The 110,744-nt window shown below is 50.2% G+C and overlaps 1 protein-coding gene and 2 long non-coding RNA genes across 4 annotated transcripts; 1 reads left to right on the top strand and 2 right to left on the bottom strand.

Annotated features, from left to right (window-relative positions):
• Positions 1-44,057: 44,057 nt before the first annotated feature.
• CALM1 (calmodulin 1) lies at positions 44,058-54,474 on the bottom strand. Of its 2 annotated transcripts, XM_061429697.1 has the most exons (6): positions 54,284-54,474; positions 51,708-51,738; positions 50,523-50,666; positions 48,280-48,386; positions 47,765-47,900; positions 44,058-47,603 (listed from the first exon to the last, which is right to left on the bottom strand). In XM_061429697.1, the coding sequence occupies exons 1-6, from the start codon at positions 54,284-54,286 to the stop codon at positions 47,575-47,577; spliced, it is 450 nt and encodes a 149-aa protein (XP_061285681.1). In that variant the 5' UTR covers positions 54,287-54,474; the 3' UTR covers positions 44,058-47,574. The 2 variants fall into 2 exon arrangements, with proteins under 2 accessions (XP_061285681.1, XP_061285680.1); XM_061429696.1 differs by lacking the exon at positions 54,284-54,474 and having other exon boundaries at positions 51,708-51,744.
• Positions 54,475-58,771: 4,297 nt separating this feature from the next.
• Positions 58,772-69,567, bottom strand: LOC133255100 (uncharacterized). The gene is made up of 2 exons (XR_009738879.1): positions 63,513-69,567; positions 58,772-62,014 (listed from the first exon to the last, which is right to left on the bottom strand). It is a non-coding gene; the product is annotated as an uncharacterized LOC133255100 (long non-coding RNA).
• An 18,816-nt stretch (positions 69,568-88,383) lies between these two features.
• LOC133255097 (uncharacterized) lies at positions 88,384-107,579 on the top strand. The gene is made up of 4 exons (XR_009738878.1): positions 88,384-89,860; positions 90,183-91,625; positions 95,508-95,709; positions 100,472-107,579. It is a non-coding gene; the product is annotated as an uncharacterized LOC133255097 (long non-coding RNA).
• The last annotated feature ends 3,165 nt before the right edge of the window (positions 107,580-110,744 follow it).

The following is a 110,744-nucleotide window of genomic DNA, read 5'->3' as shown; positions in this document are numbered from 1 at the left end:
ATAAGGCTCAGGACAACGTCTACCAGTTAGAAAAACAGTCAGTTAGCGCTGACCATTATTAAACATGTCCACGTCCTGCCAGGCTCTGGGGATGAAAAGGGGAGTGGCCGAGACAAGACCCTTGTCTCCGCAGGTCTCCCGGCTGGTTGGTGAGGAACCCGGGCAGACCCCGAGCCTGGGGCTCCTCTAGGAGGCGGGCTGTGGGGAGGACGGGAGAAACTCGCCCCTCTTCCGCAGGAGGAAGCTGATGCCTGGCTACAGCCTGGACCCCCAGCGGGCCTGTCCGCAAGCCTAGCGCCAGCGCTCTGCGCGCCCCTGAGGTTATTGATATTTCTCCCGGCAATCTGGATTCCAGCTTGTGCTTCTTCCAGTCCAGCGTTTCTCATGATGTATTCTGCATATAAGTTAAATAAACAGGGTGACAATATACAACCTTGACGTACTCCTTTTCCTATTTGGAACCAGTCTGTTGTTCCATGTTCAGTTCTAACTGTTGCTTCCTGACCTGCATACAGATTTCTCAAGAGGCAGGTCAGGTGGGGCGCAGCGAGGCCCGCAGTCCCCGGAAGGCCAAGCTTCCGACCAGTGAGGGCCCACGGCGATGATGTAATGCGTGGTCGCTCGCGTGTTCATTGGCTGCCCTCCCTGCCACTCCAGAACCGGGATTAGGGGTGCTTTCGGCCGCAGGGAAGTGGTCCGAGGTCCGGGGAGGGCTGGGCGCGCGCTGAGGGAGCCGAGGCCCAAGCCCCTGCCCAGGCCCCTCCCGGGACAGACCCGGGGGGCGGGCTCCCAGCACCCCCTCCATCGCCCCAGGGGCAGCACGAGCATCCGAGCATCCGAGGGCGCGCAGCTCCTGAGGGGTTAGAAGGTCGGCACCCGGCCGCCGCCTGCGGGACAGCCCGGCCCGGGGAGGGGCTGAGCTGAGAGCGCGGGGCCTGGCTTAGCGGACTTCTGCACGAGGCCCTGACACCTGCTCCAGACGCGCGATGAATTGCAGGTCTGAGTCCGAAATGTGAGGCCGGCCGCCAGGAGCTTTCCAGGACCTGGCTTTGCCTGAGAAATAATCACTGTGCTTCTTAAAAAGCAGCTCAAGTGACCCGAGGGAGAGGGACCGGGGAGGCTGGGGGTGGAAACCCGAGCAGAGGAGAGAGTGAGGCCCGCGTGCTGGGAGAACCCAGGTCCCCTGCTTGCTGCCCTCTGCCCCGGAAAGCCCAAGCACGTGCCCTGCTCCCCAGGGCCTCGCCCTCCCCCAGCCCTGTGAGGGCATCCCTGTCGCGGTGCCCCCTTTACAGGTGGGGAAGCTGAGGGATGGAGAGGTGCCTGGGGAAGGCCGGGACCCGGCTCAGGACGGCCTGGAGCCAGTTCAGCTGCTCCCTGGTCCCCACCAGAGACCCCCGTGGGCTCAGCAAGCCCCAGGAGTGTGGGCAGCCTGCTGAGGGGAGGCTGGGGTCGGGGGGAGACTGTGTTGCAAAAAGCCAGTTCCAGCTGAAGCCGCAGAGTCAGGACACCAGGTCGTTTCCTCACCCTCCTCACAAACAGGGGCCTCGGACTACCCATCCCCCACCCAGCTGCACTTTCTGGGCAGAGGCAGTTGTTTTTCAGATGCTCAGTCGTGTCCCACTCTTTGCGACCCCATGGACTGCAGCACGCCAGACCTCCCTGTCCATCACCAGCTCCTGGAGCTTGCTCAAACTCGTGTCCATTGAGTCGGTGATGCCATCCAACCATCTCACCCTCTGTCGTCCCCTTTTCCTCCCACCTTCAATCCTTTCCAGCATCGGGGTCTTTTCCAATGAGTCAGCTCTAAGCATCAGGTGGTAAAGTATTGGAGCTCCAGCTTCAGCATCATCCTTCCAATGAATGTGCGTGCCAAGTCACTTCAGTCGTGTCCCACTCTGTGCGACAACCTGGACTGCAGCCTGCCAGGCTCCTCTATCCATGGGACTCTCCAGCCAGGAGCACTGGAGTGGGTTGTCACGCCATCCTCCAGGGGATCTTCCCGACCCAGGGCTCGAATACGCAGCTCCTGCACCTCCTGCGCTGCAGGTGGATTCTTGACAGCTGAGCCATCAGGGGGCCCTTCCAATGAATATTCAGGGTGATTTCCTTTAGGAATTCCCTTCTGGTCCCTCCCAGAACTCTGGCCTTTGCCCTCTGGCCTAGGTCTGAACTAGGCTGTTTTCCCACCTACTTCCTACCTGCACTTTTGCCAGAAGTTCACTTCTGTGCAGGTGACCTGGGGCTGTGTCTCTCACAGAGAGCACCTCAGAGTGGCTGAGACGGACTCCAGTCCCTGTCTGGCCTCGGCCTCTTCTCAGCGATGGACTCAGCCATGGTCTTGGATCCTCTCTGGGCCTCACTCAGGGTCCTGGGGGGTCTTATCCACTCGACAGGGGCAGAGAACTCCTGGGCAGTAGCACGGCCCCCTCCACAGGTGGCCTCCTTGCCTTCTCAGATGCAGATCTTCAGGGGGTGACACCCAGAAACTTCAAGCCAGGGATCTGGACTGGATCTCAGAGCTCCCCTAGACTCCTCACCTCCACCTCCTCTGAGTAAGTGAAGACACTGAACCGTCCCGAGGCCGTGCCAGGACCGGGGCTGGGTGCCTCCACACTCGGGGTCTTTCCAGGCCCCAGGGCTTCTTCCCCACTCCCCAGCCTCCCCTGCTCCATCACTGTGCCCTGGTGGTGAACTTAGCTGACGTTAGCTGGACTTGGTTGAACCTAGCTGACTCCTCAGTAATGAGTCAGGACGGGGGCAGGACAGGCTGGAAAAGAGAAGGATGGGGTGCGGAGTGGGGAAAGGGAAGGAGGGGCCTCTCCCTCCAGAACGGCAATGTCCTCCTCTGTGGGGCAAGCTGGGCTCCCACCCCAGGCCTCCTGGGTGGCCCTGAGACAGAAGCGGAGGTGGTGGGAGAGAACAGGCCCAGGAGGAGGAGGAGGGGGGCGGGTGACGGATGACGAAGGTATGGGGAAGGTGCGCAGGGCCCGGAGGGGACACAGGTGCTCGACGGCCATCCACCCAGCTGGGAAGCCAGAGTGCCCTGCGTGGGTTAGACCAGATGACTTCAGGGGTGCGTTTCAGCTCCAGCACCAGCAAAGGAGGGGCCCGTGGGAGATGCTCTGACCGTTCTTGACCTGGTGCCTCCCCACTACGTCATCAGCCTCCTGTAAACCCTCCTCCCGTGTAGCAACTACAGCAGCAGGCATGACCAGCCCCAATAGGCCATCGGGGCACTGGACGCCCAGAAGGCATCTTCGTTCACTCAGTGGTAAGAGAATACCACAGACTGCATGACTGAGCAGACAGACGTTTATTTTTCATAGTTCTGGAGGCTGGAAGTCTGAGATCAGGGGCCAGCATGGTTGGGTTCTGGCAAGGGCCCTCCTTGCCTGGGTTGCAGATAGCTGTTTTCTCACTTATTTCTGTGTGGCAGGGAGGCAGAGAGAGCTCTGAGGTCCTCTTTATAAGGGCTCTAATCCTATTCACAAGGGCTCCACCCTCGTAACCTAATCACCTCCCAGAGGCTCCCACCTCCTAACACCATCACTTTGGAGGTTAGGATTCCAATGCATGAATTTGAGGGAGACACAAGTTTTCAGTCCATAACAGAGGGCATGAGTGAGGTGCTAAAGTCACCAGTGGGCAGGATCCACCCAGAAGGTGGAAGCAGCCTTTTGATAGGTGTTTCAGAGGCCTGGCCACAGGCACATAAGGAAAAATGGGCTGATATCAAATAGGCTGGCCTGTTTGTCTGCAAACCTGGCAGGCATTCAACTGGTCAGCTCATCAGATAGTGGTCCGGCTGGTGGCCAGTGAGCCAGACAATCAGATACTCACTTGATCCATCAGTCAGCAGCTGGCCAGGTCAGCTGCTCTGGAGGTTCCAAAGCCCCTGGCTGGAGGATACTTTGGGGATGCTTTAGGTCTTCCCTGTGAACCAGAAATTCTGAGCTGCTCACCACCCCCAGACGCCCCAAACACTCCACCTCCAAGCCTTGTCTTCCCGGACCCCATCCTGAGCGTGTGTCAGCTTTCTCTTTCACAGTCATGCCTCGTAACAAACCACAGCACTCGCGCTCAGGTGTGTGTGTATCCTCAGCCTCTGAATCTGGGAGCCCGGTGGGGGCGAACCAGCTCTTTTGTCTTGACTGGCTCACTCGTGAGTCAGCTGCCGGGGCTTCAGCTGGGACAGTTGGGTGAGCAGCCTCTGCTGCACGCAGCGTCCCCTCCTCAGGGAGGCTGCAGAGGAGGCTGGTGTCCACCAGAGCGGGAGGCCGCGTGCAAGTCCTCTTGTGGCTTGGGCTGGGGACTGGCACCCTGCTGCTGTGTCCGTCAGTCAAGTATCAGGGGCGTCTCGGATCAGAGGCTGGGAGGAGCTGCAAGTCTCCTGGCAAAGCGAGTGGGTGCAGGGAGGCCAGGCCCTGGGCCGTTGGCATCGGCAGCAAGCACCGTCCCTGTCCCTCCCTGCCTGTTTCCTGTTCCTCAACACCCTTCTCAGCCTCGTTCTTTGAAGCTTTCCCCAGTGTTCCCCTGCGCAGTCGCTGACGACTGTGCGAAGCGCCGGCTTCTTTCTGCCCGACTGCTGTATCTTGGGTTCCTATCCTAAAGCCCCCAAGTCGGTCCCCAAGGCTGCAGGTTGATTTCCCCCAGCCTCCGCTGCTAGGCATGAGCCCCCGAGGCCCTGAGCCGCATCAGGGTCCCTCCCACCCTCAGAGCCGAGGCTGACAGCCGGTGGGGCCGCAGGCAGGAGGCTGGCCTGGGGAAGCCCCCGCCCCCAGTCCTGAGCAGCACCCCAAGTCCTGAGCAGTACACTGTGTGAGACACCCCACCCCTTCCGATTAGCAGCTATCTGTCCTCGGGCAAAGCAGCTCACTTCTGAGCCCCTGGAACCCCCGCCGTGGGGAAGCTGGCAGGGAGAGGGGCGGACAGAGGAGGGCACCTCAGGGCCCACGGCCAGCGTGACACACGGCAGCTCCCAGTCTCCTTGCCTCGGTCGCCACAGACCCAGGCTCCAGGTTTTCCCCAGCACGATGCATCCCACGCGATGCTTTCCAGGCAGGCTGCGTCCTCTCCACGCTGTTCTCCTGCGGGCTCCCCCCGTCTCGATCCCCGCTGGCAAGCGTTTGTCCACATGTGAGCACACAGCCTAGCCCATGGGGACCACGTGTGCCTGCTTCTGCCACCCGTCTGCTGCGCCGCCCGCTGCCCTAGCCACACATTCTCTGTCCTGTCTGGTCTCCTCCCCACCCCCTTGCTCATCCCCTGCTGATGCTTCTGCAGAAAGGCCCTGCCAGGCCATAAGGGCCTCCCCCCGCCCAGGCCATCAGGGCCTTCCCAGGAGGATGCTTCCAGAACTTGGAGGTGACGGGAGGCTCCTGAGGGCACCCGCTGTGTGCCTGCCACGGAGTCCATCCACCAGAGCCTCGCCAGCACCAGGCACCTGGCCAGGGCTGCTGGGTGGCATCGTGACTGGGAAAGGAGGGTCCCAAGCTGGCCCAGATGATGTGCTATGGTCCACCTCTCCCTGAGCTCCTATTTTTACTCCTATTTCTCCTATTTCTGAGGCAGCTGTGTCCCCATCCCTCCTCCCAGTATGTGTGAGTTGAGTTTATGTGCTCCGTCATGTCTGACTGTTTGCGATGCCACGGACAGTAGCCCCACAGGCTCCCCCGTCCCTGGGATTCTCCAGGCAAGAACACTGGAGTGGGTTGCCATTTCCTTCTCCAATGCATAAAAGTGAAAAGTGAAAGTGAAGTCACTCAGTTGTGTCCGACTCTTCGCAACCCCATGGACTGCAGCCTACCAGGCTCCTCCACCCATGGGATTTTCCAGGCAAGAGGACTGGAGTGCGTGGCCATTGCCCAGGGAGTAGAGTGGGGTGTAAAACAAAGGGACCCCGCGCAATCTTTAGAGAGAGTTATGTTGACACAAGGACTCCCCACCTGAGTTAAAAGAGATGAAAAGGAACCTTCTGCCAAGGCCCCGAACGCGGGCTCACCGCTGAGTGAGTGTGTGTGCTGGGCAGGGCCGGTCACGGCGGCCTCGGCTGGAAGCCTGCAGGGCCCCACGCACGGCCTCTGTGGAGGTGCCACCGTTACCAGCGCCCATTTCGCAGATGAGGAAACTGAAATAGAGAGAGGGGGCGGGGGGTCCCTGGTGGTCCAGTTTAACCCCTGCTGTGGCCCTGCGCTCAATTCTGGCCCAGACACTACGGTCCCACAAGTCGCACAGTGCAGTGAAAGCAGAGAGAAAGGAGTCTAAAGGCTACGCGCTACCCTGGATTGGACAGCAAAACAGAAAGGGGACCGTGCTGGAAAAGCTGGAGATGCCTGAATTAAATCAGGAGTTCCGCTGACAGTAACTGCCAGCAGCGCTGCCTTCCTTGGGGTGTATCACAGCAACGAAAGACGTTCCCAGCGGGGCAGCTGCGTGAAGGGTATGTGGGAACTCTCTTTGCAAGTCTTTTGTAAATCTAAAGTTCTCTTGAAATAAAAAGTTTGAAAATAACCTATTGGCAGGGAAGCAGGGAGGCGCAGACATAAAGACCAGCCCCATGGACAGTGGGTGGGGAGAGGCAGGGGAGGGCAGGCCAAAGGGAGAGAGCAGCGTGGAATCGTGCACTCGCACGCGTGGAAGAGACGCCGGCGGGGGTTTGCTGTGTGAACTGGGGCTCTATGACACCTCGAGAGGCTGGGATGGGGCGGGAGGTGGGAAGGAGGGTCAAGAGAGGGGCACGTGTCCACCTGTGGCTGATTTCTGTTGATGCGTGGCAGAAACCAACACGATATTGTAAAGCAATTATCCTTCCATTAAAAATAAATTTAAAAATTTTTTAAGCTTCAAAATAAAGGAAGTTCAGTGGCGTGCCTGGGGTCATACGGCTTCTAGGCGGCAGCAGGGCGATGTAGGTCCCAGACCACTGGCCACAGAGGCCGTGCGTGGGGCCCTGCAGGCTTCCAGCCGAGGCCGCCGTGACCGGCCCTGCCCAGCACACACACTCACTCAGCGGTGAGCCCGCGTTCGGGGCCTTGGCAGAAGGTTCCTTTTCATCTCTTTTAACTCAGGTGGGGAGTCCTTGTGTCAACATAACTCTCTCTAAAGATTGCGCGGGGTCCCTTTGTTTTACACCCCACTCTACTCCCTGGGCAATGGCCACGCACTCCAGTCCTCTTGCCTGGAAAATCCCATGGGTGGAGGAGCCTGGTAGGCTGCAGTCCATGGGGTTGCGAAGAGTCGGACACAACTGAGTGACTTCACTTTCACTTTTCACTTTTATGCATTGGAGAAGGAAATGGCAACCCACTCCAGTGTTCTTGCCTGGAGAATCCCAGGGACGGGGGAGCCTGGTGGGCTGCCGTCTCTGGGGTCGCACAGAGTCGGATACGACTGAAGCAACTCAGCAGCAGCAGCAGCTACTCCATGGGCCAGGAACCATAGCAACGGAGCAGATTCTGACTCCATCTCTATGATGCTACTTGGAGACTGGCTAGTTATTCTGTGAGCTCATCTCTTTTTTTGTAGTGCCTTATCAAACGCAGACGTAAAAGCCAACTGATGCTTTCAGTAATCTGCTGAGATATCCCTTTGCCCGAGTCCAGGAGTTCATTTGATACACTTTTTGTTCCTTAAGTTTCTACAGATAAGTTTTCCCAAATGATTCAGCATTACATGGTGTGAATTGCCGTTCTTCTAGCCTGCAAGAGCAGTTTCCTCACCGTTTTTTCAGCCTTCCCCACAGTTTCCTCTGTCCTGCCATCCAGTCCCCCAAAACCAATGCCATGCATGTTTTACATCCACGTACCTATTTATGTATCAGTCATTCACTGCTATATAATGAAATATCCCAAATCTCAATGGCTTAAAACAGCAATCATGAATATTAAATATTTCAGACTTTATTTACATTTGGCAGCTCTGGGTCTCCCTTGCTGCGTGCAGGCTTTCTCTGCTTCTGGTTTCGCGGGCTTCTCATCATGGGGCATCCCTTGTTGCAGAGCACAGGCTCCGGGGTGAGGAGGCTTCAGCAGTTGCAACATGCAGGCTCAGTACTTGTGGCAAACGGGCTTAGTTGCCCCGAGACGTGGAATCTTCTGGGACCAGGGGTTGACCCTGTGTCCCCTGCATTGGCAGGTGGATTCTTAACCGCTGGACAATCAGGGAAGTCCATGCATGATTTTTTTTACATGTCTGTGAGTCACTGGAGGCTGGCAGACCCAGGCTGAACCTCACCGGCTCTGCTGGTGTCAGCCGGGCTACCTTGAGAGTCTGAGGCTGGTTGACCTGGGCTGGACTCAGTCAGGGATGGCTCCGCTCTGAGTTTCTTTCATCCTCCCGCTGAGACCAGGGGGCTCATTGGGGTACGCCCATCCGAAGGTGATGGCAGTAGCCCAGGAAGGCAAGACCAAGCCTGCAAGCCCTATCAAGTGCCTGGACCCATATCTGCTGTCGTCCCCTTGGCCGAAGCGCATGGTGGAGCCCAGAGTGAAGGAGAAGGGAAGGGCCTCCCACTCTCAAGGAGGAGGACACGGCACCATCACGGAGAGGACGGGGATGGGGCAGGGGCGAGGCCTGGGCACCAGCGCCGTCCGCCCCTGTGGCCAAGGGCACGCGCTCACTCACTGCCCGTCCTCTGCATCTGCTTTAACCCTTCCTTATAGTTCCTTTTCCCTGTTCCACACGGTCGTATCATCCTCTCTCAGATGAGAGCTGAAGATCAGATGAGAGGCGTGAAGTCCCTTCCTCAGGATCCCGTCGCCAACAGGCACAGAGCTCGCATTTGAATGCAGGCCTGTCTGGGCACCCACTAAATGTACATGCAGTGAAAAGGAAACCATTTCTGCCATGGTTATACCCAGAGGGTTCTTGAACTGTAGAACCTAATTCTGGCTAACAAGCTGGAGAAAAAAGCGATTCATTGGAAGGAAATCGCATGGCCCACAGTGGTGGAAGAAAAGTCAAAGAAATAAAGGTAGGTTCAGAGAACTTGTCAGAAAGGAGCTTTTGAGGGCCCTCACTGTGATGACTGAAAGGTTGAAGGCGGAAGGAGAAGGGGACGACAGAGGATGAGATGGCTGGATGGCATCACCGACTCGACGGACATGAGTTTGGGTGAACTCCGGGGGATGGTGATGGACAGGCAGCCTGGCGTGCTGCAGTCCGTGGGGTCGCAGAGTCGGACGCGACTGACTGAGGACTGCACTGACTGTGATGACGACTCAAGTTGTCTTTGTCACTCAGCCTGGGAGTCAGGGCCCTGAGAATCTCATCGGCCCAGCTTGTGTGCGCCCGTGGGTGGGGCGTGGGGGCGACAGCCAGCCCCTCCCTTCCCCCTGCCCCATGAATCGGGTGGGGGCTTCTGAACGGAATCGCGGGGTGACATGTCCCGGGAGTGAGCAGGGCGGGTGGCCTGGCTGCAGGGATCGGGCGCGTGGACTTGGGAGCGGGCTCTTGGCTCTGCCACCCTGGAGGACCTGCTGACTGGTCGTCCTTGACCCGAGCAGGCAGGCGTCCGTCCGCCTTCCCTCCCTCCGGCGCTCTGCGATGGTGTGTGAACCTCTCTGGGTGCTCGTGAGGGGCAGTGAGCGCTGACTGGTGGCGTGGCTGTGTCTGGGGCTGGGTGGGTGGGCAGGCGCATGGTAAACCCTCCAGGAGACACCACCGGCCCGCGGTCCTGACGGCCGAGGCAGCCGAGGCCCCAGACGGGCCGTGACCTCCCAGCCTGGAGAAGCGCGCGGAGACGCTGGCAGCCTGCACCCGGGCCTGTTTCTCGGTGGAGGAGCTCCGAGAACCCAGAGATGCAGGGGCTGAGCCCTCACCTCAGAGGGGGACAAGCTCGTGTGCGTGATTCTCAGTCTCAGCTTTGCTGGCGTCGTGGCGGGGACTCTGAGCCTGTGTGAGCAGAGCACAGGGCTTCCCCAGCTGGCGCCAGACGAGAAGTCAGGGAAGGTTTCAGGCACCGGGAGCTGGCCTCGGCCTCGAGAGGGCTCCTGGGAACTTCAGTCCGCTTGTCACTCGCTGTGACCTGGGGTAAGTGCTCCAAGCCTGCTCGCTCATCTGCCCAGGAGAGGAGGTCAAGGGGCTCCCAGCCCTGTTCCAACCCCTGGTGCTGCCTCTTAGAGCTCCCCCAGGATCCCCCCTGGACTCAGCAGGCTTGTTTGTTTTGACAATGGGCTGGTGATTCCTTTTTTTAAAAAAGTTAAAGAAAAAAAATTTTTAATATAAATTAAAAAAAATTAATTTGTATTGGAGTATAGTTGCTTTATGGATTTCCTTGGTGGCTCAGATGATAAAGAATCAGCCTCCAATGCAGGGGACCTGGGTTGGATCCCTGGATTGGGAAGATTCCCTGAAGCAGGACATGGCAACCCACTCCAGTATTCTTGCCTGGAGAATACCGTGGACAGAGGCACCTGGAAAATCCCATGGACAGAGGAGCCTGGCGGGCTGCAGTCCACGGAGCTGCAAAGAATCAGACACGACTGAGTGACTGAGCACACACACACGTAACTGCTTTACAATGTCACGTTGGTTTCTCTTGTACGTGAGTCAGCTGCACGTGTACATATACCTCCTCTTCTTTGGCCTCCTTCCATCCAGACGACCGCAGGGCCCTGAGTAGCGTTCCTCGTGCTGTCTATCTGGCTCAGTTACCCATTTTATACATCGTCCAGATATGTCAGTCCCAATCTCCCAGCTCCTCCCCCCTTGACCTGGTGACCCCCAAATACCACCCCCTGTGGCTTATCTTTGCCCCCCACTCAAGCAGGCACTAAGTCAAGCCAAGGCGAGCCTTGGGTTCCCCACTCTGTCTGGGTCGACCCCGCTTTATGACAGTGCAGCGTTACCACACAGAGAAGGGCTGAGAGAGGCCTGGTTTCCCTCCTCCCAGCCTCTGGCCTTTCTGGCCATGAAGAGAAGCCAGCCTGTGCTGGGGCGGCCTGGGGCGGTCGGAGGAGGCGAGCCCCGCCTCCATCCAGCTCAGAGGGAGACCCGGGCGCAGAGGGCCCAGGGACCCCCGGCTGGCGGTTGCTCCCCCAGACCACAGGCGGGACGGCCCCGGCCTGGCTTCTCCGGGGCTCTCGTGATCTCCAGGAAGGAGCCGGTTGGCCTGACAGGCTCGTCTGTTACAGAGCTGAGTGCTTGTCATGAGGTTTGTGCCGTTGCCCTGTGTGACAATAAGCTAGAGGAGCAGCCCATCAGCCATTCTCAGGGTGGACGAGGAGGGACCCTGCAGGTCGCCTCGCCCCATCCCCTCACTTTGTGAGGCTCTAGAAGACAACCAACTCAGACACCGAGGTGCGGATCCTGGCTCCACCCCTGGGCTGCCGCGGACATTAACCTCACGATAACTCAGTTTCCCCATCTGTTAAAAGCGAACGTTCCCTTTATGATAAAGTAGCAAGGCCAATAGAAAACGTGTAGGGTCCTTGCAAGTCTCAAGTGAATTTTTGAAGATTCATTCTTTCACTTGCGGCTGCGCTGGTCTTCGCTGCTGTGGCGGGCTTTCTCCAGCAGCGGCGAGCGGGCCGGCTCTTTGCTGCGGTTCAGGGGCTTCTCCTCGCAGTAGCTTCTCCCTGCAGGGCTCAGTCCCTGGGTGCTGGGCGTCCGCGGTTGCAGCGGCTGGCTCTAGAGCGCGGTCTCAGGAGCCTAGCACACGGGCTTAGTTGCTCCGAGGCGTGTGGGGTATTCCTGGACCAGGGGTTGAACCGGGGTCGGCTGCGTTGGCAGGCGGCTTCTTCCACCCCTGGACCACCAGGGAAGTGCCGTTTCAAGTGAGTGAACATATGAAGGTGCTCGGCACAGTGCTCACGCCCTGCCCAAGGCTGGGGGCTCCCGGGGAGATGCTGCGCCTTCCTGGAGGGGCCCCGGGACTCCGTCACAAGGACCCTGGAGGATGCGCCCCAGGCCGCGGGCTGTGCCCTGGGCCTCCCTGAGCTCCGTCCCTGCCCTGTGACCCTTAGGCGGCCGGCCCCGGCCCCGGCCCGAGTCCGCAGGGAGTGTCTTCAGATATTCGTCCTCCCGGCTCCAGCCAAGATCCCTCCTCCTTCCCCAGAGTCGCAGCTCAGCTGCTCCTGTCTTCTGAAAACCCGGAACCTCGCTGCAGGCCAGGATATAACCGAGTTGCCAGGAGCCCCCTTAAGACTGTCAGGAAACATTTTATGCCAGTGTTGGAGACTGAGGACATTTCTCAAGACTCCAAGGCCCCTGCATGAACCCGAGGGGCCATGCTAAAGCGGGGGTTACATGAAAGAACAACGGCCCAGCCGCGGCTGGAGGGGTCCGGGGCGCCCGACGGCTGTGAGCGCCCCAGTTTTGCCTTACGCTTGTGTCAGCCTCAGCAGCAAGAGCCTACGAAGGGGAATGCGAGGCTTTCTCGAGGAAGAAATTCAGAAAAAAACTGATGTTTTCATGAACTTCATTTGCTCACTGCTACCCACAGATATTTAGCGTTGGGTTCTGTTTGTTTGTTTGTTTTGGTATCCCCACTCTGGCATGTGGGGTCTAAGTTCCCCATCCGGGGATCAAACCCAGGTCCCCTGCTCTGCGAGTGCAGTCTCAGCCTCTGGACCGCCAGCGAAGTCCCACTGACGGTGTTACTTTGACACCTCATCCTAACTCATACATTCAGAAGCGGAAGGGATAAAGACAAATCATATGATATCACTTATTTGTGGATTCTTCGAAAATGATACAGATCAACTTATTTACAAAACAGAAACAGACTCACAGACATAGAAACAAACTTGGTAACCAAAGCCACGAGGGGGGAGGGGCAGAAGTTAGGAGTGTGAGACTGACACACCACTATACATAAAGACTAGGGGTCTCTTCAAGAAAATCAGAGACACCAAAGGAACATTTCATGCAAAGATGAGCTCGATAAAGGACAGAAATGGTATGGACCTAACAGAAGCAGAAGATATTAAGAAGAGGTGGCAAGAATACACAGAAGAACTGTACAAAAAAGATCTTCACGACCCAGATAATCATGATGGAGTGATCACTCACCTAGAGCCAGACATCCTGGAATGTGAAGTCAAGTGGGCCTTAGAAAGCATCACTACGAACAAAGCTAGTGGAGGTGATGGAATTCCAGCTGAGCTATTTCAAATCCTGAAAGATGATGCTGTGAAAGTGCTGCACTCAATATGCCAGCAAATTTGGAAAACTCAGCAGTGGCCAAAGGACTGGAAAAGGTCAGTTTTCATTCCAATCCCAAAGAAAGGCAATGCCAAAGAATGCTCAAACTACCGCACAATTGCACTCATCTCACACACTAGTAAAGTAATGCTCAAAATTCTCCAAGCCAGGCTTCAGCAATATGTGAACCGTAAACTTCCTGATGTTCAAGCTGGTTTTAGAAAAGGCAGAGGAACCAGAGATCAAATTGCCAACATGCGCTGGATCATTGAAAAAGCAAGAGAGTTCCAGAAAAACATCTATTTCTGCTTTATTGACTATGCCAAAGCCTTTGACTGTGTGGATCACAATCAACTGTGGAAAATTCTTCAAGAGATGGGAATACCAGACTACCTGACCTGCCTCTTGAGAAATTTGTATGCAAGTCAGGAAGCAACAGGTAGAACTGGACATGGAACAACAGACTGGTTCCAAATAGGAAAAGGAGTTCGTCAAGGCTGTATATTGTCACCCTGTTTATTTAACTTCTATGCAGAGTACATCATGAGAAACGCTGGACTGGAAGAAACACAAGCTGGAATCAAGATTGCCGGGAGAAATATCAATAACCTCAGATATGCAGATGACACCACCCTTATGGCAGAAAGTGAAGAGGAACTCAAAAGCCTCTTGATGAAAGTGCAAGTGGAGAGTGAAAAAGTTGGCTTAAAGCTCAACATTTGAAGATCATGGCATCCGGTCCCATCACTTCATGGGAAATAGATGGGGAAACAGTGGAAACAGTGTCAGACTTTATTTTTCTGGGCTCCAAAATCACTGCAGATGGTGACTGCAGCCATGAAATTAAAAGACGCTTACTCCTTGGAAGGAAAGTTATGACCAACCTAGATAGCATATTCAAAAGCAGAGACATTACTTTGCCAACAAAGGTCCGTCTAGTCAAGGCTATGGTTTTTCCTGTGGTCATGTATGGACGTGAGAGTTGGACTGTGAAGAAAGCTGAGCGCCGAAGAATTGATGCTTTTGAACTGTGGTGTTGGAGAAGACTCTTGAGAGTCCCTTGGACTGCAAGGAGATCCAACCAGTCCATTCTGAAGGAGATCAGCCCTGGGATTTCCTTGGAAGGAATGATGCTAAAGCTGAAAATCCAGTACTTTGGCCACCTCATGCGAAGAGTTGACTCATTGGAAAAGACCCTGATGCTGGGAGGGATTGGGGGCAGGAGGAGAAGGGGATGACAGAGGATGAGATGGCTGGATGGCATCACTGACTCGATGGATGTGAGTCTGAGTGAACTCCAGGAGTTGGTGATGAACAGGGAGGCCTGGCGTGCTGCGATTCATGGGGTCGCAAAGAGTCGGACACAACTGAGCGACTGAACTGAACTGAACTGATATATAAACAGACGCAACAAGGACTTACCGTATAGTGCAGAGAACTATATCTTGTAATAACTTATGATCAAAAAGAAGCTGAAAAAATTAACATATGTATATGTATGTATATGGGCTTCCCATTATGTATGTGTTATATGTTCGTAACTGAGCCACTTTGCTGAACACCTAAAACGAACACAATACTGTAAACCAACTTTCCTTCAACAGGAAAAACAAAAGGTGTAACAGGAGAAATTTTAAAGGATCGACCCATATTCAGGAAAAAACGAAAGAGAAGACACATGTTGTTGCTGGCTGTTCAGCATCGGCCCCTCCTAGGAGCACCCCACTGCCCTGGGACCACCCCACTTCCTTTGGGGGAACCCTGTCTCCCCCACTGTTTACACTCTCGATGGGAGAATGGCCCCAGCATGTGATCCCACCGCAGGAGCTCGGGGGACACACGGCTCCTCTAGGCTTGGTTCAGCAGCAGGGCCACGGCTCCTATCCCAGGCCACTCCTCTGCCTGTTGTTAGAAACGGGTGTTAGCAACCGCAGCAGGTAACCAGGCGGTGTGGACTTGTGCCCAGCGTTGCCAGGACTTGTTACGTGGCCTTTAGTGTGTCATTTCACTTCTCTGAGGCTCCACTTCTTCATCTGAAAGAATGGGCAAATGTCACAATCCTGATTTTCAGCAAAAGAAGCTGACACAACTGACATGCGCTGTGTGAGTCCTTTGTACACGATTCAAAAACAAGCAAGGCTAAGCTTCGCTATTGAAAGCTGCATACACAGTGGCAAAGCTGAGACGAAAAAGCAATGGTCTTCGTAAATAAAGCTGTGAGTGCCCGTAGGCTACGGGAAGGGACGTGAACAGGAGAGAGCGCTCAGGGTTGCTGGCATCGTTCTGTCTTGATCTGGATTGTTCATTACACAGATATTTGCTTTAGAATTTACTACGATTAGAATTACTCCTGGGATTCCCTGGTGGCCCAGTGGTGAAGAATCTGCCTGCCAATGCAGGAGACAGGGGTTCGATCCCTGGTCTGGGAAGATCCCACTGCCAGGGAACAACTAAGCCTGAGTGCCCCAAGTACTGAAGCCTGTGTGCCCTAGAGCCTGCGCTCCCCAACAAGAGGAGCCCCCGCAGTGAGAGGCCCCCGCGCCACTGCTATAGAGCAGCCCCTGCTCGCCGCAGCTGGAGAAGAGCTGGTAAGGAAAGCTCGCCCAGCAACACAGAGCCAGCACAGCCAAAGTACACAAAGTTAGACACATATACATGAAAGCATTGCTCGTGGCGCTTTCCAGTCGCTCCTGCCCTCTTTGGGGTGTCTGCTGGATGACCATGAGCAGGAAGAGACTGACTCTGTCTGTAAAGAGGCTGTTAGCTGCACTTTGCACACATTAGGGCCGTGAATGACCCTCTGCCCCCCTCTCTGGTCCATACCCCAGAATGTCCAAGCTCCATCCTGCTCTGCCGCCCGGGTCCCGTTTCACAGCTGAGTAAACTGAGGTGCAGGGAGGCGAAGGCGTGATCTCTTCCCCCTGCCCCCCGCCCGCCCCACTTCCTTTTACCCTCAAGGGCCTCCAGCCTGAGACCTACTCTCCTCTGCAACCTGAGGCTCCCTTTCTGCCTTGAGCTGCTGGAGTGCCATGTGTGAATCCAGCCACCTCAGAATTAAGAGCGAACAGAGCATTTCCTATCCTTCAGAGTCTGTTCCAACACCCTCCCTCTCAGGCTGGGAAAAAAAAAAAAAAAAACCAGTTGCAATTTCCTTCCGCCCACAACTCCCCCATCACATGCACTCAGCCCTGGGAGTAGTAGAAGACTTTATTATTTTTCAAAGAACCCATGCACACCGTCCTGAGCTCGCATAAACCCTTCTGAGCATCCTTCTGCAAACCAGTCCAGGAAAATACAAGCTGGGCTGGGGAGAGTACCAGGCCCACTGCAGGCGCACCTAAGATCCCAGCTCAGGCACCACGAGCTCGCAAGAGGCCCCGACTCCCCGTCACCTCAACAGATGCGGCCCTCATTTCCGTCGGAATAAACTGCCTCCAGCTTGGAGCAGTGAGAACTTTACAAGCAGTCCTGCTCCCAAGGCCGGTAATTTGCCAGAAATTAGCAGTGACTAAGACACACCAGCCTCCCCTTGTTCTAGGTGGTGGGGACCAGCTTGTCCCACACTCTTCATTTCCAGCGTTAGTTGGAGAGCTGTGGACGCAGCCGTCCTGAGCCCCCAGGCCTGGGATGGGTGGCTTTCCTTTTCCATGTCCCCTTCCCCTCAAACAGGCCAAAAAGGGAGACGCTGCTGACTCCCCACGAGATCTGTTCGTCTTCCTTGTTTCTCCCCCACTTCCTATTCACTCATCTTCCAGAACAAGAGAGAAACAGAGTGGGCGGACTGAAGGCTGTTTTTACTGCTTTGTCAAAAACTGGAAGTTTTTCCAAAGGCTGGTGAGATCTTCCAACACCCTGACCTTTAAGAGCTGGAGGGAAAGGCCCCCCACTTTGTGGATTTGTAACCTGTCCTGCCAGGCCCAGCGCAGGCATGAGGCCACAGCAGCAAGACTGCCCTCTCAGTGATGTGAGCTGCACTTGGCGCAAGTCCACGCCAGGGCCCTGCTCTGCGCTTTGCAGGCTGGGAGACTTCATGCATGTCATTTCACCACCCTATGACTCAGCTTTTGCATCTGTAGAATGGGTATGACAAGGCGGAATAGGATGTCCCACAGGGCTTACGGAGAGGCGGTGCCAGCTGCCTAATTAGCAGGACCCGGTGCAAAATCAAAACGCAGGGTCCTGTGTGGAGCCAGGGACCCTGCCTTGGTGGCCTGTCCTAGGATCTTGCCCAAGACCTGGGACATGAACATTCTCTCACTCCCCATTTCCCACAGCCGCTTTGCAAAGGATATTAATATGTCTACTCCCTACCTTTGAAAAAAAAAAAGCAGGGACTTCCAAGGTGGTCCAGGGGTTAAGAGCCCACCTGCCAACGCAGGGGACACAGGCTCAGTCCCTGGTCTGGGAAGATCCCACCTGCCACAGAGCGGCTAAGCCCGTGTGCTGCAATGACCCAAGCCCTCACGCCCCGGAGGCCGTGCTGCTAAGAGAAGCCGCCAAACGAGAAGCCCGCACACCGCTGCGAGAGGGTGGCCCCACTCACCGCAACCGGAGGAAGCCTGTGCACAGCCACGAGGCCCAGCGCAGCTGCTCACTAAATACATTTTTTAAATTGATTTTCAAAAAAGCAGGTCTCTTCTTCAAAAATTATGAAACATTTCAAGATGGCAACAGCAGAGCATTAAACCAAGCCTGGGGCCCAGGGGGCCTGCCCAAGAAGCAGGCCCTGTGTGAGGTGTTCATTCATTCATTCAGCAGACAGTGGGGATTCTGTGCCAGGTGCAAGTCATATGAGCTAACAAATGCCAAGGCTCAACAGATCTGGTTCGCAGGGGTACTCTGTAAACAGCACCTCCAATTTCATGTAAGCCTCATGATACAGTGCAGCAGGTATCATCATCTCCATTCACACATAAGAAAACTGAGACTGGCCCTTCCCTACCTGGCTGAGAGCCAGACGCCCAGGGACGCTTCGAGTACCTACCTGATGACTGTAGGTCATAAGTATGAAAAGAGACATCCGCGGGGCCCCAGAAAAGCTCTCGGGTACCAACTCGACTGTCGCTATCTTTAAAGACACAAAGACAACCTTCCTTGCAAGCCAGACTTGGCTACAAAGTTGACTTTCGCGTTTGGAAAGTGAAACGTCTGCATTGAAAATGTGAATGTGGTCGTTTTATCAATAAAGCAAGTGCATTTCCTCTAATTCAAAATGTAATAGAGAGACGTCCCTGTGGTCCAGCGGCTAAGACTCAGGCGCTCTCAGTGCAGAGAGCCTGGGTTCAACCCCTGGTCAGGGAACCAGACCGCAGGTGCCGCAGCTAAGTGATCTCACGCCCTAATTAAAGATCCCACGTGCCGCCAGAAAGATCGAAGATCCTGCCTGCTGCAACCAAGACCCAGTGCAGCAAAATAAATAAATGTTTGGCAAATGTAGTAGAGAGCACATGGAGACACAGAGGCCTGAATGAGATGGATCATTTGTTACGAGTTGGCACATAATGCTTGCTCTAATGCTCACATGCTCAGTTGTGTCCGACTCTTTGCAACCCCATGGACTGCAGCACACCAGGCTTCCCTGCCCTTCACCATCTCCCAGAGTTTGCCCAGACTCATGTCCACTGAGTCAGCATGAGTTGGATGGCATTGAGTTGGATGGTGATACCATCTAACCATCTCATCCTCTGTCGTCCCCTTCTCCTGCCTTCAATCTTTCCCAGCATCAGGGTCTTTTCCAATGAGTCAGTTCTTTGCATCAGGTGGCCAAAGTATTGGAGGTTCAGCTTCAGCATCAGTCCTTCCAATGAATATTCAGGACTGATTTCCTTTAGGATGAACTGGTTGGATCTCCTTGCAGTCCAAAGGACTCTCAAGAGTCTTCTCCAGCACCACAGTTTGAAGGCATCAGCTCTTTGGTGCTCAGACTTTTTTATTGTCCAGCTGTCGCGTCTGTGCATGACTACTGGAAAAACCATTGCTTTGACTATACGGATCTTTGTAGGCAAAATAAGGTCTCTGTTTGTCCATGGGAGTTTCCAGGCAAGAACACTGGAATGGGTTGCCATTTCCTTCTCTAGGGGATCTTCCCCACCCATGGATCAAACCTGGGTCTCCTGCATAGCAGGCAGCCTCTTTACCAACTGAGCCACCATGAAAGCCCAATGGGAGCTCAGTGTGCGTTAGTTCAGTCTGAAATTGAGCTGGTCACTAAAGTGGACCAAGACCGGCCTTTTGGTTCTCAGAGCCAGGGTCTGTCAGGTGTTGGGCTGTTTTCCCTTCAGTCAGGCACCTCTCCTTCCCAGACCAGGCTGCTGTGTACAGCAGTGTGGGTTGTGCACTGCACAAGAGAACCGACGCTCCCCAGAGCCGTGCAGCACGCATGCTGCATGGAGGCCAGATGAGGCGAACCTGCTTCCCTCAACCCAGGTGCCAGGAGGGACAGCAATGGGCTAGAGCCTCCGCCCTCCCCCAGCCAGCGGCTTCAGCTCCCTCAGTAACGTCTCCCCAACCCTTCAAAGCTGACTGTGGAGGGAGAGTCTCCGTGTGGCGAGAGCGCCCGGGCCCTGCAGTTCGGTGCTGGAGGGCCTCTACCGGGTAAACCCTGCCGGTTGCCTCTGGTGCTTTGTTTGGCGTACTGCCCACGACTGGCGTGAGTCTGATTGCTGAGGCGACCGCCTCAGTGACGGCGCTCCGGATAAACAGGTGCCGGCCCCAGGCCTGACAAAGCGCCTCCTTGCTCCTCCCATGAGGCTCCTTTGTGTCGGAGATCTTGCTGATTTCCATTCCTGACCATTAGGGCCACCTGTTTTTTCTCTTCCCATGCTTTGAGTTCTCACTCTTAATGTTTTAAATTCGCCAATAAAGAGTGAGCCCACGAAAGCCTTGACCTCAATAAAAGCAAAAGCCTAGGCTCTCTCTCTCCCCCTGCCACAAAGCCTCACTGTGCTGTGTAACTGCCAGGTCCTGTAAGTAAGAAACCTTCATCTTTTCCAAGGTTTCCTGATGGGTATTGGTGAAGGATCTTACAATCACAATAAAAAGCACCAGGACCAATCCAACCCCAGCATTGCTTACTGATAGGCTGAGCTGGAGACAAACAGCCTCCTGACCCTCCTAAGGGTGTTTTCATAATATGCTGCCACCAGGCAGGGCTTCCTTGGTGGCTCAGCAGTAAAGAATCTGCCTGCCAATGCAAGAGATGGAGACGTGGGTTCAATCCCTGGGTCAGGAAGATCCCCTGGAGAAGGAAATGGCAACCCACTCCAGTATTCTTGCCTGGAGAATCCCATGGACAGAGGAGTCTGGCAGGCTACAGTCCACGGGGCTGCAAAAAGTCGGTCACGACTGATGACGAAACGACGGCGGCTGCTGCCCGCCACGCCGCCCCCCATCGGTCTCTATAACCTGCTTTGCCCACCGAAGATCAGCCGGAAGCCCTGAATCAAGACTCCCGCAGAAGCGCTGGGAGGACGCCTGGGATGAGCAGCTGCCCGCAGCCGGGCCATCTGCCTGGCCTCTGGCCTCAGCACTCCGCCTTGGGAGGGATCCGCCAGCAACGGCTCCCGTCCGCTGCTGCGGAGCCTCCTCACACAGAAGCTACGCCTCCAGCAGCAAGGCAGCTCTTCCGCATGCCGGAGTTCCCTCACTTCGACCCTGGGACCCAGATGAGGAACGCAGTCCCAGTTCTAAGCAGCCTGCATCCTGCATTCTGACTCTGGGACCCCATGGACTTAGCCCGCCAGGCTCCTCTGTCCATGGGGTTCTCCAGGCAAGGATACTGGAGTAGGCTGCTGTGCCCTCCGCCAGGGGCTCTTCCTGATCCAGGGATCAAACCCATGTCTCTTAGGTCTCCTGCGTTGGCAGGTGCCAACTGGTGCCACCTGGGTAGCTCCAGGCAGCCTGCATCCTACCCTCTTACTCTCCTCTCCAGCATTTTCTGGAAGCTTCCATCTCCACAGGCCTCACACTCAGAGCACCGAGGTTTAGGGTCAAGAGACCTGCATTCAAGTCTTGGCTCTGCTCTGAACTACCTGTGTGAATTCCAGAAGTCACTTCACTCGCATCTCTGGCCCTCAGTTTCCCCATCCATAAAATGGGGACAATATTGGCTTCCCTCCCAGAGCTGCAGGAGGGGCCTGTGAATGCTGAGGGAAAATTGCTTTCTGGGTTTCTAGTAATGCCTGTCCAGCGTGGGTATTTCAGTTCTCTCTAGAACCGGATGGTGTCCCAGAGCAGGCCGTCCAGGCGCAGAAGGCCGCCGTTGATTGGCAGCGCCTTGTGAAAGCTTCCCGTGGAGAAAGCAGCCACGTACGGCTCCCATCCTGCTCCTGTGGAGAAGGGAGACACAAATCACGGGCCCTGCCCCAAGGGCCTCCTCCCACACGGTCACTGGTCTGTGGGGCCTGGGGTGCGGTTAGCAAGGGTGCAGCTGCTGTGTCTTCAGAACAGCCAGCTCTGCCCCTGGAGATACGAAAGGAGGGGCGGGCTTCCCTGCTGGCTTGGGGCTGAAGAACCCACTAGCCAGGGCAGGAGATGCGGGTTCGGTCCCTGAGCCGGGAGGATCCCACGCGCTGTGGAGCAGCTAAGGCTGCAAACTGTAATTACTGTCTGTGCTCAAGAGCCCAGGAGCGGCAGCCACTGAAGCCTGTGCACCCTCCAAGGAGATGCCCAAGCCCCTCGGCTAGAGCGGACCCCGCCTGCCGCAGCTAGAGAAAAGGCCTCCCAGCAAGGCAGACCCAGCGCAACTAAAAATAAATACGTTATTTAAAAATAAAGAAAAGGAGGGAAGAACAGCAGAGAGATGGAAAGTGGAGACAGTGACCCAGAGAGGGAGACAGAGGACTGTCCGCGGAGAGAGACGGGGGCGTCCAGACACAGAGACAGAGGCGCGGGGACACAGTGGCTGGGGATGCCGGGAGGACAGGAGAGCAGGAGGGGCCGTGTCTAGGAAAGCAAAAGCCAGGACTGACTGCAGCCCTGATGCCTTCCGCCTCGGTGTCCCAGGCAAGGTCACCAGGGAGGCACCTGACCAGCAGTCTGCAAGCGGCAGAGGTGGTCATTCACATCAATGCAGCCCCACAGTCTCGAGGTCGCCCCCCAGACGGGGCTGCCCTCGCTCGCCCGCCCTCCCTGTGGTTTCTGGAGTGGCACCAAGGGCACCGGGGGCAGCAGGCGGGTCACCCCAGCCCCAGCCTGGGTGCCAGCCCTCCTGACCAGCGGAAGCTGGTGAGGGCTGCGTCCCCCCGGGAGCCCCTCTTCCTCTGAGCTCGCGGGGCTGGGCCCTTCCAGCCGTCATAAAGCCCGGGGTCCCCTCCTCCTCTGTCTGATCCTTCCATGCACATCATAGAGCCTGGGGTCCCCTCCTCCTCTGTCTATCCATCTGTCCACATCATAAAGCACAGGGTCCCCTCCTCCTTCTTTCATCCCTCCATCCACATCATAAAGCCCAGGGGTTCCTCCTCCGTCTGACCTCACCGTCCACATCATAGAGCCTGGGGTCCCCTCCTCCTCTGTCTGGCCTCACTGTCCAGTCTGGGCTCCAGATGACCCTCCCTACCCCAGGCAGCAGGGCCGCCGGGACACGCAGGCTCGGAGGCCCCAGGCTGGGCTGAATCAAGCTCTGCCTTCTCCTGTGCCCTCACTTCATTTTTACTTGTTTGTTTGCCAAGCGGCACAAGGGAGAGCTCAGTTCCCCGACCAGGGATCGAACCTACACCCCCGAAGCGGAAGCACAGAATCCTAACCACTGGCCTGCCAGGGAAGCCCTGAAGCCTTATTTCTTTCCCAATCTGAGCCTCAGTCTCCTTGTCGCTCAGAGAGGCCACCCTGTGCATGTTCCATAACTGCTCCCTAGACGAGCGCCGGCAGCCAAGAGCCCAGGACCTGTGGTCTCCTGGGTCCACCCCTTCCCCACAGGTCACTTCCCGCTTCTGGGCTCTGTTTCCCCGAACGTGAAGCGAAAGGATGGGGGTGATTGGCTTTGCCATGCTTTTGATGGCAAGGTGCAGTGAGAAATAAATTTTTACATCTCAGTCCAACAGACACTAGATGCTTACATAAGTGAAACGAAACTGGCAGGAACCAGACTGTGCGCCACGGGCTTGCAGACTGACTTCAGACCTCACGGAGTCTGAAGAGCACTGGGCAAGGCTCCTCAGCGGCGCTTAGACGCCCCGACTCGGGGAAGAAGGGTGCCCGCTGGGCAGGGCGTCGTCCCTGGCATCACCCAGCCCCCCGCCTCCCGCAGAACAATTCAGCCCTTCTGTGTTTCATTCACTGGGCTTCTCCGTAAGGTTTAGTTAGGGAAAGGGGCTCTTTGGTTAGACGCGTGAAAAGGTAAGTCTAAAACTGACTGGACTGTCAGAGATTGGGTGATTTTTGAGCTTTGATGTTCTATGATTCTGTGGTTTGGATTGAACTGAGCAAAGTAGACTAACTGTGAAAACAAATAAAAGTTTCTGGGAAGAGATGGGATTAGTGCCTCTGAAGAGAAGGATTGTATTTTAACACATGATTATTTGCACATTAAGTAAAACGATCACTTGTGTCGAGCACCTTCCGTGGCCCAGTAGCATTTGTGTTACTCAGTGTGGGCCTCACCAGAAGCTTGTGAGGAAGGCCTTCACGTGCCCGTTTTGGAGATTAGGAAACTGAGGTTCAGATACGTTCAGAGCTCGCCTGAGTTGACAGAGCCACGAAGGGCATCTCTCCTACGAGGAGAGACTCCTGAACAGGAGAAGGCGGCACGGGAGGCCTCGAAGGGTTCAGTTTCCTCCTTGTCGAGTGGAGGGCTGACGGAGAGAAGCACGTGTGTGGCTCATCATAGTCGCTTAGTAAATGGGAGCTAATGTCGGGCTCATGATCCTTCCATTTGAAAAGCTAAAGCCCACCACACACACACACACACACACACACACACACACCCCACGTGCTGTTGCTCAAATCCCACTCTATGGCCAGTTTCCAGTAGAAAGAGCCACAGGCAACAAAGTCTCTCGTCTAACAAACGTGAAACTGCCTGGACGGCTTTTAACACAATTTCTGAAAGAACGTCTTCACTCCTCCTCTATGCTCCCCTCCACCCTTGCAGATGGCAAGGAAGACACTTTCCTTCCAAAGCAGGGATCCAGAGCTCCCCACGTCGCTGACATGGAAACCCCCATAGAGATCACTCAACCACACGCTTCAGCCCACTTTACAGAGGAGCACACTGAGGCCCGAAGGGGGCAAAGGGTGGACTGAAGGCCATACCACACGCCTGTGGCAGAGCTGGATCCAGAGTCCCAGAAGCGTCCTTCTGAGCCTTTATAGCTCCAAACGCAGGGCTTCCTCATGATGCAAGCTATGGTTTTCCCAGTTGTCACGTATGGATGTGAGAGTTGGACTGTGAAGAAGGCTGAGCACCAAAGAATTGATGCTTTTGAACTGTGGTGTTGGAGAAGACTCTTGAGAGTCCCTTGGACTGCAAGGAGATCCAACCAGTCCATCCTAAAGGAGATCAGTCCTGGGATTTCTTTGGAAGGAGTGATGCTAAAGCTGAAACTCCAGTACTTTGGCCACCTCATGTGAAGAGTTGACTCATTGGAAAAGACTCTGATGCTGGGAGGGATTGGGGGCAGGAGGGGAAGGGGACGACAGAGGATGAGATGGCTGGATGGCATCACCGACTCGATGGACATGAGTTTGAGTGAACTCCGGGAGTTGGTGATGGATAGGGAGGCCTGGCGTGCTGTGATTCATGGGGTCGCAAAGAGTCGGACACAACTGAGTGACTGAACTGAACTGAACCAATGCAAGGGACGTGGGTTTGATCCTTGGCCAGGGAAGATTCCACATATGGGGGGCAGCTAAGCCCATGGGCCAGAACTACTGAGCCTGAACTTGAGTGCATGAGCCACAACCACTGATCTGGAACTCCACGACTGCTGAATGCCGGGCCCGAGCTCCCCAAGAGAAGCCAGCACCGTGAGAAGCCCATTCGTCACAGCCAGAGAGCAGCCCCCACACAGCAACAAAGACCATCACAGCCAACAATAAACAAGGAAATAATCTTCTAACATTAATCATTATTGTTTTAGTAATGCTTGTTTTCTGTACCCCCATCACCTAACAAATCACAGTGCCCGGCAAAAGCATAGATGTTTAGTAAACTTGCAGGAAATAAACACACCAGGAAGGGTATCATTTATTAATCACCTGCCATCTACAGAATTTCTGCTAAATACATCACTCAGCAGTGGCCACGACGTGCTGTGTCTAACAAAGCGTCTCAAAACTCTGAGCATTACAGCCGCCATCATTTATTCTCTGAGGGTCTTCAGGTCAACAGGGGCAACTCTGACCCCCTAACACGTCCATTCTGGGTCCCAGGATTAAAGGGCGGCAGCGGTCAGGAGACACTCCTCTTGTGACGATGGCAGACACGCACCAGGACGGGTGGAAATACGCGCAGCCTCCGACTGCCCAGGGCGTGAACTGGCGCGGCCACCTCCAGCCGCTTGCCGGCGGGCGAAGCCAGTCCCGTGCTCAGCCGCGGGTTTAGCAGAATGAGGATGTTAGGAGGCTGTGGCAGGGTGTGGATGTGTGACGCCCGCAGAGACGAGTGAAAAATCGCGACCAGCCTGCCGTGGGCTGACCTTCCCGTGCACTTTGAACTTACAGGTGCCCGAGGGCAGGTCTCTCTACCGCTGTCTTCCTCCGGTCCCTCCAGGAGTCACTGGAAGGATGCCCCCCCACCAGAATCTTGGGGAGAAGAAAAAACCCAGGACCAAAGTGAAATGGATGCTGGAGCAGTTTGCAAGTAGAACATGTAAAGCGTAAACAAACAGACAGTAATTCCTCGCGATTTGCCCTCTGCAGTTAGGGATGTTCGCACAAACCCTTCCTAGCAGTGTTTAATTTCAAGAAGCTGAAAATCAAGATGACAATGCGGTTTACGAGCAAATTCCAGGGTCTGGAAGTAAGAAGGAAATACAGCTCAAGTCCACGGATTATTTTTCCCTTCAGGATGGAGCCTCCGTTTTAACCTAACAGCACCCCTCATTTCAGGAGGGCCCCCCTTTTTCTCCTCCAGGCCACTGGGCCAGGTCTGATGGGAGAGGGGAGAGTTTAGAGGGTGGGGACCCATGTGCCGACTGATGACGCTCTTAAACAAGGCGCTGTCTTTTGAGCTCCAGGTGTTCCCGTGGCCTGTCGCTGGGGGACACCCTCCACCCTTGGAACTGGGTCCTCGGGCCTTCCTGGGACACTGGGTGGTGCCGGAAAGAGGTGCAGAGGAAGCAGAAGTGCCCGAGCTGGGGATGGGCAGGGAAGCCTGCGTTCGCTCCCTCGCAGCGGCCAAGACTGTTTACATTCAAGTCTGTGTTTTTCACGGAAGCGGAGACCAGCAGAGGAAAAACGCCCTTGTGAAAACATTTCCATGAATTTGTTTTGTTCATCTGGAGGGACACGACCCCTCAGCAAGGCCTCTGGGATTTGGCGTGGTCAGGATGAAGCTGGCCAGACTCTGGCTGCTGAAAATCCACCTCCACCTGGTACCTGGTCTGCTGGGTCCATGATAGGAGAACAAGGGCCCCCTGGGCTCTGCAGGGGGTACTCATACCCCACGGGGCCCTTCAGTAAAATTCAGGTCTGTCTTTCATCTGAGGAATGAACAAGGGAATCAGAAGTCCTGGGTCTGTGGCGCCAAGTCTGCGAATGCAGGAACCTGTGACCTTTGACAAGTCACTGAACTGCTCTGGATCTCACGGTTCTGTTCTTAAAGTGGGTCAAAAGCTCCTACCTCACAGGGCTACTGTGGGACCAAACGTGGAAATGAGTGTGACATGATGCATCTTCTTGACTGCCTGAACAGGGCAGGGCCTGGGGACGGGTGTCTGTGCGTGGACACAGTTCCCTTGCTGGAACAGGAAGAGGTTCCAGGAAGCTACTGAACCAAGCCAAGGGGATGATGCTTGGAGCTCACGGATCACCTGGGAAGCCAGGTGTATTTCGTCCGGGCCAGATGAGAGGCCTGGTCAATCAGGGACACACAGAGGAGGCTTCCAAGGATGTCCTCCTGAAAGGAGGAGAAAGGCCTTGGGAGATAAAGAGTACTCAGCACTTCAGTTCAGTTCAGTTCAGTCGCTCAGTCGTGTCCGACTCTTTGCGACCCCATGGCCTCCCTATCCTGATGGATATCTCCCAGAGTTCACTCAAACTCATGTCCATCGAGTCAGTGATGCCATCCAGCCATCTCGTCCTCTGTCGTCCCCTTCTCCTCCTGCCCCCAATCCCTCCCAGCCTCACAGTCTTTTCCAATGAGTCAACTCTTTGCATGAGGTGGCCAGAGTACTGGAGTTTCAGCTTTAGCATCATTCCTTCCAAAGAAATCCCAGGGTTGATCTCCTTCAGAATGGACTGGTTGGATCTCCTTGCAGTCCAAGGGACTCTCAAGAGTCTTCTCCAACACCACAGTTCAAAAGCATCAATTCTTGGCGCTCAGCTTTCTTCACAGTCCAACTCTCACATCTATACATGACCACTGGAAAAACCATAGCCTTGACTAGTACTAATCTAATATACTCTACTTATCTAAGTACTACTGGGTGTACTGAGTACTTAGTGTGTTGAGTACTGAGTAGTACTGAGTACTACTAAGTGCTGAGTACTTAGCTCTTAGATAGACAGGATAGGCTGTCCTAGAGGGATGGTGCTGTAAGCGACACCCTGGAGGGTGGGTTGCCCACAGTGTTTGGAAAAGGCCAGCTGGGTGAGTGTGCCTAGTGGAGGAATTGTATGGAGTGGTTAGGGGGGCTGAAGATAAAAGGGGAAAGGAGCAGATGGCAATGAGCCTTGAATGCCAGGCCCAGGGGCTGAGATCTGTACAAACAGAAAGCTTTCTCAGGAGCAGATGATGGGAAACCAAGCCAGCTAGCTCGAGCACAGTGGAGAATGTCTCGGCTCAAACAACCGAAACGTTTGGGGGCTGGGAGACGGGCTTCAGGCAAAGCTTTATCCAGGACCGTGCTGTCTCAGCACTGCTCCTGAGCGGTGGCTCCTGTTTCTAGGGGGGTGTGCCCCCTCGTGGGCTCGAGGTAGCTCCCAGCACACTCATCCAGGTTCATGTCCAGAGAGGAAGGAGGGCATCTCCTCAGAACTCCGGGCCAGCATCCAGGACATGTCACTTGCCATTAACATGTCCCTGTGGCCAGGCCAGCCTCCCGCCTGGAACCGAGTTGCACGTGTGCTAAGTCACTTCATTCACGTCTGACTCTCTGTGACCCCATGGACTGTATTCTGCGAGGCTCCTCTGTCCATGGGATTCTCCAGGCAAGAATACTGGATTGGGTTGCCATGCCCTCCTCCAGGGGATCTTCTGACCCAGGGATCAATCCCCAGTCTCTCACATCTCCCACACTGGCAGACAGGCTCTTTACCACTAGCACCACGTGGGAAGCCCGAACTCGGGGTGAGGTTAGTCCCACTCAGACCACGTGCCTGAGCCTCCAGGATGGGCCAGCCAGGGAAGCGTTCCAGGAGGGGGCACAGCCTGTCCTGCAGACTCATCCTGCCTGCAGGGAAGAGCTACACCGAGGGACCCGCCAGGGCATGTCCCTCGGACTAGGCTGAGTCTCTGGGAGGCCTGTCCCCACAGGAGTGGGCCTGGCGTTGCGGCAGAGGCCTCCACATAACAGAAAATGGTTCAGTCTCCACGCACCCACACCAGCTCCAGGAACGCTGGAGATGCGTTGCGCTGGGTCCTCAGCTCTTGGGCCTGCAGGCGGCAGGGGAATGAGACAGGCTGAGGCTGGAGCGGGCCGAGCCCCAGGGATGGGGCTCTAGATCGAGCAGTGGCCCCGGGCCTTCCCCGGCACCAGTGCCCAGCTGGCTCATCGGCCCTCTCTCCCACCTGCATATCTTCTCTCCCTTTTAATCCAGCGAAAAGCTTTTATCTTGTTTTCCTCTGCAGTAGAACCTGAGGATTTAGGTCTTTTGCATTTCAAATGTTTATTGGTGCTTTAATTTAAACCCCCAGAACTAATTCTGGGAGCCCCATCTCCACATGGGCCCCTGGGGTTCTGAATCCTTTTTCTCATCCCCCCCCACCCCTGCCCATCTCATCAGACTAATGTGGTCCAGTGGGGTTTGGGAGTGTGTGTTTTTAAGAGTGGGGGAAAAAGAGGGTTTTTGATATTGAACTGTGGTTTTAGTCTTTTAAATTTGGGGTGGTTTCCATGGTAACTGGTAAGTTAGCTTCTTTGTTCTCTCCAGTTTTTTAGAGAAGCCGAGACAGCTCTGGGTAGCTTCTCAAGCGGGTTGGGATTGAAGCCCCCGAGTCCCTTCGGGGTGGCAGGGGGCAGGCTGCAGCCCCAGTGATTGGGAGCAGCACCCGCTGGGGCCCCATCACTGCTTAGGAGGGAAGTCAGTCAGGACGAGCCCCACGTGGACCCGACTGCCCTCCCCACATCTCCCCAAGGCGCCAGACTGGCCGATCAAGGCCCAGGGGCTCCGTGCGCCTGCTGGCAGCCCAGGCCAGCCCCCTGCGGGCTGAGGGGGCAGGCTGGCGTGTGAAAGGGAGAAGAGCCTGTCCACAGGCTCAGCATCCCCACTGCCTGCACTTGGGAAGAGCCGTCTGGGCTCATCCTCCTGGGAGCCACCGGTGTCTCCCTGACCGTCTGTGGGCTCAGGGCCTCCTCTCTCAGCCCTGGCCTCCGCAGAGCGGGCCGTGGCTTCGCCCAGAAGTCCTGCTGTCCCCTGGGGTCTGCTCTGGGGTAAGCCTGGCGCCCCAGTGACTGTCAGGCCCCCTTTAGCCTCCCCTCAGGGTCCAGCGCCATGCTTGTTGACTATTCCTGACCTACAGGGTCCACACCCAGGTCCTGGCAGGAGGCAGAGGGAACCCGCCAACAGGGGACCAGGGCTGTTTACAGGGTGTGGACAGGGAGAAGGGGACCAGCGTGGGGAACGGGAGCATCACAGGCTGGACACTGGCAGGAGCACCCTCAGAGGGACCCTGGGCTGCAGGGGAGGGCTGCCCACCTGGGCTGGAACCCTCACACACTCATACACACACTTAGTCACACACACGTGCACACAGTCACTCACACACACACTCACCCGCACATACTCAAACTCACTCACATGGTCACTCACACACGTGTGTGCACTCAGCCATGTGCACACACTTAGTCACACTCACACACTCGTGCACACACTCACACGTGTGGTCACTCACACACAGTCACACACATAGTCACAGTCACACACACAGACACAGTCACACACACATGTTCACACAGTCACATACATATGCACACGCACATATACACAGTCACAAACACAGTCACACACACAGTCACACATACACATGTGCACACACACACTCATGTGCACACACTCATGCACACACGCTCAGTCACACACACTCACACATGCACACAGTCACACATGTGCACACAGTCTCACGCACACACGCAGTCACACACACACTCACACACACTGTCACACACAATCACTCACACACACACTCACACACACGTGCACACACATGCGTGCACACATTCATGCACACACACTCATGCACACAGTCACTCACACATGCACACATTCACACACATGGGCACACACTGTCACACACTCACACACACATGCACACTCACTCCCACACAGTCACATATACACTCATGTGCACACACTTGGCACACACTCGTGCACACATGCACACAGTCTCACACACACACATGCACTCACAGTCACGTGCACTTAGTCACTCATACACACTCAGTCACAGTCACACATACACATGTGCACACACACAGTTACACACACTCACGTGCACACACACATACACATACACACACTCATACACATACACACACTCATACACACAGTCACACATAGTGACAGACACACACACACAGTCACACACACATTCACACATGCTCACACACATGCACACACACACACTCATGTGCACATGCACACACATGCATACACACTCAGTTATATTCACAGGTGCACACAGTCACACACACATGTGCACACACTCACACACACACACTCACACATGCACACACAATCACTCTCTCTCTCTCTTTCACACACACACACACACAGCTACTGGGGCACAGCCCCTGCCAACTCATGGCCCAGCAATGACTGGGTCCCCTGCCCTTCAACCTGCCTAAATGCCTTCCCTTGGCCCACGCCAACCAGAAGCCAGCAGGTGAGGGGCCCACTGTGGCCGTGGAGGCAGGCCAGCCCTACTCGCGGGCACTGAGCAGCAGAGAAAGGCGGAGATGAGTCTGGGGTTCGTGGAGAGCGAGCAGCCCGACAGGCCCCCGGCTCCCCACTGCCCCCTGAGTCAGGCACCCCCTGCCTGCCCCGCGTCCTGGGCTCCCAGCCAGTCCTCACACCGCTCCCCGCACCCCGTCTGTTCACAGTCAGGACCCTCTCGAAGGGTCCTTGTGGCCTTGCTGCGCACCCAGCCCATCCTTTTTTCCTACAATTTACGTGCTGGCTGGGTTTCAGGTGCAGCATCCAGTTCCCAGACCAGGGACTGAACCGGGCCCTCTGCACCGGGAGCCCGGAGACTTCACCTCCTGACCGCCCAGGGAGTCCCCACCCCGCCCGTCCTGAGCAAGCGTTCACAGGCACCCCTCGGCCCTGCGGTTAGAGGTGAGACCGGGTGCTCAGCGGGCGCCATCAGGAGGGCGGTGGGCCGTGGACCGCGGGATTCCAGAGCCCGCCCCGGGCCGCCCTCCCCGGGCCCCGCCCCGCCCCGCCGTTCTAAACGGACCCCCTTGGGTGATCAGTGGCCAGGCGCCCGCGCCGAGCCTGCCCCGAGCTGGACTCTGCCGAGAAGAGACCACGCGTGGACCGGCGCCGGCCTCCAGGACGCTCTCAGCCGGGTGGGCTGGTGTGGGGTGGTGCAGGGAAGGGTGAGCTGAACTGGGTGAAGGCCACACATGCCCCAGAGCGGCTCTCATCACCGCTCCACAGTGTCGGTCAGCCGGCCAGTTCAGTGGACCCCCCGCCCCTGCTCCAGGAGACCAGGACTCGGGAGGGCACGTCCTGATGGGAGCTGGGAGAAGACCCATGGTCATGGCTTGAAGCAAAACCCTGGGCCAGCTGGGGCCTTTCATCCTTGGGGTCCTAACCCAGGAGGGAATCGGGACACCAACAGGGGGGTCGTGACTTTCAGGGGCAGAAGGTGCCCTCTGGGCCTGGGGAGGGCTCACCACCCTATGGGGACGGCTTCCCTCATAGCTCAGTCAGTAAAAAATCTGCCTGCAATGCAGGAGAGATGGGTTCGATTCCTGGGTCGGGAAGATCCCCTGGAGTAGCAAATGGACCCACTCCAGTATTGTTGCCTGGAGAATCCCATGGACAGAGGAGCCTGGCGGGCTACAGTCTATGGGGTCACAAAGAGTAGGACACGACTGAGCGACTACACCACCACCACCACCTCCAATACTGGGGACCTATTTCTTTACCTGGTGAGTGGAGCGCTCAGCCCGGTTACCTCAGAGTGCCTTCCCGGCTCCTAAAGCTGGGAAAGCCAGCCTTGGCCCTTCCTACAGGCCTCTTTCCAAGGAGAAGCCCCGTGCAGGGTGGGATTTTCTCCCTGCGATCGTGTCTGGCAGGAGGGGAGGGCAGTCAGGAAGCGTGGCCGGCGGCTGGACCCCGGCCAGAGGACCTGCAGACCGCCCAGGGCAGGTCAGAGTTCAGGGCGCGAGTGGCTCCTTCCCTGCAGCATCTCAGGCCAGAGCTGAGGGGAAGGTCGGCAGGCCGGCTGCGAGCCGCCTGAGCCAGCCTGGCCTGGCCTCGTTCGAGGAAGACTGACCGCAGGAGGCCAGCAAGTCTGGGGGCGGGCGGGTGTGCGCTCGAGGGGTGTGCCCTCGGACGTGCTGACGGGCGAGCAAGGGCTCCCGGTGAGGCGGTGTGGACATTCGTCTGATGTGTGCCTGGTAAACACCGCCATTGGCCTTCGATCTCTCAGTGTTCTACAGCATCCTTGTCTGGTTGCTCAGTCGTGTCCGACTCTCTGCAACCCCATGGACTGTAGCGCACCAGGCTCCTCTGTCCAGGGGATTTCCCAGGCAAGAATACTGGAGCGGGTTGCCATTTCCTTCTCTAGAAGATCTTCCAGACCCAGGGATCGAACCCATGTCTCCTGCATCTCCTGCACTGGCAGGCGGGCTCTTTACTGAGCCACCTGGGCTTCCCTGGTGGCTCAGACAGTAAGGAATCCACCTGCAACGCAGGAGGCCTGGGAGGGAACGGTCCCAAACACCCAAGCGTCCTCTCCTGCCCCAGCCCGGCCCTGGAGCCCTGGCACAGGCGAGCCTCCAAAGGGAGGGCTGCCCCAGCCCAGCCCTGGAGCCCTGGCGCGGGCGAGCCTTCGACGGGAGGCCTGCCCCGGCCAGGCCCCACTGAAGGGAAGAGCGTGTCCTAGTCGGCAGAGGTAGTGCGAGTCCCCTCCGTGGCTCTGGGTCTTGGCGGCCGCCCTGCCCGTGTGCACAGCTGTGTGCAGGTTTGTGTCTGGATGCTCATGTGGGCCAGTTTCACAAAGAGCCTGCCCCTCACCTTTCCACAGCAACTTGACAGAAGGCGTCCCCTCACATCATTTCAGAGGAAGGAAGCTGAAGTTTGGAAGCAGGAGAATCGAGCTCCAGGCCCAGCTCGACCCAGGAGCCCAGGTGGGGAAGGCGGTTCAGAGCAGCAGCAACCTGCCTCGACCAGCAGACTAGGAAGCAGGGAGGCAGGAGGCAGACGCAAGCGGCTGGTCGCACGAGGCCCAGAGACTCACTCTCCGCGTAAGCCTGGAAGGCAGCACAGCAGCTGCCCACCTGCTGAGCTGCTCGGCCCGCCGAGGGGTCCCCGCACCCACAGGAGCCTCCTGACACACCCATCAGCACCAGCACGGCCGGCTCCACTCGGCCGGGGGTCCTGGGAGCCCAGGCGGCAGAGTCAGGACTCAGAGCTGGGTGTCCTGAGACCAACATCCGGGCTCTCAGCACTGCCCCCAAAATATCGGGCAGGGCACAGGGCCCCTGGGCACATCTGTACATTCTTCTCACTTGTGATATCAGCATCACCCACTAGGGTACCATTTTCTTTGGTCACCCACTAAGATCCATGCATCACTGGTCAGATCAAGGGGGAGGCAAGATGGGAACCACCCAGTTGCCCATCAGCAGATGAACGAACAACAAACGGGGGCCTCTCCAAACAGTGGAATATTACTTAGCCATAAAAAAGAACAAGTTTCCCCCATGACCTCTCTCTTATTAATGGTTTCTGTCTCCACTGAAGTTGAAAAATGTGTTGCAAAGATTACATGAGTGACTGTGTCGAGGGCTTAAACCAATGCTTGGCACAGACTAAGTGCTATTTAAGTGTCGGTTAAAATAATATAGTTGATGTTGCATGAAGGGCAAGGAAGGGATTACGAGCGCCTTCACATTTCTAGTTCAGATGATGACTGGACAGCAACGCCCCTGAAGGGTAAGCTTTCACCCTCCATGGGCAGTGCTCCTGTCCTTCCGAGCCCTCCCCTCACACCTGAGGCTTCTGTGGAAACTGCCCTGACTTCAGAGCAGCCACGCCAACCACGGTCTAGGGCAGATAGGATAATAGCCCCCAGCGAGGTCCACATCCAGTTCCTGGGACTTGTGAATATGTTCCACTACATGGAAAGAGAGACTTTGCAAATGTGATCAAGGACCTTGAGGTGGAAAGAACGTCCTGGATTGTCCAGGTGGACTAAAACTAATCACAAAGCTCTTTACAAGAGGAAGGTAGGAGAGTCACAGTCAGAGACGTGAAAACAGAAGCAGGGTCCTTGAGAGAGGTTTGAAGATGCTCCTCTTACAGCGGAAGGGGTCAGGAGCCAGGGAACACAGGCGACCTCCAAAAGCCGGGAGAGGCAAGGAAGCGGACTCCCTCCTGAGGCTTCCAGAAGAAACCAGTCCTGTGGACACCGTGACTTTAGCCTCGGGCAAGTAACTTCAAACCAGGACATGGGAGCAACCTAGAGGTGCATCGACAGAGAAATGGATAAAGCAGACGTGGTGCATACATACAATGGAGTACTACTCAGCCATTAAAAGGAACAAAATTGGGTCATTTGTAGACATGTGGATGAACCTAGAGGGAGTCATACAAAGTGAAGTCAGTCAGAAAGAGACAAACAAATATCATACATTAATGCATGTATGTGAAATCTGGAAAAATTATATAGGTGGTATTACTTGCAAAGCAGAAATGGAGACGCAGACAGAATATATGTACGGATACCGAGGGGGAGGGTGGGGTGGGAGGACTCGGGAGACTTGGATTGACAAATATGCATTATTGATACTGTGCATAAAGCAGACTACCAATGGGATACTCTGTACAGCACAGGGGTCTCTACCTAACGCTCTGTGGTGACCTAAATGGGGAGGTATTGATACTGTGCATAAAGCAGACTACCAATGGGATATTCTGTACAGCACAGGGGTCTCTACCTAACGCTCTGTGGTGACCTAAATGGGGAGGAAATTTAAAGAAAGAGGAGCTATATTTGTCTGTAGAAATGATTCATTTTGCCAAAGAGTAAAAGCTAACACAACACTGTAAAGCAACTGTACTCCAATAAATATCACTTTTTAAAAAAAGTGAGTTCAGACTTCTGGCCTCCACGACTGTAAGATAATGTGCTGTTTTAAGCCCCGGAGTCTATACTTGTTACAGCAGCAATCAGAAACTCATACACAGTCCTTTGCCCAGAGTCTCCCACCTGGCACAGCTGAAGAGCCCAAGAGGAGGCGGACTGCAGCAGACTCCCTCCCCCACAATGCGGGAGCCTGGGCCGACACAGATGGTGTCTACCTGGCTGCAAGTGTAGGGTGTCGACTCAGGAGAGGTGACAGCCACACTTCCTAAGGTAGAGAAAGCCAGTCTGTGAGGAAGCCTGGAAGGACAGGCAGTGTGCGAGGCGAGAGAGCCGGAGGCTGGACGCAGCAGCGGGGTCCCAGCTCCAGAAGAGCCTGAGTCTTGGGGCATCTGCCCTTCCTCTAGCTTGGCTGTCCGACCTTTACTTCTGCTGGTACGACTGTCTCCTTCCATGTGAAATAATCACTGGATTATTGGATTGCGACCAATATGTTCACAGACGCACTTTATTTCATTCACTGTACGACTGAGTTGAATATTTGCATTTGTGTATTTTTGCATCTAGGTGTATAGACGAGCCTGTCATTTTCCGTCCTTTCTTGTATTCTCATCTGATGTGGATAATCCGTTTTATTTTTTATTTTTTTGTTTACTAATCTTTTTTTTTTTAACTTTACAAAATTGTATTAGTTTTGCCAAATATCAAAATGAATCTGCCACAGGTATACACGTGTTCCCAATCCGTTTTAACATAATCTCTCTTTTTTTATTTTCTGGAAGAATTTCAAGGATGGGTAAAGGGTTGTGGTGTAATCTTTTTGTTTTGTTTTTTTTATTCCCTGGAAGGATCTATTCTATTTTTGGCGGTGGCTTTCTTATCTGTTACTTCAAAGCAAATGAACCCAAATATTGGTGACTTAAGTACCATTTTATCTCCTGATTTTGCGGGTAAGGAGTTCAGGCAGGGTTCAGATGGGTGATTCTTCTGCTCCATCTGAGGTCAACTGAGGTTGCTAAGTTGCTTCAGTCACGTCTGACTCTTTGCAGGCCTATGGACTGTAGCCCACCAGGCTCCTCTGTCTGCGGGATTCTCCAGGCAAGAAGACTGGAGTGGGCTGCCATGCCGTCCTCCAGGGGGGTCTTCCCGACAGAGGTTACTCAGTATTCAGCTGGCAAATGGCCTGGCCTGGAGGCTGCAGGCCTCAACCTATTGGGCACCTTGGTGACGACAGCAGATAAGAAGATTGGGCCCAACGGACCATCCACGGAATCATCCACATGTGGCCTCTCCAGCATGGAGCTCTCAGGGCTTCCAGAATGTCCCATGGGCAGAACTGGAAACATGCATGGGCCCAGAAACCAGCAACCCCTCCCAGTGTATCCCATTGCTCGAAGTGGCCACAGTGCCCCAGGGGCTCTGCCACTGCTCCGGTGGCTAAGACTCCATGCCCCCGACACCAGGGCCCGGGTTCCACCCCTGCTCAGGGAACTAAAGCCACAGGCCCGAACCACAACCTGACACAGCCAAACAAATACTAATTAAAAAATAGCCACCCTGCTCCCTCAGGTTCAGGGGCTGAGACCAAGGGCTCTTCATTTGTTGGAGGGCTGGGGCACGGTTTGACGGTACCCAGCACAGGGAGCCTGGTGGGCTGCAGCCCATGGGGTCACGAAGAGTCAGACACAACTGAGTGACTTCCTTCTCACTTTTCACTTTCATGCATTGGAGAAGGAAATGGCAACCCACTCCAGTGTTCTTGCCTGGAGAATCCCAGGGACGGCAGAGCCTGGTGGGCTGCAGCCCACAGGCTCCCAAAGAGTCGGACACGATTGAAGTGACTTAGCAGCAGCAGCAGCACAGGCAGATATGTTTTAAACTCCTGATTATATCCCTTTAGTGGTCAGTCTGTTTTACATTTTCCACTTCTTGAGTCAGTTCTCTAGGAAATTATCCCTTCTATCGATGTTTTCGTATTTATTGGCATCCAAGTGATGTGAAATCTCTAACGGCTGGATGCAATCAATGTTCTACATACATACATACATAAAACGAAACTTGTTCCTTATGTGGTTCAAACACACTATCGTCTGCTTGATTTCTTGGTAACTGCGAGAACTGTGTCAAAACCTCTGTGATGATGGCTTTGTTATCCTTGCTGTCTGCGTCCGCTCTCATGTACTCAAGTTGACACATGTTGCTCATCAGCACATTCATGGCAGTTGTATCTAATAACGTTTCTAGGAACAGCTTGCAGAGGATTCCCAAAAGGTGGAGGCTGAAAAGTGAAGTGAAAGTCGCTCAGTCGTGTCAGACTCTTTGCGACCCCATGGACTGTACAGTCCCTGGAATGCTCCAGGCCAGAATACTGGAGTGGGTAGCCTTTCCCTTCTCCAGGGGATCTTCTCAACCCAGGGATCAAACCCAGGTCTCCCACATTGCAAGCAGATTTTGTACCAGCTGAGCCACCAGGGAAGCCCAAGAATACTGGGGTGGGTAGCCTATCCCTTCTCCAGTGGATCTTCCCGAACCTTCCACTATTTCGAAGTTCTTTAATTCTATGCTCTAGACACTGCAGACACTGAACCTGAGAACAAACAACCAGAATACAGCACTCTCCCTTCTTCCTCTCCTGAGCAGGCTCTCCCACTGGGAAACAGCAAAAGAACTTGGTTCTGAATTCCTTCCTGCTCATAGGTGGCAGCCTGAATGGGAAGCCCAGGCTGAGGTTTGCAAGGCTGAGAAAGAATTTGCCCTGTTTGAACGGCTGCACCCACACCCTGAGCTCCCCTCCGGGACCCTTCAGAAAGGATGAGCTCACCAGCTTTGAGCCAACCACTGGATCATCACCCTCTTCCGAGGTCTGGGGAGCGTCTCTGACCCTGAGTTGGAATCAGGCCGTGGGAGCCCAGAGATGCCGGTGACACCTGCCAGCTGAAGATGAAGATGGAGGCGGAGAAGAGAGGAGGGGAGGCGTGACCAGGTGGCTCCACAAGTTTTGGCGGGGACCCAGCGGTACTAGGGAGAAGGGCTCCTGGCTGGGAGCAGGCAGCATTTCTTAAGGACTAGCCAGAGCTGGGGAGGGCCCCAGGGGCCCCAGAAGAGAGGGAGCAGCAAGATGGGGTGGAGGGGACGGGAGGCTAATGGTAGGTAAAGAGAGCGCCTAACCAGGGACCTCTCCTGTTGTGGTCAAGGGCCTTTAACAAGAATGGGGTCTCTGCTGTACAACTCAGGGAACTCAAACCTGGGCTCTGTAACAGCCTGGAGGGGTGGGAGGGGAGGGAGATGGGAAGCGGGGTTCAAGAGGGAGGGGACATATGTGTACCTGCGGCTGATTCACATTGGTATTCGGCAGAAGCCAACACAATCCTATAAAGCAATTATCCTTCAATTAAAAAATAAATTTAACATTTAAAAAACAATTATCTGGAAAAAAAAAAAAAGAATGGGCTCTCCATCATTGTCCAGAGACGACCAAGCCAACGAGTCCTCAAGGATGCCGCAGCTCTTCCCATGGGGATGCCCTTGGCCCTGGCCTGGCTGAGGGGCCAGCAGAGCTGCCTGACTCTGGGGAAGAGGCACCCGGGGACGAGACGCGGGCGACTACCATCAGGACATCTGGAGGGGCGAGGAGCAGAGGGTTAGGTCTGTGTGCTTTAGACAAAGGAAGGAAGTGACAATTCCCAAGAACCAACATGAGCTGGATCAACCAGAGTAAGCAGAAAGACTGCCCTCATTTTCTTCTGTGGCATCAGAATTCACCCTGTGTGGAAGGAGAACAGCGTGTTTTTAAACACCGTCCATTGGAGGAGGAAATGGCAATCCACTCCAGTGTTCCTGCCTGGAGAATCCCATGGACAGAGGAGCCGGGCAGGCTGCAGTCCACGGGGTCGCAGAGTAGGACACCACTGAGCCACTGAGTGTGCACACGCGTGCTCGCCTTGATGCTGGTGGATCTGTAGCATCTCACTCACTTTTACAACCACCTTGAAGACACTGAGGCAGACTTGGTACTTGGCAAAATTCACACCACACGGGAAGACAGGATTTGAATGCAGATATCTGTCTAAAGGTATGTTTAAAGATATCTGTTTAAAGGCTATGGTTTTTCCTGTGGTCATGTATGGATGTGAGAGTTGGACTGTGAAGAAGGCTGAGCGCTGAAGAATTGATGCTTTTGAACTGTGGTGTTGGAGAAGACTCTTGAGAGTCCCTTGGACTGCAAGGAGATCCAACCAGTCCATTCTGAAGGAGATCAGCCCTGGGATTTCTTTGGAAGGAATGATGCTAAAGCTGAAACTCCGGGACTTTGGCCACCTCATGCGAAGAGTTGACTCATTGGAAAAGACCCTGATGCTGGGAGGGATTGGGGGCAGGAGGAGAAGGGGATGACAGAGGATGAGATGGCTGGATGGCATCACTGACTCGATGGACGTGAGTCTGGTTGAACTTCAGGAGTTGGTGATGGACAGGGAGGCCTGGCGTTCTGCGATTCATGGGGTCGCAAAGTCGGACATGACTGAGCGACTGATCTGATCTGATCTGATCTGTTTAAATGTGGAACCTGGGTGAATTTTACAACATCCTGTTGATTCCTCTCAGACTGGTTTCCAAAAAAAAAAAGCAAATATTCAGACTGAAGGCTTCAGGAGGGTGTGTGAAGTGTGAACGACCAAGGCCTGCCTCGGGGGCAGGGTCACGGCCTGGGGCCAGCTCCACCAGGCTTACGTAGGCCAATGGGCAGAGGCTACAAGGACGCACGTTCCAACCTTCCAACCATGTTCCCATACTTAAAACTGCTCAAAACATAATGTGCCAAATGGCCTTTATTGGGAGATGAAGTAAATGATGCTATCTTGATAGAGCCAGCTCCTAAAAAATTATATCCAAGAATTTAAGTATATGGAGAAATGTTCAGTATAAAAAGTGAAAGAGGATTTTAAAAATATGAATATATTATTCTATTTATATAATATCCAGAATAGGCAAATCCATCAACACAGAAAGTAGATTAGTGGCTACCAGGACTGGGAAGGGGGGTGGGGAGGGACTGCTAACAGGCTCAGGGATTCTTTCAGGGGATGAAAACGTTCTAAAATCAGCGTTGACGGTTATACAACGCTGTGAGTATATTAAAAACTACTGAGCTGTACGCTTTGCAAGTATGAATGTTATGTGACATGAATTGTATCTCAAAAAAAAGTGTAAGGAATGAAAAAGACTATAACACATATATATATATGCAATATGTAATTATATGTAAGAAAGAATATTATCCTTAATTTAAAATACACATATGGATCTTAGTTTTGTCAAACATATCTCTGTGTCCATAAGAAGGAAAAAGTTCTGGAAGGAAATACAAAGTGTAAACCATCTTTTACAGGGTAGTGGGGTCAGTTATCACGAATCTTATACAATAAACAGCATTTTTATTAGAATCAGAAAAATGGTGGTTCAGTTGCTCAGTTGTGTCTGACTCTGGCAAACCCGTGGAGTGTAGCCCGCCGGGCTCCTCTGTCCATGGGATTCTCCAGACAAGAATACTGGAGCGGGTTGCCATGCCCTCCTCCAGGGGACCTTCCCAAAGCAGGGATCGAACTAGCATCTCCGGCATTATAGGCGGATTCTTTACCCGCTGAGTTACCGGTGAAATATCACAAACCTTATACAATAAATGGCATTTTTATTAGAATCAGAGATACTTTTGTAAAAATGGGCCTGCCTTTTGAGGTTAACAAGCTTCTTGTCATGGAAAAGTTTGCGAATCTCCAGGTACGGATTACTTGCACTGGAAGTGCAATGTATGTGCGGGTCCTTTTAAGATATTATTTCATAATTTGTCTTCACTTATTTTCTGTTTACAATGACGCCACTATATGAACTAGTCCTTTAACTAAAATACTATCATTTTATAATTATTCTCTCACTTGTTTTCTGCTTTTTAAAAGTAATCCATTATCTCAAATATTGACTCTGCTATCAGTCTGTGTGGGGAAAAAGTTAACTACAAAACATGATAACAAATAAGGAAAATCCCAACTTGAAGGGTATATTAAGACTCAGAAAGGGAAAGAAAAACTTTAAAAACAAACTATACATTGCTTGTATGCAGCCAGGATAAAAAGGTTATTACGTTATAACAAAATGTTTATGAAATTATCTTACTGGAGGAGGAGACTCTGGGATTTTCCCTTGTATCTTTGTAAAGGTGAAAACAAAACTTAAAAATGTGACCTTGGCTGGGACTCCCCTGGCAGTCCAGGGGTTAAGACCCCGCACTTCAAATGCAGGGATGAGGGTTCAACCCTTTGTTAGGGAACTAAGATCCCACAGGCCTCGAGGCACAGTCAAAAAAAAAAGTCACAGTTGAAATGCTATGGGAATTGTAAATACACCCTCACTGCCGAGGCTGCTGACACAGGCAGACATCAGTGACTTATGCAGGAGGCTGCACCGTTTTCTCTAACCCAGGCTCAGCAATGGTCGGTGGGGACCCAGCTCCTGGGCTCCGCCAGCCCTCCCACGGGTTCCGGCGAGCGGCTCCTCCCGCCCCGGCACAGGACTGAGGGCGGTGGGAGAGGAGCGGCAGCAGGCTATAAAAAACTTGTTTTATTTCCTTCTAAGGCATCCTGAGTCACTGGACACAGCAGCCCACAGGGCCCGGGGAAGTTCGGCTCAGACTGGAAATGTGTGTGTGTGTGTTCTTCCTGAACCAAAACTGCTGAAAAACCAGATGACGTTGTCCCTTGGACTGAATCTCCCGCAGGCAGTGGATGGCGGCTTCCTACCTTTGTCTTGCCAGGAGGATGGAAGCGGCTTCCTGGTCAGTTTCCTTGACCAACGTTCCAATATTACATCCCACAGTCTTAACAACAAGACTTACCCTCTGCTCCATGGGGTCGCAGAGTCAGACACGACTGAGCGACTGAACTGAACTGAACCCTCTGCCCCACCCCCAACATTAAGCTGCTGAGACTTTTAAAATCCCATTTATCATCTCCAAGTATATAACACACCTATACTGCTTTGCCTCCCACCCTTTAGGCTGCAATTTCTATTTCAATTCCAAGCGATGCCAAGCTGGGTTGTCAGAATCCTAGAAAGCCACAGGTAGAAGATACCTGGGCTTCCCTGGTGGCTCAGTGGCAAAGAATCCGCCTGCAGTGCAGGAGACACAGGTTTGATCCCTGTGTCGGGAAGTTCCCCTGGAGAAGGAAATGGCCACCCACTCGTCTTTTTGCCTGGAGCATCCCATGGACAGAGGGGCCTGGTGGGCTGCTGGGGTCACAGTCAGACATGGCTGAGCGACTAACAAGGCGCCTAGTCCAGTCATCTTTCTGAACTGAGGTGTAGAGAGGGAAAGAACCTGTCCACGGGCTGCAGGCCAGGCCTGAGGTCTCAGCAGAGGGCTCGGTCCCCCTGCACAGGGGTTGGCGGTGCAGAGGCGGAGGCCCTCTGACCAAATCGGGGCCTTAACCAGCGACCATTCCCGCCTTCTCAGCTCCCTCGCGCTTTGTTAAGGGGGCGAGGCAGCCTGTGGAAGGCCCTTCTGAAACACGGGGCAGCCAGATGCTGCTCCCGCTTGACGGGGGCTGGGGGCCACGCTGGTTAGGGCAGTACCGGTTAGGGCCAGGTTTCCACTCCAAGGTTCTCAGTGGGAACTGCACCACTGCCCCCCGCCCCTCTCCCAGGCCCGCCACCCGGACCCCGCCCTTCCTCAGCTGTCCTGCTGGGGACTTGGGCAGAAGCAGCTGCTTATGGAACTGTGAATTCCCAGCTAATATTTAAACCCCCATCTAATTTCTAAAGTGTACTTCTTCACACAATTTCTAAAGAGACTTGAATTTAACCTTGAGGTTAAAGAGGAATGAATCTTTTCATGGTGTGAACTTTTCACACAGAGCAAACACAGACACATTAAAATGCCAGGATACTGTGCTAAAATGTCAGCTATTAACACCTGAACTGTATTTTTTTAAATATTTGGCCACTCCGGGCTTCATTTCATTGCAGCATATGGGGTCTAGTTCTCTGACCAGGGTTTGAACCCGGCTCCCTGCCCTGGGAAGGGAGAGCCTTAGCCACTGCACCACCAGGCTAAGTCCCCAGGCCTGAACTTTAGAACCAGGGTTAGGCGAGTGGGACGTCCCTGTGGTGGCTCTGCCTCCCGCCAGCGTACCAGGGCGCAGGTGGACTCACACCTGCGGGCAGGTACGGCCTGTTCACCGAGCAAATGGAATGGACGGCAGCGGGGCTAAAAACCTCGAGTTCGCAGTTAGAGATGAAAGGCTGCAGAAATGTTTATTGAGTACAGTGCCAGGTTTATAAATAAAACTTATTTACAATTTCCATAGAGTTGGTCCCCCATCAGAGAGGTGGTTAATCTCCAAACAGTTCATCTCAGAAGATTCACAGCAACGTTCGAGTACATCTCTTTCGCACGTCGCCACGGTGAAGGGCGACTTCCGTAACAGGAGAACTGCCACCGTCTTGGCTACAGACGTGTTTAATGAACATTATAATCAATTTGGAGAAAGAACACACTCCACCCACGCCACTACCTTCTTCCTCCAAGGGATACAGACAGCACAGAACTTGTCTCCTGTAGAACAACTTCAAGGGATCAGTAAGAGCTAAGAGTAACCGCCAGCTGAAGGATATAGTAAGACACATTCGTGGAAATCTAGTCACTGCCAAAAGGATAGGTGTATTTAGGATATACAGTAATTACTTCAAATGTTGAAAATGGCTGAATGAACCAGGAGCAGACTTGACCAAATTCACACTCTTTGTTCAGGAGGAAGTTCCCGGGACTGCTGAGGGGCCGCTAGTCACACTGCTTCTCCGCCGGCCCAAGCCGCGCCAGGCCGACTGGACAGCCCCGCGTCACGACATGGTCACAAGTAGTCAGACATGCGCTTATGAAGAGGGTATAAAAGTATGTACAGCAGCTAGTTTTCAGTGTGTTTGAAAGTTGCCCAAAGTCACCGATCTAAAGTGTGCAAAAAACTCGTTTGTCAAAAAATCAGGAAAAAAAAGCCTTCCTTGGCAACAGTGCATCAGAAGCCCATCTGAAACATCAAGACACGTTTGCTCGACACCTACCCCAAACAGATGGAGAACGAAACTGTGAGCGTGTGCGCCAAGGGCTCAGCAGTTTTTTATGGCAAGTCTCAGGCTCAAGCGGATGCCAGTTAAACTAGTCACTCTATATGTATATATAAATATATGTATATGTATTTATAGAGCAGTTAGAAGTGGGGCCAGAGTTTACAGGAAGGTTCTGGCTAAGTTTCAGAGTCGCACCCCCTCGCCCAGCGTATGTCCTCACAAACCCCCGTGGACTGCGGACACCTAACCCTAGGGGGCTGGTCGTCCCCCGCAAGGCCAGAAAGGCCCCAGTGGACTAGGCTTCCCCTCGAGGCCAAACTGGAACTCAGCACCCGCTGGGGGTACGTTTCCGGCTCCCAAACAGGATCCTGGCCACTTATTAACCTGGTTTCAAGGGTGGTCTTTTAGGAAACGCCACAGGACCAACACGGAGTCCACCCAGCTCCTAGAAAAAGACGTGGCGAGAGGGCTAAGACAGAAGGCAGAGTTCCTGAAAAACAAGCCGAATCGTCCTTAACCCTTTTTAAAGCTACCAAGAGATCATCGGCCACAGGCCTGAGAATGGGTCACCAGTCTGGCTACTTGACCTCCTGGCAAGAAATATCTAGGTTATCCACTTCCTCGAACCAGAAACCGCATTCCTATCTCACCAGGAGAAAACCTCTATGGTACTGATGTTCCTTCCAGATTCAGGGAGTTACGGAAGCCAAGCCTCACCCACGCCGCCAGCCTGTCTTCTACCGACCACCCAGCCCAGAGAGCGCAGCCAAGCGGAGGGGCAGGCTCCTCTCCACGGCTCTGACCCACCCCTCTGGCAGGGAAAACGAAGGAGCTGCAAAATGCCAGAGAGGCGGGGAGCAGACGAGAAGCACAGGGTCTCCATAAACCAACCCTGAAGGCACCCGATGGGCTGTAGAGCGCGTCTCACCGCCTCACTGGCAGCCTGCTGCTGTTTCCGGGCAAAGTAAGACCTCCCACACAGGAACACTCAAAACCCAATCTCCTAATACGACGCAACCAGTTAACACCCTGAAAAATGCACATTCAGCCTTCAGAAAGAGCTCTGCACTAAATCCAACACGCTTTTTAGGGGACTTTTAGGCAGACCAATCGCACTGCCAAGATCAGTACCAGCATCTCTTTAGCTTCAGTTACAGTTTTGTAAAGAAATACAAAATTCCCTCTGGGCTGGAGTTTTACTTTCAAGTTGGAGGTCAGAATTGGTTCTACTGGGGGCAGGGGGTGGGGAGGAGCAAAGTCAAGTTAAAAAGACAGCAGAAGTCTAAAGTACAATCATAAATTAAAAACTAAATCACAAGGTGACTGGTGGTGTCCTTTAGGCCTGAAGAGACTGGCTTAGAAAAGTGACCACTGCTTCTACCACACACAGCGAGGGCTCAGGTACAGATGCACTAAATCATCTCTTGCACAGATGGTCTCAAATAGCGACATCAAACAGTAATCAGGAGCACAATTGACAAGAACCCCTAAATACATGCTTCAGAGAAAGTGGTTTTTGTTTTTTCCTTCATTTAAGAAAGCGCCACTGCCTGAATAATCAGTAAGTCACGATTCACTCCCCCTCCCCCAGGGAAACAAGTAGACCTACGTGTCCGTGAACAAGATGAAGCCGTCAGTATCTGCTTGGTTTGGGGCAAGGTTGTGGGCTCAGCGGTTGGTGCTGGGATGCGTGTCTGTGTGGCTGGGGGGTACCCAATACTGGGCTGTGGGCATTTTTAAAGGTACACGGGCCTCCCCTCCAACTGGCTCGTCCCCGTTCAGGTCTGAGCTTTACAAAGCATTTAACACCACTTTAAGTTAATGGTCTTTTTATTGGAAAAAAAAAAAAAAAGACTAGCATTTACAACTTGGAATGGACGTGAATTGTGAATTCTTGAACAGCAGTGTTGATGGTTGTGCTGAGGTCCACAGCCACAGCCTACTCTGCCGGCTCCAAGTCACGGTTCGGAAGGTTTTAAAAACAGAGAGTCCAAAGATGCTCCCTTGATAAAAGTTTCTTTTTAAAAATTTGTATGAATGGTGATAGCCTGACACCCATTCCACTCAGCACAACGCGGACAACGCCGCAGACACAGACGGGCGCACCGCCAGCGCGTCACGGTCGCCAGGGGGCGGTAGAGAGGCCCGCCCTGCAGCAGGGGCGCCCCGCCTGGACAGTTACCCACACGGCATCCTGAGGCGAGCCCATTTTAAACGCCTCTTCTCAGTAAACCGGCTACAATTTACACTAACAATTTGAACTAGAACCCCTCTGAGTAGGTTTTGAATTTGTTTTTTCACTTTTTCATTTTTAATACAAACGCCTGACTGTGCTCAATTGTCAAGCTGCATGCATGAAAAACTGGCCAGCCCGAACAGTGTGATTAATCATGAGCAGACGGGCCTGCCAGGAGCCCACTAAGTGCTTCCTTATCGTTAAGGTAGGACAAGTATTTATATCGGAAAACTCATGTGTAGCTTGATCTTTAGGGGACAGGACCACCAACCAATACATGCAGATTTTGTGTGTGTGGACAGAAGGTACTTTTGACATTCAGTTTTGCTATATAGAAACAGAATGAGTAAATGAACTTTTTTTTTTTTTTTTTTTTTGCAAGAGGTAAGTAAAAGATTCAATTTGATTCTTCTAGAGGGGGGAAAAAGGAGTTGAAAGTAGGTCTTCATTTTGCAGTCATCATCTGTACGAATTCTGAAAAGACAAATAATCATAACTTTCAGTTATCTTCAGAAGCAGCTTTAGTGAAGGTAACATCTCTAGTCTGAATAAGGGAAAAAGCCCCTAGCTGCAGTAGTTAACTTGCTCACAGGTCCTACAGGGAGGACCATCACAAAGCAAACGTGGTGGCTCACCTTCGTAGTTGACCTGCCCGTCTCCGTCGATGTCTGCTTCTCTGATCATCTCATCTACTTCCTCATCTGTTAGCTTCTCTCCCAGGTTTGTCATGACGTGGCGGAGCTCTGCGGCGCTGATGTAACCGTTGCCATCCTGCGAACACGCCGCAGTGGTTACTGGCAGGGACCCAGTGCCGTGGGCAGGCAGGGCTCCGACAGAGTCACTGCCCCGTGCGTACCTGCCAGCTCTCTAGCTCCCCCCACCACTAAACACGTGCAGGCAGCCAGTGCAGAAACCGCAGGGGCTTTTTAAAAAGCAAAAGAAACTCCAAGAGTCAAGAAACCTGGTTCAAAATTTCTCTACTACTTATTATGCTTACTCTCATATGATAAGGTTACTGCAGTAAGTCAGGAATATTTGAAAGTGAGATTACAGAGGCTCAGGCAGGTAGGTAAAATGGTGTAACTAGAAAAGCGTGTGAAAGCTTTTAGAAATGATGGCCACAAAGTCAGCAATGCAGACACGGGGTCACCTTATCGAAGACTCGGAACGCCTCGCGGATTTCCTCTTCACTGTCGGTGTCTTTCATTTTTCTAGCCATCATAGTCAAAAATTCTGGGAAGTCAATGGTGCCATTACCTCAAATTAAAAAACAAAAGCGTGTGTAAAATAAGTGCTCCAGTTAACGCTACTGAAGAGGTAATTTTAGAATCATTTTATAGAACAGTAAGCATTTGGTAAGACAAACTGGTGAACTGCTTTATCAGGTTGTATTATCTTAGGTCTAAATTATTCAAAAACTTCACAGGGCAATTTCACATGATTCATGTAATTAAACTAGTAATCAATGCTCAGGATAGCATTTAATGATGCAAAGGAAACTGTACACACAGTTTCTTGGCCACTGAAAGGTCTGTACAGTTCAACAGGAAAAAAGAAAAAGGCCACAGCAGTGCTGGCTGCATCCTTCCCTCCCAAGGGAGGCCCCGGAGACTGCCTTCCCCCAAGCCAGGGAGGTCCTCAGTCTAACTCTGCCACACCAGGGATGCTGGAAAAGGCCCATCACTGAACCGCCAAGGTCTTCAAGGAAGAAAGTGAGTGGGGAGAGACATGAGTGGGGAAAAGGGGACTCGTGCCGGGACCATGAGTGCTGGAAAGCCTTCTCCAGGAGGCGCCTTTCGGACACGGCGTGGAAGTCACCTGACCGTCTCTCCCAACTCAGTATCTTTACTTCCTATTAAGAGCATGGCTCCCAAGTGTTTCCTCAGCTCAAATCATTATCAATCAGGAAACTGTCAGCAGAATCTGTTCTGTGGCCAGTATTCCAAACTCCTCCGTTAAAACCAACAGTCAGATGAATACACCAGAGACAAGCCACCAGATAAACAGTGTAACTTGAACTAAACAGAAATAAAAATTAGAACCAAAAAAAGCCTTATGTGAAGTTACTCTTTTTCACCAGTACCAACAAAGTAGTAATTCACAGATTCCTTCAAAGCGTTTTGGCCTCCAAAAATTTAAAGCATTATTGATGTTCATGGCAGACAGAAACCAGTTGTCTGAAATGATCTCTTATAGCCCTATAGTGATGTCCTTCAGCATCAACACATGCATTCATTGCAAATGTTAGATTCTATAGCTTGAGAAAACTTCCCCTCCTTGTTCCATACAATCAGAGGGCCTAATACATTTTGCCAGTCCCAAGACAGCTTCCTGGGCTCGACTATAACAGAGCCACGCTATGTTCCCAGATGGTCGATCACCTTAGCAGTCAAATGAGACAGAACTATGAATAAACCTCTTTCTCCAAATTATTAACGATGAAAACAGTCCTTAGAAGTAGCTCAAATGGACTTAAACCACTGTTAAAGAGCTGACCCCAAACCCCTGCTTCTAAATACGTGACCAGCAGTATAATTCTGTTTTTTCACACTATACCATACTTTATTTACCATATTTTTAAATGGCTACTGTCAAGCTGATCAACAAAGTCTAGACCCAAACTATTTATTCCTGTTTCATCTTTTCAAAATTTACGAATGTTCCACAATGTTATGTTTACAGATTTGATTACATATATTATATACATCAAACTTACTAATTTGATATTATTTCTAAAGCACGTGGTTTTTCTTTGTGGGCAGAGGGGAGTGATTAAAAACTACTTGCTGACAGAAGCAAGCAGTAAAAAGGCCTCCTGTCCACTGTTCTGGAGTCCAGAGAGCAAGTGACCGAACGGCAAGTTCCTTCTGGCTCCGCGCCTTCCTGGCAGCTTCTGTAAATCTAGTCCCTTCAGTCATCACGCACCCCACCTCCAAGCCTCACGTGATCCCTGAAATTCTCTTCAATAAACACACTGACAGCTCACACTGTGCTCACTTCTATACGTTAACATCTAAGAAGGCTCTTCCCCCACTTCACTTGGGGTTTGTCTCCTGAGACAACCAAGCCTTTTTAAAGGTCTATGGCTATTTATTTTTACTTTCCCCATAGTACTCCATGCAGACGCATGAGCCAGTTGATAAAGACTGAGCTACAGGTCATGGCAAGTAGAAAAGAACAATACTGTGATCTGATTCAGGAAATGTTCTGGACAGCGAGTAGGGCTAGAGGCAGGCCCGTAATCTTCTATTTTAATTGTCAACGGCCTAAGGAAACCACAGAAAGGATCTTTGCACATTTGCCTTGGTCTCGACACTTGAAAGACAATCTGGTAACATGTCTCAACTTGAATTACACAACACTGGCACTCATTCACAGCTCTAAAGCCCTTACCATCAGCGTCCACCTCGTTGATCATGTCCTGCAATTCGGCTTCTGTTGGGTTCTGGCCCAACGACCTCATGACGGTTCCAAGTTCCTTGGTTGTGATGGTGCCATCACCGTCTTTGTCAAACAGGGAGAAAGCTTCCTTGAATTCTGAAAACACAAGTTTACCTTTTAGAATGAATGTCTTCACCCAACCCAGTCACAGCACGCCCGTCCCCTGAACTTGCCAAAGCAAGCCAAGTTGTGCAAGTTAACAGAAGCTGCCTGCTCCTTATCTGCTGAAACAAAGACCACAACAGTCACACTGGCCGCGCCCTCACACAGAACACAGAGCAAACGTCACCACAGGCAACCAGGCCCACCAACGGCAAGCCCCTCGCTTTGAAGGCTAAGCTTCCGCAGTCTAGTGCAGGTCCAGTCTGACAAGGCAAGACTGGTCCGAAAGGTCCCTTCCCGTGAAATCTCTACAGCTGTGAGAACTCCTTGTTTCACAGCAACAGGAGAGGTTGTTACCAGAAATGGACAATCCCTGGTAAACAGTGTGTTCTCTCTGCATGGCATTCAGAGTATTTCAAAGGCAATCCTGGTTTCCTGAAGAGAAACCATCTCAAAAAACCTCTCCAGGGACTTCCCAGGCAGTCCAGTGGTTTAAAGCTCTGCACTCCCAATACAAGGGGCACAGTTCAATCCCTGATTGGGGAACTAAGATCTGGCACGCCACATACCGAGGTCAAAAATACCCCAAAACAGTCCTCCAGGCAATATTAAAAGCTAAACTCTACACTGACTTCATTCCCCTGGCGATGATTACGGGGGTCCTCACTGTCCTCCTCGCCCACCCGATTTAGAACAGCAGGCACACGCTTTCACGGCGCATCACAAAGTGGCCTAAGAATTCTAGACTGCATTTTTGAACAGGAGGCTCCATGCACTCTCACTCCATACAAAGCCCAGCATACCGTGAAGTGCGCACTCCACAGTGTAACAAGTGGGCATCCTTAGTTCCACTTACTTTTGCATTATCTCCAAAAGACTGACAAGGAGTAACATTTAACCTAAATATTTCTGCTTGTTGTTTGCATTTCAATAAAATCCTTAGAAAACCGCTCAGACTAAGGGGAGAGGCAAGAGTCACCAGAACTGAGACTATCTAGTTCTGGTCTACCGAGACTCCCTGTAGTCACCACTTACCAGCAATCTGCTCTTCAGTCAGCTGATCAGCCTGCATAGAAAAAGAAAAGGTTACAATTCAACCCACCGGAGTCTGGAGTCAGCATAGCTTTTCCAATTAAGTCTTTTAATAATGATATTTCTCAGCTGTGAAAATTTCAACCATGTCATTTAAGAGAAACAATTAGAATGCAGGGAACCCTTTACGCTATTAACAAAGGATGACAAGTTAGCAAGGTCTCACTTCAGCTTTTCTTCTCTGGGCCTAAGGGCTCTCTGCTCTGCGGTGGGTCGAACCAGAAGAGTCAGTTCATCATCTGAGAAATGGCACCTCTAGTGGCAACAGGCCCACTGCAGCCGCAGGGCCCGGCTCTGGGAAGAAGTGCGCCACCTACTGCAGGACGCCGCGCTCTCCGCGGCCATCCACGGAGGGACCCAACCTGCCGCGGCTGGCCCTGCAGCCAGGACCGGGGCCAGGTCAGGCCTTCGGTGCACCTTGCGCACCGCTGCGGGCACTCCAAATCTCCAAACTGGCGTTACATAATGGCACTGGCTTGGATTAACAGGCTTTTATATCTATTTTACGAGATACAATTAAGTGGAAAAAAAATATACAGCAATGGGTTATCCTACCAACTTCATTTCCATGCTTTCCAATCACTAAAATTAGGCAGTTATTTGTTAAAAGCCTATCATTTAGAACAACTAATGTCCTTGGTCAAATTATCCTATGATTCAAAAGCTGGGGGGTGGGGGTGGAAATAATAGAACGGTCCTACAATCGAGCTGTTACAAACCTGCAAAAATGAAGCACACAGAAACTACATAATAATTATGAGACTGTGCCCTCCCTTTTTTGAGAGGAACTATTAACTTTGCTAGAGGATATTTACTCTAACCTTTTTAAGGGAGATCTAAGAGCTGCTCCTAATAAACACACTTTACTAGAGGCGGTAATGGCCACGAAAGTAATTCTCACTTGCATTATTTGGTCTGCAACGCTGATCTTGTGCCTCCAGCCATGGGAATTCGGCATCTCAAGGACAAATAATATGTATTTTTATTTTAATGAAGGATGTCTAACGAAGCCAGTTCCAAAACAAGTCCTAGTAGAAAGCTGATGGCAATTTATTCGAACTCGCAAATGAAAACTTTCACAGTAAGAGTGATGTTCCAACATACTGACTTAGGGAGGAAACATTTTTTTCAAATTAGAACTGTGTCTCCTCTTCTCCCTACCCCAGACACGGCACGCCGGTTTTCTTTATAGCGAAGGAAGGAGACACGAGGATTTATGTAATGCCAGGGCTACGTCTCTGCCTCCTACAACAGGAAGCGCTGCCGACCACACCTCGCAAAAGCTGTCACCTCGCCGGGGAAGTGTCCTCTGAGAGTGGAGATCGAGGCTGTCGGCCCGCCTCGACACAGAGGGACACGCTCACCGCCACACCGCATCGGCCTCGGGGCAGAGGTGCGCGGGCCCCGCCGAGAGCCGCCTCCCCGCCCCGCCGAGCCAGAAAGGCGGGGGGTGATGTCAGCCCTGCCGACCGGGGGATGGCACACCCGGAGAGGCGCACGGGCGCATCTGGCCGCCGAGGAGCCGCAGAAGAGGCGGAAACGGGGAGGGCACTTCGCCTCGGACGGGAGGGAGCGCGGGCCGGAGAAAGTGCCGGGCGAGGTCGCCCTGGGAGCAGGGCGCAGAGCGCCTCTCCCTCCAGGCCAGGGAGAACCCCCCACACCCGCCGCGGGAGGGGCCCGAGCGCGCCCCGCGCCTCCCACCCGCTTCTGCCCTGCGCGCCGCCACCTCCCCCGGAGCACAAACTTCGCGTCTCCACTGGAGACCGCGGCGCGCGCCAGCGCTCCTCCCCGCCCCCCGCCCCAGTTAGCGCGGCCGAGCGCCTCCCGCGGGGGGGCCCACCCGGTGCCCCGCGGCCCCACTCGCCTCCACCGCCGCGCGGGGCGGGTCTGAAGGGGCGCCGGACGCCGCGACGCGGGCCCCGGGCCGCCGCAGGGCCCCGCCCGGGTAGGGCGGTCGGCCGGCCCGCCGCTTCCGCCCCCGCTGCCCCCCGCCCCGCGCCTTCCTGCCCCCACCCCACCCTCCCCGGCTCCTTCCTTCCCGACCCACGCCCGCGCCGCGCCCCCCAGGAGGCAGGCGGGAGGAGCGCCCCGAGGGGACGGCGGCGGCCCCGCGCTCCGACCGCGGCGACGTGCGCCACCGGCTCGCTCCGGCCCATTCATTCTCCGCTGCCCGCGAGCCGGGGTCTGGCCGCGGCCCCGCCCGGACCCCCACCCCTAGGGCAGCCCGGGGGCGGACGGCTGAGCGAGCGGGTGCGGGGGCCCCGGCGTGGCCAGAACCCCCGCCTGGGGCCGGGCGCGGCCAACCCCGGCCCCACGACGGGCCGAAACGTAAACGGGGCTGCCCAGCCGAGGAAACTGGGATGCAAACCCAGAGCGCGTCCTGACCCGCAGCGGCTGCGCAACACCCGGAAGCCAGGAAAAGCCACCCAGCGAGGGAAAGACGGGAAGAGAGACAGGGTCCGGAGAGGGAGAGCGCGGGCAGGCGGCCGCGGCGCCGGCACTCGCCGCGCCCCACCTACCATGGTGCGAGCGAGGCAGGGAGGCCGAGAGAGCGAGGGTGGCCGCGCAGGGGCCGGGACCGCAGGGCGCCTCCGCTACAGCTGCTGCCGGGGCCCCGTGTGCGCTGAGCGCTGTGCCGCCGCCGACCGCCGCTGCCGCCAACTGCGCTAACGGCTCCGCACCCGCCAGGCTCCCAGCACCGCCGCCGCGCTGCGAGCCTGCGCCCCGCGCTATATATATGGCGCCGCGTATCCCTCCGCCGCCGCGCCGCCGCGCCGCCGCCTCGCCCTGCGCCGCGCCGCGAGGGCCGGGCCTCGCTGCCTGGCCCCGCCCCGGGCCCCGCCCCCGGGGCGCCCGGCCTCCTGCCGACCCTTTGCGCGCGCGGCCGCCGGCGGGGCTGGGACCCCCAGCGGAGACGTGTGCCCAGAAGTGCACGCAGGTGCCAGCCCGGACCAGGGCGAAGACAGAGGGGCTGCGTAGCCGACGGGGGGCGGCTCTGGCTTCAGAAGGGCCCCGCCCCTCGCCCCAGGCCCCCACCCCACCGGCGGGACCCCTGCCCCTTCCTACCCCCACCACCCGCCCCTCGCATCTCGCGCCCCGGGGCAGCGGACTGGCCCTGGCCTCGCGGTCTCCCGCTGGCCCCCGCCCCTGGGGAGCCAAGGGCAGTTCTGGGGTGAGGGCAGCCGCACCTTCGGCGACCGAGGACAGGGGTCTGGAGGGAGCAAGTGTCTTCGCGCAAGAAACTGCTTAGACGTTTGCTCTTTGAGTAATGTCGGAGACGAATATATATGCTCGATTGCTAAATCCGTGTCATGCTCATATGCTTAGCCAGTCTTACCTTAGTGTTTTTACGTTTCCACTGATTTTTTTTTTTGTATGCTTGAATAATCTCCCTCTCCTACTGTATTTTTTTTTCCCTATGGAAAACACTACTCATCCTGACCCTAGTCTTACTGAAATCAATGTACCTGTGCATCTTCTGTAGACTTTCAAACCCCATGCTTTGATTTTTTTTTTTTTTATGTTAGTTACCTGGTCCTAACAGATCAGATCTTTATTCGTAGATCCACAGAAACAAAGAAGGAAAACAACAGATACATAGAATCCCCTAGATTAGGGTTGGAACACACAGTTTAATTGACTCTACTTTGGAGCTCGACCAGTTTTTAAATGCACAATCTTAATTATATTTCAAGTAGTATTTTAATCTAAAATTTACTCATATTTTCAATTTTCTGTATAGCAGAAAAAGGACCATATCAGTTATAAATGTAAAGCCCAGAACTTTGTAAAAATCTTGACAAAATGCTGCAGTTTCTTTTCTTGCCAAGGCAGAGCACAGAATCTGATCTTTTGTTTACAGGGCCTGGGCAACAGTTGCAAGTTATTATTTGCATACTCTTTCAGAGAATGTGGCAAAGTGTGTGATTGACAACCTCGCTAGAAGGGCTTTGCTAGGTTATGCTTGTTTCTGGCTTTGACACAGTCTGCAGAAAAGAATTTTAAAACAATGGAAAATGTAGTTGCCCAGGACTTGTGTGATAGCCTCAGACAAATACCTATGGAACTGTTTTTACTGATATGCCTTCTGGAATGCGGTAGGAAAGGGGGAACCAGCTGTGCAATCTAAAGGGAGTCTGCCACAGGGAGCCAGGGAATGGCGCTGCCTCCCTTGGCAGATGAGAAAGACACCATCTACTGAACGTGATTGTCACCATCATCCTGTCTTCCTGGGCGAACACTTGAATGGGAATAAACTGTATGTTAATAGGGGAGTTGGAAATAGGGGGAAAGGGACTAATATAAAGTCAGTTAAAAGAATATTCGGTAATACAGTGAGTTACAGTCTAAATGGCCAAATATGCTAAGGGAATTGGTATTCTTTTGCCAGGCTTTTCATACAGTAGTTAAATACATTTTAAAAAGTTGGTATACATTGTATAAGAAGGAGGAAAAATGGCCTCGAGATGAAATGTATTTAATTCTTAAAGGTTTATTAGGGTCTGATAGTCTTCTGTTCCTTATAATTAAGTTGCTAGAATCCATGGTTTTGAAAACCAGGCATTTTCTAAAATAATGTTTCTCCTTCCATCATTTAACCTGTTTCACCCAAATAAAACACTTTGAACTTTTTCATGACTTTATTTGCTAAAGACCGTATTTCAAAGTCATCTTACTTATTATAGTAAAATTCATTATTGTGATTCTTTACATTTTACCAGCTAGAGTTCTCTTTTGATAATTCTTTATCAAAGTACAGCTTTCAAGTCTATTGGATTTGTAATGAGGTCATGCTTTACTCAGTTTTATGGCAGTTTGACACATTGAAATATAAGAAGGTCAAATGACTTACCCAAGATCTTGCCATGAATCAGGGATGGAGCATAAAATAGAGTGTGAGCCCTTGTTCAGGGGCTCTAAGATTAGATTATGTATTAATGAAATTAACATCTGAAAATTGAAAATGTGCCATGTGAAGATTTATGTATTTCCTGAAGCAGATTCTTCTGACCACCTGGATGATCACTGGGATTTCATTAAAGATTTAAGTCAATAAACTTTCTAATTTATGAAAATCAGGAATCAAGAAATCCCTTGGATTGCAAGGAGATCCAACCAGTCCATCCTAAAGGAAATCAGTCCTGAATATTCATTGGAAGGACTGATGTTGAAGCTGAAACTCCAATACTTTGGCTACCTGATGCGAAGAGCTGACTCATCTGAAAAGACCCTGATGCTGGGAAAGATTGAGGGTGGGAGGCGAAGGAGATGGCAGAATGAGATGGCTGGATGGCATCACTGACTCAATGGACATGAGTTTGGGTGAATTCTGGGAGTTGGTGATGGACAGGGAGGCCTGGCGTGCTGCAGTCCACGGTGTCGAAAAGAATCGGACACAACTGAGCGACTGAACTGAAATGAACTGAAGCCACATTCTTTTGAAGTCATTGGCAGGTAGATTCTTTACCATTAAGCCACCTTGGCTACAGTCTATGGGGTCTCAAAGAGTTGGCACGACTGAGCACAGCACTGCAATGTGAAGTCATAATTTACTGAGAGTCAAAAGACAATGGAATATTTCATGATATTGAGAGAAAATGGCTATGATTATTTTTAAAAGTGAAAGTGTTACTTGCTCAGTCGTGTTCCTTCTTTATGACCCCACAGACTGTAGCCTGCCAGGCTCCTCTGTCCACAGAATTCTCCAGGCAAGAATAATGGAGTGGATTGCCATTCCCTTCTCCAGGGAATCTTCCCGGCCCAGGGACTGGACCTGGGTCTCTTGCATTACAGGCAAATAGTTTACCATCTGAGCCACTGGGGAATAAAGTAATGTTAAATTGAAGAAAAATAGAAAGAATGCAACCCTATGTCAGGAATCTCAAATTTTAATATCACTTCTGTCACTAACCTGATTACCCATTTGAGTGTAACAGAAAAAATACAAATGTAATCATTGTACATATTCAGGGGTAAGACAGGTTTGGATTTAATCTAGAAATTCCAACTGTAAACCCTGTGCCTGAGATTATAATATATATGACTGTAAAATATACATGTACAATATGTACTGTCATGCATGTCATATGTGTGTGCCCACAAACATGCTGAAGGTGAAGAGGACAAATGGAGAAATGGAAACAGCTTAAAGAGAGCATTTGATGGGCTTCCCTGGCAGCCAGCAGTTGAGACTGAAAATTAAAAAAATAATAATAATAACATTTGCTGAGCATTTGGCCACCTGATGCAAGTAACTGACTCATTGGAAAAGACCCTGATGCTGGGAAAGATTGAAGGCAGCAGGAGAAGGGCACGACAGAGGATGAGATGGTTGGATGGCATCACCGACTCTATGGACATGAGTTTGAGTGAAGTCCGGGTGTTGGTGATGGACAGAGAGGCCTGACGGGCTGCGGTCCATGGGGTCGCAGAGAGCTGAGCGGCTGCACTGACTGAACTGAGCATTGGCTGTGGCCAGGCCCTGTGCTAACTATCATTTCATCCTCCTGCCCATGCTGTGAGGCCAGCGCCATTATCCTTATATAGAAACCAAGGCACTGAGAGACTAAGTGATTTGCCTAATTTAAGTGTTGAAATGAAAAAATCTATTTCAGAGGACCAAGCATGTAAGCATTACACTGTATCTCTTGTAAATTAATATAATTTATTTTTAATTTTTTTTTGGAAGGAACACAAGATTAAAATCTGTGTTTTTTTTTTTTATGAAATACTTCTTACCCAAGGATTTAAAATTAAAATAAGATCATAGGAATGTAGTAATAGCTGTACCTACCACACCAGGAGCAGAGTGTATAAGAAAAAGCAAAACATTTACTTTATGATGCTTCCTAGCCAGAGGACATTTCTCATTTTGCAAATGAGGTCTAAACAGGTGAGGAGACTTGCTCACCATCATTTAGCTGACGACTCTATGCTGTCACTGAAAGAGATAACCGAGAACTCTCTCATCCCAGTCCTATTCCATGATGCATCTCTCGGAGTTGGTATTTTATTTTTATAAATGCATTTATTATTTATGGCAGTGCTGGGTCTTTGTTACTGCTCCGGCTTTCCTTGAGCTGCAGCAGGTAGGGGCCTCTCTCCAGTTGTGAGGCACAGGCTTCTCACTATGGTGGCTTCTCTTGCTGGGGATTGTGGGCTTTCGGGCGTTCGGACTTGAGCAGCTGTGACACCTGGGCTCAGCAGTTGTGGCTGCCGGGCTCTAGAGCACAGGCTCAGTAGTCGTGGTGCACGGGCGTAGATCCTCTGCGGCGCGCGGGATCTTCCCAGATCGGCGGTTGAACCCCTGTCTCCTGCATTGGCAGTCAGATTCTTTACCACTGAGCCACCGGGGAAGCTGAGGAGTTGGTATTTTAAACTAGAGACAAATGGATGGATGGATAGGTAGGTAGATACACAGATAGATCCTGTAGCCTTCATGTAGCTTACACTGCTCTGAGAAAATGACTCTGTGTGTGTGGTGGGGTGGGCAGTGGGATGGGGGGAGAGAGGTGATGCTTGGCTAGATGGTTTTTACAAAGTCACAAGTCTAAATTCATTCACTGTAACCGTAGGCTGCTGTGTCTTCACAGATGGATTATCTAGTTAGAGAATTTTCTTTAAGAAATTTCCAGCCCCAAACTGGAGCACTTCTCCTGAGCTATCTCACAGGAAAGAAATCTTGTCTTTGACTTCTCTGCCACCCACAGCTGCCTCCTTCTCTGTCCCATGGTCCAATATAATTTGATGATGATCCACCATTTGGGATTTTCTTCTTCACTAATCATCTCCAATAGCCAGAACAGGCTCCTGCTGCTTGTGTGTGGTTTCACATTTCATTAAATGTTATACAGGATTATTATATAAGCTTTACTATCTCTATCAATAACAAAATACCTCATTATTTTTCCACTTAAAATTTTGCTATTACAGTATCGTTTCTTGCTATTATCTTTTATGAATGACTCTCAGGTAAAAACACAGGGAAAATTCTAACATTACGTTTAAATTTGAAATGTGTTACCATCATAAGGAAATAAGTGAGTTTTAAGCCATGACTTATCACCATGAGAAAACATATCAATTTAAGCATATGTCTATTCTGCATGCATGCATGCTTAGTTGCTCAGTTGTGTCCAACTCTTTGCAACCCCATGGATTGTAGCCCATCAGACTCCTCTGTCCAAGGGATTTTTTTCAGGCAAGAACACTGGAGTGGGTTGCCACTCCCTTCTCCAGGGGACCTTCCTGACCCAGGATTGACCCTGTGTCTCCTGCATTGCAGGTGGACTCTTTACCTGCCGAGCCTTCAGGGAAGCCCTACTTAGTGTCCCGGAATTTTAAGCGAATCATAACCAGACCACTGCATACCCTGCTGTGTCTCGGCTTGCAGCAGTCCTCAGCATATTAATGGTCTAAAGAGAAACAGCACCATCCCCCTGAATGTGCCCCACTCTCGTCTGTGTTTAAATCCCTTTGTACAGTGGAGGGCACATCTTGCCCGGCATTCACAGCGCTTGTGCTCGCTTTGCTCGTAGCTGTGGGGATGGATCGACATTATTCCCTCCACCTGGTCCACCCTTGCGACCAAGGCCATGAATGTGCACCACAGCCAGCTGAGGTCAGGGATAGAGAACAGAGCAAAATAACCAACAAGGAATGAGACTGGACCCCTGACTCGGGCCTCATTAGCTCTGTGCTTTGCATGCATGCTCAGTCGCTTCAGTCGTGTCCGACTCTGTGCGACCCCATGGACTGTGGCCCACCACCTGTAGCTCCTCTGCCCATGGGATTCTCAGGCAAGAACACTGGAGTGGGTTGCCATTTCCTCCTCCAGGGGACCTGTGCCTTAATGGACTGGGATCTCAAGTCACAGGCAGCCAACAGTTACACAGACTTAGGGGCCAAGTATGTGCACTCAGATTCCAAAACGCCCACTGGGAGAAGTCATCGCTTTTTGCCTTAGTTGTTTACACTGAATTCAAACTTTTTTTTTTAAATTGCTCTGACCTACTGAGCAAAGTATTCTTTAAGCCATATCAATTTTGGAAATTTCCTGAGTCACCATTCTCCCCATTAATCCAAAAATCAAGCGCCAAAGTTACTTCAATCAACATCTGAACAGTAAGCAACAACATCTCATTTCTACCATATGTGCTAGAATTGGGGACACACTAGAGAGGAGGTTTAAGACGTTCAGGCAACAATAGGCATTTAGCAGTTTACAGATGATTTAACAACCAGGTCGGTGGAGGGCTCTGTGGCCACAGTGGTAAGCTGGAATGTTAGGTATTGGGGTGACTCAGTTTGCCTGAAGGGCAGAGCCAGCGGTCAGCACAAATTGGTACTTTCATTGAGGTCTTGATATGCAGAAAACTGGACGATAATGATAAATCAGAGAAACTGATGCTGATGGTGGATTATACCAAAGAATGGGCCTCACCAATGCCAACAGAACTAAGATCTGCTCTGGTGACTGTGTGGTTTGGTTTTGACTCATAACAAATAACTCTGTCCTGCCTCTGGAGCTGTGCTATCCACTAGCCATGAGCAACATGTGGCTATCGAAATCAAAATGAATTACACTTTAAGTTTAGTTCCTTTGTTTCACTAGCCACCGTCAAGTACTCAGTAGGCCCACATGGCTAGCGGGGTTACCTAGCAGTTACCTAGGTGAACAGTGTGGAACATTTCCATCATCACAGAAGTCTTATTGGGCTGCACCAAGCTAGACTGAGAACCCCACTGTAGAACTTTAAAAAAGAAGAAAGGAAGGAACGCCCATATTTACCTGGATCAAGAATCCTGCTGCTGCTGCTGCTGCTGCTAAGTCGCTTCAGTCGTGTCTGACTCTCTGCATCCCCACAGACGGCAGCCCACCAGGCTCCCCCATCCCTGGGATTCTCTAGGCAAGAACACTGGAGTGGGTTGCCATTTCCTTCTCCAATGCATAAAAGTGAAAAGTAAAAGTCAAGTTGCTCAGTTGTGTCCGACTCTTAGCGACCCCATGGACTTTAGCCTATCAGGCTCCTCTGTCCATGGGATTTTCCAGGCAAGAGTACTGGGTGGGGTGCCATTGCCTTCTCCACAAGAATCCTGAGGGTCCCCCATTTTAGTCTCACATGCGCTATTCTTGGCTCACCCCTGACGACTCTGTGCCCTTCTGACCCATCCAGCACACAGTACTGTCTCTTCTCTGTGTTTCATCCTGTCTCTTCTCTGCTCAGAACTTTTCAGAGGCTCCCCAGTGCCTGCAGGAGATAAAATGTAAAGTCCTTGTGTCTAGCGTTCAAAGCCATTCACCACATTGTTAATCTACTTTTTCAGCATTACTTTTGTTATCCTGCAAACATGGATTTTCTGCTTCAGACAAATTGGTTTCCTCTCTGACCCCTGAATACACATTGCATCCTCCCAACTCACTGCCTTTTCCATGCCACTCCGTGTCCAGATACCTGTCCAGATCCGCGTGTGCGCGCGTGCGTGTGTGTATGTGTGCGCATGCGTGCGTGTGTGTGCACATGTGCACATGCTCAGTCATGTCTCTTTGCAACACTATGGACCGCAGCCCAGCAGCCTCCTCAGTCCATGGGGTTTTCCAGGCAAGAAAACTGGAGTAGGTTGCCATTTCCTTCTCCACGGGATCTTCCCAACCCAGGGATCATACCCCTGTCTCCTGCTGCTGCTGCTGCTGCTAAGTCGCTTCAGTCGTGTCCGATTCTGTGCGACCCCATAGACAGCAGCCCACCAGGCTCCCCCGTCTAATTCCTTCAATGGCAGGCAGATTCTTTACCACTGAGCCACCTGGGAAGTGAAAGTCGCTCAGTCATGTCCGACTCTTTGCGACCCCATGGACTGTCCATGGAATTCTCCAGGCCAGAATACTGGAGTGGGTGGCCTATTCCCTTCTCCAGGGGATCTTCCCAACCCAGGGATCGAACCCTGGTCTCCCGCATTGCAGGTGGACTCTTTACCAGCTGAGCCACCAGGGAACCCCGTCCATTTCATTACCACCTATCTAAACCCTCCCCGTCCTTCATGTCCTGTTTACACCACGTCTTTCACATCTCCCCCGTGACCGTAGCTCTAAGTGGTGCTGCCTGGTGATCCAGCGGTGAGGACGCCACCTTCCAGCGCAGCGGGTGCAGGTTCAATCCCCGGTGGTGGCTCAGACCGAAGGAATCTGCCTGCCATGTGGGAGACCTGGGTTCTATCCCTGGGTCAGGAAGATCCCCTGGAGAAAGGAATGGCAACCCACTCCAGTCTTCTGGCCCAGAGAATCCCATGGACAGAGGAGCCTGCTGGGCTACAGTCCATGGGGTCACAAAGAGTCGGACACGACTGAGCAACTAACACTATAGTTCAAAATAATTCTTCCTGTCTCCTGAATTCCTACACCTTTTACCCATTTCTACTTGATATTATCTTTTCATATACTCTATCTCCTCATACTAGCAGCAGCTACCATCTTATACTCTGAACTCAGCTCAGTATCTGGTAATAAATATCAATAGATTATGTGATTAGTGCTAAGCTCAATTCACTATTGGGCTAGAGAGGATATGAGAAATGAATTTTCCAAAACAGAGGAAAGGAAAAGGAAGTCCTCTGCTTTAATCTCGCCACCGGAACCACCACTGGGAAGGAGACTCCCTAGAGTGCAGTGGGTCATACTTCCTCAGGAATAGGCTGGACTGTTCCTGCTTTGACTCTAACCCATACCCTCCACAGCCCTGAATAAGTACGTACCTGGGCTCAGCCTTCCTTTCTTTGGCAGTTCTTTCCCCACTTCCGTGAGACTGGATCCATTCCCAGCTTCCTGTGTGGAGAAAATTCAGCCAAAGGCAGGTTGTTGAACAGAAAAACTGGGCCTATCTCTGTCCAAGTCCAGTGAAGATGCTTTTGAGTTTTATTCATTCTAAGTAGAGACTCTGAGTCATTGGCTAATAAACCAACTCTAGGCACCACCACAGGATGACTGGATCGTTTTGGCCACTGGGAAGATTGCCTTCAGGAGAGTTTTCAAGCTATACCAGGAATACTGTGGGCGCCTTTCTTCTCACATTCTCCCCTATAAACCCAAGCGAGGGACAGAAATTTTGTCTTCTCTCAGTGAAAAGTTTTGTTATTTTTATTGTTCTGACAAAGAAAACAGTTATTTCCCAAGAAAAGGATAATATTGTGCAATATTATCTGCCAGGTTAAATGACTATTTCCTTAGCCAGTTAACCACACAGACTCAGCCATGGGCTTATGTGAGGGTTACATAGGAGAAAAGAATGTCAAATTAGTTTGTAAACAATAAAGACCTAAACAAATACAAACTGTGTTTGTTCATAATATTTTATAGCATCAATCAGCTAAATATGGCAAAGGTCAGATAGAAGGCAATTCAGAACCAGTCAGGGAATCAAGCAGTTTCAGTGAATCCAACAGTCCAGCAGTGGGAAGACCCAAGGCTTCCCATTTTTCAGCGCCCCCAACGGGCTGGTACCCAGTGCAACAAGCCCTCGAAGCCTCGTTTCCTCCACCACAGCACTGGAATGCTGCTGAGTCATCACCCTCTTCTAGAGCAGCCAAAGAAATTGGTGACTCAGAGAACTGATTCATAGTTTCTCGTTTCACTGCTCTAGCTCTCCTCTGACACAAAATTTCCTTGTTGCACCTGTTTCACACAAAGCTTGAAACCTAGGTGTTAAGTCACTCAGTCACGTTCTATTCTTTGTGAATCCATGGACTGTAAATTCTCCATCCATGGAATTCTCCTCTACCTGTGGAATTCTCCAGGCAAGAATACTGGAGTGGGTAGCCATTCCCTTCTCCAGCAGATCTTCTTGACCCAGGGATAGAACCCAGGTCTCCCGCATTGCAGGCACATTCTTGATTGTCTGAGTCACCAGAAAATGACCTTAAAACTGAACAGCAGCAAAATGTAGAAGCCATACTTTCAATGGTCTATTGACATAGTGATTCTAATAGAGGCATTTTTTCACATCCTAAAGAAGGGTAAAAAACTGATCAAAGCCATTCAGGACTTTGTACCTGTGGGAACTTTGTATTTTGAGGTACTTTGAGGTTTCAACCTGTTTTGTGTGGTGATACCACAGGCCCTCACAAAGCCATTTTCTACTTTCTAAACTCTGTTGCTTGTAACATTTGCAAGGTGGTCAGCTAGGTTAGAGAGTTAGGCATTGCTAAAGTCATGGAACAAGTTTTTCTTTCTGTGAAAAAGCACCATACTCTGAACAAGTTCAGTTATACCTGTTTTAATCAAGTAAACAAAAGAACCAAGTTTTTAGGAACCAGCTTATAAGTTGCATAGTGAAAAATGAAGATATAACCATGATTATTCTTTACTAGCATTTCGAATATCCTGAAAAACACTTCAGGTTATGAAAGAATTATAATTATATAACTACCTTTGCTTTCTTTTATTACTCATCTCAAAAAAATGAGCTTTGCACAACACTGCAAATCAACTATACTTCAATTTAAAAATAATTCGCTTCTCTGAGCTCTTTTAGGAATAAAAAAGGGGCCTCTGCTAGCCTGAAGAAGCTGTAAGTAAATATGATAAAGCTTAACAAGAGGAAAGTGTCAGCAATATAAATGAAGGTCAAAGATTTTAAAGAAGCTGTATAGATAAGGCCTAGCACAGAGAAGAATTCAGGACAGCCAATCCCTAAATGGAATCACAAAGTCCAGAGAAAAGTCATCTTGAGATTTTCCATCACTTGGAGGCCTTGCAGATGATAACATTCCTCTGCTTCCCCTAAAACGATTAGTCTTTGATTAAAATGTTTTCAAAGGTCAAAGGAAAGCTCAGTCTAGTAGGATCCTAAAGGCTACTCTGTCCTGAACTTGTACTTCTTGGAACTTAGTTTTCTTATCTGAAAATTGGAAAAGGGGACCCAGATGGACTTTGGTTCCTCCCAGATTTAGAATTTTATGATTCTAAATATTTTGCTTGTGAAACTTGTGAGGAACTTGTGCAGAATTCCCTAGTAACTAGGAGACCCCTGGAGACGCGGCTACAAATAGAGCTAAGGTCACAGGGGACTTGACCCAAGAGTTACATCTTTTTATAAATGGTGAAAATTAAGACTATTGTAGAGTTCTGACTCTGTTCAATTATAGTTAAAATACTTAGAACAGACCAGGCCATGTCTACTCCAACTGATCAATCCTGGACATTTATTTCCAAAAATTGCCAAAAATAATCAAAAGCTGGGTAGAGGACATTATCTCTTTACAAAGAACAGAAAAGCAACAATAAAAGGAGAAAGTAAGCAATTTTGAATGAGTCAGATTTAAAAAAAAATCATTTTCTTCTACATCTGTATTCTTCAAAGGACATAATAGACTATACAAAGGAAAGCTTGGAGATAAACTCTGTTATTTCAAAAGATAATGTCCCAAAATGATGATATTTCCTTAATTTAAAAGCAAGTAGAGACAATTCAAATGGGAAAAAAAAAAAAAGGTGTTGAAAGAAGAAACTATACTTTCTATACAATAGAGTCTCAGTAAGTATTGGTTGATTGAATTTCCTGGAACTCAAAAGAACCTTTCATATACAGGTTTTCTTTCTACCTCTGTCTTAATTATTTGTTCATCTATTCCTTCAATAAACCTTTATTGAGCTTATGGAAATAAAATTCACCAAATACTGAGAATATGAAAATAAATGACAGGTCCTGTCCTTGAGGAGCTCACAATTTAGCAAGCTAGTTTTCTGACCACCAAAAGTAGTGGGTTTAATATGTACTAGGACTTAAGTACGGAGAAGGCGATGGCACCCCATTCCAGTCCTCTAGCCTGGCAAATCCCATGGACGGAGGAGCCTGGTGGGCTGCAGTCCATGGGGTCGCAAAGAGTCGGACATGTCTGAGCAACTTCACTTTCACTTTTCACTTTCATGCATTGGAGAAGGAAACGGCCACCCACTCCAGTGTTCTTGCCTGGAGAATCCCAGGGACGGGGGAGCCTGGTGGGCTGCCGTCTATGGGGTCGCACTGAGTCGGACACGACTGAAGCGACTTAGCAGCAGCAGCAGGACTTAAGTAAGCTCAGAGGAATATTTTGTGGCACGCTGATTCACATGAAGATAAGCCTGGGATACACTTTACGGTACACCTAACTTGGTAAATGGAGACTCTCCCTCCAGTGTGAAAATAAATGTAAAAGGGACTTTCTGAGTCATCTCACAGTACAGCAAAAGCTCCAGAAGATGGGGTGTTACTATGGCACTAGCTTGGGAGCCAGACAACCTGGATTCTAGTCTGTGCTCTGCTCCTCAAGCGCGGGGCGACTGCAGGAAGGTGGATTGACATTTCTGGATCTCAGACTGCTCACTGCACAGAGCGGGATGAGAGGTCCCCAGACTCTGCACTAGGCAGACTGTGGTACCAGATGGTTGGATGGCATCACCGATTGGATGGACATGAGTCTGAGCAAGCTCCGATGATGGACAGGGAGGCCTGGCCTGCTGCAGTCCAGGGGGTCGCAAAGAGTCGGACACGACTGAGCAACTGAACTGACAGAACTGATGGCACATCTGACAGGCTATCTCGCCAAGCCTTATCTAGGAGAGTCTTTCCTCAGGACGCAAGACACTGCCTCTTGGTCTGCCCCGGAGCTAACCGTCGGTTCTGTCCCTGGGCTCCCAGGCCGGCCCCTGGGGCGTCCTCCTCCGGCCCGGCCGGCTCGGGAAACCCACGCCCGCGGGAAGAGGTAAAAAGCAAAAACCAGGTAAGGGAAACGAAAACGGGTCTCTCTGAAACAAAGGTGCCCGCGAGGGCGCTCCCGGGAGGCTGGGCCTCCGCCTGTAAACAGGAAGGGTCGCCTTCGGGGCCGAGCGAGGCAGGCTTTCGAGGCAAGGGGATGTTTTTGCTCATCTCGCCGGCGGCACATGACAGAACGTGTCGGATGAGCCGTCAGGAGCGCGACCTCACCGAGCCACGAGGCAGGGCGAGGACGGCTCGAGATTGCCCCTCGGAGGGCCAAGAACAAGGCAAAGGACCCCAGCCCTCTCTTTAGAACTACTCGCCTCCCGCCGCTCCGGGAGATAGAGGACCGCCGAGCCTCGCGCCGAAGCCGTTCAAGCGCGCGCGCTCGCGGGGCGGGGCGGGGCGGGGCGGGGCGGGGCGGGGCGGGGGCACTATATCTCCCGGCGGAGGAGCACACGGAACGCGACTCACAGCCTCCAAAACGCGCTGCCCTGGAGCCGGTTGCTTAGCTGGCGCTGCCGAGGCTGCTTTCCTCGCTCAATCAGAGAAGGGCGCTCTGATTGGCCAGCGCGACCCTGCAGTGGTTGGCCGGAAAGAGTCGAGGCGCCTGATTGGTCCCGCCGCACCTGCAATGCGTCAAGCCGCGGTGGGCGTGGAGGGCTTCCGCGTGTACGGCTGTGCACCGAGGGGCCGCCAACCGCACGGGGAGGGAGCGGCTCCGCCTGTGGCCGCCATCTTTACTAGGGGCGGCGCGGGGCGCCCCGGGCTCGTCGGGGTTTCTCACGGCGCCCTTGGGCCGGTAGAGAAAGGCTCTGCGACAGAAGTTGTGTGTGGGGGGAGGGGGGTGTAGGGTTGGGAGGAGGTTTTCTTCCCTTTTTCCGTTGCGGTGGGCTGTCTCGTGTGTGCTCAGGTCCCAGGAGGCGGCGGGGGCAGAACTGGAGGGCTGGCGGGTCCCCGGGGTGAGGCGGGCCTGCTAGGAGGCCGAGGCCGCTGCCCTCAGACCGCCGGGTGTGCGCTCCGTCGGCGGGCGCCGAGAGGGCGCTTTGACTGCATTTCTAGGCGCGACAGGGAGATTCGTCCCCTGGGCAGCTTGCTCGCGCTGGCAGGCAGTTCTGGAAACCTCTCCCGAATACGTCATGGTTCTTGCTCACGCCGAGCGCGGTCCCTGCCTGCAGGGAATGCGTTTTATTTATTTTTAAAAAAATTTTTAGAGCTGTAAGTCCTAACAGCCGTCTTGGAAACTACCGGCTCCAGAGACCGTGGCCTGCGGCAGCGAAACGGAGCTTGCCTGACAGACACGCTGCGAGACGTTGACTGAAAATTATTTTGATCGTACCAGTTTGGTTGCCTTTTTAGGCAACTGTTAATGTTTGTGTGTGCATCCGGCTTTCGTTCGTCTCTGATATGCACCCCTGCAAAAAAGAAAAAGCCCGCTTTTTTATTTTTTTAAATTAATCTTTCACTGTAGCAAAAGTGGTCGTGGTTCAGGACCCTCTTCGGTGGATATGGGTGAAGAGAAAGAGCTATGTTCCCTGGGTGAATTAGAGCTAGAGAAACGGGAAGAGGTGACGGTTGTCTGCTTTAGTGGGAGTGATGTCTTGGTTGGGCTTTATTTGAGCCGCGTAGGTGCAAACTCAATGCGGCTGGCTATCCAAAGGTGAATTCTGGAGTTGCCTCGTGGTGTGGGCGTTGCCATGGCTGCAGGGAGAGGGCGTTGGTGAATTGCAGGGCCTGTAAACCCGGCAAGGCCAGGCCGCTCCCTTGTGTGAAGTCCTAGTAGTAATGGACTACCCAGGTTTGTGTATCCAGGCTTTCACCTTTCCCATCCCTTTCCAAGATGCTGGACTGATCATTACAGGCACACGTGGGTCTGTATTGATTCCAGTATTGACCAAGGCAGGCGCAGTCTCTGCCTTACAAGATTTTCTAATTAGAGGCTGCAGGTGGGAGGATGGGTTTGATACCATTTGCCGTACAATTTGATTTGTAAGTTATTGTTTCTCTTACCTAATTATACTGATTTTGAACACTTAATCATTGGCTTTTACGCGTTTTCCCATAGGCCTCACTTTACCTTCTGCCTAAAGCTGACACTGCATTTTACTGTGTATTAGTATAATGCTAGGGTTCATGGACACTGCGAAAGAAAGACAACTGCAGTTTTGCATAATCTGCACGTAGCGAGAACCCCTCAACACACGGTAATTTCGTGTTCTTTAGCAGCTGCAGTGCTGGGAGTCGGCCACTTTGCTTGCACTGTGAGATAGAGCAAAGGACGAAATCTTCCAGAGCCTTGGTTTCTTCTGTAGTGTGATGAGAACCAAGTCTGTCTCACAGTCCTTGTGAGCATTGCATAAGATAGAAATGTGCCAGGGCTTGGTAAATTGTAGAACTATTGACGATAATATTCATTTGCTAAAGCACTGCAGTGCCCATAATTGTCTGACCTTGTGATAGGAATATTTTCCTTCAATATTTTCTGCTTTGTGGGAAGAACAGATGGACAAACTCAGATCTAAAATAAACCTTAAATGGCCTGGTGTTTTTCTTAATTGAAGCATAGTATTAATATAGCCTTGTTAGCATGCAGTGCCAGATTTGAGGGCCCTTAGGGTGACTAGCTAGCTCATCAGTTTGCCTTGGTCTTTCCTGGTTTTAGCATCAAAGGCACATGTCCTAGAAAGCCCCATGTCCTAGAAAGCCCCTCTGTCCCAGGCAAACCGGGACATTTGGTCACCCTTGGATTGTTTTCATTGCCACAAAATGGGAGGATGAACAGAATAGGAAATGAAGAGTCCAACTGTGTACAAGCGATTAGATTTCCCTGCAGCTGGAGCTACTGGGCTCAAGCAAAGGGATGTCCTTGTGTGAGATGAGTGTGGGGTGGGGCCTGAAACGTCACGTGTCCCAGTCAAACATGATCTTATCCATTTTTATTGCTCTTCCTTCTCTCAGTCCCCACACAGAATTTACCTTTCATATTTTGAAGTTTCTTATTCAGTGCTCATCTTTATCTCTCATAATGAATGAAAGTCACTCAGTTGTGTCTGACTCTTTTCGACCCCATGGACTATATATACAGTCCATGAAATTCTCCAGGCAAGAATTCTGGAGTGGGTAGACTTTCCCTTCTCCAGGGGATCTTCCCAACCCAGGAATTGAACCTGGTCTCCTGCATTGCAGGCAGATTCTTTATCAACTGAGCTATAAGGGAAGCCCAGTCTCTGGTAAAGGCTTTCCCAAACGGTTCATCACTTGAGTGGAGAAGTTCTTGTTTATGCTGTGGACACCTTTGCCAATCTTATGCAGCCTAATGCTGCTGCGTTTCACTTAGAGGCAGGTGAAGATAAATGTTCTGCTTTTCCACCCAGGGTCATGGACCTGAATTGTCCCCATGTAGGCCAGGTTCAGAACCCTGCTCCCTCTCCCTCACCCCACTGCAGTTCTCTTTCCAGTTTGTCCTCTTATTCTCTCTCACCTTTACATTCTTGCCATTATCCATCACCAATATAGTTCAAGACTGTTTTCTAACTATTGCAAAAGTTGGCTTTCACCCCTGGTTCCGTCTTATGCCCAGTTGATGGAGTAGTGTTTCTAAAGCATACATATGGCTATGTGATTTTTGTCCTCAACCGCCCATGGCTTCCTTTGGAATCCATCGCAGAGTTCTGACAAGAGAGTGACCGAGTCAGAGGTGGGTTAACAATTACGTGGCAGCAAAGTGGGAGGTGAATTTTACAGAGAGACACTGTAGACAGAGTGATGAAAACAATCAGAATATCCTTGTAGTATCTCATTTATAGCTCATAAAAACATTATTCATTCCTTTTCACAAATAAATTGAGGTTAGGATACATAACTTTCCTGGCTTCACCCATGGTGACAGAGCTGGAAGTTGAACTCATTTACTGTATACAGGAGTTGGTCCTCGCATTAGCCTTAAAGTGTTAGCAGTGAGATTAGAGGAAGTCCAGGAAATGATACTTGTTCACTTACAGTACTTTATGTACCTTGAGGTGAAGAATGAAAAAGCAACAGATATCAGTGTGGTTGGGCTGAACTCTGGACTGTTTTCTCCAGTGTTGGTTTCAGCATATATCTCCTACATGTTTTTCTATATGAAAGAGAGATTAGTAAGCAAAACGTGTTGCTCAAGTTTTGCAAAAACTCATGATACCCAGATGGAGAAAGGGTATAGATGCTAGTTGGCTTGGCCGTCCTACCTGAACTCAGAAACCTCACAGAGGAAGAGTACCAGCAGCATGGCTTGGGGATGCACCAGGTTATGCTTCCAGACACGACTCTTGGTTGGGTGTGTTTCCTGAATGTGAACCAAAATTTTTCAAGGGACTTGCCTGCGGGAGAAAGACTTTGGGCTGCTGCTGCTGCTAAGTCGCTTCAGTCATGTCCAACTCTGTGTGACCCCAGAGACAGCAGCCCACCAGGCTTCCCCGCCCCTGGGATTCTCCAGGTAAGAACACTGGAGTGGGTTGCCATTTCCTTCTCCAATGCGTGAAAGTGAAAAATGAAAAGTGAAGTCGCTCAGCCGTGTCCGACTCTTAGTGACCCCATGGACTGCAGCCCACCAGGCTCCTCCGTCCATGAGATTGTCCAGGCAAGAGTACTGGAGTGGGGTGCCATTGCCTTCTCTGAGACTTTGGGCTAGTACCCGCTTAAAGATATTTCATGGGTTTGGAGCACTGGAGGGGTGATTCTCCTACACTCCAGTCATGTCAGCACCCCTCACCTCCACCACTGAAGGTGCTCAGTCGTGTCCAAGTCTGCAGCCGCAGCCCACCAGGCTCCTCTGTCCACATGGGCTTTCTCAGGCAAGAAGACGAGTGGGTTGCCATTTCTTCCTCCCCACCATGATTCCCCTACCCCCCCAAAAAAACCTTGGTAGCGTTAAGGAGGAAGAGCTTCGAGAACAATTGCCCTTCAAGAACCACTGGGTTATTTTGTGTTCCCTTTGGTGCTGTCTTCCCAATCACTGAAGATGGTAAAAAGAGGAGCAGGGAAGGGGACATTTCGTTTATTCCAACCCCTTCTCTTCCACCTCTCCGTACCCTTTGTGCTTCTGGTTTTGTCAAAAATCCTTCAAACCTAGGAAAGGCTTTTCCTCTTCAGTAATTCTAGTATACATTTTAGGGCTTTCCTGGTGACTCAGTGGTAAAAAAAATCCTCCTTCGAGGAGGCGAGGGTTCGATTACTGACAGGATCCCACCTGCTTCAGGGCAACTAAGCCCATGCAGCACGACTACTGGGCCTGGGAGAGCCTGGGAGCCACAACCGCTGAGCCCACGCACCCTAGACCCTGTGCTCTGCAAGAAAGGAAGCCAGTAATGAGAAGCCCGAACGCTGTAGCCAGAGGGTAGCTCCTGCTTGCTACAGCTAGAGAGAGCCCGGGAGGCTATGAAGACCCAGCACCGCCAAAAATAAATTAATAAAATTAAAAAAATAATTCTGGTATACATTTTATAATACCCTGGCTACCTTTTCCCCTTTGCTAATATTCTTGCCTAATTTGTGTGTTTTTATCATTCTGATTAGATTATAAGTTCATTAAAAACTGAAAGTACCTTAAAAAAAACTCCCTCGACCTGCACCGTTGTCCTGCATATAGTAGTCACTCAACCTTGATTCATCATCTTTCTCTTTGTTTTTGCTGATTTTTCTAGTCAACACATCTCTGATGATAGCATTGAAAATTCAGTGATACTCTAGAAAAAGGTTATTCATTCAAAATTCATTCAACTCTTTATTAAATTCATTCTATATGTCAGATCCCCCTGAGTGTGAGTGCTGATTACTCTCTCCTGTGGTCATGGTTATTAATGGTTTTCGGGTCATCAACACCTTTGAGAGGCTAATAAAAGCCATAGAAACCTCCCAGTAAAACATATAAAATAATTCTGCAACTCCTGTCAGAGTCTAGACTTTCAGACTTGAAGTCTGAAAATCCTACTCAGTGTGATATGTTTAGACTTTACCACTGTATGATAACATATGATGTATCTGGGCATTCATGTGTAGTTTAGTTGACTAAATGTATAAGTAGCACTAAGAGAACTATTTTCAATACTTGAATTGTTGGTTTTTAATCATAAGACTTTAAAGCAAAAGATGGCTATCTTTTGCTACTGAAATTTGGGAGGCAAAATACATCATAGCCTCACTTTTTCATTAAGGCAAAAGTTCTGATTTGTCGCTGGTAAAAGCATTTTCCAAATTATAATATGCCATATTGGTAAACCTAGTCTTTGAAGTTTTTAAGATCTGGTCTCTCCCTTGTTTTAAATTCTGCGTAACCCAAAATATATATAATTAAGTCAGGTAAGCACTGGAGTACATAAATGAGATATTTCACAGAGCGTTTTTGCATGAGATTTAAAACAGTTGATGTTTTGATCAATGTTTGTTTATTATCTTTAAAAAATATTTTCCTTGACGAGAATGAGTAGTGACTGCATGAGTTATTTGCAGAACAGTTTACCAGTGGGTTTTTTGATACTCCCTTGTGCTGCTCTTCCTAATTAGCATCAGGTTTGCTAAATTTTGTTACAGAAAGACTGATAAAGAGAGTCTGTCATCTGGAACCTGAAATTTATGAATTTGTGTAAAACTCGCATGTGTAAATGGTGCAGCGAGGGAATACAAGCTGTCACTTGAGAAATTCTTCTCTGTGTGGATTATTAATGGTGGTATAACTGGATACCAAGCCAAGTTTACAAACATCTACAACTCTACTTCTACCAGAAAACCTGTTGCTGTGATTATTATTTCAGCAAGACAAAGATGTTGAGATTTCCCAAAAGGATGCAATTTCCAGTGGCAATTTTAGGAACCCAGTATGACAGATTTCTTTACTGCTGGATGAAGTCTATTTTAAATGGTAACATGATCTAATTACAACATAAAAAATCTTCTCCCCATCAAAAGGGCCTATAGCTGGTGCAAACATCATCAGTGTCATCAGTGAATAGTATTGAGGCTTTGCTTGGGCGAAGCATTCTGATAGTACTGAACTTGCGAAGAATTACACATAGCTCTGCCCTGGTTCTCACAGCTAAACTGTAACCTGCACGCAGGGACCCTGGTTTTCTTTCTTTCTTTAGTTACATTTATGTTTGCTTACACCCTGGATACTTACAACAGTCTGGCATATAATAGTTGTTAAATAAAGGTTGAACATCTGAATCAACAACTATTAAAATAGTTGCAGAGAAAAGAAAGAGAAAAATTCTATTTTGTAATGTAACTTTTAAAAGGGGAAATGCTATATATGTTCTTTTAAAACATCTTTATTATGTGATATTTGATAAATGTAAAATAGTATATAGTAAATGTAAACTTTTAAGCGTATTAAAATAAGCCCCAGTGAATGCACTGCCTACTCAGATAACTAGAAAGTCACCAATAGCATCCTCCTGCCTCCCCCTCAGCCCAAACTGCAGTCTCAATTCAGGGGCATTTTACCTTTGGGATGTATGAATCATAAATAAGGATTTACAGAAGACAAAATCTATGTAATTCTTCACTAAGAATTACACATTTGGTGGTTGAAAAATACATTTGTTAATAATCATATGGGAAATCATTTATTACCAGACTCTGAATTCCTTAACATATAGTAAGCAGGGTTATTTATATGTGCTAAATCCTGGGGACATCAGAATAGGCTACCTGTGCACTCGGAAGGCGCATATTAGAGTTCATTTTGTTTTGTTTTGCTTTTCCTCCCCTCTTTTGGTGTAAAATAATTTTTGAAATGTCATTTTTTGGGGGAAATTGCTTTTCTATTTGTTTTCTATTTGTGTGTCTTTTCTATTTCATAGTCTCAAAATTGTCTTTAATTATTTGGGGTGTGTTTTTACCTAACATCTTAGTGAAACTTCCTGTGAATTGTCTGTGAAGAGATTTTAAGTTATAACACTGGCTATTGGTAAAGATTTGCTAAAGCAGAATATAAAGATGCAAGCCACAAACAGAATGACATCATAGCTATATTTATGTTCTCAAATAAGAATTCCTCTACAAATGTTTGCTAGGAGCATGTTTTTCTACAGTACATAGAATACTGTATTATGTCTAGTATCATAAACTCAAATTCCAGAGAAATATAGTATTGTCAGTGAATAGGCTTCCTTTCCAGGAAAATTTTGCCTTTCCCATCAATCTTTCTACTTCTGGTTTCCATTGTAGTTCTACATGTAGCCATCAACAAAGTTGTCTTCCTGATTTCTTTCTTTTAATTTTTTATTTTGACATAATTTCAGACTTACAGAAAAGTTCCATGAGTAGGGCAAAGAATCCTCATTTACCCTTTATTTCCCAAATGCTAACATTTGCCACATTGGCACGTTCGTATGTGTTCTCCTGTGCTCGCTCTTTCTTGTGGCGGACACAATAACTTTGTCCCTAAACACTTCAGTGTATAATTCCAAAACTAAGGTCATTCTATCACATAACTATAGTGCAGTGATCAAAATCAGAAAGAGGACGTAATAACGTGACGTTCAGTCCACGGTCCTCTCTCGACACCCGCAGGCTGCCCCAGTGCAGGTGGCTACAGCACTGTGAAGTCCCAGCTCACGCGCTGTGTTATTCTCAGGTAACCTGAAGTCCCTCCTCGGTCTGTGTTTTTCATGACACTGATTAATTTACAGATTTCTAGCCAATCAATATGCTGAGAATTTTTAAGGAAATAAGTATGTTTAAAGTAGCTATCACTGTCAGGATATCTAGAAGAAAGTTAAGGCTTTAATTATTTTATGTTACATTCATTAAGAGGGCTTCCCTGGTGGCTCAGACGGTAAAGAATCTGCCTGCAATGCGGGAGACCTGGGTTCAATTCCTGGGTTGGGAAGATCCCCTGGAGAAGGGCATGGCAACCCACTCCAGTATTCTGGCCTGGAGAACCCCATGGACAGGGGAGCCTACAGTCCATGGGGTTGCAAAGAGTGGGACACGACTGAGAGACTTTCACTTCACATTCATTAAAAAATTATGAATTATGACTTCCTGCTGGTCCAGTGGTTGAGGATCTGCCCTGCAATGCAGGTGACGTGGGTTTGATCTCTGGTCGAGGAGCAAAGACCCCATAGGCCTCAGAGCAGCTGAGCCCACAGCCTGCCACTGCTGCACCTGCGCCCCAGCAAAAGACACCACACGACACGAGGAAGATGCTGAGGGCTGCCGCCGAGACCCCACGCAGCCGAAGAGACAAACAGCATTTAAGAAAATTATGCCAGAGATGGGAGAGCAAAAGATGAGGAAAAGCAGTTTAAAATCCTCTCTCTGCTGACCTTGGGCAAAGCACTGGAATCTAGACTCTGGTTTCCTTATATGGAGAAAGGCAAGACTAAATAGGTGATGGTAAGATTCTGGCTGTAGTATTTTGGGATTCGTTATGAACTAACAAAATGTATTCGCTCGTTAACAGTTCCCTTGCTTCTTAATTTACAAATTTAATCTGATGGATACCCTTAATACTATTACTAGCCACACACTGCTGATAATATGCAATATATATTTCAAGGCAACCAGTATTCACACACTTCTAAGACTATCACTATGAAATCTAGGCCTGCCATCTTATGGATCCTAAATGGTACTACCGAAATACAGGGTAGTTAATGTCAGGAGATGATTTTCGAACTAATCAAGAGAATACCTACTTATGTATATGTAGCTTACTTCCAAAGGAGTTTAAACAGTATTTTGAAATTTACGTTCTTTGATAATTCTTAATTTAGCTTTCTAGGAAAGAATCCAAGTAAATCTAAGAACATCCTGCCTCCAGTTTTTTTTGACTTCTCAATCTATTTTATATTTTATTCATTTGTTTTTGACTGTGCTGGGTCTTCATTGTTGCAGCAAGCGGAGACTGCTCTTTATGGCAGCAAGCAGGCTTCTCACTGTGGTCTGTGGCTTCTCTTGCTGCGGAGCACAGGCTCCAGGTGCTTTGGCTCAGTAGCTGCGGTGCACGGGTTTAGCTGCTCCGTGGCAATGTGGAATCTTCCCAGACCAGAGATCGAACCCATGTCCCCCGCATTGGCAGGCAAATTCTTGCCAATTTTAATTGTTTATTGATCCCAATAATTATTTTCTAGGCAGCATTTAATTTCGTTTTCAAAGTTTAATTTTCCTAAATAGCTATACCTTTGCTTTTGAAATTGTTTGGAACAAGAGAATGGCTCTTTGAAGTGGTTGTGGGCAAGTGCTGGCATGCATATTTCATGAAAGCTGTGATCAGCTACTCATCCATGGTTTTAAAGTGTAACAGGCTTCCTGTTTCCTTTTTATATAGCTATAAATTTTGAGAGTTGATGGTTTCCCACTGCAACGAGGATGAGTGTTGGTGGGATTCACTCCTTCCGTCTCCTCCTAGTATTTATCTCCTATCATGTAAAGGATCCAAAACACAGAACTTTTGTCCACAATGAACATGGGAGAGTTAGTAGGAAACAATTTTCAACTCTTTCAAATCTGTAACTTTAAAATATTGCAAATAAAATGACCAAGGAAAAGAGACTCTGCTTCCTAAGTAAATTATAGAATTTATCTCTAATTGAATTTTGTTTTGTCCCAAACAGACCCCAATAAATCTGTTATGCCCCCCCTTCCCACTAATATAATTTGAGACACTGAAATGATCTAAGGATTGCTTTTGAAGACGGTTCTGAAGTTTTCCGTGGGTAAGAGCGCTCGTCGTCTTGGTTAAGGTGGCTGCTTTCATGAAGCTTTTTAAACCATGCTCTATTTGCCACTGGTTTTCCATTTATTTTCAATATCCTTCAGGATTTGTGGAGCTTCTAATCCCTTTCAAGTTGAAACGTGATGAGTATGGTGTAGTATACGGCGGTGTTTGGACGAGGCTGACAGTGTAAGCACTTGCTGTAACTGCTTGTCGTCGGTATGGAGCCTTAAAGCCCGAATGGAACAGCAGCAGCCGCTATCAGTCACACAGACAGTGGGGGAGGCCCAGCCAAACCGTTGTGGCTTCTCAGGCCCCTTTTTTGCTGAATAGAGATGTTGGCTGAGATTGCCTTCTTCCTGCTGCCTCTTGGAAGGTAAATGCTTTTGCAAATCATCTCATATTTAATTATCAAATCCCCTTTCTTTAGAATTTTCTGTCTTGTTTTGACTAAGTCCTATTAGTGAATTTCAGGAAATAGTGTGAAGTGTTATTTTCACATTGAACCCAATCGGAAGCCTGTGACCTCTGTATTTTTCTGTTTATTTTGGTTATGTATTTTAAGATTTTTATGGACATTTAAAATGTTTTAAAATTCTGATCAGAGTTAAAAGTTTTCTTTTTAGTTCACTTAAAACATATTTGAGAAAGCTTTTGGTTTTTACTTCCAGATGCTCATTCATGTTCCAGAATTTCAGAATCATCTATATTTGCTTTTACTCTTAAAATATACTGTCATTATAAAACGGAATGACTATACCATGTGCCAACAATATATTTTATAGAAATGAGATTGTTCATAAAAATGAGTCACTGTAGGAAAGATAGCTCACAAATAAGTGTTCTGTGAAGTAAAAGTTTCACTAAAAAAGGTGAAGATTGAAATAACTCTAATGCTTAAACCTGGTTTTGGGGAAAGAATGCAACTGTGTAATTCACATGTTGAAACTTAAGTGTGTAGCTATCTATTACATTTCAAAGTCCAGCTGAATTTTACTCTTGCCACAGGAATATTCCAGAGGCCATGAGTCCAAGATAAAATCATTGCCAATTTTGTTCCTTTTGCTTAAATATGCAATTAAGTAATGCTTTAGGGAATTACTGCTGGAAGAATAAGTTACCAGTCAAATTTAAATGGAGCCAACTGGTTTTATAGGGCTTCCCTGGTGGCTCAGATGGTAAATTTTTGCCTGCAATGTGGGAGACCCAAGTTGGATTCCTGGGTTGGGAAGATCCCCTGGATAAGGGAATAGCTACCCACTCTAGTATTCTGGCCCAGAGAATCCCATGGACAGAGGAGCCTAGCGGGCTACAGTCCACGGGGTCCCAAAGAGTCAGACACAACTGAGTGACTAACACTTTCATCTGGTTTTATAGAGCTCCACGGGCTCCCCAGTGTGGGCAGTGGTAAAGGATCTGCCTGCCAGTGCAGGACATGCTAGAGATACGGGCTGGATCCTTGGGTTGGGAAGATTTCCTGGAGGAGGAAATGGCAACCCACTCCAGTATTCTTGCCTGGAAAATTTTAAGGACAGAGGAGCCTGGAGGTTACAGTTCATGGAGTCACAAACAGTTGGACACGACTGAACATACACACACAAGAAATAAGATGTATATATATTTTGAAAATCTTGAGTATAATTGCTTAATAAGGGAATAATTTGGCTATAAAAGAAGCAACTAGATCATTGCTCCTGTGAAAACTCAAGCGTAAGTGGAGGTCACTGCTGGACATTTTGTAGAATGTGTTTTTTCACTGGATATGCTTGGAGATCCCTTCTAACTCTAAAAGTCTAAGATTTTAGTAAACTGTAGACCAGTCCTTTAAATGATTAACCATAACAATTTCAGAGACTACGAATGGGAGGCATTTGGGGGATATTTAGCCATTATTCTGGAACTATATCCTGAGTTGGGGCAGTGAAGAAAAATCCTTTTCCCTTTCTCTTGCCATTGAAGTCATGTCGACAGTAGAGAAAAAGAAGTTGAACTCCTGCAACTCTACAAATGCTTTATAAAAGAAATTACTCATTTCAACATTCTCTGCTATTTCTGCTGATCTTCAGCAAGTCCTTTTTAATAAAACATAAGGATCATTTCCTGTCATTGTTGGGTTCTGAAGTTTGACCTCCCCAAAAAGATGACTGGCCTTTGTTAACTGGGTGTGTACGGTGGCCTGTGCCTTGTGGGATCTGGATGTTGATCAGTGATGAAGATTTTTCCATTTTAATTTCAGCAGAAGTACCTTGTGCTCAGAACTGAAGGGCTTGATTCTTCCCGTCTGGGTGGGTGCCAGCTACATGTCCTCTCACCATCCTCCAGCATTGTCTCAGTTCAGCTCAGTTCAGTCGCTCAGTCGTGTCCGACTCTTTGCCAGCCTATGGACTGCAGCACGCCAGGCCTCCCTGTCCATCACCAACTCCCGGAGTTCACTCAAACTCATGTCCATCGAGTCGGTGATGCCATCCAACCATCTCATTCTGTCGTCTCCTTCTCCTCCCGCCTTCAATCTTTCCCAGCATCAGGGTCTTTTCAAATCAGTCAGTTCTTCACATCAGGTGGCCAGAGTATTGAAGTTTCAGCTTCAGCAATGAATATTCAGGACTTATTTCCTTTAGGATGGACTAGTTAGATCTCCTTTCAGTCCAAGGGACTCTCAAGAGTCTTCTCCAACACCACAGTTCAAAAACATCAATTCTTTGGCACCCAGCTTTCTTTATAGTCCAACTCTCACATCCATACATGACTACTGGAAAAACCATAGCTTTGACTAGACAGACCTTTGTTGGCAAAGTAATGTCTCTGCTTTTTAATATGCTGTCTAGGTTGGTCATAACTTTTCTTCCAAGGAGCAAGCGTGACTGCAGATGCAGTCACCATCTGCAGTCATTTTGAAGCCCAGAAAAATAAAGTCAACCACTGTTTCATTGCTTCCCCATCTGTTTGCCATGAAGTGACGGGACCAGATGCCATGATCTTAGTTTTCTGAATGTTGAGCTTTAAGCCAACTTTTTCAGTCTCCTCTTTCACTTTCATCAAGAGGCTCTTTAGTTCTTCTTCACTTTCTGCCATAAGGGTGGTGTCATCTGCATATCTGAGATTAATGATATTTCTCCCAGCAATCTTGATTCCAGCTTGTGCTTCATCCAGCCCAGCATTTATCATGATGTACTCTGCATATAAGTTAAATAAGCAGGGTGACAATATATAGCCTTGACATACTCCTTTCTCTATTTGGAACCAGTCTGTTGTTCCATGTCCGGTTCTAACTGTTGCTTCCTGACCTGCATACAGATTTCTCAGGAGGCAGATAAAGTGGTCTGGTATTCCCATCTCTTTCAGAATTTTCCACAGTTTGTTGTGATCCACACAGTCAAAGGCTTTGGCATAGTCAATAAAGCAAAAGTAGATGTTTCTCTGGAACTCTCTTGCTTTTTCAATGATCCAACTGATGTTGGCAATTTGATCTCTGGTTCCTCTGCCTTTTCTAAATCCAGCTTGAACATCTGGAAGTTCATGGTTCACGTACTGTTGAAGCCTGGCTTGGAGAATTTTGAGCATTACTTTGCTAGCATGTGAGATGAGTGCAATTGTGCAGTTAAAACATTCTTTGGCATTGGAATGAAAACTGACCTTTTCCAGTCCTCTGGCCACTGCTGAGTTTTCCAAATTTGCTGGCATAATGAGTGCAGCATTTTCACAGCATCATCTTTCAGGATTTGAAATAGCTCAACTGGAATTCCATCACCTCCACCAACTTTGTTCGTAGTGATGCTTCTTAAGGCCCACTTGATTTCACATTCTAGGATGTCTGGCTCTAGGTGAGTGATCACACCATCGTGATTATCTGGGTCATGAAGATCTTTTTTGTATAGTTCTTCTGTGTATTCTTGCCACCTCTTCTTAATATCTTCTGCTTCTGTTAGATCCGTACCATTTCTATCCTTTATCAAGCCCATCTTTGCATGAAATGTTCCCTTGGTATCTCTCATATTCTTGAAGAGATCTCTAGTCTGTCCCATTCTGTTGTTTTCCTCTATTTCTTTGCATTGATCGCTGAGGAAGGCTTTCTTATCTCTCCTTACTATTCTTTGGAACTCTGCATTCAGATACTTCTATCTTTCCTTTTCTCCTTTGCTTTTCACTTCTCTTCTTTTCACAGCTATTTGTAAGGCCTCCCCAGACAGCCATTTTGCTTTTTTGCATTTCTTTTCCATGGGAATGGTCTTGATCCCTGTCTCCTGTACAATGTCACGAACCTCATTCCATAGTTCATCAGGCACTCTATCTATCAGATCTAGTCCCTTAAATCTATTTCTCACTTCCACTGTATAATCATAAAGGATCTGATTTAGGTCATACCTGAATGATCTAGTGGTTTTCCCTACTTTCTTCAATTTAAGTCTGAATTTGGCAATAAGGAGTTCATGATCTGAGCCACAGTCAGCTCCTGGTCTTGTTTTTGCTGACTGTATAGAGCTTCTCCATCTTTGGCTGCAAAGAATATAATCAATCTGATTTTGGTGTTGACCATCTGGTGATGTCCATGTGTAGAGTCTTCTCTTGTGTTGTTGGAATAGGGTGTTTGCTATGACCAGTGCATTCTCTTGGCAAAACTCTATTAGCCTTTGCCTTGCTTCATTCTGTATTCCAAGGCCAAATTTGCCTGTTACTCCAGGGGTTTCTTGACTTCCTACTTTTGCATTCCAGTCCCCTATAATGAAAAGGACATCTTTTTTGGGTGTTAGGTCTACAAGGTCTTGTAGGTCTTCATAGAACCGTTCAACTTCAGCTTCTTCAGCATTACTGGTTGGGGCATAGACTTGGATTACTGTGACTTTGAATAGTTTGCCTTGGAAACGAACAGAGATCATTCTGTCCTTTTTGAGATTGCATCCAAGTACTACATTTAGGAATCTTTTGTTGACCATGATGGCTACTCCATTTCTTCTAAGGGATTCTTGCCCACACTAGTAGATATAATGGTCATCTGGGTTAAATTCACCCATTCCAGTCCATTTTAGTTTGCTGATTCCTAGAATGTCAACGTTCACTCTTGCCATCTCCTGTTTGACCACTTCCAATTTGCCTTGATTCATGGACCTGACATTCCAGGTGCCTATGCAGTATTGCTCTTACAGCATCGGACCTTGCTTATATCAGCAGTCACATCTACAACTGGGTATTCTTTTTGCTTTGGCTCCATCCCTTCATTCTTTCTGGAGTTATTTCTCCACTGATCTCCAGTAGCATATTGGGCCCCTACTGACCTGGGGAGTTCCTCTTTCAGTATCCTATCATTTTGCCTTTTCATACTGTTCATGGGGTTCTCGACGCAGGAATACAGAAGTGGTATACAGTCCATGAAATTCTCCAGGCCAGAATACTGGAGTGGGTGTCTGTACCCTTGTCCAGGGGATCTTTCCAACCCAGGGATTGAACCCAGGTCTCCTGCCTTGCAAGCAGATTCTTTACCAGCTGAGCCACAAGGAAGCACCAGCGTCATGATTTGAATAGAAACAGTTCCCCAGTGCATGCCAGGTGTCAGCGAGGCATGTGTTAGAATTCTCTGGGAAGGGCGCTTCAGTGTGTCTGACTCTTTGCGACCCTATGGACCATAGCCTGCCAGGCTCCTCTGTCCATGGGACTCTCCAGGCGAGAGCACTGGAGTAGGCTGCCATTCCCTCCTCTAGGTGATCTTCTCAACCCAGGGATCAGTCCCCAGTCTCTTATGTCTCCTGCGTTGGCAGGCAGGTTTTTACCACTAGTGCCACCTGGGAAGCCCCTTGTTGACACTTGGTAATCTTGCAGTTTATTTCTGGCCAATGGTTAGCTGACTGTTAACAAAACTGTGACATAAGAAAGGTTATTTTTTACACCATTCACCCTGGCTTCCATCATCAAGTCATACCTTCCATCTTCAGACATTCAGAGTCATTATTTAGTGTTTCTCCAGACCTTCTTCTCCAGCTTACCTTCTGGGAAGAGTGTTATTAATATGCTAATGAAAATTTAGGTTAATGTCTTATCTCTCTCGGGGATATGTGCATTTCAAGCTTTTCTTCTTACGAACGGATAGTATCAGCTGACAGCAGAGGTATTTGGGGACGCTTCTGGAAATTACTTCTTGTTAAACTATCTCCCTGATTGTCTGTCCCTAGTCCGGACTCCAGCATGCCCCTCTCATTTCTTTCTCTGGTTCATTTATTCAGCAAATCTTTATATGTGTGATGTGCTAGGCTGAGCACAGGGTGTACCGCAAGAAAGTAAAGAAAGGCACAGTTGCTACAGCAGTGGCCTTTAGCGTCTAATGAGAGGTTCTGTCAAATAATTGTATAAATAAATGTCAAGTTCAAACTGTAGGACGTGCTAGGAAGGGGAGAACAGAGTGCCCTGTACATATAATACGGGCTCCAGCCAGGAGATCCAGGACATATTCCCTGGGAAAGTCTGATTGAACTGAGCGGGAGTTAATGAAGCAGAAGAATTGACAGGATATATTGTTTTCCTAGGATTGCCATGAGAAATCTGTGGTGACCCAAGGACAAAAGAGCAGATAAAACCAAGGAGGGTGTTGGAACCTCAGGAAAAACCAGACCCTTATCGCCTTTCCCTCCCCCGTGTTGTAACTACTAAGGAAACAGTATCACCTGCCTCCCCTCCTACCCCACAGGGAGGAGGTATTTGCCCTACTCTCCCCCCACCCAGTATACCGGCCTCATCGAGTCAGCCAATGACCTGCAAGACCCCGTCCCACTCCTTGTACACTGGCTATAAAAGTGGACTAAGGACCCCTTTCAACGTCGGTTCTCCCTTGAGCTGGCCCGCTGTTCTAACAGCGTCTCCCACTCTAATAAACTTTATTTCCCTCCCTTTCCTTTATTTCTGTCTCGTGTCTGGAAATTCTTTTCCAACCCACACCTGGACCACGACAAGTACCAAAAATTGGGTTGTTTAAAACTCCAGGCATGTATCATTTCGTGCCTCTGGAGGCTGGAAGCCTGAAATCCAGGTGTCAGCAGGGCTGCATGCTCTCTGATAGTACTGGGGGAAGCCTTCTCTGTCCCTGCCAGCTCCCGGTGTGCAGGCAGCCGCAGGCATTCTTTGGCTTGTGGGTGCAGAGCTCTAGGCTCATGGCCGTCTTCTCTTGTCGTCTTCGTGTTGCCGTCCCTCTGGCCTTGTCTGTCTCTGCCCAGATGGCCCCTCTGGAATACGAACACCGGTCCTATGGCATTAGGACCCACCCTAACGACCTCACTGTAAACGTGATCACCTCTGTAATAGCTTCCCTGGTGGTTCAGAGAGTGAAGCGTCTGCCTGCAATGCGGGAGACCCAGGTTCGATCCCTGGGTCGGGAAGATCCCCTGGAGGAGGAAATGGCAACCCACTCCAGTTCTCTTGCCTGGAGAATCCCATGGACGGAGGAGCCTGATGGGCTACAGTCAGTGGGGTTGCAAAGAGTCGGACATGACTGAGTGACGTCACTTTCAGTTTCACCTCTGTAAAGACCCTGTGTTCAAACCAGGTCACATTCTGAGGACCTGGGGGTTGGAGCTTCATCGTATCTCTTCAGGGGCCACAGTTCAACCCATAAGAGGCCTTGGAGTAGAGCGACAGAAAGATGCTGTAGGCAGGGGACGCAGTACATGCCAACAAGAAGCGTGGCCTCTGAGTTTCAGATGCAAGAGAGGAAACTGGAACGAAGTGAAGAGTAGAGGTTAGGCCTGCCTTAGGGACTGTGGTCGTGATGTGAAGGCAGTGCGACTGCACCGGAGCACTGAGGAGGAGTGAGACACGATCCACCGGAGCACTGAGGAGGAGTGAGACACGATCCCCCGGAGCACTGAGGAGGAGTGAGACACGATCCACCGGAGCACTGAGGAGGAGTGAGACACGATCCCCCGGAGCACTGAGGAGGAGTGAGACACGATCCCCCGGAGCACTGAGGAGGAGTGAGACACGATCCCCCGGAGCACTGAGGAGGAGTGAGACACGATCCACAGGAGCACTGAGGAGGAGTGAGACACGATCCACAGGAGCACTGAGGAGGAGTGAGACACGATCCACCGGAGCACTTGAGCAGGAGTGAGACACGATCCACAGGAGCACTGAGGAGGAGTGAGACACGATCCACAGGAGCACTGAGGAGGAGTGAGACACGATCCACCGGAGCACTGAGGAGGAGTGAGACACGATCCACCGGAGCACTGAGGAGGAGTGAGACACGATCCACCGGAGCACTGAGGAGGAGTGAGACACGATCCACCGGAGCACTGAGGAGGAGTGAGACACGATCCACTGAAGCACTTGAGCAGGAGTGAGACACGATCCACCGGAGCACTTGAGCAGGAGTGAGACATGATCCACTGGAGCACTGAGGAGGAGTGAGACACGATCCACTGGAGCATTGAGGAGTGAGGCACGATCAGATCTGCACTTGGAGAGAGGCGCCCTGGCTGCAGTGTGCAGAGTGCGTCGGTGGCCCCAGGAACAGACGCAGGTGCACCAGTTAGGAAGCTTCTGCAGTGCAGCCGGTGAGAGGAGGAGGGGTGAAGAGGGAAGTGGTCACAGAAAGTGAAATCCGTGAGCCTCCATGATCAATCGGATGGATGATGGAGGAGGCGATGGTCAAGGATGATTCAGTCCTAGATTTCTGACTCATTTGCCTAAATGCACTAATGAAGCAGGTTAGGGGCAAAATTGTGAGATCAGTTGGGGTATGTTAGGCCCAGAGTGCCCCTCTTGGAATCATCAGCATTTATAGATGTGGGGCTGAGAGGGAAGGTCCCAGCTGAAGATGAAAATTCAAATCACTGGCATGTATGTGATAACTGAAGGTGTGCACCCTGGTCGAGAGAGCCAACAGGGAGGCGAGAAGAGGGCTGAGGGCAATGATGGGAGAGAGCCCACAAAGGAAATTAAGGCAGAGCAGCCAGAGAGGGGGAAAACCAGGGAGCCCATGGCTTCAGAGAAGCCAGGGGAAGAGGGAGGGAAGGGTCAAACAGAGCCCAGAGAGTCAAAGATGTCCCATGGAGGCAGCATTGCGGAAGTGATCGGTGACCTTCCGGAAAGACGGTCTGGGGCAGTGAGATGGAGGGAGCCAGGCTGCAGGGGTCTGAGGAGTGGGAGGAAGGGGATGAAGGCGGTCTGCACAAACACTGCCGCACTTTGGGACTTCCCCGTGGTCCGGTGGCTAAGAATCCAGCTTCCAATGTGGGGGACACAGGTTTGATCCTCGAGGGGAGAACTGAGATCCCGCGTGCCAGCGGGGCAGCTCAGTCCAGGGGCCGCGACTAGAGAGGCCAGCGTGCCGTCACTGCTGTGCCCACTCTCGTGTCTGGAGCCCACCCCTGCTGTGTAGAAGCAGAGCAGGCTGCCAGGCTCTACGTTTTCATACAAGTGTCCATGCAAATCATTTTTCCCTCCTATCAGCCCTGGGCAACGGGAGGGTGGCAAGTGGGAAGTACAGTGACATTTTCTGGTACAGGACCTATAAAAGGTGGTTGCGGCAGCGGCGTTCACCCACTGCTTGTACGCCCCACTCCCATTTCCTGTGTGTTCCCCTCATGGACAGAAGTCAGCCTCTGAGGAGCAGGGTCCTCCAAGTGCTCTCCTTATGACCTCTGACGGAGGGGCGCCCACGTCTTCTCTCCTGGGGGCTTCCCCATGCCTCTCTCTCTCAGAGGGCCCTGGGAACTGGGCTGATGCTGCAGGCCAGGGCAGGTGTTTCCTGCTCCAGTTTAATGGACTCTAATCTGGCACCTGCTATAAATATAGGAAGACCCAAAGGCCAAGTCTTTAGTCAATCAGTTTGCTAAGATACACCCCAGTGGCAAAAGTGAAAGTCGCTCAGTCGTGTCCAACTCTGCGACCCCGTGGACTGTAGCCCACCAGGCTCCTCTGTCCATGGGATTCTCCAGGCAAGAGTACTGGAGTGAACAGCCCTTCCCTTCTCCAGGGGATCTTCCTGACCCAGGGATCAAACCCAGGTCTCCCACATTGCAGGCGGATTCTTTACCATCTTAGCCACCAGGGAAGCTAATCATTTCCACTTTGAAAAATAAAACTGTGATTTTCAGTCACTTCAAGGCACATCTTTTGTATTTTTATTCTGAGGCAATAAAAAAAATAAGTTATATATATATATATATATATATATATATATATATATATATTTTTTTTTTTCCATGCCATGGTCTAATTATGCCCAACCCAGAACAAAATCCACCTAGTTCTCTCCATGAGGGTGATGATTCTTTTTGTTGTATTCACCATGTCTGGCTCCTTCTATCTTTTGAGATTCTGAGTTGACTTGGTCCTTAACATAAGCGGTCTTGGGGCTCCTGTGTTTCCTGGTCTCCCGTGCTCCATCCTGCACTTCATGGATTAGGCTTCACGTCGTGGGCGTGAACCTGTGGGCCGGCCTTCGGCCTCACCTGCTGGTAAAGACTGAACCCGCACTGGGAGGCATGTCAGGATCATGCTGGTTCACACTGGCGTAAATGGGCTTCAGGTTTCTGCGAAAGTCTTCCTTGCTTATACTTTTATTTTTCTCTTTTGAAAATATTGCATAAGCATTTTGTGTATTTCTTTTTACTATAAGAGATTGTCTAACATATTAAGTGTTTAAAGCAAGATGTGAGAAAAATGTATCTGCTGTCTCTCTTCCCAGCACCCGCCTCATCAGCTCCATTTGTGATTTCCTTAGTGGGATTTACATCTTCTCAAAATCGTTTCTGGGTACAAATACCTAAATGTTCTAAAGGTATACTATATAGTACATATATAAGTCTGATTATATTTATTTTACATATCTTTATATATGTATATAGCCACATGGGAAGATGACTCAGTGATGAAGAATCTGTGTGCCAGTGCAGGAGACCCCAGAGACACGGGTTTGCTCCCTGGGTCAGGAAGGTGCCCTGGAGGAGGAAATGGCAACCACTTCCAGTATCCTTGCCTGGGGAATCCCATGGACAGTGGAGCCTGTTGGGCTACACTCTATGGGGTCACAAAGAGTCAGACTTGACTTAACAACGGAGCGTGAATGCATATGTGTATATATACACATATGTTAAATATTTATCATATTATACCTTATATATAATACATATATAAATGTGTATATATGTGTATTACATATATATATACATTTATGATGGTTCTTTTTACATGAGCAAGATCAAATAATACATGTCATTCTATGACTTGGTTTTCATTAATATGTTTTTGCCGACATCTCTCCCTCCCTCTCTGCAAAGTGTTCCATGATATACATGTATCATTCTGTAACCAGCCTCCTACTGATGTTTTTGCCGTAATTGATAATACCGCAGTGGTCAGGGTTTCTCTTACTTTTTGTCCATATGCGGAAGTCTTTCAGTTACATTCAAAGACGTCGTATCCTGGGCACACGCATTCGGATTTTCGGGAGATGTCCGTAGCACCCATTCTCCTCCACTTGCTCCCTCACCTGGTGCTGGCCTGGAACTCCGCATCCTGGCTGGACTAATCCTCCCAGCTTCTCAAGGAAGGAGCCAGCGTGGGGGCTGGGGGCTGGGGACTGGTGGGCAGCATGGCCCCCGCTGCTGGAGCATTTCCTTCAGGCAGAGAGCAGAGACAGTTTGGAACCGGCAAAAGCAAAAGACCAGGAAGAGCTGCTAACACAGGTACAGTCTTGGTTTGCTTGTGTGTAAATTAACTTCTTCTAAGGCTTTACCCAATGGTATAAGTTGAGATAACTGGCTAAACTGTATTTAGGAAAAAAAAAAATTAAATTTGATTTCTATTCTATACCATACATTGTGTGCAATTTCAGATAAATTAAAAAAAACTAGTAGTTATCTGTTTGGGGAGTAATTCTGACTGATTTTCATTTTATTATTCTCGATTGTCTATAGCTTCTGAATATTTCATGTATTATTAAAATTATGTTTTAAAGAATTGAATATCTTCCATGTACTATTTCTAATTCATCAACCTCTCTTTCAGTTCAGTTCAGTTCAGTCACTCAGTCGTGTCTGACTCTTTGCAACTCCATGAATTGAAGCACGCCAGGCCTCCCTATCCATCACCAACTCCCGGAGTTCACTCAAACTCACGTCCATCGAGTCAGTGATGCCATCCAGCCATCTCATCCTCTGTCATCCCCTTCTCCTCCTGCCCCCAATCCCTCCCAGTATCAGGGTCTTTTCCAATGAGTCAACTCTTCGCATGAGGTGGCCAAAGTACTGGAGTTTCAGCTTCAGCATCATTCCTTCCAAAGGAATCCCAGGGCTAATCTCCTTCAGAATGGACTGGTTGGATCTCCTTGCAGTCCAAGGGACTCTATAGTCTTCTCCAATACCACAGTTCAAAAGCATCAATTCTTCGGCACTCAGCTTTCTTCACAGTCCAACTCTCACATCCATACATGACCACAGGAAAAACCATAGCCTTGACTAGACGAAACTTTGTTGGCGAAGTAATGTCTCTGCTTTTGAATATGCTATCTAGGTTGGTCAAAACTTTCCTTCCAAGGAGTAAGCATCTTTTAATTTCATGGCTGCAGTCAGCTTCTGCAGTGATTTTGGAGCCCCCAAAAATAAAGTCTGACACTGTTTCCACTGTTTCCCTATCTAGTTGCCATGAAGTGATGGGACCGGATGCCATGATCTTCGTTTTCTGAATGTTGAGCTTTAAGCCAACTTTTTCACTCTCCACTTTCACTTTCATCAAGAGGCTTTTTTATCTCTACATTATTAGAACACTACCCTCTCTTGTAGAGTCTCCTATTTGAGGGTCATTTTTTGGAAATCTTTGGTAAGTAGAGGTGATAAGTCTTGCCTTAAAAATGTGAAAAGAATATACCTAGACAAAAGAAAACCTTTGTAACAAAATTGTATTACGATTTATGACATGAGACAGATTGTATAATGTAAATGGATCCTAGAAATACAAACATGCTCCTAGAAATACATTGTGAATATATTTCTTGCTCATTATTTATTATATGTAGGTAAATACTGTTGTTGATGCTCATTAATGTAAGAAACATTAACACTACTATTTTAACTCCCCCAAATATTTATGGATTGTATTGTGAATTAAGAAAAACCATATCACTTTAATTTGTTAGCCCTTCTTGAACTGGGAATTAGTTCACTCATGCAATTTACTTTTAATTTACTTGGATTTACTCAAAATTATTTGTCTGCAAATTAAAACGGAGCTCTCCTTGCAGAAGGGTACTCCTCAGATGCCCTGAACACGATGATTCGTTCCACCTCTTGTTCTCATCTTGGATCATGGCTGCAGGACACGGTTTCCAGTGAAGATGGTTTTGCTTATCAAATCCTCAAAGAAAAAGTGCTGTTTCCGTGCAGATGAATAGTCAGTTTTAATTAGTTTATTATTTGGGGTTTGATGAAAGACTTTCATGGATATTCGAGACACGTAAGTGGAAGAGGATTGTTGGATAGCCATGTACTCCATTCTATACACTTTATGTGGTGCCTACCAGGTGCCAGACCCCGTGGGGCGCCCCACTCCACCCAGTTCTCTGTCCCTTCACGCCCACTGGGTGCTGAGTGTGGTGTCAGACCCTGAGGACCAGTCCTGAGAGGACCAGGCCTGAGAGGGGATAGGTCCTGAGAGGGAACCTGTCCTGAGAGGGGATCAATCCTGAGAGGGGATCAGTCCTGAGAGGGGACCTGTCCTGAGAGGGGATCAGTCCTGAGAGGGGACCTGTCCTGAGAGGGGATCAGTCCTGAGAGGGGACCTGTCCTGATGGGGATCATTCCTGAGAGGGGATCAGTCTTGAGAGGACCCAGTCCTGAGAGGGGACCTGTCCTGAGGGGGGACCTGTCCTGAGAGGGGACCAGTCCTGAGAGGGGATCAGTCCTGAGAGGAGACCTATCCTGAGAGGAGACCTGTCCAGAGAGGGGATCAGTCCTGAGGGGACCTGTCCTGACAGGGGACCGGTCCTGAGAGGAGACCGGTCCTGAGAGGGGATCAGTCCTGAGAGGAGACCTATCCTGAGAGGGGACCTGTCCTGAGAGGGGATCAGTCCTGAGAGGGGACCTGTCCTGAGAGGGGAGCTGTCCTGAGAGGGGACCTGTCCTGAGAGGGGACCAGTCCTGAGAGGGGACCTGCCCTGAGGGGGAACCTGTCCTGAGAGGGGACCTGTACTGAGAGGAGACCAGTCCTGAGGGGATCTGTCCTGAGAGGGGATCAGTCCTGAGAGGGGACCTGTCCTGAGAGGGGACCAGTCCTGAGGGGATCTGTCCTGAGAGACGATCGGTCCTCTGAGGGGAGCTGTCCTGAGAGGGGAGCTGTCCTGAGAGGGGACCCAGTCCTGAGAGGAGACCTGTCCTGAGAGGACCAGTCCTGAGGGGATCTGTCCTGAGAGGGGATCAGTCCTGAGAGAGGACCAGTCCTGAGGGGACCTCTCCTGAGAGGGGCCCCAGTCCTGAGAGGAGACCTGTCCTGAGAGGACCAGTCCTGAGGGGATCTGTCCTGAGAGGGGACCAGTCCTGAGAAGACCTGTCCTGAGAGGAGACCTGTCCTGGGAGGACCAGTCCTGAGGGTATCTGTCCTGAGAGGGGATCGGTCCTGAGAGAGGACCAGTCCTGAGGGGACCTGTCCTGAGAGGGGACCCAGTCCTGAGAGGAGACCTGTCCTGAGAGGAGAACTATCCTGAGAGGGGACCTGTCCTGAGAGGGGACCAGTCCTGAGAGGAGACCTGTCCTGAGAGGGGACCAGTCCTGAGGGGATCTGTCCTGAGAGGGGATCAGTCCTGAGAGGGGACCTGTCCTGAGAGGGGACCAGTCCTGAGAGGGGACCTATCCTGAGAGGAGACCTATCCTGAGTGGGGACCCAGTCCTGAGAGGGGACCCAGTCCTGAGAGGGGACCTGTCCTGAGAGGGGACCAGTCCTGAGGGGATCTGTCCTGAGAGGCGATCGGTCCTCTGAGGGGAGCTGTCCTGAGAGGGGACCAGTCTGAGGGGACCTGTCTGAGAGGCGATCGGTCCTGAGAGGACCCGTCTGAGAGGAGACCTGTCCTGAGAGGACCAGTCCTGAGGGATCTGTCCTGAGAGGGGATCAGTCCTGAGAGAGGACCAGTCCTGAGACCTCTCTGAGAGGGGCCCAGTCCTGAGAGGAGACCTGTCCTGAGAGGACATCCTGAGGGACCTGTCCTGAGGGGACCAGTCCTGAGAGGGAACCAGTCTGAGAGGAGACCTGTCCTGAGAGGGGATCAGTCCTGAGAGGGGATCTGTCCTGAGAGGGGACAGTCTGAGAGGGGACCACTCCTGAGAGGGGACCAGTCCTGAGAGGGGACCCGTCCTGAGAGGACCAGTCTGAGGGGACCTGTCCTGAGGGGGACCTGTCCTGAGAGGACCAGTCCTGAGATCTGTCCTGAGAGGGATCAGTCCTGAGAGAGGACCAGTCCTGAGGGGACCTGTCCTGAGAGGGGACCTGTCCTGAGAGGGGACCTCTCCTGAGAGGGGCCCCAGTCCTGAGAGGAGACCTGTCCTGAGAGGACCAGTCCTGAGGGGATCTGTCCTGAGAGGGGACCAGTCCTGAGAAGACCTGTCCTGAGAGGAGACCTGTCCTGGGAGGACCAGTCCTGAGGGGACCTGTCCTGAGAGGGGACCAGTCCTGAGAGGGGATCTGTCCTGAGAGGGGATCTGTCTGAGAGAGGACCAGTCCTGAGAGGGGACCTCTCCTGAGAGGGGCCCAGTCCTGAAGGAGACCTGTCCTGAGAGGGGACCAGTCCTGAGAGGGGATCAGTCCTGAGAGGGGACCAGTCCTGAGAAGACCTGTCCTGAGAGGAGACCTGTCCTGGGAGGACCAGTCCTGAGGGGACCTGTCCTGAGAGGGGCAGGCTGCTCTCCGCCCTTGTGGGGCTCCCAGTGCCCCAGATGAAGAGAAGCGGCGACAGGGACCCTGAGAGAAGTCCTCGGGCACAGCGGTGGGGTAGTGGGCTCCAAAAGGCTGAGGGGTTGAGAGGAGTCTTCTGAGTCCCACAGAGTGAAAACGGGCATGTGGTGAAGGCGAGGTCATCACCCTGAGGGCAATGCCAGAGAAGGAGAAGCTGGAGCTGGGCAGGGGGCCCATGGATGGAGGAAGGGAGGGGACAGCACAGTGTATGCTGAAGGAGAGACACGCAGTCCTGGTCCCTGCCTTTGGGACGTCAGAAAAACAGACAAAGCGCACATCCCCGGGGGTCCAGTGACTTCAACTCCGCACTCCCATTGTAGGAGCCCAGGTTCAATCCCTGATCAGGGAACTAGATTCCACATGCTGCAATTAAAGATCGCGTAGGCCTCGACTGAGACCCAGTGCGGCCAAATAAATAAATGAATATTAAAAAATAAATAGAGGGCTTTGCTGGTGGCTCAGTGGTGAAGAGTCCACCCTCCAACGCAGGAGACGTGGGCTTGATCCCCGGTCCGAGAAGATCCCTCGGCCCTCGGAGCACCAAGCCCAGGACCGCAATGACTGAGCCCAGAGCCGCAACAACCGAGCCTTTTGCCGCAACTGCTGAAGCCTGTGCGCCCTGACACCTGTGCTCTGCAACGGGAGAGGTCCCTGCAAAGGGAAGCCTGCAAACCGCAGCTGGAGTGTGCTCCCCACCCTGCCCCCTGCTCGCTGCAACTAGAGAAAAGCCCGAGCAGCAGTGAAGACCCAGCACAGCCAAAAATAAAAAATAAATATAATTTTAAAATAAATAACAATTAAAAATATATTTAAAATAATATAATAACTTCCTTAACTTTTCCTGTCTGTGTGTGTGTGTGTTTAATAATTTTATTTACAGGAATAGTTAAGGAAGAGGAAAAGGAAAAGTTCAGGAAGACCCCCAAGTCACAAAGCCTTGGAATTTCCCTGGGAGGGTGGGTATCGGTAATGTCCCAGGACATGGGGACAGGCTTGGTAAAAATGAACACTTTGAGGCTTGTGAGAACCTGGCTGAGTATACAACAGTTCGAAGGCAGTGGAGAGGCTGGGCCAGAAAAGATTTGAGAGGCGACTGTGCCTAAGAGCTTCACTTACATAAGAGCTAGAAAGGAGCCTAATGTCTTAGACTCTCAGACTCTCATTCTAATCATTAGACTGACAGAGCCACTCTCTCATTTCCATTGTTTCAAATTACTTATCCCATAAAGGAACACTGCCAGCAGTAGATAATCACAGCCCTATAACTTTGAATTCTGTCATCCGGGGAGTTCGAAAGTATAGTGTCCTAGATCCTAACCCTGGAGAAGATTCAGTGAGTAAGACAGAGACATTTCATGTTCACCTGATATCCACCCTCCTCACCTTTCTTCTCAGCTCTCGGCAGTGGATGGAGTCCTGCGACAGGTTCTGGCCGATAGACGGTGAGTCGATGTGCCAGGAGTCACCCTGACGGGCTTCACCTGCCACGTCAACATCGAGAGGCTTCGTCTCCACGGTGGAGCCACCAGAGAGGAGCACCCTGCGTCCCTGAGCCCTGGTGAGCATGAGATGCCCCAGAGGACACTCAGAGCCAGAGGTAAGCCTTTCAAGGTGGACTCGCTGACCGTCTAGTTTCTGTCTGTTTCTGCACCATGGTCTGGCCAGTCCTGACCAGCACAGCCTGACTTCTGCCCGCCAGAAACCAGTTGCACAAACATACATTATCCGTGACCCTGGGGCAGTGGCCCGCTGACCACACTTTGTGACGAGTGACCACACTGACCTATTGTGATAGCATAAGTCACATGGGTACCTTAGACTCTTCCTAAACACCCAGAGTGTTAGATCTCCCATAAAGGAGGTTTGGCTGGCAAAGGGTGCACCCTTTGAAATGTTAATAATGTATGTCATTGAAGGAAGCATGATTCACTGGAGTGATTAATGTATTGGTCACAGTTTGTTGAGCATTTACTATGTGCCAAAGTAGACAGGATTGTACACAGGCAGAAAGTGGTACGGTAGGATTTGAGCCCAGTTCTGTCTGATTCCAAACATTTGCTTTGACTCATATGCTCATAATTTGCAAACTCTCCTCCCCTGATGATTTAGAGCGAGGGCCCTTGACTGAGGCTGACTCTAGTGCCACTTTGTGGACTGCGGCTCAGACGGTAAAGAATCTGCCTGCAATGCGGGAGACCTGACTTCGATCCCTAGGTCGGGAAGATCCCCTAGAGGAGGGCACGGCAACCCACTCCAGTATTCTTTCCTGGAGAATCCCAAGGACAGAGGAGCCTGGTGGGCTGCAGTCCATAGGATCGCAAAGAATCGGACACGACTGAGCGGCTTGACTTTCTTTGGCGCCCCCATCAGAGTGACTGGCAAGGGTTATGGTAATACTCAGTGTTGTGTAACATTTAGTAATAACCATTTTCTTAAACCTTCGTTATGATTTTTAGCTAAGCATTTTCCAGGCTTTGAAGACAGTTATTTAGCATCCTTTCAACTTCTCTAACGGTAAATGAAGGTTTTTGATTCCTGAGAGCTGCAAAGGAAGTTTGGTGTGGGCTTAGAATTCCTTCTATGGGGATCCCAAGCTCTAATGAACTTGTGTATCAATAAACCAAACTGATAGCAAAAAATTCCTGGATCCCTAACAGGTCTCTATGCATTGATCATATGTCAAAAAGTCCCAAAAATAGTCTCCACAGAGAAAGACAAATAAGAAATGATTTCACTTATACATGGAACCTGAACAGGCCAAACCCAAAGAAACAGAGCAGAGCAGTGTCTGCCAGGAACTGGGGTGTTGTGGGGGGCAAGATGCTGATCGAAGGGTGCAGCCTCCCAGTCGTAAATATGAATGAGCTCCAGGGACTGCTGTGCAGCACGGGGACTACGGGCTGGTGCGCAGCACCGTATTCCTAGGCTTCCCTGGCGGCTCAACTGGTAAAGAATCTGCCTACGATGCAGAAGACCTGGGTTCCACCCTGGATTGGGAAGGTCCCCTGGAGAAGGGAATGGCAACCCACTCCAGTATGCTTGCCCAGAGAATTCCATGGACAGATGATGAGGTCACAAAGAGTTGGACACGATTGAGTGACTCACACGCACATTGTATATTTGAAAGTTACTAAGAGGGTAGGTTTGCTTTTAAGTTACTAAAAGCAAAATGGCTGTCTGAGGAGGCCTTACAAATAGCTGTGAAAAGAAGAGAAGCGAAAAGCAAAGGAGAAAAGGAAAGATATAAGCATCGGAATGCAGAGTTCCAAAGAATAGCAAGAAGAGATAAGAAAGCCTTCCTCAGAGATCAATGCAAAGAAATAGAGGAAAACAACAGAATGGGAAAGACTCGAGATCTCTCCAAGAAAATTAGAGATACCAAGGAAACATTTCATGCAAAGATGGGCTCGATAAAGGACAGAAATGGTATGGACCTAACAGAAGCAGAAGATATTAAGAAGAGGTGGCAAGAATACACAGAAGAACTGTACAAAAAAGATCTTCACGACGAAGATAATCACAATGGTGTGATCACTCACCTAGAGCCAGACATCCTGGAATTCAAAGTCTAGTGGGCCTTAGCATCACTACGAACAAAGCTAGTGGAGGTGATGGAATTCCAGTTGAGCTCTTTCAAATCCTGAAAGATGATGCTGTGAAAGTGCTGCACTCAATATGCCAGCAAATTTGGAAAACTCAGCAGTGGCCACAGGACTGGAAAAGGTCAGTTTTCATTCCAATCCCAAAGAAAGGCAATGCCAAAGAATGCTCAAACTACTGCACAATTGCACTCATCTCACACGCTAGTAAAGTAATGCTCAAAATTCTCCAAGCCAGGCTTCAGCAATATGTGAACCGTGAACTTCCAGATGTTCAAGCTGGTTTTAGAAAAGGCAGAGGAACCAGAGATCAAATTGCCAACATCCGCTGGATCATTGAAAAAGCAAGAGAGTTCCAGAAAAACATCTATTTCTGCTTTATTGACTATGCCAAAGCCTTTGACTGTGTGGATCACAATAAACTGTGGAAAATTCTTCAAGAGATGGGAATACCAGACCACCTGACCTGCCTCTTGAGAAACCTATATGCAGGTCAGGAAGCAACAGTTAGAACTGGACATGGAACAACAGACTGGTTCCAAATAGGAAAAGGAGTACATCAAGGCTGTATATTGTCACCCTGCTTATTTAACTTCTATGCAGAGTACATCATGAGAAACGCTGGGCTGGAAGAAGCACAAGCTGGAATCAAGATTGCCGGGAGAAATACCAATAACCTCAGATATGCAGATGACACCACCCTTATGGCAGAAAGTGAAGAGGAACTAAAAAGCCTCTTGATGAAAGTGAAAGAGGAGAGTGAAAAAGTTGGCTTAAAGCTCAACATTCAGAAAACGAAGATCATGGCATCTGGTCCCATCACTTCATGGGAAATAGATGGGGAAACAGTGGAAACAGTGTCAGACTTTATTTTTTGGGGCTCCAAAATCACTGCAGAAGCTGACTGCAGCTATGAAATTAAAAGATGCTTACTCCTTGGAAGGAAAGTTATGACCAATCTAGATAGCATATTGAAAAGCAGAGACGTTACTTTGCCAACAAAGATCCATCTAGTCAAGGCTATGATTTTTCCAGTGGTCATGCATGGCTATGAGAGTTGAACTGTGAAGAAAGCTGAGTACTGAAGAATTGATGCTTTTGAAGAATTGATGCTTTTGAACTGTGGTGTTGGAGAAGACATTTGAGAGTCCCTTGGACTGCAAGGAGATCCAACCAGTCCATTCTAAAGGAGATCAGTCCTGGGTGTTCTTTGGAAGGAATGATGCTAAAGCTGAAACTCCAGTACTTTGGCCACCTCATGTGAAAAGTTGACTCATTGGAAAAGACCCTGATGCTGGGAGGGATTGGGGGCAGGAGGAGAAGGGGACGACAGAGGATGAGATGGGTGGATGGCATCACGGACTCGATGGACGTGAGTTTGAGTGAACTCCAGGAGTTGGTGATGGACAGGGAGGCCTGGCGTGCTTCAGTTCATGGGGTCGCAAAGAGTCGGACACGACTGAGTGACTGAACTGCACTGAATTGACTGAAGAGGGAGGTCTTAAATGTCCTTACCATAAACACGCGCACACACACACAAATGGTAATTACGTGAGATGATTAACCTTACTGTGGCAACTGTTTTGCAATATGAATTGTATCAGTACTCTTGCCTGGAAAATGCCATGGACAGAGGACCCTGGTAGGCTACAGTCCATGGGGCTGCAAAGAGTTGGACACGACTGAGCAACTTCACTTCACTTCACATTCTCATATTATACACCTTAAACTTATACATATTATATGTCAATTATCTTTTGTATTTATTTTATTGATTTTGGCTGGGTTGGGACTTTGTTGCTGCAAGCGGGCTTTCTCTAGTTGTGGTGAGCAGGGGCTCCTCTCTAGCGGGGGCTTCTCGTTGCAGGGGCTTCTCTCTGTGGAAGCGTGGGCTCTATGGCGCCCAGGCTCAGTAGCTGTGGCACCCGGGCTTAGCTCCCCTGTGGCCCGTGGGATATTCCCAGTCCAGGGATCGAACCTGTGTCCTTTGCATTGGCAGATATATTCTTAACCACTGGACCATCAGGGAAGTCCAATTATCTTCTAATAAAGCTGAAAAAGGCCTCCAGATGAATGTCTATATAGTTTATCCTCTCTTGATTCTCAACAACTCAGTGTTCTCATCTACTTAAAAGTAGAACTGTCTCTCCTTGTGATACTAGACTTCAGTCTTCTCCCAAGCCATATAGTTTTGCGTTTTGCTCCTTCTCCTGGGCAGGTGCCAGCACAACCTGATTTGTGGGCGCACGGAGAACAGCCACGGCCACTCAGAACCAGAGCTCAGCTAGTCAGTGGACAGCAAATCAGGAAGTGGCGATGTTTAAGTCACAACAACAACAGCAGCAAAAAATACCTTGAATGTCATCTCAGTAAAAGAAACTGTTGTCCCATCAGACCACGGATGTGCTTTTTAAACTCGGTTACATGTCAGATCAGCTGATAGGGTCCAGTGCTGCCAAGCATTCTAAGGGAATTTTCTTATCAATAGAGGACCTTGGTGCAAAATCACTGTCTGCAGTTGGTGGCACTCTTGTTAGAAACCTTGACTAAAAGGCCCTCTGGGTTTATTTTTCCCTTAACTTCCCTTCAGAAATGGGTAGCATGGAGGGAGAAGTTACCATGGGATACCACACCAGGGAAAATCATGTACTCTGCTATTGCTACAAAACTTGGCTAGTTGGTTGATATAATTTAATGCCAACTCCCAGAGTAATTAAAAATTAGAAGAATGATTTAGTGCCGGCTGATTTTATTTTCTAGGTCTCCAAAATCACTGTAGACGGTGACTGCAGCCATGAAATTAAAAGATGCTTGTTCCTCAGAAGGAAAGCTATGACAAACCTAGACAGCGTATTAAAATGCAGAGAGAACACTTTGCTGACAAAGGTCCATATAGTCAAACCTGTGGTTTTTCCAGTAGTCATGTATGAATGTGAAAATTGGACCATGAAGAGGGCTGAGCGCTGAAGAACTGATGCTTTCAAATTGTGCTGGAGAAGACGATTGAGAGTCCCTTGGACTACAAGGAGATCAAACCAGTCAATCCTAAAGGAGATCAGTCATGGATATTCATTGGAAGGCCTGATGCAAGGCTGACACACCAATTCTTTGGCCACCTGATGCAAAGAGTCAACTCACTGGAAAAGACCCTGATGCTGGGAAAGACTGAAGGCAGGAGGAGAAGGGAATGACAGAGGATGAGATGGTTGAATGGCATCATAGACTCAGTGGACACGAGTTTGAGCAAGCTCTAGGAGATAGTGAAGGACAGGAAAGCCTGGCGTGCTGCAGTCCATGCGATCGAAAAGAGTTGGATACAACTTAGCTCCTGAACAACAACATGAAGTATCAGGGCTTCTTAGGCAGCACTAAGGTTAAAGGCAATGGCACCCCACTCCAGTCCTCTCGCCTGGAAAATCCCATGGACAGAGGAGCCTGGTGGGCTGCAGTCCATGGGGTTGCCAAGAGTCCGACACGACTGAGCGACTTCACTTTCACTTTTCACTTTCATGCATTGGAGAAGGAAATGGCAACCCACTCCAGTGTTCTTGCCTGGAGAACCCCAGGGACGGGGGAGTCTGGTGGGCTGCCGTCTATGGGGTCACACAGAGTCGGACACGACTGAAGTGACTTAGCAGCAGCAGCAGCTGCCAATGCAGGAGACGAAAGAGACATGGGTTTGATCCCTGGGTTGGGAATATGCCCTGGAGAAGGGAATGGCAACCCACTGCAGTACTCTTGCCTGGAAAAAATCCCATGGACAGAGGAGCCTGGTAGGCTACAGTTTATGGGGTCGCAAAGAGTCAGCCACGACTTAGCGACTAAACATAAACATAAAATGTCTCTAAGTATGATTTGCTCAAGTTCCATTTTCAAACAAATGGTCCTGGAAGAAACTTACTCCTGCTGTTCCAAAGGGTCCCATCCAGGAGCCCACATCTTGCCTGCCGTGAGAAGCCACAGAGGCAGGAATTTATCCTGGGTGGAAAGTTCACTGAACATGCTGTGCTGACTATTTGAAAATTACTTGTTCCAAAAGCCCTTCAGAAACCAGTAATTCTATTAGCTTGGCTTCTGGAACGGTTTCCTACCTGCAGTAAAATGTAATCACAACTGTCAGCCAGCAAATAATTGCTCCAATGTCTAAATGAATGGCGAGTCTTCTCTGGAAGGAATAACTGTTCCTCAGTGAGTCAGCTCAGCCCGTGTCTCGGCTTCAGTTGCTGATGACCTGGGCCATCTGTCTGAACCAATGAGGAGAGAGGAGAGGGCTGCGGGAGCTCTAATTGGTGGAAACAAGGCAGGATGGGGACTCTCCACAGCCTATGAGCTGCCGGGCTTTTGCGAGCCAGCCAAAGCCCTTCATGAAGACACGGCACCCCAGGCAGCTTTCAGGTCAAGGACTTGGTCACTGACAGGGAAACCGAGTCCCATAACACTGAGCTCCCTTACGGAGTTTATGATTAACCTCTCCATTCAAAACCTCAGTCCCGTGTCTGTCCCCTCTGACCTCAGTCCTTTGCCCACTGAACACTTCGTCAGTCAGATGATGAAGATCGCTGTGGCCGCTCATACTAACATAGTAAGATTGCTGTTATACAGATCATCGCTTACAGAAAGGCTTAGGGCAAGATGAGCTCACGGATGCCTGAGCCATGGATCATCTGGCCAGAGAATCGCAAACAGGGACATCCTGACTCTCGAAACGAAGATTAGGAAATGTCACAGAAATGTCACAAGAAGATGATTAATTCCAGGTTCTTTGTTCTTCCCCTTGAAAATAGTCCTAACTCAGAGACCAAGATGGAGTGGATCTGAGACTGATTTCCTACTCCCTTGCTTGGTGGTGGTTTAGTCGCTCAGTCGTGTCCGACTCTTTGTGACCCCCTGGACTGTAGCCCACCAGACTCCTCTGTCCATGGGATTTCCCAGACAAGAATACTGGAGTGGGTTGATATTTCCTTATCCAGGGGATCTTCCTGACCCAGGGATCAAACCTGGATCTCCTACCTTGCAGGCGGATTCTTTACTGACTGAGCCACCACAGAAGCCCTTGCTGCAAATAAATGCTGATGTTGCGGCAAACACGTGCTGTCAGAGTTTGGCTTTCTGTGCCGTGGGCCTTGCTCTAGAACAGCATCAAAAACTGCTATAGCGCTGGCCTCCTCCTCCCACCCTTTGCCGGCGCTCACTGCATTTTCAAGGGAGTCTAGTAGACAGGAGTCCCTGTGTCCACATCTGGGTGATGAGGCAAGGAACATCCAAGACTGTTTCCAGAGGAAAGGAATGGAAAGGTTTGGCAAAGGCAGGAGGTGACTTTGTGAAAGGAAAACTTCCAGTCGTTTGGAACCGGGCTTTTCTGATCATCCTCAAACGTCCAGGTGCTCAGGAGTCCTGAGGCACCGAACTCTCACTTCCCGAGCAGCCAGCTCCCCCAGTTACTGTCGCACGGGGATTCCGCACTCGTCCTCTGGACTGGGGGTAGATCAGGCTGCAGGCCCGGCTCTTGGATCTTCCAGGCGTCTGTTTTGTCACGTGTACAAAGAGAAGAGCTGTGATGGCTGAGGGCTCCTACTTGGAATTTCTCTAGATTTGGGGCAGAGTTGGGCGGTGTGGTCTGAACACTGATGGGCTGCCGTGGGAAGCCAGCTTTGGGGCTGAGGGTGTTTCAAGGACTCCTGGGACTTCCCGATGGTCCAGAGGCTAAGGGCCTGTGCTGCCAGTGCTGGGGGCCCAGGTTCCCTCTCTCCTCAAGGAACTAGACCTCGCCTGTCACAACTAAGAGTTCACATGCCACAGCTGAAAGGTCCCGCTTGCCTCAAGTAAGACCTGGCGCAGCCAAACACAGAGATGTTTGTTAAAAAAAATAAATAAATAAAAATAAAGAGCTCGAACTTCCCTGGTGGTGCAGTGGATGAGACTCTGCCTGCCAACGCAGAGGACGTGAGTTTGATCCCCGGTCTGGGAAGATCCCACCTGCCACAGAGCACCCGCGCCTGTGACTCACAGCCAGTGACCCTGCGCTCTTGGAGCCCGGGGATCCCACCTCCTGAGCCCCGAGCCACGACTGCTGGAGCCTGTGCTGCTAGAGCCGGCGCTCCACAGCAGGAGGAGACGCCGCAGTGAGACGCCCGGGAACTGCAACTAGGGGAAGCCTGCGCACAGCAACCAAGACCCAGAGCCGCCAAGTCAATACTAAATACGTTTAAAAAAATAAATAAATGAAAATCAGGGGCTTCAAAGAGCTCAGAGAAGCCCTGGGGGCGGGCGGGGGGAGGCGGTGAATTCCGAAACCGCTGTCAAGTTGGTGGGGACCAGGGAGAAGCCAGGCTCGCGAAGCTCTGTGCCTAAGGCTGGGACCGCTCGGCTGCAGCTGGCCAGACCCGCGCAGCCCTGACTCCGCCCCCGTCCTCTGCCAGGTGGGACGCCGAGTGGCGCAGGGCCTCCAGGAGCACGGGCCTGCCTGCCGCAAGCCGGCTTCCCGCCCGCTCCGCCGTCGGGTGGCTCCTAGTTGGGCCGCGCGGTGCCCGCCTCAGGAGCAGCGTGGTTCTTCCGCTGCGCACCACCGCCGGTTTTTGTTCTCTCTGCGGCCCTAGTTTAATATTAATACTGACTCACAACGTTAGACGCCTAACCTAACTGCGGACACAGTTTCTCCTTAGAGACCGACAGGAATGGTTTAGAATGTGTTGCTAGGAAGACGTGAATTCTTTCCTAAATAATTACGCCTCGGGTGAGTTGCGTAGGTTACAGTAATTAAGGAAACGCCTGCGTTACTGAGTTACTGATCATTAACGCAGAGTGTACTCTCCCTCTCTCTACCCTAGATTGACTTTGTCATCATATCCCTGAAAAATGTTAATAGAAAGATGTATATTTAATAGGCACCTATTAAGGATGTCATTTGACTTTCTGTTCGCCGCTTTAAACCACTTTCAACGCCAGTGCTTTTCTAAATTACAATTTTTGAGGCAAAGACTAGGGAAATAATTCACCTATTTTTTGCAAAGTACTTTGTTCACAATATTTTGCAGGCGAATTTTAACCTTATGAAGCTCCCACCCCCATCAGATGTTTTGTGTCAAACGTAGCATTCCACATTTGTTCTGTACCTGTTCAAGTGGGCTCTCTGCAGAGCCCTGGGTCCGGCACCTAAGTGCTGTAGACACTCAGCATAAACACTTGACTATTTTCGCTTTTGTTTACCTTGGAGAGCTCTTTCATTCTCAAGGTTGAAACCTTGGAGAGCTCATCCTTTTTCAAGGTTTTCAACTCCATGCAGACGTTTCCAGTCCTGTAGACCCCAGGGCCCACATCCCCACTCGGGTCTCCTGTCATCTGAAACTAAACTCCACCTCTGGGCTGGCCTTGGTCTGGGATGTTGTGTCTTTGGCTGGTCCTTGAACTGTGGGGTGGGGATGGCTGTGGGGAGAGACAGGGGATGAGTTCTAGGTAGGGAAGCGGCTAATTAGGAATAAAAGGGGTGTGGTGGAACCACTGAGTGGCTCCTGTGGGCTGGGGGATAGGAGAGAATTAAGGACGGTGACCCTCGTATTCCCCTGATGGTCAGTGGAGTGGCATTTGTGAGCAGAATCGACCAGAAGGACAGTGAAGTCAGGAGGTCAGCCCAGAGGCTGCCTGACTGTTGCAAGTATAACTTAATGAGAGTATTGATGGAAATGACAGGCCATTTCCACCTTTATGAGTCAAAGGGTCATGGACCCTTTGAGAATATAACAAAAACCATGGGTGATTCCCAGAAAAATATTCACACACGTACCAAGTGTGATGTGTGATCTTGGAGGGCTGGTTCATGGATTCCAGTGGGTGATGCGGGATCCCCAAAGAATACAGGAATGTTTGCAGTGTAATTGGTCAGAGTCAGTAGGGAGGATCTGGGAAAGAAGGAAACACATTTTCAGACAACGGGACAGGTGAGTGAGGTGTGCTCGGGATACCTGGACACCTGTCTGGGGCTGTAAGGAAAGGCCGGGCAGCCTGGCTGGAGGCGAAGACCTGAGTCATTTGATTCAATTGCAGAGTTTACATTTTAAGAATGAATGGGTTCCCTGAATTAACCATAAGCAGAAAGTAATCGAGTATTTCCCAATATAAATGCTAGAGGCAATATTTATGCAGATGATCCTCCTAGAGGAGTTTGCGATCGCTGTGATAAAAGCCACACGAAAAGACATAGACACTACGTGAATCCTTACGTAAGTGCGTTCATTCATATTCATTATGAAGCTTAAAAATTAAATGTAAGATGCAGGCTAAAGATCAGGATAAAAGCTGACCATCTAAAACCGCAGTTACTAAGACGAGCTTAAGGTGAGCGGGCGCATCAAGAGGTCTCAGACTGTCAATGCTGCTTTCAGTGTCTGCAAGGGAAGGGGCGGCAGGTCAGCGCAGCAGGCCTCTGCCGTCCCGGCTTCTCTGCCGACGTCACCCCCAGCTGCTGGGGCAGCAGCGTCTTTTGACCCTGTCTCCTGCAGTCCAGGTGGGGGCATTTGGGGGACTGATCTCTTGGGAGCAGACGTGTAGCAGTAAGCTGCTCTCCCAGAAGAGATAAGTGGAAATGATGTGGTTAGTTCCCCAAGTATCCAGGGCTGCTGTCCACCTCTGCATCACAACTCTGACACTTGGTTGGGGGAATTCACCACTTCTCCTAACTGGGGCCAAAGTGACTCGCCCGTCTCGGAGACTGAGGGTGGGCCGTATCCCTGAATCTTCCCTCGGTCACCCTCCCAGGCTGTTCCCACCTTCTCGCAGGGTCTGGAGGTCACCAGGCGGGCTGTGCAGGGCCCTGAGTGGGTCTAGGGTGCGGCTGACCACAGTATATCCACAAGTCACCCGAGCTGGAGATGAAAGAGTTATGACTTTCTAGGAACCTTTTACCTCCGTTCACTGCAGTCTATGCTGGGTCTCTTCGTCCAGGCTCTTCAGATAACCCTAAAGCAGAGCCTTTAAAATGAATTTCCTGGGCACTTCTGGGCAGGGATTTACTCACCAAAATACTCGCCACTTTCCAGGGGCTGCGTTGCTTTCAGGACCACTTTGGTGGTTATGGCACAGAAAGTCTAATAGCTCTTCTGCTCCTCAGAGCTCGCAACACCTGGGTCCTGTGGCTTCCTTGTTTTTACAGCGCTTGTCTCTGACCAGAGAACACTGAATGACAAGAGAGGAGACTCAAGCCAGGGCTCCAGGGTCTGGTCCTGTTCGTGGTGAGCCATCTTATCGGAGGAACTGTAACTGTACAACCTTCATTTGAAAAGACCCTGATGCTGGGAGGGATTGAGGGCGGGAGGAGAAGGGACGACGGAGGCTGAGACGGTTGGAGGGCATCACTGACTCGATGGACACGAGTTTGAGCAAGCTCCGGGAGTTGGTGATGGGCAGGGAGGCCTGGCGTGCTGCAGTCCATGGGGTCGCAAAGAATTGGACACAACTCAGCGACTGAACTGAACTGAACTGAATGTTTGGAGTGACGACTCTAAGATACATACCATCCCGCTTTACTGAGGACGGGATCAGGCAAGAAATCCACCAGGTCTTACAAACGTTATTTACAAGAGTTGATGCAGGGCTTCCTGGTGGTCCAGTGAGTAAGAGTCTGCCTTGCAATGTATGGTACGCTGGTTCCGTCTCTCGGTTGGGAAGGTCCTGCACGTGGTGGGGCAACTAAGCCCGTGAGCCACGACACACGAGCCTGCGCTTTGGAGCCTGTGAGCCATGGCCGCTGACGGCTTCATGCCCGAGAGCCTGTGCTCTGCGAAAAGAGAAGCTCCTGCCACGAGAAGTCCGGTAACCAGAGAGTCGCCCCTGTGGTCCCCAGTGAGAGCACGCCCCTGTCAGCAACGAAGACCCAGAGCAGCCAAAAGACACATTTATAATAGATATATATTTTAAAAAGAATTGATATAAAATAAGATTTCCTTCTTGACTCTCAAAAGCAAAATTTCCTGAACTGCCTTGCTCTTCTCAGCTGAAGGAAGCAGGGCCCGCATGGTGCAGACCTGTCCCGGGTAAGGAACTCCAGGAGGGGCTGATACAGGCCTCATCAAATGGCTGGTTCAAATCAAGGAGGAGGTTGAAGACAGTGTGACGATCAGAGAGGCCACCCTGAGCGTCCGGTGTAAGGGTTCGTATTCTGCTCAGTCGCTCAGTTGTGTCTGACTCTCTGTGACCCCCTGGACTGTAGCCTGCCAGGCGCCCCTGTCCATGGGATTCTCCGGGCAAGAACACTGGAGTAGGTTGCCCTGCCCACCTCCAGGGGATCTTCCCCACCCAGGGATCGAACCTGGGTCAGGAAAGGTTGTAAGCAGGGAACAGGACTGGGGAAAAGAAACGGGTCACGAGACTTCCCTGGCAGCCCAGTGGTTAAGACGTTACACTCCCAATGCAGGGGGCATGGGTTCAGTCCCTAGCTGGGAAACTGAGAGCCTGAATGTAGCAGAGCACAGCCTTAAGAAAAGCGGCGGACGGTGGGGTGGGAGGTGGCCAGGCCAGGTGGATGCTTGTATGCCAGACAGTGACTGGGGACCAGCCCTGTGCCCAAGGAGGCAGTGGCTTCGAAGGGGCACCTGTTCTAATTGGAGGTGACCAAAGGACTGAGGGAAGATTCACCAGCTAAGAGATGCCAGAACAGAATGAGGAAAATTCTAGAAAACGGAGGTTATGTTTTTGAGACAGGAATAAAATTTTTAAAACTAGAGCATGAAGTCTCTTGTGTGAGTTGGATCTTTGCATCAGGTAGCCAGAGTATTGAAGCTTGAGCTTCAGCATCAGTCCTTCCAATGAATATTCAGGACTGATTTCCTTTAGGATTGATTGGTTTGATCTCCTTGCAGTCCAAGAGACTCTCAAGAGTCTTCTCCAACACCACAGTTCAAAAGCATCAATTCTTCGATGCTCAGCTTTCTTTATAGTCCAACTCTCACATCTATACATGACCACTGGAAAAACCATAGCCTTGACTAGACGGACCTTTGTTGGCAAAGTAATGTCTCTGCTTTTGAATATGCTATCTAGGTTGGTCATAACTTTCCTTCCAAGGAGCAAGCGTCTTTTAATTTCATGGCTGCAATCACCATCTGCAGTGATTTTGGAGCCCAAAAAATAAAGTCTGACACTGTTTCCACTGTTTCCCCATCTAGTTGCCATGAAGTGATGGGACCAGATGGGACCAGATCTTCGTTTTCTGAATGTTGAGTTTTAAGCCAACTTTTTCACTCTCCTCTTTCACCTTCATCAAGAGGCTCTTTAGTTCCTCTTTGCTTTCTGTCATAAGGGTGGTGTCATCTGCATATCTGAGGTTATTGATATTTCTGCCAGCAATCTTGATTCCAGCTTGTGCTTCATCCAGCCCAGCGTTTCTCATGATGTACTCGGCATAAGTTAAATAAGTAGGGTGACAATATACAGCCTTGATGTACTCCTTTTCCTATTTGGAACCAGTCTGTTGTTCCATGTCTGGTTCTAACTTTGCTTCTTCACCTGCATACAGATTTCTCAGGAGGCCAGTAAGATTGTCCCATATTCCCATCTCTTGAAGAATTTTCCACAGTTTGTTGTGATCCACACAGTCAAAGGCTTTAGCACATAGTCAATGAAGCCCTAGAAGATGCTTTTCTGGAACTCTCTTGCTTTTTTGATGATCCAGTGGATGTTGGCAATTTAATCTCTGGTTCCTCTGCCTTTTCTAAATCCAGCTTGAACATCTGGAAGTTCTCGGTTCATGTACTATTTAAGCCTGGCTTGGAGAATTTTGAACATTATTTTGCTAGCATGTGAGATGAGTGCAATTGTACAGTAGTTTGAGCATTATTTGGCGTTGCCTTTCTTTGGGATTGGAATGAAAACTGACCTTTTCCAGTCCTCTGGCCACTGCTGAGTTTTCCAAATTTGCTGGCATATTGAGTGCAACACTTTCACAGCATCATCTTTTAGGCTTTGAAATAGCTCAACTGGAATTCCATCACCTCCACTCACTTTGTTTGTAGTGATGCTTCCTAAGGCCCACTTGACTTCGCATTCCAGGATGTCTGGCTCTAGGTGAGTAATCACACCATCGTGATTATCTGGGTTGTGAAAATCTTTTTTGTACAGTTCTTCTGTGTATTCTTGCCACCTCTTCTTAATATCTTCTGCTTCTGATAGGCCTATACCATTTCTGTCCTTTATCGAGCCCATCTTTGCATGAAATGTTCCCTTGGTATCTCTAGTTTTCTTGCAGAGATCTCTGTGTGCCGTGCTTAGTTGCTCAGTCCTGTCTGACTCTGTGACCCCATGGGCTGTAGCCCGCCAGGCTCCTCTGTCCATGGGGATTCTCCAGGCCAGAATGGAGTGGGTTCCCATGCCCTCCTCCAGGGGATCTTCCCAATCCAGGGATCGAACGCAGGTCTCCTGCATTGAAGGCGGATTCTTCACTGTCTGAGACATCGGGGAAGCCCTGAAGACATCTCTAGTGAAGGTTTATTGGTGTGAGCTGACCCACAGCGGCCCCCTCGTCTCGTGCACAGGCTTCCTCCTGGTGTTTCGTGTGGTTTGGCCTCAGGTTGCCTGAGTAACCGAGGGCAGCCCGGCCTTGTGGGTACTCATGGTGCGTGCAGCGCCTTGTCGTCAGGCCCATTTTTTCTGAGGCATTAACAGGTCTGTCCTTCCTGCCTGTGTTCTTCCTTTTGAAGTGGACCCTTCACCCCAGATGAAGAGCTTCCCTTTCTATTGGCACATGCGAAGTTCCTGTGGGTTTGAGAAGCCTGTGTGAGTTGGTCAAGCTGGCTGAGGAGGCTGGGCCCTGTGGTTGTGGGTCCGTCGGGGAGGTGGCTTGCTGGGGCTCCGTCTGGACTCCCACCGAGCCCGTCTGCTGCTTCTGTCACCTTGCCAACAGCTTCTCTGGGTTCCCCACTGGGCATCTCAGTCTTCTGTGATCACGGGAGCCTCTCCTCCCTGTGAGTTTCCTCGCTGGGGCCATGTTCTACACGGATGCTCCTCCTGGCAATGACACAGAACTTTCAAGAGACTAAAGAAAAAA

The sequence above is a fragment of the Bos javanicus genome, chromosome 10, assembly GCF_032452875.1.
Source record: "Bos javanicus breed banteng chromosome 10, ARS-OSU_banteng_1.0, whole genome shotgun sequence".
Taxonomy (NCBI): Eukaryota; Metazoa; Chordata; class Mammalia; order Artiodactyla; family Bovidae; genus Bos; species Bos javanicus.
This window is presented reverse-complemented; position numbering and strand designations above follow the sequence as displayed.

Bases quoted from the DNA above. Each gene is read 5' to 3' on its own strand.
- CALM1 (XM_061429696.1), bottom strand. From the start codon at position 51,744: ATGCAGGCTGATCAGCTGACTGAAGAGCAGATTGCTG. The intron at 47,901-48,279 runs GTGACCCCGTGT...GCGTGTTCGCAG, and splicing joins CGTTCCGAGTCTTCGATAAG to GATGGCAACGGTTACATCAG. The intron at 47,604-47,764 runs GTGAGCCACCAC...TTGTCTTTTCAG, and splicing joins CGGGCAGGTCAACTACGAAG to AATTCGTACAGATGATGACT.